At 46.7% G+C, this 136,887-nt stretch overlaps 1 protein-coding gene across 1 annotated transcript; it reads right to left on the bottom strand.

Moving 5' to 3' along the window:
• Positions 1 to 30,615: 30,615 nt before the first annotated feature.
• Positions 30,616 to 114,886, bottom strand: LOC120061578 (plexin-A1-like). Its single transcript, XM_039011486.1, has 3 exons — positions 114,785 to 114,886; positions 64,700 to 66,069; positions 30,616 to 30,807 (listed from the first exon to the last, which is right to left on the bottom strand). The coding sequence occupies exons 2-3, from the start codon at positions 65,870 to 65,872 to the stop codon at positions 30,616 to 30,618; spliced, it is 1,365 nt and encodes a 454-aa protein (XP_038867414.1). The 5' UTR covers positions 65,873 to 66,069; positions 114,785 to 114,886.
• Positions 114,887 to 136,887: the final 22,001 nt, after the last annotated feature.

The following is a 136,887-nucleotide window of genomic DNA, read 5'->3' as shown; positions in this document are numbered from 1 at the left end:
TTAGGGCTTTGGGAGATGGATGTATTGTGTTCAGATACTCAGATTTCTGTGGTTTGACTACATGGCCAAACCCCTATAGGATCATACCACTACATACCCCATGCCCCTATAGTATTCTCCATAGGATTTCTCGGCATGGTGTGAATGGTACCTTTTAACCCCAAGAGGAGGTGATGGAACGTTTCTGGGATTGGATGGGCTTATGTGTTTGACTATACTGCCCTATAAACCTAGTGCCCTATTTCATCTTTCTCACACACAGGGTTTAAGGCCTGTCACAGAGTTACACACCCAATTCACTCTAGAATGTCCACTTCCTCTCTCGCTCCTCCTCTGGCTTCCTGATTCCTACGTCATTAATAGGTATTCATGCATTTGGCTCTGGTGACCAATCCACTGTCAACTCTGCTATGACATGCAATGTGTGTGTCAGATCACATCACAGACTGACTATGTGACCATCTGCCTGTAATCAGATTACCACACACACACACACACACACACACACACACACACACACACACACACACACACACACACACACACACACACACACACACACACACACACACACACACACACACACACACCCACACACACACACACACACACACACACAACGCTGTCTAGACAAGCATGGTATGACTGAAGTACAACAACATGCTCTGTCCATGACATGAAAGACTTCAGTGGCAGCTGACATGTCTTGCTGATAGTAACTCCTTCTGCTGGTATGCAGTAAAGCTGAATGGACAGACTGACAGTTATACAGACAGAGAGGGAGACCCCTAGTAGCCCCCCTTCCTCAAAGACCATCTGCCCATTCTGGAGAGCGCAACCTGAGAGGCAGGACAGAGGAGAGAAGAGTAGGACACTCCCCATGCACTCCTGTGCCAAGCCAAACAGCCCACTGAGCCCGCTGCTTGTGTGTCTGGGTGCCAGCGTGTGTGCCAACGGCTTTACGCCCAGACAATGGTTAGAGAGAGATAGACAGAGATAGACAGAGAGGGAGGAGAGAAGCGAAGTGACGGAAGGATAAGAGATTCTTGGATGGCGTGTGACTTGAGGTCCTGAAGGTGAGACATTGTCTTGAGTCTGACCCAGGCCTGCCTCTCTAATATTGCCTCCACTGTTGGGTTGGGCAGGTCTCCCCACCATGCCGTCTGGTCTGGCTGCATGTCACCACGCAGACATCTGACACACCAACCAGGGACACATCACTCAGGTCTAATACAAACACTACACTCTTAGAAACAAACATGCTATTTAGAACCTAAAAGGGTTCTTTGGCTGTTCCCAGAGGATAACCCTTTGAAGAACCCTTTTTGGTTCCAGATAGAACCATATTGGGTTTCATGTAGAACCCTTTCCCCAGAGGGTTCTACATGGAACCCAAAAGAGTTCCGCCTAGAACCAAAAAGGGTTCTCCTATGGGGACAGTCGAAGAACCCTTTGGAATGTATGCTAATCCCCAAACAGATAGACCTCTCTTATTCTGCACGTTTGAATTCATGGATTTGTGACTAAACAGACAGCTGTGCTAGATTGGAGTGGTATGGAATGCATGGACAGAGGGATTGAGAGCAGAGTTTAGAGAGGAAATTGCAGATGAGAGGAGGCTGAGTGGATATAGAGAGCACAGAGGTACTTGAAGTGTTTCCTGTGGGCTCTCTCCCTATTTCTCTTTATCCCTTCTTCTCTCTTCCTCTCTGTGTCTCTTTCTCTCAGGCTGAAGGAGTTCAGACAGCCTCAGTCAGGCCCGTTTGTTTAACCTCCTAATTGGACAAAGTCCTGCTTAAAAGTTGGAGAGTCTCTATGCACATTGTCATGTCTGACACCAACCCTCTCGCCTCGTCCCTCCTTGTGTCTGTTGGGCTTCCAGGCGGAAAGTCTATTGATGCCATGGCACAGACAAACTGCCTCACAGTCCCATTCTACCTCCACCCTAGTCCCTTTGTATGTGCGTGACGTGTGCGCGTGTGGGTGTAGGTGTGTGTGTGAGAGAGAGAGAAAAAGAGATGCTTGTGTGTGTCTGTGTGTCTTCTCCCGCTCACCATTCCGTCTCAGTAACTGACAATGTAGTACACAGAATAAACGTATTAGATAAGATAGTCAAAGGAGTGTGTGAGTCAGTGTAATAACATTACTCTCCCTATTGGTGAGGCAGAATGGAAGTGGTATTATTGACTAGTATACTTTGATTCTCTCCTTTCTCATTCCCTCTCTCATTCCTTCTTTTAATCTGAGCATCCATCTAGAGCAGCAGCCATTCTACCCGCATTTGCAATTTAGTATCTCACCAAGTAGCATCAGCTACACAATGCTATCTTCACAGTTTCTCCATATTGATCCAGGTTTTAGCATGAAGATGGCGGAACATTCACTGGAAAACAATTAACCTTGCATGTGACTTTTAGAGTCTCTTTAAGCTGGGCTTTTAGAGATGTTTAATCCACCCTTTCAAATGTATCAGAGCACTAACTATTATCCATTAATTTCAGTGCTTTCAAATGGGCTTTAATCTGCTGGATTAACCCCTGTGTTATGTTTCATCAAAGGAGTGGCAAACCCCTCGCTGCTCTCTTGCCGCTCCTCACTATCCCACATTAAACAGAGGAGAAGCACAATGAAAAGGGGTGAGAGGATGGATGGATGTAGGGCAGGCAGAGAGGGACATGGATCCCAAAACACATCACACTACTGACTGAGGATACAGAGGAATGGAGAGATGGATGTGGAGAGGAGGAGGGAAGACATGTGCATTGAGGATATAGGAGATAGTTGACAGTGAATAGGAAATTAAAGGAAATCGGGAAGTGTAACCGATGAGAGTTGGTCAAGTAACTAGGTCATGACCCCAGAGGCTGAGGTCAAATGGTCACTTCTTCCCATCCCTCTGTCTGTGTCACACCCCCTCTCTCTCTCTCTGTGTGTGTGTGTGTGTGTGTGTGTGTGTGTGTGTGTGTGTGTGTGTGTGTGTGTGTGTGTGTGTGTGTGTGTGTGTGTGTGTGTGTGTGTGTGTGTGTGTGTGTGTGTGTGTGTGAGAGAGAGAGAGAGAGTGATAAAGAGAGAGAGAGATAGAGCTAGCTAGAAAGGGAGAGAGAGCCTGTGTGTGTGTGTGTGTGTGTGTGTGTGTGTGTGTGTGTGTGTGTGTGTGTGTGTGTGTGTGTGTGTGTGTGTGTGTGTGTATGTGTGTGTGTGTGTGTGTGTGTGTGTGTGTGTGTGTGTGTGTGTGTGTGTGTGTGTGTGTGTGTGTGTGTGTGTGTGTGTGTGTGTGTGTGTGTGTGTGTGAGAGAGAGAGAGAGAGAGTGATAAAGAGAGAGAGAGATAGAGCTAGCTAGAAAGGGAGAGAGAGAGAGATAGAGCTAGCTAGAAAGGGAGAGAGATAGAGCCTGTGTGTGTGTGTGTGTGTGTGTGTGTGTGTGTGTGTGTGTGTGTGTGTGTGTGTGTGTGTGTGTGTGTGTGTCTGCGTGTGTGTGTGTGTGTGTGTGTGTGTGTGTGTGTGTGTGTGTGTGTGTGTGTGTGTGTGTGTGTGTGTGTGTGTGTGTGTGTGTGTGTGAGAGAGAGAGAGAGAGAGAGTGATAAAGAGAGAGATAGAGCTAGCTAGAAAAGGAGAGAGAGAGATAGAGCTAGCTAGAAAGGGAGAGAGAGAGAGATAGAGCTAGCTAGAAAGGGAGAGAGAGAGAGATAGAGCTAGCTAGAACGGGAGAGAGATAGAGCTAGAAAGGGAGAGAGAGAGAGTGATAAAGAGAGAGATAGAGCTGGCTAGAAAGAGAGCGAGAGAGAGATAGAGCTAGCTAGAAAGGGAGAGAGAGAGAGATAGAGCTAGCTAGAAAGAGAGAGAGAGAGCAATAGAGCTAGCTAGAAAGGGAGAGAGAGAGATAGAGCTAGCTAGAAAGGGAGAAAGAGAGAGATAGAGCTAGCTAGAAAGAGAGAGAGAGAGATAGAGCTAGCTAGAAAGAGAGAGAGAGAGAGCCTGTGTGTGACACTGGAATTGGAACATTCATCTGACTGGAGTTGATGTCATAGGTCACAAGCTGCACTGTTCAACCCCTCAGAGAACTTCACATTTCCCAGAATGCAGAGAGTCAATGATCAGTCAACACAATAAGCACTACAGACTACAGCACTGAGAAGCCATAAAACCACTGCCTATGTTAACATGAGAACCTGTAGATTTGAGAAAAGTGTAATTCTTGAGAAATCCCTCTGTTTGAGACAGTACATCCTCAACATTCTGAGCAGCCTTCAGCAGGGGGTTTTAGGATGTGTTCTCCTTTAATCTCTACTTCGAGCCCACTAACACACACATTAACACTTGCACACACTCACAGTCACACACACACACTCCCTGTTTTTGACCGCTTCTCACCCCACAGCACAAAGGGCCCCTCTGTGATATCAAAGCCAAAACAACTCGTGCTTGGCTCAGATGGTGACCAGGAGTGGCCCAATCCTCTTTCCCTCCACAGAGCCACATACACACCCTCAGCTCCACACACAGCTGTACAGCCCCATGCAGTCCCACAGCTGCCTACTGACAGGCCTGAGTGGACTAATCCCAGTCAGAGAGGGAGAGGGTGGGAGGGGAGCAAGGAGCTGACACCTGAGACATACATATGGATACTGTAGACACACACACACACATGTATGTAGACATGCATGAAGATACACAGACAGCCGGAGAGACTCAGGGACTGACTCACACACACATACAGACTAAATGAGATGCACTCACTGTGACCATGCATTAAAGGTCCAATGCAGACATTTCTACCTAAATATAAATTCATTTCTGTGTAACAATTAAGTATCCTACTGTGATTGTTTTCAATTAAAATGGTAAAAAATAAACAAAAATTGCTTATTAGCAAAGAGACATTTCTCAATCAAGAATTTTGATAGGACTGACGGGAGTGATCTGAGTGGGGAGGGGAAAACTGAAAACGAGCTGTTATTGGCAGAGAGGTTTGGAACTCTCTTTCTTATTGGTCTATTAACTAATTTACCCTCTGGTGATGTCACCAGGCAGGCCAAAACTCCATCCCACCAAAACAGGCTGAGATTTCAGGCAGTCTTTTCAAACAGTTCTTATACTGAAAGGACATTATCAATATTTTCACAATTTCACAGTATTATTCCAACCTCATAGTGTGGAAATATAAATAAAACACAGAAAAATAAAACACACATTTTTGACTGCACTGGGCCTGTAGCCATTTACACAGGGCTGAATACCAGGACACTGGTTACCGAGATTTACCACCCAACCCCACTCCCTTTCCCCGAGATAAATAACTGTGAGAAACCGGTAAATTATTATAAATTATTTATATCAACAGCATGAGGTGAAATTATATGGGATGTCTAAATCTGGCTTCTCTACCGCCTTCGCTCTGCCATCTGCATGATCAATCATCAATGCTCAGGGTGGGGACAGACAGCACATCTCAGTATCATCTCAAAATGACAACCTTTTTTCTTGTGACAGGTAGGCCTGCATTTGCTGCAGTGTAGCCTGTGCTACACTAATATAAAGACTGTCTAATTTACACATCTCCATCTGGCTTCCGGGGGTCACCTTTGGTGTTAATTGTAAAGAGTTACATTTTGCAGCTGCAGAGCTTTAAAACAGCCGTTCACAGAATATCGTTGCTTTAAATCAGTGCATATGCGAGCACACAATGTTTCTTTCTCTCCATCAATTCCATTCAAATTGCATCCAAAATAGATAATCTTGTTCAAGATGTATATATATATATAGATGTCCTAGCCTACCTCTTTCAGGTAATAAATTCAATTTAGTATTAGCCTTATATTTAGCTAATGAATGATGGGTTATACAGAAGCTTCTTACTTATAGCCCAGGTCTCTTTCTCAATACACATCTGCTCTCCACTGGCCTCTCTCCTAAAAAATGCTTCCTAGCTCGTGGAGTCCCAAGCCCATAAATGTGTTATACTAAAAGACTATTCGAAGAGCGATGTGAGTTCTTGTTCGCTGAATGTTAAATACAGCAGCCAATGGAACTTACAGGGAGTTTGAATAAAGACAGTCCGAGCAATGGTGGTAAGCTATAGCAGATTTTTATTCAGACCGTCACCCATAACCATTCAATCTTCATGAACAGAAGTGAAGGTCTTCTGCATCTCATTCGAGTCCTATATTATTCAAGGATGTCAGAATGATGACGATAAGGACAACAAAACGTATTTCATTAAACTGTTGAAAGCGAGGAAGGAATGAAGCAACAATAGAGAGAGAAAGAGGAGGTCGGCTAATAACATCAGGGAAAATATTATGAAAGGTATATATGTGTCAGCCTACTAATTATACAAATAGGCTCTATTATATTTCAAAATTAAAATCAAATTGCTAGCCAAATAATTGTAACTTTGTGAGCCACGTGTATGGCACCAACATCACATGTTCTCTCCCAGCTTCATGGTTTAAAGGAGGTGTGTAATTCCAGTCCATATAATACAGTATAATACAATACAATACAGTAATACAGTCCACACTCAAATATTAGCTTACTGGAGCTTGTTTCATTTATTTACCGAAGAGAGCATAGCTACATCTATGGGCTTTTCTGTTTTTTTCTGTTGTGCCTAATGTGCAGTAGCATATACAGTATATTAAACTGAACAAAAATATAAATGCAACATGTAAAGTGTTGGTCTCATGTTTCATGAGCTGGAATAAAAGATCCCAGAAATGTTCCATATGCAGAAAAAGCTTATTTCTCTCAAATGTTCTTCACAAATGTGTTTACGTCCCTGTTAGTGAGCATTTCTCCTTTGCCAAGATAATCCATCCACCTGACAGATGTGGCATATCAAGAAGCTGATTAAATAGCATGATCATTACACAGGTGCACCTTGTACTGGGGACAATAAAAGGCCACTCTAAAATGTGCAGTTTTGTCACATAACACAATGCCTCAGATGTCTCAAGTTTTGAGGGAGCGTGCAATTGGCATGCTGACTGCAGGAATGTACACCAGAGCTGTTGCCAGAAAATGTAATGTTAAGTTCTCTACCATAAGCTGTGAACAGAGTGCCCCATGGTGGCAGTGGGGCTATGGTATGGACAGGCATAAGCTACGGACAACGAACACAATTTTATCTATGGCAATTTGAATGCACAGAAATATCGTGATGAAATCCTGGGGCCCATTGTCGTGCCATTCATCCACCACCATCACTTCAGAATTCCTGGAAGCTGAAAATGCCTCAGTTCTTCTACGGCCTGCGTACTCACCAGACATTTCACCCATTGAGCATGTTTGGGATGCTCTGGATCAACGTATACAACAGTGTTCCGGTTGCCACCAATATCCAGCAACTTTGCACAGCCATTGAAGAGGAGTGGGACAACATTCCACAATCAACAGCCTGATTAACTCTATGTGAAGGAGATGTGTCGTGCTATGAGGCAAATGGTGGCCACACCAGATACTGACTGGTTTTCTGATCCACACCTTTTCTTTAAGGTATCTTTGAAATGGTTGGATGTTGCATTAATATTTTTGTTCAGAATATACAGTATATGTTGTATTGGATAACGGCACAATCATTTGAGCTTTTCTGGTCTTGGTCTCATTAAATGTCTTTAATGTAGGTCTCATTAAATGTCTTTAATGTAGGTCTCATTAAATGTCTTTAATGTAGGTCTCATTAAATGTCTTTAATGTAGGTCTCATTACATGTCTTTAATGTAGGTCTCATTAAATGTCTTTAATATTTGTCTCATCAGGCTCAGGTAGCATCAGACTAGAGTTTTCATGCTGATCAAAGCTCTAATCAAATGCAGACATATTTATGTGTTTTATAATGCTTTAGTTATGACACTTCTGGTTTTGTTGGGAAATACCGGGTTACCCAGGAGAAAAGTGATTTATTCTCTGGATGGAACATTTGTAAAATACCTGGAAAATATCCAGACCTAGTGGCTGTACAGTAACATGCTGTACATGACATCAGAGCTCTGACTGCGCTTCACAGCGCTGTACGGGTTTTGACTAACAGACGTTATGAGCCCATCCCTCCCGGTAATTGGGCAACTTTTGCAAATTCTTTGTCTGAGTGAGGGAAATGCTGTAAATGAAGATGATTCGATGTATTTTGAAAGATGAGACGTTGAAAAATATAATAAATATCACTTTGATATCATAAAAGCAAGCCAAACACAGTCCAAATATGCACTTCACATTTCCAAATCACAAAACTCAAGTCATTTACAGTGTCAACGTTTATGATCACTATGTTTGATATACAGTTACAAGACCACATGTTTCAAACCTTGGGATGTTCTGAACAGAATGAGCCGATGTTTGTTTATTGTGAAGAAAATTCACCCCGGCACACACACCTGACTCCTTTCTATTCGCACCAACATTCTCCCCGGCACACACACCTGACTCCTTTCTATTCGCACCATCATTCACCCCGGCACACACACCTGACTCCTTTCTATTCGCACCAACATTCACCCCGGCACACACACCTGACTCCTTTCTATTCGCACCATCATTCACCCCGGCACACACACCTGACTCCTTTCTATTCGCACCAACATTCACCCCGGCACACACACCTGACTCCTTTCTATTCGCACCATCATTCACCCCGGCACACACACCTGACTCCTTTCTATTCGCACCAACATTCACCCCGGCACACACACCTGACTCCTTTCTATTCGCACCAACATTCTCCCCGGCACACACACCTGACTCCTTTCTATTCGCACCAACATTCACCCCGGCACACACACCTGACTCCTTTCTATTCGCACCAACATTCACCCCGGAACACACACCTGACTCCTTTCTATTCACACCAACATTCACCCCGGAACACACACCTGACTCCTTTCTATTCACACCAACATTCACCCCGGCACACACACCTGACTCCTTTCTATTCGCACCATCATTCACCCCGGCACACACACCTGACTCCTTTCTATTCGCACCAACATTCACCCCGGAACACACACCTGACTCCTTTCTATTCGCACCAACATTCACCCCGGAACACACACCTGACTCCTTTCTATTCACACCAACATTCACCCCGGCACACACACCTGACTCCTTTCTATTCGCACCAACATTCACCCCGGAACACACACCTGACTCCTTTCTATTCGCACCATCATTCACCCCGGCACACACACCTGACTCCTTTCTATTCACACCAACATTCACCCCGGCACACACACCTGACTCCTTTCTATTCACACCAACATTCACCCCGGCACACACACCTGACTCCTTTCTATTCGCACCAACATTCACCCCGGAACACACACCTGACTCCTTTCTATTCACACCAACATTCACCCCGGCACACACACCTGACTCCTTTCTATTCACACCATCATTCACCCCGGCACACACACCTGACTCCTTTCTATTCACACCAACATTCACCCCGGCACACACACCTGACTCCTTTCTATTCACACCATCATTCACCCCGGCACACACACCTGACTCCTTTCTATTCACACCAACATTCACCCCGGCACACACACCTGACTCCTTTCTATTCACACCAACATTCAACCCGGAACACACACCTGACTCCTTTCTATTCACACCAACATTCACCCCGGCACACACACCTGACTCCTTTCTATTCACACCGGCACACACACCTGACTCCTTTCTATTCGCACCAACATTCACCCCGGCACACACACCTGACTCCTTTCTATTCGCACCAAAATTCAATCTGTTTCTCTGAATGGCCTTGTGAAAGCCTTACTGTAAGATCCTATTTTATAACTTAGCTAGTCATGTTGGCAATAGAACAAGCTTTCACATGATGCCCACCTGACCCAGATTGTGATTTATAATGGGCCGTTTTTGGATTGCGTAAACAACAACAGTCATTATGTGATGGTGGGGATGCAGGGTTGTGTTCCAAACGAAAGGACAACACGTTGATTGCTCTAGATCCTCAACGGAACAGCAGGAGGGCTCAAAAAAGTACAGGATAGTTGAAGACTCTTCTTTGAGTCATAAAAGTCATAAAGAGTCATAAAACATTTCAATTTAGCCCTTCCGTATAGGACAATTCCCACGAGTGTAAAGGGTTAACATGGTGGCCAACCTTGATTAATACACAAACACCGCAGGCAAACAATCTGTACACTAGATTTACCATGTGTATATTCATAGACAGGTAAAACAGGTGGTAAGTGCGATTTGATATGAAACAGGGACTACATTAGTTGACCTTGTGAACTGTGGGGAATCAAGTCAAGTTTCTAATCTGTGTGTGCTTGTGTACTGTATGGGTACAGCTCTGCTGTGGTAGTCTGTATTGTCGCTGTCTGGAGGAAGGCCGTGGGGGAATCAGAGGGTGTCCATCTGTCAGCATGCTGGCCAGACTCAGCCCTGCATGGCCAGACTCAGCCCTGTATGGCCAGACTCAGCCCTACATGGCCAGACTCAGCCCTGCATGGCCAGACTCAGCTCTGCATGGCCAGACCCAGCCCTGTATGGCCAGACTCAGCCCTGTATGGCCAGACTCAGCCCTGCATGGCCAGACTCAGCTCTGTATGGCCAGACTCAACTCTCCATGGCCAGACTCAGCTCTGCATGGCCAGACTCAGCCCCGCATGGCCAGACTCAGCCCCGCATGGCCAGACTCAGCCCCGCATGGCCAGACTCAACCCCGCATGGCCGGACTCAGCTCTGCATGGCCAGACCCAGCCCTGTATGGCCAGACTCAGCCCCGTATGGCCAGACTCAGCCCCGTATGGCCAGACTCAGCCCCGTATGGCCAGACTCAGCCCCGCATGGCCAGACTCAGCCCCGCATGGCCAGACTCAGCCCCGCATGGCCAGACTCAGCCCCGCATGGCCAGACTCAGCCCCGCATGGCCAGACTCAGCTCTGCATGGCCAGACTCAGCTCTGCATGGCCAGACTCAGCTCTGCATGGCCGGACTCAGCCCCGATTGGCCAGACTCAGCTCTGCATGGCCAGACTCAGCCCTGCATGGCCAGACTCAGCCCTGCATGGCCAGACTCAGCCCTGCATGACCAGACTCAGCTCTGCATGGCCAGACTCAGCCCTGTATGGCCAGACTCAGCCCTGTATGGCCAGATTCAGCTCTGCATGGCCAGACTCAGCTCTGCATGGCCAGACTCAGCTCTGCATGGCCAGACTCAGCTCTGCATGGCCAGACTCAGCCTTGTATGGCCAGACTCAGCCCTGTATGGCCAGACTCACCCCGTATGGCCAGACTCAGCCCCGCATGGCCAGACTCAGCCCCGCATGGCCAGACTCAGCCCCGCATGGCCAGACTCAACCACGCATGGCCAGAGTCAGCCACGCATGGCCAGACTCAGCCCTGCATGGCCAGACTCAGCCCTGCATGGCCAGACTCAGCCCCGCATGGCCAGACTCAGCCCCGCAAGGCCAGACTCAGCCCCGCATGGCCAGACTCAGCCCCGCATGCCCAGACTCAGCCCCGCATGGCCAGACTCAGCCCCGCATGGCCAGACTCAAACCTGTATGGCCAGACTCAGCCCTGCATGGCCAGACTCAGCCCTGCATGGCCAGACTCAGCCCTGCATGGCCAGACTCAGCTCTGCATAGCCAGACTCAGCCCTGCATGGCCAGCCCCAGCCCCGCAGGGCCAGACTCAGCCCCGTATGGCCAGACTCAGCCCCGCATGGCCAGACTCAGCCCCGTATGGCCAGACTCAGCCCCGCATGGCCAGACTCAGCCCCGCATGGCCAGACTCAGCCCCGCATGGCCAGACTCAGCCCCGTATGGCCAGACTCAGCCCCGCATGGCCAGACTCAGCCCCGCATTGCCAGACTCAGCCCCGCATGGCCAGACTCAGACCCGCATGGCCAGACTCAGCCCCGCATGGCCAGACTCAGCCCCGCATGGCCAGACTCAGCTCTGCATGGCCAGACTCAGCCCCGCATGGCCAGACTCAACTCTGCATGGCCAGACTCAGCCCCGCAGGGCCAGACTCAGCCCCGCAGGGCCAGACTCAGCCCCGTATGGCCAGACTCAGCCTCGCATGGGTAGACTCAGCCCCGCATGGCCAGACTCAGCCCCGCATGGCCAGACTCAGCCCCGCATGGCCAGACTCAGCCCCGCATGGCCAGACTCAGCCCTGCATGGCCAGACTCAGCCCCGCATGGCCAGACTCAGCTCCGCATGGCCAGACTCAGCTCTGCATGGCCAGACTCAGCTCTGCATGGCCAGACTCAGCCCTGCATGGCCAGACTCAGCTCTGCATAGTCCACAGAGAGAGAGGGGGGGTGGGGTGGCTCAGTCTCAACCACTATTTTCTCTCCAACCAAATCAAACCACAACCCATAAACTCCCCACATTGTGGGGCCCACACAGAACAGAACCACCCCCACTGTCGTGTTAGAACTGTGGCCCACCATGTGAGCTAAGGGTGGGCCAGAGGGAAGGAGCAGAGAGGAGAGGAGAGGGAGGGGGCACTATACAGTACTCTACAATCCCTCCAACAACTCCCCTACCCCTACCCTACCCCCTACATGACTGGGCTGTGTCAGGAAGCCTGCCAAGTCTCTTTACGCTTCAATTAAGCAGAGGAGAGGCCACAGCATAGCCCTGCCGTCCGCCTCAGTCCCCAGCATAGCCCTGCCGTCCGCCTCAGTCCCCAGCATAGCCCTGCCGTCCGCCTCAGTCCCCAGCATAGCCCTGCCGTCCGCCTCAGTCCCCAGCATAGCCCTGCCGTCCGCCTCAGTCCCCAGCATAGCCCTGCTCTGACTCGCTCCCCTCCTCTCACAGCACAGCACAGAACAACACACCACAGGGAGATTACACTCACGGCATCAGTCGCTTGCGTTTCCGCTGTAACGTATTGTTCCCCCCACAATGGAACCAAAAGCCTGGGGAGTAAAGCCTTGTTTGGTGGGGAGGGGGGAGGAGAGAGGGGAGCTGACAAAGTTCTTTTAGCCATGGAGAGGCTGAGAGTGGCACTGTGATATCAGGCTCAGTAATCTAATGCCTTCCGTAGCTCATGAACAATAGAGATTCTTGGCACATGCAGGGCCAACAGATGGGAGAATTACACTACCTCTGGTTATTATCTTTAAGTTTGTTCTCTTCTCCCAGTTTCTCTCTTTCTCTCCCCCTTCCTTCTCCCTCTCCCTCTCTCTCTATGTTGAAGAGGAATGCTAAATCAGCCCTCCCTCCTCCAGTGCTGTGGAAAAACTTTGAAAGCTGAAAAAAAGCCTCAGCCATCAAAGGTTACCGTTTATGGATGTGTTTTAACACAAAGAGCAGAACAGAACAGAACAGAGCACAGCAGAGCAGAACAGAACAGAGCAGAGCACAGCACAGCAGAGCAGAACAGAACAGAGCACAGCAGAGCACAGAACAGAGCAGAACAGAACAGAGCACAGCAGAGCAGAACAGTACAGTACAGAGCACAGCAGAGCAGAGCAAAGAACAGAGCATAACAGAACAGAACAGAGCACAGCAGAGCAGAACAGAACAGAGCAGAACAGAACAGAGCACAGCAGAGCAGAGCAGAGCACAGCAGAGCAGAACAGTACAGAGCAGAGCAGAACAGAGCACAGCAGAGGAGAGCAGAGCACAGAACAGAGCAGAACAGAACAGAGCACAGCAGAGCAGAACAGTACAGTACAGAGCACAGCAGAACAGTACAGTACAGAGCACAGCAGAGCAGAGCACAGAACAGAGCATAACAGAACAGAACAGAGCACAGCAGAGCGGAACAGAACAGAGCAGAACAGAGCACAGCAGAGCAGAGCAGAGCAGAGCACAGCAGAGCAGAACAGTACAGAGCAGAACAGAGCACAGCAGAGCAGAGCAGGGCACAGAACAGAACAGAGCACAGCAGAACAGAACAGTACAGAGCACAGCAGAGCAGAGCAGAACAGAGCACAGCAGAGCAGAGCAAGACAGAGCACAGCAGAACAGAGCAGAACAGAGCACAGCAGAGCAGAACAGAACAGAGCAGAGCACAGAGCACAGCAGAGCAGAACAGAACAGTACAGAGCACAGCAGAGCAGAACAGAGCACAGCAGAGCAGAGCAGAGCAGGACAGAGCACAGCAGAACAGAGCAGAACAGAGCACAGCAGAGCAGAACAGAGCACAGCAGAGCAGAGCAGAACAGTACAGAGCACAGCAGAGCAGAACAGAACAGTACAGAGCACAGCAGAGCAGAACAGAGCACAGCAGAACAGAACAGAACAGAGCACAGCAGAGCAGAACAGAACAGTACAGAGCAGAGCAGAGCAGAGCAGGACAGAGCACAGCAGAACAGAGCAGAACAGAGCACAGCAGAGCAGAACAGAGCACAGCAGAGCAGAGCAGAACAGAACAGTACAGAGCACAGCAGAGCAGAACAGAACAGTACAGAGCACAGCAGAGCAGAACAGAGCACAGCAGAACAGAACAGAACAGAGCACAGCAGAGCAGAGCAGAACAGAACAGTACTGTCACGTTCCTGACCTGTTTTCTCTTGTTTTGTAGTTGTTTATTGGTCAGGGCGTGAGTTTTGGGTGGGCAGTCTATGTTTTCTATTTCTATGTTGGGATTTTGTGTTCGGCCTGGTATGATTCTCAATCAGAGACAGGTGTCTATCGTTGTCCCTGATTGAGAATCATACTAAGGCAGCCTGGGTTTCACTTGTGTTTTGTGGGTGTTTGTTCCTGTGTCAGCGTTTGGGCCACACAGGACTGTTTCGGGTTTGTCACGTTTGTTGTTTTGTATGTTGAAGTGCTTTGTTGTTTTGTCATTAAATAATGAACACTTATCCCTCCGCATCTTGGTCCGATCCATGCTCCTCCTCGTCCGAGGAGGAGAACGACATTGACAGCCGTTACAGAAACACCCACCAAAACAGGATCAAGCGGAGTGGAGAAGGAAGGCAAGAACAACAGCAATGGGGAAAAGAGGAATGGACTTGGGAGGAGATCCTAGACGGTAAAGGACCCTGGGCAGAGCCAGTGGAGTGTCGCCGCCCCAAAGCGGAGCTGGAGGCAGCGAAAGCGGAGAGGAGGTTGTATGAGGCTAAAGCAAGGCAGAGCGGCTGGAAGCCCGAGAGGCTCACCCAAACATTTCTTGGGGGGGGGGCTAAAGGGGAGTGTGGCGAAGCCGGGTTGGTTACCTGAGCCAACTCCCCGGGCTTACCGTGGAGTGAGAGGGCGTCGTACTGGTCAGACACCGTGTTATGCGGTAAAGCGCACGGTGTCCCCAGTACGCGTGCTTAGCCCAGTGCGGGCTATTCCACCTTGCCGCACTGGGAGGGCTAGGTTGGGCATCGAGCCGGATGTCATGAAGCCGGCCCAACGTATCTGGCCTCCAGTACGTCTCCTCGGGCCGGCGTACATGGCACCAGCCTTACAGGTGGTGTCCCCGGTTCGCCTGCATAGCCCAGTGCGGGCTATTCCACCTCGCCGCACTGGCAGGGCTACGGGGACCATTCAACCTGGTAAGGTTGGGGAGGCTCGGTGCTCAAGAGCGCGTGTCCTCCTTCACGGTCCGGTAGATCCGGCGCCACCTTCCCACCCCAGCCCAGTACCATCAGTGCCGACACCACGCACCAGGCTTCCAGTGCGTTTCCAGAGCCCTGTTCCTCCTCCACGCACTCTCCCTGTGGTGCGTGTCTCCAGCCCAGTGCCTCCAGTTCCGGCACCACGCACCAGGCCTACTGTGCGCCTCAGCAGGTCAGAGTCGGCCGTCTGCCCAACGCCGCCTGCGCTGCTTGCCTGCTCAGCGCTGCCCGAACTGTCTGCCTTCCCAGCGCTGTCTGAACTGCCTGCCTGCCCAGCGTGGTCTGAACTGTCTGCCTGCCCAGCGCTGCCCGTCTGTCCCGAGCCTTCAGAGCCGTCCAGCCAGGACCAGCCAGAGCCGTCCAGCCAGGACCAGCCAGAGCCGTCCAGCCAGGACCAGCCAGAGCCGTCCAGCCAGGACCAGCCAGAGCCGTCCAGCCAGGACCAGCCAGAGCCGTCCAGCCAGGAGCTGCCAGCCAGTCAGGAGCTGCCGGAGCCAGCCAGCCAGGATCCGCCAGAGCCTTCCGCCAGCCAGGATCCACCAGAGCCTTCCGCCAGCCAGGATCCGCCAGAGCCTTCCGCCAGCCAGGATCCGCCAGAGCCTTCCGCCAGCCAGGATCCGCCAGAGCCAGCCGCCAGCCAGGATCCGCCAGAGCCAGCCGCCAGCCAGGATCCGCCAGAGCCAGCCGCCAGCCAGGATCCGCCAGAGCCAGCCGCCAGCCAGGATCCGCCAGAGCCAGCCAGCCAGGACCTGCCAGAGCCGTCCAGCCAGGACCTGCCAGAGTCCCTCAGCCAGGACCTGCCAGAGTCCCTCAGCCAGGACCTGCCAGAGTCCCTCAGCCAGGACCTGCCAGAGTCCCTCAGCCAGGACCTGCCAGAGTCCCTCAGCCAGGACCTGCCAGAGTCCCTCAGCCCGGAGCTGCCGTCCCTCAGCCCGGAGCTGCCGTCCCTCAGCCCGGAGCTGCTGCCCCTTATCCCGGAGCTGCTGCCCCTTATCCCGATGCTGCCCCTTCATTTAGGTGGGTTTAGTTGGAGGGTGGTCATTGGGAGGGGGATACGGAAGCGGGGAGTGACTATGGTGGGGTGGGGACCTCGCCCAGAGCCTGAGCCACCACCGTGGTCAGATGCCCACCCAGACCCTCCCCTAGACTTTGTGCTGGTGCGCCCGGAGTTCGCACCTTAAGGGGGGGGGTTATGTCACGTTCCTGACCTGTTTTCTCTTGTTTTGTAGTTGTTTATTGGTCAGGGCGTGAGTTTTGGGTGGGCAGTCTATGTTTTCTATTTCTATGTTGGGATTTTGTGTTCGGCCTGGTATGATTCTCAATCAGAGACAGGTGTCTATCGTTGTCCCTGATTGAGAATCATACTAAGGCAGCCTGGGTTTCACTTGTGTTTTGTGGGTGTTTGTTCCTGTGTCAGCGTTTGGGCCACACAGGACTGTTTCGGGTTTGTCACGTTTGTTGTTTTGTATGTTGAAGTGCTTTGTTGTTTTGTCATTAAATAATGAACACTTATCCCTCCGCATCTTGGTCCGATCCATGCTCCTCCTCGTCCGAGGAGGAGAACGACATTGACAGCCGTTACAAGTACAGAGTAGAGGTCGACCGATTATGATTTTTCAATGCCGATACCGATTATTGGAGGACAAAAAAAGCCGATACCGATTAATCGGCCGATTTATTTAAATAATTTAAAGAAAATATATATATATATATCATACACACACACATTTTTGTAAAAATGACAATTGCAACAATACTGAATGAACAATGAACACTTTTATTTTAACTTAATATAATACATAAATACACACACAGCTCTGAAGTGACAATGATACTGAAGAGTCTGCTTAGGAGACAAATACTCTCAACTGTTTGAATAACAATAGAGTTTAAGTTACCTGTGATGAATGTTGAAAACAAAAACTTTAATTTCTATATGCAGGAAATCCTATTTTAATAATGGGCATGGTAAGAATTGACAACCAAAGTGCGAGTCATAATTCCATTGACACCTAGCAAAATCTGAAAAGCGGTTCCTTCATTTATTCCATAGGATATTTTTAGATTCACTTAAAATAAGGTCTGTATTTCGTGTAGGCTTACATCACCGTGCCAATTTTATAACTGTGTAGATATCCATAGGACAAGGTAACTCTGATCAATATTGTGTCACGTTCCTGACCTATTGTTCCTTTTTCTTTTATTTATTTAGTTGGTCAGGGCGTGAGTTGGGGTGGGTTGTCTATGTGTGTTTTTCTATGTCGGGTTGTTTTGTGTTCGGCCGGGTATGAATCTCAATCAGAGGCAGCTGTAAATCGTTGTCCCTGATTGAGAATCATACTTAGGCAGCCGGGGTTCACGTGTGTGGTTGTGGGTGGTTGTATCTCGTGTCTGCATTCGTGCCACACGGGACTGTTTGTCGGTTGTTTCATTGTGTTCTTTTGTTTCGTGTTCAGTTTCGATTTAATAAATAATGATGGACACAAACCACTCCGCATATTGGTCTGATCCTTCTCGCCTCTCCTCCTCGTCCGAAGAGGAGGATTACGACGACCGTTACAGAACCACCCACCAATCTAGGACCAAGCGGAGTGGAGAAGGGAGGCGACAGCAGTGGGAAAAAACCCAGGACTCCTGGACTTGGGAGGAGATCCTGGACGGCAAAGGACCCTGGGCTCAGCCAGGGGAATATCGCCGTCCCAAGGCGGAGCTGGAGGCAGCGAAGGCAGAGAGGCGCTGGTATGAGGAGGCAGCGCGGCGACGCGGTTGGGAGCCCGAGAGTCAGACCCAAAAATTTCTTGGGGGGGGGAACACGAGGAGTGTGGCAAAGCCGGGTAGGATACCTGAGCCAACTCCCCGTGCTTACCGTGGAGTGAGAGGGCGTCGTACTGGTCAGACACCGTGTTATGCGGTAAAGCGCACAGTGTCCCCAGTACGCGTGCTTAGCCCAGTGCGGGCTATTCCACCTCGCCGCACTGGTAGGGCTAAGTTGGGCATCGAGCCGGATGTCATGAAGCCGGCCCAACGCATCTGGCCTCCAGTGCGTCTCCTCGGGCCAGCATACATGGCACCAGCCTTACGAATGGTGTCCCCGGTTCGCCAGCATAGCCCAGTGCGGGCTATTCCACCTCGCCGCACTGGCAGGGCTACGGGTACCATTCAACCTGGTAAGGTTGGGCAGGCTCGGTGCTCAAGAGCGCGTGTCCTCCTTCACGGTCCGGTATACCCGGTGCCACCTCCACGTACCAGTCCACCGGTGGCAGCCCCCCGCACCAGGCTGTCTCTCCGGGTTCTCTCTCCAGCTGCTCCCACCTGTCCAGCGCTGTCAGAGCCTTCCTCCTCTCCAGCGCAGCCAGTGCCTACATCACGCACCAGGTCTACAGTGCGTCTCAGCCGGCCAGAGTCTGCCGTCTGCCCAGCGGCGCCTGAACTGCCTGCCTTCCCAGCGCTGTATGAACTGTCTGCCTGCCCAGCGCTGTCCGTCTATACTGAGCCTTCAGAGCCGTCCAGCCAGGACCAGCCAGAGCCGTCCAGCCAGGACCAGCCAGAGCCGTCCAGCCAGGAGCTGCCAGAGCCGTCCAGCCAGGAGCTGCCAGAGCCGTCCAGCCAGGACCAGCCAGAGCCGTCCAGCCAGGACCAGCCAGAGCCGTCCAGCCAGGACCAGCCAGAGCCGTCCAGCCAGGAGCTGCCAGAGCCGTCCAGCCAAGAGCTGCCAGAGCCGTCCAGCCAGGAGCTGCCAGAGCCGTCCAGCCAGGATCCGCCAGAGCCGTCCAGCCAGGATCCGCCAGAGCCGTCCAGCCAGGATCCGCCAGAGCCAGCCAGCCAGGATCCGCCAGAGCCAGCCAGCCAGGATCCGCCAGAGCCAGCCAGCCAGGATCCGCCAGAACCAGCCAGCCAGGATCCGCCCCTCATTCCGGTGTTGCCCCTCAGTCCGGTGCTGCCCCTCAGTCCGGTGCTGCCCCTCAGTCCGGTGCTGCCCCTCAGTCCGGTGTTGCCCCTCATTCCGGTGCTGCCCCTTAATCTAATGGGGGTTATATGGAGGGTGGCCATTTTGAGGAGGCTACGAAAGCGGGTAGTGACTATGGTGGGGTGGGGACCACGACCAGCGCCAGAGCCGCCACCGTGGACAGACGCCCACCCAGACCCTCCCCTAGACTTTATGCTGGTGCGCCCGGAGTTCGCACCTTAAGGTGGGGGGGTTATGTCACGTTCCTGACCTATTGTTCCTTTTTCTTTTATTTATTTAGTTGGTCAGGGAGTGAGTTGGGGTGGGTTGTCTATGTGTGTTTTTCTATGTCGGGTTGTTTTGTGTTCGGCCGGGTATGATTCTCAATCAGAGGCAGCTGTAAATCGTTGTCCCTGATTGAGAATCATACTTAGGCAGCAGGGGTTCACGTGTGTCGTTGTGGGTGGTTGTATCTCGTGTCTGCATTCGTGCCACACGGGACTGTTTGTCGGTTGTTTCATTGTGTTCTTTTGTTTCGTGTTCAGTTTCGATTTAATAAATAATGATGGACACAAACCACTCCGCATATTGGTCTGATCCTTCTCGCCTCTCCTCCTCGTCTGAAGAGGAGGATTACGACGACCGTTACATATTGGCTAATTATAAGCGAAGATTAAAAAAATTGTAGAGTGGATTTATGAAAATATGTTGACAAACGTTACCTTATCCTAGTGAGATTTACACGGGTATCAAAACGTCGAGGCGGTTTAAGCCTGCACGAAACACAGACCTTATTTGAAGTAGATCAAGTCATTCTCTATGGAAAACATGAACGGTAAAATAACGAAGGAACCCCTTTCAAATTCAGCCGCAAATTATTACAGGAATTATAACGCGTCGACTATTTCTCTCTAAACCATATACCTTTGACTAATCCAGAAACTATCACCTCGAAAACAAAACATTTATTCCATTCTGTATTTTATCTAACGGGTGGCATCCATGAGTCTAAATATTCCTGTTACATTGCACAACCTTCAATGTTGTCATAATTACGTAAAGTTCTGGCAAATTAGTTCGCAACGAGCCAGGCGGCCCAAACTGTTGCATATACCCTGACTCTGCGTGCAATGAACGCAAGAGAAATTACACAATTTCACCTGGTTAATATTGCCTGCTAACCTGGATTTCTTTTAGCTAAATAAGGTTTAAAAATATATACTTGTGTATTGATTTTAAGAAAGGCATTGATGTTTATGGTTAAGTACACATTGGAGCAATGACAGTCATTGATTGATTGTTTTTTATAAGATAAGTTTAATGCTAGCTAGCAACTTACCTTAGCTTACTGCATTCGCGTAACAGGCAGGCTCCTCGTGGAGTGCAATGTAATCAATGCAAGATTGGATCCCCCGAGCTGACATGGTTAAAAATCTGTCGTTCTGCCCCGTTCCTAGGCCGTCATTGAAAATAAGAATGTGTTCTTAATTGACTTGCCTAGTTAAATAAAGATTAAATAAAGGTGTAAAAAAAAATATATATATATAATTTTAAAAAATTAAAAAAACGGCAAATAGGTGCCCAAAAATACCGATTTCCGATTGTTATGAAAACTTGAAATCGGCCATTCCGATTAATCGGTCGACCTCTAGTACAGAGCACAGCAGAGCAGAACAGAGCACAGCAGAGCAGAACAGAACAGAGCACAGCAGAACAGAGCAGAGCAGGACAGAGCAACACACTCTCTCTCCTTTCATCCAATAGAGAGGCAGTCACATCTCACACCAGTCAGCCAGGCAGTCAGTCAGGCAGGCAGTCAGGCAGCCAGGCAGGCAGACAGAGCAGATCAAAGGCCAGAGCTGTTGAGTGTGGAGGTGAAGGGAGCTGTGTGAACTGCACAACCTCACAACCTCTAGCTCCACCTGATACCTAGCACTGTGGAAAACCACCGACAGACAGACAGACTTATGGACTGACATTCAAATAGACTGATGAACCAGAGCTGGGGAGGTTGGAAACAACTTGAACGCATGCTCACTGAGAGTTTTAGTATGTGTGTGTGTGTATGTGTGTGTATGTGTGTGTGTGTGTGTGTGTGTGTGTGTGTGTGTGTGTGTGTGTGTGTGTGCGTGCGTGCGTGCGTGCGTGCGTGCGTGCGTGCGTGTGTGTGTTTGTGTGTGTGCGCGCGTGCGTGCGTGTGTGTGTGCGCGTGCGTGCGTGTGTGTGTGGACGTGTTTAACTATACTTTTGGGGACCAGAAGTAGAAAGGTAAATGAACAAACATTTGACAAACTGGGGACATTTTGTTAGTCCCCACAAGGTCAAATGCTATTTTTAGGGTGTTTAGGGTTAAGGTTAGAATTAGTGTTAGGGTTAGAATCAGGTTTAGGGTTAAGGTTAGGGTTAGTGTTAGGGTACGGATTAGGGGAAACAGAATTTTGAATGGGACTGAATTCTGTGTCCCCACAAGGTTAGTTATACAAGACTGTGTGTGTGTGTGTGTGTGTGTGTGTGTGTGTGTGTGTGTGTGTGTGTGTGTGTGTGTGTGTGTGTGTGTGTGTGTGTGTGTGTGTGTGTGTGTGTGTGTGTGTGTGTGTGTGTGTGTGTGTGTGTGTTCAAGGGCCCCAGTGTTCTGATTGCAGAAACTTCTCCAGGCATGCGATGCCTACTTGATAATCACACAGCCGTGGAGTGGAGAATCTACAGGCTCGTCTCTATCACCAATGTGCTGTAGTCTGCTCTGCTCAGCCCTGACACGTGGATTAGTATATGTGTGTTCAATCCTTCTAGAATACCCACATCTCTATGTCTCTCTTGGTGATGGAAACCTCAGGGCTAAATAAGAAATGAAGATGATGCCACCTCAAAGTCAACTACAGAAGTCACTGAACCACGTGTAGGACTTCTGTCTGGAACACCATGGACCTGTCTGAGGGTAATAACATGGGAGGGATGCTCTCCTGAGTCCAGACTGAATGCTGTTAGACACAGGCAGCTTAATGAATAACAGGACAACAATGGGGCACATTAGGATATAACAGTGTCGCTGTCTGACATATGTATCATGCTATTGTTGGCTGAACCGACTCTCGTAACAGCATGCTAGCTAAAGAGTGTGTGTTACAATGTCAACGAGCCGTACATGCATGTGAGTTTTTGATCCTCACCAAGCTGTGGCTGACTGAACACTGAGCTGCACTGTAACAAATGTCTGCTGTGTCCACTGACCAAGCAGATAGACAGGCAGACAGACAGAGCTTCTGTGAAGAATTAACAGATGGGGCAGACAGACAGAGCTTCTGTGAAGAATAGACAGACAGGCAGACAGACAGAGCTTCTGTGGAGAATAGACAGACAGGCAGACAGACAGAGCTTCTGTGAAGAATAGACAGATGGGGCAGACAGACAGGGCTTCTGTGAAGAATAGACAGATGGGGCAGACAGACAGAGCTTCTGTGAAGAATAGACCGATGGGGCAGACAGACAGAGTTTCTGTGAAGAATAGACAGATGAGGCAGACAGACAGGGCTTCTGTGAAGAATAGACAGATGGGGCAGAAAGACAGAGCTTCTGTGAAGAATAGACAAATGGGGCAGACATACAGGGCTTCTGTGAAGAATAGACAGATGGGGCAGACAGACAGAGCTACTGTGAAGAATAGACAGATGGGGCAGACAGACAGGGCTTCTGTGAAGAATAGACAGATGGGGCAGACAGACAGAGCTTCTGTGAAGAATAGACAGATGGGGCAGACAGACAGGGCTTCTGTGAAGAATAGACAGATGGGGCAGACAGACAGAGCTTCTGTGAAGAATAGACAGATGGGGCAGACAGACAGGGCTTCTGTGAAGAATAGACAAATGGGGCAGACAGACAGAGCTTCTGTGAAGAATAGACAGATGGGGCAGACAGACAGAGCTTCTGTGAAGAATAGACAGATGGGGCAGACAGACAGAGCTTCTGTGAAGAATAGACAGATGGGGCAGACAGACAGAGCTTCTGTGAAGAATAGACAGATGGGGCAGACAGACAGGGCTTCTGTGAAGAATAGACAGATGGGGCAGACAGACAGGGCTTCTGTGAAGAATAGACAGATGGAGCAGACAGACAGAGCTTCTGTGAAGAATAGACAGATGGAGCAGACAGACAGGGCTTCTGTGAAGAATAGACAGATGGAGCAGACAGACAGGGCTTCTGTGAAGAATAGACAGATGGGGCAGACAGACAGAGCTTCTGTGAAGAATAGACAGATGGGGCAGACAGACAGAGCTTCTGTGAAGAATAGACAGATGGAGCAGATGAGGGGAACAGTTGATGGGGGCTTTAGCTGCAGCTGCTGTCTTCTCTTCCTCTGGAACGGGACACACACACACACACACACACACACACACACACACACACACACACACACACACACACACACACACACACACACACACACAGAGACTCACACACACACACACACACACACACACACACACACACACACACACACACACACACACACACACACACACACACACACACACACACACACTCTCACAGCCTTACACACACACACACACACACACACACACACACACACACACACACACACACACACACACACACACACACACACACACACAGACAGACAGACACACACACATACACACACACAGACACAGACACACACACACACACACACACACACACACACACACACACACACACACACACACACACACACACACACACACACACACACACACACACACACACACACACACTCACACAGTTGTCTGTAGTTTGGAGGGTGACGTCAGGGGGGTAAAGTTGTGTGGGGTTAGTTAACCCTTCCTGAAGCAGCAGCTGTGCATGGCATCAGGTGGGCACTGCCCTCACATAAAGAGGCCACAGCTGCAACAACACGGTCAGGGGCAGTGCACAGACTGTCCCGTACACTGGCATCCTGGCACACACACTAACGTGTACCGCCATGCCAGGGATTAGCCAGTGTGTACAATAGACAACTTGATGTTGGCCAACGGCACCTGACATTGGGCATCACTGCAGTATGGAGTCCAGAGAAATTGTTTGGTGAAAATGTTCTTCCAGCATCTCAACCATCAGCGGCCATCTTGCTTATGAAAATGTCATTTTCCAGTACGGCTAACTCATTTCACCATCTAGCTCTGCAATCACACCCAGAATCTCTGAAGATTCACCCAGACCTTCTCAATGACACTTAAGTAATATACTGAACAAAAATATAAACACAACATGTAAAGTGTTGGTCTCATGTTTCATGAGCTGAAAGAAAATATCCCAGAAATGTTCCATACGCACAAAAAGCGTATTTCTCTCAAATATTGTGCACAAATTTGTTTACATCCCTGTTAGTGAGAATTTCTATTTTGCCAAGATAATCCATCCACCTGACAGGTGTGGCATATCAAGAAGCTGATTAAACAGCGTGATAATTACACAGGTGCACCTTGTGCTGGGGACAATAAAAGGCCACTCTAAAATGTGCAGTTTTGTCAGACAACCCAATGCCACAGATGTCTCAAGTTTTCAGGGAGTGTGCAATTGGCATGCTGACTGCAAGAATGTCCACCAGAGCTGTTGCCAGAGAACTTACTGTTAATTTCTCTACCATAAGCCGCCACCAAAATTGTTTTAGAGAATTTGGCAGTAAGTCCAACCGGCCTCACAACCGCAGACCACGTGTAACCATGTTGTATAAACAATCAAGTTGTAGAAACATCTCAAGGATGATCAATGGAAACAGGATGCACCTGAGCTCAATTTTGAGTCTCATAGCAAAGGGTCTGAATACTTATGTAAATGAGGTATTTCGTTTTTTTATTTTTAATGCATTTCTAAAAAACGTGTTTTCATTTTGTCATTATGGGGTATTTCGTGTAGATTAATGATTTTTTATTTAATACATTTTAAAATAAGGCTGTAACGTAACAAAATGTGGAAAAAGTGAAGGGGTCTGAATACTTTCCGAATGCACTGTATATCAAGTAATACCCCAACCTCACAGAGTACTGTAGCTGTACAGCATCCAGAACCCCTTCCAGACCACCGTGCCCCCCCCAGAGTGCAAACACTTGTAGTCCTCTGATTCAGTTCACTCTGCAAGCACGTTATGAAGGCATGACCATTCTACTCTTCCCTTGTTGAGTCGATATAGACAGGACTATATATAGAGTTATGTAGAGCAGTGGTGGTGGTGGAAGAAGAGTGGGGGAGAGAGAGGGACAGTAGGCCCATGCTTCACATTCCTACACACACACACACACACAGATATAAAGAGACATGCTATTCCAACAGGGAATTCTCTGGAGGACAGTAGCCGTAGGCAACAAGCCCACCACAGAGGAGGAGTTCAAGGTGACGAGCTACAGAGAACGAGGGAGGGGGGAGAGGAGGGAGTAGAGGGAGAGAATGCTACAGATTTTAATTCTCTAGCCACTTTCACCCCTTGGTGGTAATATCATAGGCAGCTGATATAATAGCCTCTTGAACAGGCTCTCATACAGTGAGCCAGCCAGTCAAACTAGCCCAGTAGCTACACACTGCCTGGTGCTCATCCTACTGGGAATCAGGGAGAGAAGAGAGAATCAATCTCTTCTCCTAGCTCTATCATCACAACTCCTCTCCTCTCCATCATGTGAAAGTGATATCCTCCCGTCCCCGATACACCAGATGAACATTGAGACAACGTCTGGCAGCCAGAGTGAACGTTAGTTCAACGCTCCTCACCATTAGTCTCCTAGCTGACATTTACACACGCTGCCATACAGTCATCACTGGAGCCAATACGCCGACTACATCATCCCCATTTCCAAATGCTATATCGTTAATTAGGATTTACATGGTCAATTACCTTAGATATCATGGGTCTTCATTAGTCTGGCTTCCCAGTGAGATAGTAAAGCCCCAGATGCAGACATGACATTAGCATCATCGCTACGTCAATAAAGGTCTGGTCACTGGGGAGCCTGTGTCCTGTCTGTCCACGTAGGACGGTCCCTGGCTAACCTTGCTGTGGCTATCCCTCCATTCATCCCTCTATCTCTCTATCCTGACCCAAGCAAGGTACCTGTGGAGGAGGAGAAGTAGTGTTCACTGCCTAGTGCACATAACCAGTCCAGGGAGGGAGAGAGAAGGAAGAGACTGAACCTTGCTCCATAATTTATGACTTGTTAATTGGAAGTCTCTGCATGTCTCACTGCCTCAAGATTAGCTGTGCCACTGTGAATGAACAGGTCTTAATCAAATCAAATCAGGCTCAGCCACACGCCCCTCAGCCCATCGGCACGGTAACAAGGCCAGCGCCCTATGCAGATTGGCCCATCCGTTCGGTACTGACTTGGGTAGGAGGGAGGTTTTAGAGGCCTAGCAGGTCAACAACACATATGGAATCATCCCACGCATACCTTAGATCTCCCTCTCAGAGAAAATGTTATTTCCTTTTTATTTCCCTCTCGCTCTTTTGTTTTTGGCGGTGGAAATGGTTCAAAGGGCTGAGAGAGGCTATTTAGCAGGAGCTGTGAGGCCTGAGGGGTGCTTCTCAGGTTGTAAATAGAAGTAGTCTGAGAGAGCTTTCCAGGTTTTATGGAGATATGGGTGTTCCTCTCCTGTGTGTGTTAGAAGCAGCTGCAGCAGTTCTGAAGCTGAGGAATCCTATTAAATGGCAGACAGTGACCCAGTGATCCCAGCTCTGCTGGCTGATACTACAGAGAGGGATCACAACACTAGCAACACAGTATGAGCACATTCTACATTCCCCACAAACATTCAGATAGACACACACATGCATATGCAAACACTCAAACATGGGTGCCAACAGAGCGTGTGTGTGGACGCTTTACCCAGGCACACACACATCATCTGGCGTGTGCCCCCCCCAACAACTAGACTAGCTGCATTTGAACAAGTCCAGCCGCCCGCTGCCTCCGCGCCTGCTAAGATTTACGCCTGTGATTATATATTCATATAGATGAATCAATAAGGGCCTTGCAGCCACATCAACGGGAGCACAGGGCGAATTACATCCATAGACTGCTGCTTTCCATTTCATTAGGGCACGGTGCACAGTTTAACTCACAATAAATATAGCAATAAAACAAAACTGCTAGCAACGATCGGAGGCCCTCCACACACTCTCCTCTCTACTGTCTCCAGATAGAAGCAGTGCTCTGCTCCTGCCCGCCTCAGATGGCCCTGACCGTCAAGCCACCGTCAACACTACAATCACCAGCCAAACAAACAGATCAACAAACAAAACCAAATCAGGAGAAAATGACAATGATGCCGCCGCATGGAATTAGGGAGGGAGATGCCATTTATACACGGACATGGACAGAGAGGAGAGGCGCTTTGTGATGGCACAGTGGTAAGCGGTGAGACTGTGATGAGAGGGTCTCCTGGAGAGGAGGAGGGGGGTCATGGGGGAGAACGAGAGACTACAGGAGGGCCTGGTTGTGCTCTGTGGTGATGACTATGCTTCCCTAGCTCCAGCCAGCTCCAGCCAGCCGTCTCTGCTCCTATATCTACAGCCCTGCATCGATCTGTGTGTGAGGACACCAGCAGCCAGCGCCCCACCGCCCAGCGCTCAGCCTCCACACAGGAAGGGGCGGTGGAAGAGTGGAAATGGGATTCCGATCATGTGAGGGATATCTTCCTTCTGAGATATGCTGATCCATCCCAGCCCCAGCCTCCACATCCCCCTCCAGCATCCTGCCCGCTATCCTGCTGCAGCCAGCAGACGGACACCAACAGCACCACTCCAAACCACCAGCAAGCTATCGCTACCTCAGGGGTCAGAACCAAGGACTATGGGACTGGGTTTCAGCCGACTTGGCAGAACAGGAGAGACTCAGTGTGTGTGTCCTGCTCCTAGACTAGTGTGCATGAGTGCCTGCATAATGGTTCAGTGTAAATCAGTGTGCATGCAGGTGTGCATTCTGGTGTGTATGAATAAATATGTGGTTGCAGTCCATGTTTCTCTATTATCCGCCACATAAAATGACCTACAAATAATTGCATACGTTCAACAAAGATACTGTTCAATCTACTCACCCTCGGCTTTCGATAGAGATTCTGACTAAAGCTCGAACCCAAACCCAAGGCCCTTCTTAGACTGTAGTCAGTGTTAACAGTCTGAAACCATCTGAGAGCTGTCCCACCTAACCCTGCTCTCCTCCCCTGTTCTCCTCTCCTCCCCTGTTCTCCTCCGCTGCTCTCCCCTCTCCTCCTCTGTTCTTCCCTTCTCCCCTGCTCTCCCCTCTCCTCCCCTGTTCTCCCCTGTTCTCCCCCCTCTCCTCCCCTGTTCCCCCCCCTCTCCTCCCCTCTCCTCCCCTGTTCTCCCCCTCTCCTTCCCTGTTCTCCCCTGTTCTCCCCCCTCTCCTCCCCTCTCCTCCCCTGTTCCCCCCCCTCTCCTCCCCTCTCCTCCCCTCTCCTCCCCTCTCCTCCCCTGTTATCCCCCCTCTCCTCCCCTGTTCTCCCCCTCTCCTTCCCTCTCCTACCCTGTTCTCCTCTCCTCCCCTGTTCTCCTCTCCTCCCCTGTTCTCCTCTCCTCCCCTGTTCTCCTCTCCTCCCCTGTTCTCCCCTGTTCTCCCCCCTCTCCTCCCCTCTCCTCCCCTGTTCTCCCCCTCTCCTTCCCTGTTCTCCCTTGTTCTCCTCTCTCCTCCCCTCTCCTCCCCTGTTCTCCCCCCTCTCCTCCCCTGTTCTCCCCTCTCTCCTCCCCTGTTCTCCCCCCTCTCCTCCCCTCTCCTCCCCTGTTCTCCCCCTCTCCTTCCCTGTTCTCCCTTGTTCTCCTCTCTCCTCCCCTCTCCTCCCCTCTCCTCCCCTGTTCTCCTCCCCTGTTCTCCCCCCTCTCCTCCCCTGTTCTCCCCTGTTCTCCCCTCTCCTCCCCTCTCCTCCCCTGTTCTCCTCTCTCCTCCCCTGTTCTCCCCCCTCTCCTTCCCTGTTCTCCCTTGTTCTCCTCTCTCCTCCCCTCTCCTCCCCTGTTCTCCCCCGTCTCCTCCCCTGTTCTCCCCTGTTCTCCCCTCTCCTCCCCTCTCCTCCCCTGTTCTCCTCTCTCCTCCCCTGTTCTCCCCTGTTCTCCCCCCTCTCCTCCCCTGTTCTCCCCTGTTCTCCCCCCTCTCCTCCCCTGTTCTCCCCTGTTCTCCTCTCTTCTCCCCTCCCCTCTCCCCCCTGTTCTCCCCCTCTCCTTCCCTGTTCTCCCTTGTTCTCCTCTCTCCTCCCCTCTCCTCCCCTGTTCTCCCCCCTCTCCTCCCCTGTTCTCCCCCCTCTCCTCCCCTGTTCTCCCCTGTTCTCCTCTCTCCTCCCCTCTCCTCCCCTCTCCTCCCCTGTTCTCCTCTCTCCTCCCCTGTTCTCCCCTGTTCTCCCCCCCCCCCCTTCTCCTCCCCTGTTCTCCCCCCTCTCCTCCCCTGTTCTCCCCCCTCTCCTCCCCTGTTCTCCCTTGTTCTCCTCTCTCCTCCCCTCTCCTCCCCTGTTCTCCCCCTCTCCTCCCCTGTTCTCCCCCCTCTCCTCCCCTGTTCTCCCCCCTCTCCTTCCCTGTTCTCCCTTGTTCTCCTCTCTCCTCCCCTCTCCTCCCCTGTTCTCCCCCCTCTCCTCCCCTGTTCTCCCCCCCTGTTCTCCTCTCTCCTTCCCTGTTCTCCTCTCTCCTCCCCTGTTCTCCTCTCTCCTCCCCTGTTCTCCCCCCTCTCCTCCCCTGTTCCCCTCTCCTCCCCTCTCCTTCCCTGTTCTCCTCTCTCCTCCCCTGTTCTCCTCTCTCCTCCCCTCTCCTCCCCTCTCCTCCCCTGTTCTCCCCTGTTCTCCCCCTCTCCTTCCCTGTTCTCCCTTGTTCTCCTCTCTCCTCCCCTCTCCTCCCCTCTCCTCCCCTGTTCTCCAGAGCTCAGTGAACAGCACCAGAGAAGGCACAGCAATGGCTCACAGCACGACAGCACCGGTGATTGGCAAACCCGCTACTCCAGTCATCTCAATCCCCCACTCAGCACAGAGGAGTCAGCAATGAGACAGAGCCTTTAGATTCATCCTCATAGCCAGACGTGAGTAACATTCAGACACACACACAGACACACACACAGCGACATACACACACACACTGACACACACAGGGAATCCATCATTATCCTACCTTCTTAATGCGTCCGCTGCGTGTGCCGGTAAAGGCCACGGTGTGGCCGTGGTATTCGTAGGCCGCCACCGAGGTCATGCCATCGTCCTTGTCCACGAACAGAGGCAGACCCTCGATGGTGCTGGTTCCCCCCAGGGGCTGGTTGAAGTCCTGCCCACAGAAGTTATCATCTATCTGGAGTGGCTGCGAGAAAGAGAGAGATATTTATGTTTATTTATTTTCCCTTTTGTACTTGTACATCATTACAACACTGTATATAGACATAATATGACATTTGAAATGTCTTTATTCTTTTGGAACTTTTGTGAGTGTAATATTGTTCATTTGTATTGTTTATTTCACTTTTGTTTATTATCTATTTCACTTGCTTTGGCAATGCAGACATATGTTTCCCATGCCAATAAAGCCCCTGAAATTGAAAAATAGAAATTGAGAGAGAGACCACTGTGACTGACCCAAAGTTAAGGAAAGCCTTGACTATGTACAGACTCAGTGAGCATAGCCTTGCTATTGAGAATGGCCGCCGTAGGCAGACACTGCCCACAAAATGAGGTGGAAACTGAGCTGCACTTCCTAACCTCCTGCCAAATGTATGACCCTATTAGAGACACATATTTCCCTCAGATTACACAGACCCACAAAGAATTTGAAAACAAACCCAATTTAGAAAAACTCCCATATCTACTGGGTGAACTACCACAGTGTGCAATCATAGCAGCAAGATGTGTGACCTGTTGCCACAAGAAAAGGGCAACCAGTGAAGCACAAACACCATTGTAAATACAACCTATATTTATGTTTACTTATTTTCCCTTTTGTACTTGAACTATTTCAGTGAGAGATAGCAGCATACACATAACAGCAGCATACACACACTCCCACTGGGCAAAAAAGAGTGCTTGAATCAACATTGTTTCCATGTCATTTAAAAAAATAATAATGTTATGACGTTAAATCAACGCGGAAAAAAGTGATCAAAGTAAAGGGATTTCGTCTATTTTTCACCCAACTTTTAACCTAAATCCAATGACGTGGTGCCATTTTTCTTGATTTCGCTCAACCAAATGTAAATCAAACTACATGTTGAACTGACATCTGTTCAGTGGGCTGTCACTGTGTGATAGGCGTGTGTGTAACAGGTCCCAGGAGGTATCTTTCATACGCACTGACATATGTAACCAGGATTAGTGACCTCTAACACATCCCACATCACTAATTAACTGGTGCCAGGATCCCCTCGTCTATTTGAAGACATATCGCTTCCATAGTAGACAATCAATCACAGACAACACACACACTCCGCCAGCCGCTAAGCTCTCTGGGAAGGAAGGAGTTGTGCATGTGTTATGAGCTGATGTGACCAGAATGGGGGATGGAACGAAGGAAGGCCGCTGGGTGAATCCTTAAGTCGTCTTGTGTCTAAAGACACAAAGTACCCAACATGCACATTGGTGGATGGAACAGATCTTAACACAACACAATGTAGAGACTGATGTACAAATGCAAGTGGGTTGTACAGATAGAATAAGTATACTGAGTTTGTGAGAGTCTATTAGATATACTGTAGTTCAGACCAGTACTATTCTATTAGGTATACTGTAGTTCAGACCAGTACCTGTCTATTAGGTATACTGTAGTTCAGACCAGTACTATTCTATTAGGTATACTGTAGTTCAGACCAGTACTGGTCTATTAGGTATACTGTAGTTCAGACCAGTACTATTCTATTAGGTATACTGTAGTTCAGACCATTACTATTCTAGTAGGTATACTGTAGTTCAGACCAGTACTGGTCTATTAGGTATACTGTAGTTCAGACCAGTACTATTCTAGTAGGTATACTGTAGTTCAGACCAGTACTGGTCTATTAGGTATACTGTAGTTCAGACCAGTACTATTCTAGTAGGTATACTGTAGTTCAGACCAGTACTGGTCTATTAGGTATACTGTAGTTCAGACCAGTACTGGTCTATTAGGTATACTGTAGTTCAGACCATTACTATTCTATTAGGTATACTGTAGTTCAGACCAGTACTATTCTATTAGGTATACTGTAGTTCAGACCAGTACTATTCTATCAGGTATACTGTAGTTCAGACCAGTACTGGTCTATTAGGTATACTGTAGTTCAGACCAGTACTATTCTATTAGGTATACTGTAGTTCAGACCAGTACTATTCTATTAGGTATACTGTAGTTCAGACCAGTACTAGTCTATTAGGTATACTGTAGTTCAGACCAGTACTATTCTATTAGGTATACTGTAGTTCAGACCAGTACTATTCTATTAGGTATACTGTGGTTCAGACCAGTACTATTCTATTAGGTATACTGTAGTTCAGACCAGTACTATTCTATTAGGTATACTGTAGTTCAGACCAGTACTGGTCTATTAGGTATACTGTAGTTCAGACCATTACTATTCTATTATATACTGTAGTTCAGACCAGTACTTGGGAAAACCGGTACCAGGTTAAGGGCATTACAATGGCTTTCATTGAGTCCTGATTTATCCCCCCTTCTCATCCTGGACACCAGACGGGACTCATTAGTAGAGACAAGAGCGCTGGCGAACCCCGCGTCCCCCACACTACTGCCAGCTGACGCCCCTCATATTTCACCCAGCGAGGGGTGCCAGCTCTGCCAAGTCCCAGCCAGGCCTAGCCATGTACAGCAGAGGTCTTCTGAAAGGACAATGCAGGAGACCATGTCCTTCTCTGACCCCCCACCATGGAGTTGGGTCTGGAAATAGAGCAGTGGAGGGGGAGGGGGGGGGGGGGGGGGTAGAACTAAACACAGGACATCTGGGGCCAGATAATTACAGGCTGCATCCAGACTGTGTGTGAATTAAATGGGTCTATATGGTGCAGTGTCCAGTAGGTTAAGGCTCCCTCCTGCCATCTGAGTACTGTAATCAGCAAGCAGCAAGGTACATACATACCACTTCCAGATGCCTGCTGCAACATCCCTACTGTGTCTAAGTCATATACAACTGGAAATTCGGATTACTAATCAGTAGCTTCAAATTAAAATCAAATCAAACTGTATTGGTCACATACACATGGTTAGCAGATGTTAATGCGAGTGTAGTGAAATGCTTGTGCTTCTAGTTCCGACAGTGCAGTAATATCTAACAAGTAATGTAACAATTCCCCAACAACAACCTAATACACACAAATCTAAAGGGGTGAATGAGAATATTTACATATAATATATGGACGAGCGATGGCCGAGTGGCATAGGCAAGGTGCAACAGATGGTATAAAATAAAGTATATACATGTGATATGAGTAATGTAAGATATGTAAACATTATTAAAGTGGCATTATTTCGAGTGGCATTGTATAAAGTGACTAGTGATCCATTACAATGCCCATCTCAGCAATGTCAGCTAGATAACTTCATGGATGTGATGGAGGCATGCCCTGCTAGGCCAGGATGTCTAGGTCAAGGCTGGCCTGAGTAGAGAGAGAGAGTTAGAGATAGAGAGCAGGAATCTGGCAGGGCTGTGAGTTCCCCATGGGTGCCTACGACCTCCCCTTGCCCCCTCCCTCGGCCCCCTGCACTGGGAGTGAGATGGATCCGGGAGAGCAACCGGCCGATCCTCCTATCGCAATCAGCGGAAGCAGCGTGGCAGCAACCCAAAGCCAGAGGTTCAGACTGGCAATGAGGCATGGCAATCTGCACTCCCCTAGCTCTGCCTCTCTGGCTCCACTCTCACTCTGCTTCCCTCTACTGTTTGTTTGTTTTTCGCTTTGTCCTTCGCTCACTCAAATTACACTCCCCTGTGGATGGGAAAGGGATGAATGGAAAAATGTAGTCTGTTTGGTGATAGAGAGCGAGAGGGAGAGAGAGAGCATGGGTTTGTAAGTAAGAGCAGAGAGTTGGTAGAATTACTTTTAAATGGAAAACGATCCCACTCACTTAGAGAGTTGGTAGAATGACTTTTAAATGGAAAACGATCCCACTCACTTAGAGAGTTGGTAGAATGACTTTTACATGGAAAACGATCCCACTCACTTAGAGAGTTGGTAGAATGACTTTTAAATGGAAAACGATCCCACTCACTCAGAGAGTTGGTAGAATGACTTTTAAATGGAAAACGATCCCACTCACTTAGAGAGTTGGTAGAATGACTTTTAAATGGAAAACGATCCCACTCACTTAGAGAGTTGGTAGAATTACTTTTACATGGAAAACAATCCCACTCACTTAGAGAGTTGGTAGAATGACTTTTACATGGAAAACGATCCCACTCACTTAGAGAGTTGGTAGAATGACTTTTAAATGGAAAACGAACCCACTCACTTAGAGTTTGCAGAGTGACTTTAAAATGGAAAATGATCCCACTCACTTAGAGAGTTGGTAGAATGACTTTTAAATGGAAAATGATCCCACTCACTTAGAGAGTTGGTAGAATGACTTTTAAATGGAAAACGATCCCACTCACTCAGAGAGTTGGTAGAATGACTTTTAAATGGAAAACGATCCCACTCACTCAAAGAGTTGGTAGAATGACTTTTAAATGGAAAACGATACCACTCACTCAGAGAGTTGGTAGAATGACTTTTACATGGAAAACGATCCCACTCACTTAGAGAGTTGGTAGAATGACTTTTACATGGAAAACGATCCCACTCACTCAGAGAGTTGGTAGAATGACTTTTACATGGAAAACGAACCCACTCACTTAGAGTTTGCAGAATGACTTTAAAATGGAAAATGATCCCACTCACTTAGAGAGTTGGTAGAATGACTTTTAAATGGAAAACGAACCCACTCACTTAGAGTTTGCAGAATGACTTTAAAATGGAAAATGATCCCACTCACTTAGAGAGTTGGTAGAATGACTTTTAAATGGAAAACGAACCCACTCACTTAGAGTTTGCAGAATGACTTTAAAATGGAAAATGATCCCACTCACTTAGAAAGTTGGTAGAATGACTTTTAAATGGAAAACGAACCCACTCACTTAGAGTTTGCAGAATGACTTTAAAATGGAAAATGATCCCACTCACTTAGAGAGTTGGTAGAATGACTTTTACATGGAAAATGATCCCACTCACTTAGAGAGTTGGTAGAATGACTTTTAAATGGAAAACGATCCCACTCACTCAGAGAGTTGGTAGAATGACTTTTAAATGGAAAATGATCCCACTCACTCAAAGAGTTGGTAGAATGACTTTTACATGGAAAATGATCCCACTCACTTAGAGTTAGCAGAATTACTTTTAAATGGAAAACGATCCCACTTAGAGAGTTGGTAGAATGACTTTTAAATGGAAAATGATCCCACTCACTTAGAGAGTTGGTAGAATGACTTTTAAATGGAAAACGAACCCACTCACTTAGAGAGTTGGTAGAATGACTTTAAAATGGAAAATGATCCCACTCACTTAGAGAGTTGGTAGAATGACTTTTAAATGGAAAACGATCCCACTCACTTAGAGAGTTGGTAGAATGACTTTTAAATGGAAAACGATCCCACTCACTCAGAGAGTTGGTAGAATGACTTTTAAATGGAAAATGATCCCACTCACTTAGAGAGTTGGTAGAATGACTTTTAAATGGAAAACGAACCCACTCACTCAGAGTTTGCAGAATGACTTTAAAATGGAAAATGATCCCACTCACTTAGAGAGTTGGTAGAATGACTTTTAAATGGAAAATGATCCCACTCACTTAGAGAGTTGGTAGAATGACTTTTAAATGGAAAACGATCCCACTCACTCAGAGAGTTGGTAGAATGACTTTTAAATGGAAAACGATCCCACTCACTCAAAGAGTTGGTAGAATGACTTTTACATGGAAAACGATCCCACTCACTCAGAGAGTTGGTAGAATGACTTTTACATGGAAAACGATCCCACTCACTCAGAGAGTTGGTAGAATGACTTTTACATGGAAAACGATCCCACTCACTTAGAGTTAGCAGAATTACTTTTAAATGGAAAATGATCCCACTTAGAGAGTTGGTAGAATGACTATTAAATGGAAAACGATCCCACTCACTCAGAGAGTTGGTAGAATGACTTTTAAATGGAAAATGATCCCACTCACTCAGAGAGTTGGTAGAATTACTTTTAAATGGAAAACGATCCCACTCACTCAAAGAGTTGGTAGAATGACTTTTACATGGAAAACGATCCCACTCACTCAGAGAGTTGGTAGAATGACTTTTAAATGGAAAACGATCCCACTCACTCAGAGAGTTGGTAGAATGACTTTTAAATGGAAAACGATCCCACTCACTCAGAGAGTTGGTAGAATGACTTTTACATGGAAAACGATCCCACTCACTCAGAGAGTTGGTAGAATGACTTTTAAATGGAAAACGATCCCACTCACTCAGAGAGTTGGTAGAATGACTTTTAAATGGAAAACGATCCCACTCACTCAAAGAGTTGGTAGAATGACTTTTACATGGAAAACGATCCCACTCACTCAGAGAGTTGGTAGAATGACTTTTAAATGGAAAACGATCCCACTCACTCAGAGAGTTGGTAGAATGACTTTTAAATGGAAAACGATCCCACTCACTCAGAGAGTTGGTAGAATGACTTTTACATGGAAAACGAACCCACTCACTCAGAGAGTTGGTAGAATGACGTTTACATGGAAAACGATCCCACTCACTCAAAGAGTTGGTAGAGTGACTTTTAAATGGAAAACGATCCCACTCACTCAGAGAGTTGGTAGAATGACTTTTACATGGAAAACGATCCCACTCACTCAAAGAGTTGGTAGAGTGACTTTTAAATGGAAAACGATCCCACTCACTCAGAGAGTTTGTAGAATGACTTTTACATGGAAAACGATCCCACTCACTCAGAGAGTTGGTAGAAGGACTTTTAAATGGAAAACGATCCCACTCACTCAGAGAGTTGGTAGAATGACTTTTACATGGAAAACGATCCCACTCACTCAGAGAGTTGGTAGAATGACTTTTACATGGAAAACGATCCCACTCACTCAGAGAGTTGGTAGAGTGACTTTTAAATGGAAAACGATCCCACTCACTCAGAGAGTTGGTAGAAGGCATGTTCTTAATAATGCAATGCCAAGACGATGGATTTGAACAAGTCAAGGAAAAAAGTCATACAACTATGAAAGTGCATTGATAAAAGACAATCCAAGACATGAAAATATAATAAAACTGTTATTGCAGCAATTATGATGGAGCTTCATAAATGTAAAAAAAGAATGTTTTTTTAACTATGCAAGTCAGTTAAGAACAAATTCTTATTTACAATGACGGCCTATCGGGGAACAGTGGGTTAACTGCCTTGTTCAGGGGCAGAACAACAGATTTGAACCTTGTCAGCTTTCGGTTACTGGCCCCACACTCTAACCACTAGGCTACCTGCCGCCCCTAAAAATAAATGAAGGACTGCTGTTACATATTTGATTACAGGAGGACAGTACTGTATACTGGTTCTAGCCGGTGAGAGTGTGTGGGTCATATCATGGTCTGTTCAGACAGCCTTGTCCCTTGAAGCCCGGACTGCCCAGACCTTGTACACAGCTGTAATCCACAGCCTTATCTCTACACCATCTGATTGATCCTACAGAGCAGACAGACCACCTCCTTTCTCTCTCACTCCACTCCATCTCTATCTCTCCTTCCCTTCTTCTGTATCTGCCTATCTATCCATCTGTCTACCAGTCCGCTGGAACTCTATTGGTCAATCAATAGAGACAGCACGACTTGACAAAGAGAATGTCCAAGAGCTGTCCTGCACATGTCCTTAAGGGTTAATGTGTCTGCCATGAGGAAAGAGGGGCGTGATATAATGGAGGCTCCACAGACACCAGGCTTTGACAACACAAAGTGTCTTCATCCCATGTGAGCTCTACAGAGCTGGGAGAATACTGCCTGCCCTGAGACCAGACTGATGCTTCCAAGATTTACTGCAGGGGATAGGGTATATAAAGATAAATGTTGTAGATTGTGTGTGTGTGTGTGTGTGTGTGTGTGTGTGTGTGTGTGTGTGTGTGTGTGTGTGTGTGTGTGTGTGTGTGTGTGTGTGTGTGTGTGTGTGTGTGTGTGTGTGTGTGTGTGTGTGTGTGTGTTCATTCTTGTATGTGTGTGTGTGTGTGTGTGTGTGTGTGTGTGTGTGTGTGTGTGTGTGTGTGTGTGTGTGTGTGTGTGTGTGTGTGTGTGTGTAGTGTAGCAAAAGGAGATGAAATGTTACTTCCAAAGCTGTATACACAAAATGCTTAGAGAATCAGAATACACAGACATTGGAAGCAGCACATTTCTGACCAGCTGCCAAGTTCCTGTTTTGATTTGTTGCATTGGATACAGCGTGGTAACGCTGCTTGCCCTTTGTGGCTTTCTAATTGGCTCTTAATGGCACTCAGTCAAATGTAAGCGAAGAGGGATTGTGATGCTGTTGAGCCCTGCTATTTCCAGCTAGGAGAAAGAGAGAGGCAGAGACACAGTGACATTATAAACTGAGCCACAAATCACCCAGGGTTCTTCTATAGCAAACACACCCCATCCCCCACTAGCACTAATGTGTCTGTCTGTCTGTCACCACGGGCCTGTCAGTTCAGCTGCATGCAGTGTCTGTTACAGCCATGCTGGGTGGTTGGGGCGGGCGATGAAAAGTGTGTGGGTAAATGCAGCTGAATACATCACAGTGCAGTACACACTCATCCCAAATGGCTGTGGATTACAACCGCTTTCCTAACAGTGCCAAAGCTGAAGACTCATGAGAGGCAAGACATCCACACAGTACACTAAATATTCATAGACCCGTACAGTAGGACATGTTTCTGTGTGACTGCATGAAAGCATGTGGGCATGCAGGTGATAGTAGGTGTGTGAATGTGTGTGTTTACAACTGATTTGGGAGTTCTTCTCCTCCCTGTCTGGTTTGCGTGCTAACAGTGTAGTTTCGGATGGGTCCTGTGAGTCACACGACGTGTGCTCTGAGGCGTTCCTCCCAGATGCCTGTCTGATTTATCAGTCTCTCTCTCCCTATCCCTCTCCCCCCCTCTCTCTCTCTCTCCCTATCCCTCTCCCCCCCTCTCTCTCTCGCTCCCTCTCTCTCTCGCTCTCTCTCCCCCTCTCTCTCTCCCTCTTTATCTCAATTCAATTTCAATTCAATTCAAGGGGCTTTATTGGCATGGGAAACATGTGTTAACATTGCCAAAGCAAGTGAGGTAGATAATATACAAAAGTTAAATGAACAATAAAAATGAACAGTAAACATTACACATCTCTCTCTCTCTCTCCCCCTCTCTCTCTCCCTCTTTCTCGCTGTCTCTCTCTCTCCGCTCCACCTTTTATTACCTCCAACAATCTCCTGTCTCCCTGTCTCTCTCCCTGTGACCTTAGCCCAAAATAACACCCTGTCATTGTTCCTGTGCTCTGTAATCTCCCTCCTGCATGGAGCTCTCTCTATCATTGAGTTGTAGGGGCCAGGGGGGAGCATCGGGAGCTAATAAACAGGTGACAGGCTCCTGAGGAACTGACTGATATCAACAGAATGGCAGTAGAGGGTGGAGGAGGGGGAAAGGGGGATGAATCTGGCATGACATTCATGGAAGGATGTTTTTTCAACACAGAGACTCCAGACTTGTGGACCGGAAGATGAGGTGTCCTTCCAAACCCAACTCGATGTCCTCTATCTATCCTGGCCTCTTCCTAAACTACATCTAACAGGCCCGCACCAGTAAACGCTTATTTCTGAACACTCCAATCCCTCTCTTCCCACATACTGGCGAAGTGCCTTTGATACCTGTATCCTCTCATTAGATGGGATCTTTTAATACAGACCATGACATATCATTATCTGATACTGCCAGCAGACCAGACACAGAAAAAGCAGTGTACATGAAGCTGCCAGCAGTGTGTGTGTGTGTGTGTATGTGTGTGTGTGTGTGTGTGTGTGTGTGTGTGTGTGTGTGTGTGTGTGTGTGTGTGTGTGTGTGTGTGTGTGTGTGTGTGTGTGTGTGTGTGTGTGTGTGTGTGTGTGTGTGTGTGTGTGTGTGTGTGTGTGTGTACTCTGTTCTGCCAGCTAGTATATTGGCGGGCAGTGGGTCAAGGCTGTAGCGCGGTGCGGCAGCGAGGCAGGGCCAGGCTGTGAGACAGATGTTTGGATCCCCTCTCTCCTGACCCCACACACCACAGCTACATTCCCCAGCCCTCCACAGCTCTTCCCAGATCCTCCCCAGCCCTCCTCTCCCCAGTACAGAGGCCTATTATGAGGCTGCGCATGACCCGCGCACAGCCTGACACACTGGGCTACACACAGACATCTGGCACTGACCACAGACCTATAGAAGTCTACACACATACACACACACAAACACACACACACACACACACACATGCTGTAGCTACACAGACAACACACATATACACTTACAATGGATTGCAGTAATTTATTTACTGTTCTCAAACCTCATTTTCTCATGAGTGTAAAGGTGTTCATGTCATCTCACAGTAACTGTGAGATGTGTGTGTGTGTGTGTGTGTGTGTGTGTGTGTGTGTGTGTGTGTGTGTGTGTGTGTGTGTGTGTGTGTGTGTGTGTGTGTGTGTGTGTGTGTGTGTGTGTGTGTGTGTGTGTGTGTGCATGTTTTTGGTTTAAATTCGGACAAGTGGGGACAATTTGCCAGTCCCCACAAAGAAAAAGGCTATTTTAGGCTTAGGGGTTAGGTTTAGGGTTACACTTAGGGTTAGGGGTTAGGTTTAGGGTCAGGGTTAAGGTTAGGGTTAGAGGTTAGGTTTAGGGTCAGGGTTAAGGTTAGATTAAAGGTTAGGGTTAGGAGTTAGGTTAAAGGTTAGGGTTAGGAGTTATGTTAAAGGTTGGGGTTAGGAGTTATGTTAAAGGTTAGGGTTAGGAGTTATGTTAAAGGTTGGGGTTAGGAGTTATGATAAAGGTTAGGGTTAGGAGTTATGTTAAAGGTTAGGGTTAGGAGTTATGTTAAAGGTTAGGGTTAGGAGTTAGGTTAAAGGTTAGGGTTAGGAGTTATGTTAAAGGTTAGGGTTAGGAGTTATGTTAAAGGTTAGGGTTAGGAGTTAGATTAAAGGTTAGGGTTAGGAGTTAGATTAAAGGTTAGGGTTAGGAGTTATGTTAAAGGTTAGGGTTAGGAGTTATGATAAAGGTTAGGGTTAGGAGTTATGTTAAAGGTTAGGGTTAGGAGTTATGTTAAAGGTTAGGGTTAGGAGTTAGGTTAAAGGTTAGGGTTAGGAGTTATGTTAAAGGTTAGGGTTAGGAGTTATGTTAAAGGTTAGGGTTAGGAGTTAGATTAAAGGTTAGGGTTAGGAGTTAGATTAAAGGTTAGGGTTAGGAGTTATGTTAAAGGTTAGGGTTAGGAGTTATGTTAAAGGTTAGGGTTAGGAGTTAGGTTAAAGGTTAGGGTTAGGAGTTAGATTAAAGGTTAGGGTTAGGAGTTATGTTAAAGGTTAGGGTTAGGAGTTATGTTAAAGGTTAGGGTTAGGAGTTATGTTAAAGGTTAGGGTTAGGAGTTAGGTTAAAGGTTAGGGTTAGGAGTTAGATTAAAGGTTAGGGTTAGGAGTTATGTTAAAGGTTAGGGTTAGGAGTTATGTTAAAGGTTGGGGTTAGGAGTTATGTTAAAGGTTGGGGTTAGGAGTTAGATTAAAGGTTAGGGTTAGGAGTTAGGGAAAATAGGATTTTGAATGGGAATCAATTGTTTGGTCACCACATGGATAGTAAAACAAATGTGTGTGTGTGTGTTGTTTTGATACAGTTTCTGTAAGGGCTCGGGGGTATGTTATGCTGTTATGTGTCCCAGGGCCTCGGTGGAAGGCAACATGTGACTGTTCCCTACAGATTCTGCTCCTAACACACCTCACCCTAGCAACAGGCTCTCGTAAACAAAAATGAAAGGTCACGCTGCCTAAAGCTTGGTTGCCACCTTGGGTAGATGTGTTCTTTACACCTGGATGTCTAGAGAGGATGGTTAATTCACAGCAGAATGAACTGTGGCATTGTGTTCTAGCCTTGTGGGTTCCATGTTGGGGCCTGTATTGTAATTGAATTATTGTTTCTTCTGAGTGTGTGACCTATCCAGATCCATTTCCCCTTCTTGAGTTGATCTTCTATTGGTTCTTCTATTGGTTCTTGTTTAGTAATTTCCCTTGATGTTACTGATGGTATCTGGCCAGAGGACTCCCAGAAGGCGTCTGAGGCAGTAGTTTCAGAATGTCTGTAGTTTGTTCAGTTTTTTAATAGTGGTTCTCCATATTTCACATCCGCACAGAAGGATTCATTTTACATTTGTGTTTAAGCTCTTAAGTTTTGTTTTAAGTGTAATGTTTCAGGGTGTTACATGTTGCTCTTGCTTTGACATCTTCATCCATCCTTCCATCCACAGTTAACACACTTCCTAGGTGAGTGAGCCTGGTTACCGCCTCTAGTTGGTTGTTTCCATGGTTATTGGTGTGTTGATTTTACGGTTGATCCTCATGATTTGGGTTTTCGGGGGGTTGATATTGAGTCTGAGCGTAGCTGCTGTCGTTTCCAGCGTATGGAATTGGTCCTGCATCTGCTGGTGAGTGTGGGCTAATAGTGCCAAATCATCAGAAAAGTCTTCCAGCTGTTCTGTCAGGCTCCACAGGATTCCGGTTTGATTATTGTTGGGTGTTTGTTGCATGATCCAGGCGATGCATTGGAGGAAGAGAAAGGGTGAGAGAAAGAAGTCCTGCCGCATCCCGGTAAGGACTTCAAACTTTTCCGATGGACTTCCATCGTGGAGGACTTGACACTGCATTCCTTGGTAGGTGTGCTTGATTATATTGATGAATTTGGGTGGGATTCCATAACGTGCCATAAGTCTCCACATCATCTCTCAATCTATACTATCAAACGCCAATGAAATTGACGCAGACAGGAGAGTTCCAGTCAATGGAATAATCCTCATAAAGGGTGGCAATTTGGTCTACGCAAGGTCTTCTGTTCCTAAAACCAGCCTGGTTTCCCCTCAGTTTTTCATCCACCGCCTTCCGTAGTCTCTCTAGGAGAATGTGGTTGAACACGTAGGAGAATGTGGTTGAAAACAAACATCATGTTTTCATGTAATACAGCACAGTTAGTTGATGCTTTTAACCATGTTGGCCAAGCAAATGCTTTGGATTACAATCAGTATAATCTAAACTAAACCCGCCCAGCCAACTCTAATCCAATTACCAAAGCCCTCCCTGGACTGAGTTTGGGACCGTTACACAGCATAGCTGGGCTCTCAGTGCTGCATGGTGGCAGAGGAGGTCACACACGCCAATACACACGCATACATAGTTCTTGTAATCTCAGTGCCGTGGCTTAATGAGTTCTGAAGAAGTATCAGTTTATGTCTGTCTCTCTCTCCACGCTGAGGAGAGGGAGTTCATTAGACTCCATTCATCATGGCAGCAGAAAGTCCTACACATCACATAATGCCCATCACCCAGCGCCTGCCAACTCCCAACTCCCAACGCCATGATAAAAGAGGAATCAGGAGAGCCCTTTTTCACTCAGTGTGAAGGACTAGGGTGAAGCCTCTAGTAGACAAGAGGAGCTACTGCCACTGCTACTTTCCCCATACATGAGAGTAGGCTAGATGAGGCTGAGGCTATAGAGCTGGGAGCCACTGCTACTGCTACTCTCCATGTATGAGACTAGCTCAGGCTAAGGCTTTTGAGCTGAGAGTCACATGCTAACAGAGCAGCACAGTTTGCTGCTAGAGCAGGGAGTTACTGCTACTGCCTACAACGTAGAGAGTAGCTAAGACTGAGGTTGTTTCCTAAATGGCATCCTATTCCCTATTTAGTGCACTACCTTTTAACAGGGTAATTGGAATCTGGTCAAAAGTAGTGCACTATAGGGTATAGGGTGCCATTTAGAACGCAATCTGAGACTTCATGCTAACAGAGACAGAGAGGATGGTGGTCAGTTCCCTCTAAAACCCAAATAACAAACTGTGTATTATACTGGAGAGAATAATGACTGTGAGACTGCCACAGCAGAGACTGGGGAAGGCTTGGCCAAATATTCTTTTTTTTTTTTAAACATATACTGTTTGCATAACCATCTTGGAACAGAGTTGTTGCATTTCACATTAACATCAGCCAGGAACAACAATTTGTTTCCATAAGCAAAGCAACATACTTGAATGTTTGAGCCGTGCTAGGGTTGTGAGGCTGCCAGTGAGGATATCCAACTGACTCCAACATGTGTCCAGGAATCTACAACTGGAAACTCTGGCCTGCACATAAGGGTTTTTTCCCTTTTCTCCTGGGAATCCCGGTATTTCCCAACAAAACCAGAAGTGTCATTCTAAAGCATTATAAAACACATAAATATGACTGGATTTGATTAGAGCTTTGATCAGCATGAAAACTCTAGTCTGATGCTACCTGAGCCTGATGAGACAAATATTAAAGACATTTAATGAGACCTACATTAAAGACATGTAATGAGACCTACATTAAAGACATTTAATGAGACCTACATTAAAGACATTTAATGAGCCCTACATTAAAGACATTTAATGAGACCTACATTAAAGACATTTAATGAGCCCTACATTAAAGACATTTAATGAGACCTACATTAAAGACATTTAACGAGCCCTACATTAAAGACATGTAATGAGACCTACATTAAAGACATTTAATGAGACCTACATTAAAGACATTTAATGAGACCTACATTAAAGACATTTAATGAGACCTACATTAAAGACATTTAATGAGCCCTACATTAAAGACATTTAATGAGACCTACATTAAAGACATTTAATGAGCCCTACATTAAAGACATTTAATGAGACCTATATTAAAGACATTTAATGAGCCCTACTTTAAAGACATTTAATGAGACCTACATTAAATGCATTTTATGAGACCTACATTAAAGACATTTTATGAGACCTACATTAAAGACATTTTATGAGACCTACATTAAAGACATTTTATGAGACCTACATTAATGACATTTTATAAGCCCAATACCAGAAAAGCCCAAATGATTGTGCCATTATCCAATACACATATGATATAGGCTACTGCACATTACACACTACAGAAAAACATAAAAGCATGTAGCTAGCTATATGCTCTCTTGGGTAAATAAATGAAACAAGCTCCAGTGGGCTAATATTTTTGAGCGTGAACTTTATTACTGTATTGTATTATACTGTATTATATGGACTGGAATTACGCACATCGTTCAAACCATGATAAAGCAGAAGTGTCATGTTTTGTCTTTGATCATCATGTCTTGTCCCTGTGCTTCCCTCTGCTGGTCTTATTAGGTTCTTTCCCTCTTTCTATCCCCCTCCCTCTCTCCCTCTCTCCCTCTCTCGCTCTCTCTCTCTATCGTTCCGTTCCTGCTCCCAGCTGTTTCCCATTCTCCTAACTACCTCAGTTACTCTTTCACACCTGTCCCCTATTTTGCCCTCTGATTAGAGTCCCTATTTCTCCCTCTGTTTTCCGCTTCTGTCCTTGTCGGATTCTTGTTTCATGTTTGCTGTTCTGTGTCCTTGTTCCGCCCTGTCGTGTTTTTTCCTTCTTCAGATGCTGCGTGTGAGCAGGTGTCTATGTCAGCTACGGCCTGTGCCTTCCTGAAGCGACCTGCAGTCTGTGGTCGCGTTTCCAGTCGTCCTCTCTACTGACGAGAGGATTTCAGTTTCCTGTTTTGGATTTACCTATGATAATTTCCAGGAGAATCATTGTTTGTTTAAGCCTGGAATAAAGACTCTGTTTCTTTAAGTCGCTTTTGGGTCCTCATTCACCAGCATAACAGAAGAATCCGACCAGTAATGGACCCAGCGACTACGGATTCTCGCTACACTGCCGTCGAGATCCAGGGAGCAATGCTCGGCAGACACGAGCAGGAATTGTCTGCTGCTCGTCATGCCGTTGAGACCCTGTCCGCTCAGGTCTCCGATCTCTCAGGACAGTGTCAGAGTCTTCGTCTCGTGCCACCAGCTACTTCCTGGTCTTCCGAGTCTCCGGAACCTAGGGTTAATAACCCACCATGTTACTCTGGGCAGCCCACTGAGTGTCGCTCCTTTCTCACCCAGTGTGATATTGTGTTCTCTCTCCAGCCCAACACATACTCAAGAGAGAGAGCTCGGATCGCTTACGTCATATCACTCCTTACTGGTCGGGCTCGGGAGTGGGGCACAGCTATCTGGGAGGCAAGGGCTGAGTGTTCTAACGTTTATCAGAACTTTAAAGAGGAGATGATACGGGTTTTTGATCGTTCAGTTTTTGGGAAGGAGGCTTCCAGGGCCCTGGCTTCCCTATGTCAAGGTGATCGATCCATAACGGATTACTCTATAGAGTTTCGCACTCTTGCTGCATCCAGTGACTGGAACGAGCCGGCGTTGCTCGCTCGTTTTCTGGAGGGACTCCACGCTGAGGTTAAGGATGAGATTCTCTCCCGGGAGGTTCCTTCCAGCGTGGACTCTTTGATTGCACTCGCCATCCGCATAGAACGACGGGTAGATCTTCGTCACCGAGCTCGTGGAAGAGAGCTCGCGTTAACGGTGTTTCCCCTCTCCGCATCTCAACCATCTCCTCCCACCGGCTCAGAGACTGAGCCCATGCAGCTGGGAGGTATTCGCATCTCGACTAAGGAGAGGGAACGGAGAATCACCAACCGCCTTTGCCTCTATTGCGGTTCTGCTGGACATTTTGTCATGTCATGTCCAGTAAAAGGCCAGAGCTCATCAGTAAGCGGAGGGCTACTGGTGAGCGCTACTACTCAGGTCTCTCCATCAAGATCCTGTACTACCTTGTCGGTCCATCTACGCTGGACCGGTTCGGCTGCTTCCTGCAGTGCCTTGATAGACTCTGGGGCTGAGGGTTGTTTTATGGACGAAGCATGGGCTCGGAAACATGACATTCCTCTCAGACAGTTAGGGAAGTCCACGCCCATGTTCGCCTTAGATGGTAGTCTTCTCCCCAGTATCAGATGTGAGACACTACCTTTAACCCTCACAGTATCTGGTAACCACAGTGAGACCATTTCCTTTTTGATTTTTCGTTCACCTTTTACTCCTGTTGTTTTGGGTCATCCCTGGCTAGTATGTCATAATCCTTCTATTAATTGGTCTAGTAATTCTATCCTATCCTGGAACGTTTCTTGTCATGTGAAGTGTTTAATGTCTGCTATCCCTCCTGTTTCTTCTGTCCCCTCTACTCAGGAGGAACCTGGTGATTTGACAGGAGTGCCGGAGGAATATCATGATCTGCGCACGGTCTTCAGTCGGTCCAGAGCCAGCTCTCTTCCTCCTCACCGGTCGTATGATTGTTGTATTGATCTCCTTCCGGGGACCACTCCCCCTCGGGGTAGACTATACTCTCTGTCGGCTCCCGAACGTAAGGCTCTCGAGGATTATCTGTCTGTTTCTCTCGACGCCGGTACCGTGGTGCCTTCTTCCTCTCCCGCCGGAGCGGGGTTTTTCTTTGTTAAGAAGAAGGACGGTACTCTGCGCCCCTGCGTGGATTATCGAGGGCTGAATGACATAACGGTTAAGAATCGTTATCCGCTTCCCCTTATGTCGTCAGCCTTCGAGATTCTGCAGGGAGCCAGGTTCTTTACTAAGTTGGACCTTCGTAACGCTTACCATCTCGTACGCATCAGAGAGGGGGACGAGTGGAAAACGGCGTTTAACACTCCGTTAGGGCATTTTGAATACCGGGTTCTGCCGTTCGGTCTCGCTAATGCTCCAGCTGTCTTTCAGGCATTAGTTAATGATGTACTGAGAGACATGCTGAACATCTTTGTTTTCGTTTACCTTGACGATATCCTGATTTTTTCACCGTCACTCGAGATTCATGTTCAGCACGTTCGACGTGTACTCCAGCGCCTTTTAGAGAATTGTCTCTACGTGAAGGCTGAGAAGTGCGCCTTTCATGTCTCCTCTGTCACATTTCTCGGTTCTGTTATTTCCGCTGAAGGCATTCAGATGGATCCCGCTAAGGTCCAGGCTGTCAGCGATTGGCCCGTTCCTAAGTCACGTGTCGAGTTACAGCGCTTTCTCGGTTTCGCTAATTTCTATCGGCGTTTCATTCGTAATTTCGGTCAAGTGGCTGCCCCTCTCACAGCTCTGACTTCTGTCAAGACTTGCTTTAAGTGGTCCGGTTCCGCCCAGGGAGCTTTTGATCTCCTCAAGAAGCGTTTTACATCCGCCCCTATCCTTGTTACTCCTGACGTCACTAAACAATTCATTGTCGAGGTTGACGCTTCAGAGGTGGGCGTGGGAGCCATTCTGTCCCAGCGCTTCCAGTCTGACGATAAGGTCCATCCTTGCGCTTACTTTTCTCATCGCCTGTCGCCATCGGAACGCAACTATGATGTGGGTAACCGCGAACTGCTCGCCATCCGCTTAGCCTTAGGCGAATGGCGACAGTGGTTGGAGGGGGCGACCGTCCCTTTTGTCGTTTGGACTGACCATAAGAACCTTGAGTACATCCGTTCTGCCAAACGACTTAATGCACGTCAAGCTCGTTGGGCGTTGTTTTTCGCTCGTTTCGAGTTCGTGATTTCCTATCGCCCGGGAAATAAGAACACCAAGCCTGATGCCTTATCCCGTCTCTTTAGTTCTTCTGTGGCTTCTACCGACCCCGAGGGGATTCTCCCTGAAGGGCGTGTTGTCGGGTTGACTGTCTGGGGAATTGAGAGACAGGTAAAGCAAGCACTCACTCACACTGCGTCGCCGCGCGCTTGTCCTAGTAACCTTCTGTTCGTTCCTGTCTCTACTCGTCTGGCTGTTCTTCAGTGGGCTCACTCTGCCAAGTTAGCTGGCCACCCCGGCGTTCGGGGTACGCTTGCTTCTATTCGCCAGCGGTTTTGGTGGCCTACTCAGGAGCGGGACACGCGCCGTTTCGTGGCTGCTTGTTCGGACTGCGCGCAGACTAAGTCAGGTAACTCTCCTCCTGCCGGTCGTCTCAGACCGCTTCCCATTCCTTCTCGACCATGGTCTCACATCGCCTTAGACTTTATTACCGGTCTGCCTTCGTCTGCGGGGAAGACTGTGATTCTTACGGTTATCGATAGGTTCTCTAAGGCGGCACATTTCATTCCCCTCGCTAAGCTTCCTTCCGCTAAGGAGACGGCACAAATCATCATTGAGAATGTGTTCAGAATTCATGGCCTCCCGTTAGACGCCGTTTCAGACAGAGGCCCGCAATTCACGTCACAGTTTTGGAGGGAGTTCTGTCGTTTGATTGGTGCTTCCGTCAGTCTCTCTTCCGGGTTTCATCCCCAGTCTAACGGTCAAGCAGAAAGGGCCAATCAGTCGATTGGTCGCATATTACGCAGCCTTTCGTTTCGAAACCCTGCGTCTTGGGCAGAACAGCTCCCCTGGGCTGAGTACGCTCACAACTCGCTTCCTTCGTCTGCTACCGGGCTATCTCCGTTTCAGAGTAGTCTTGGGTACCAGCCTCCTCTGTTCTCGTCCCAGCTCGCCGAGTCCAGCGTTCCCTCCGCTCAGGCTTTTGTCCAACGTTGTGAGCGCACCTGGAGGAGGGTCAGGTCTGCACTTTGCCGTTACAGGGCGCAGACTGTGAGAGCCGCCAATAAACGTAGGATTAAGAGTTCTAGGTATTGTCGCGGTCAGAGAGTGTGGCTTTCCACTCGTAACCTTCCCCTTACGACAGCTTCTCGCAAGTTGACTCCGCGGTTCATTGGTCCGTTCCGTGTCTCTCAGGTCGTCAATCCTGTCGCTGTGCGACTGCTTCTTCCGCGACATCTTCGTCGCGTCCACCCTGTCTTCCATGTCTCCTGTGTCAAGCCTTTTCTTCGCGCCCCCGTTCGTCTTCCCTCCCCCCCCCCCGTCCTTGTCGAGGGCGCACCTATTTACAAGGTACGGAAGATCATGGACATGCGTTCTCGGGGACGTGGTCACCAGTACTTAGTGGATTGGGAGGGTTACGGTCCTGAGGAGAGGAGTTGGGTTCCATCTCGGGACGTGCTGGACCGTTCGTTGATTGATGATTTCCTTCGTTGCCGCCAGGGTTCCTCCTCGAGTGCGCCAGGAGGCGCTCGGTGAGTGGGGGGGTACTGTCATGTTTTGTCTTTGATCATCATGTCTTGTCCCTGTGCTTCCCTCTGCTGGTCTTATTAGGTTCTTTCCCTCTTTCTATCCCCCTCCCTCTCTCCCTCTCTCCCTCTCTCGCTCTCTCTCTCTATCGTTCCGTTCCTGCTCCCAGCTGTTTCTCATTCTCCTAAACTACCTCATTTACTCTTTCACACCTGTCCCCTATTTTGCCCTCTGATTAGAGTCCCTATTTCTCCCTCTGTTTTCCGCTTCTGTCCTTGTCGGATTCTTGTTTCATGTTTGCTGTTCTGTGTCCTTGTTCCGCCCTGTCGTGTTTTTGCCTTCTTCAGATGCTGCGTGTGAGCAGGTGTCTATGTCAGCTACGGCCTGTGCCTTCCTGAAGCGACCTGCAGTCTGTGGTCGCGTTTCCAGTCGTCCTCTCTACTGACGAGAGGATTTCAGTTTCCTGTTTTGGATTTACCTATGATAATTTCCAGGAGAATCATTGTTTGTTTAAGCCTGGAATAAAGACTCTGTTTCTTTAAGTCGCTTTTGGGTCCTCATTCACCAGCATAACAAGAAGAGAACATGTGATTCTGGTGCAGCACATGCGGCCTACAAAGTTACAAGTATAGGCTAGCGAATTACATTTTAATTTTGAAATATAATAGAGCCTATTTGTATAATTAGTAGGCTGACACATATATACCTTTCATAATATTTCCCCTGATGTTATTAGCCGACCTCCTCTTTCTCTCTCTATTGTTGCTTCATTCCTTCCTCGCTTTCAACAGTTTAATGAAATAAGTAGCTGTTGTCCTTATCTTCATCATTCTGACATCCTTGAATAATATAGGACTAGAATTAGATGCAGAAGGCCTTCACTTCTCTTCACCAAGATTAAATGGTTATGGGTGTGAATAAATAACTGTTATAACCTCTGCCATTGAGCGTTTGCTCTTCTTTCAAACTACCCGTGAGTTCTATTGGCTGCTGTATTTAACATTCAGCAAAAAAGAGCTTGGTCTATTGGTATAAGAAATGCTAAAAGACATGTTTCTCTCCATCTCTGACATTTATAATCCATAATGCTCAATCAGAACTGATCAACAGATGTGATCGACAAAACAGAAATAACTTAATATCATTTCTGTGGTGATCTATTCTCCATTTTAACAATATCTCCTTGATTGCTGATCCAAAGCAAGGGCAAACAAAAATGATAAGGGATAATAATGGTCCATATCCACCACTTGAAAACAACAACATGATGTGTTCCAGATGTGGGGAGAGATGGGCTCAGTCTTCACTGTCCCTAGGAGATGGATGCCACAGCCTACAAGTCTACACAAAATGGGTTTTGAATTTCATTTGAGGCTGCCGCAAGCTCTTCAGAATGCCCCAGCCACTCAAGACAAAATAACATTAAAGTGGATGACAGCAGTTTAAAGCCAAAGCATCACCACTGGCTTCGTTTTGTGGGAAGCAGGAAGAATTGGGAGAGAGGCTGAGATTGTGATGCTAGTGGACTGTATATTCCCAGCCGTGTCCCAGGGAATAGTCCTCTCGGAGCGGCCCATTGCCTGGCACCGACTCTCTTTGCTGCTGCTTTATATGAAATAGACTAATGTTTTCTGGATCCATCTCATCGCACAGCGCCACAGGAAACAACAAATACAGCTGTACTCACCATCACAGCTGGTAAATAGCTCCATAGCTCTAAGTGATAACAGCCACCCCACCCACCCACACTCCCTATACACTCCACACACACACACATCAATAAATAATTACACACAATTAGATTGGGTGCACTTAAAGCCTTGGCTCGTTAGGAGATTTGCAACCTACACACACTTTGCAGACGGTGAAAGGTTGAGAGTGGAAGGTCATTTTCACTAAGACCCAGTTAACTAGCTGAGTTATTGATTTGAAATTACATCTCTTGTGCGGGATAGATTGTGCACGGTTTCATCTCAGTGCACACATGTCTAGCAATGCCAGCCATGCAGCCAGTCAAGCAGGCTTCATTTGAATAACATTTGTCCTGATGAGAGGATCTTTACCCAGCCGCGATCTGCCCAGTGATGAGAGCCTACCAGATGAGCTAAATTCCTTCTATGCTCACGTCGAGGCAAGCAACACTGAACCATGCATGAGAGCACCAGCTGTTATGGATGACTATGTGATCCCGCTCTCCGTAGCCGATGTGAGTAAGACCATTAAACAGGTTAACATTCACAATTAACGATTATCAGGACGCGTACTCAGAACATGTGCTGACCAGCTGGCAAGTGTCTTCATTGACATGTTCAACCTCTCCTTGACCCAGTCTGTAATACCTACATGTTTCAAGCCAACCACCATAGTCTCTGTGCAGAAGAATGTAACCTGTCTAAATGACTATCGCACTGTAGCACTCACATCTGTTGCCATGAAATGCTTTGAAAGCCTGGTCATGGCTCACATCAACACCATCATCCCAGACACCCTGGATCCACTCCAATTCATATACTGCCCCAACAGATGACGCGATATCTATTGCACTCCACACTGCCCTGTCCCATCTGGACAAGAGGAACACCTACGTGAGAAGGCTGTTCATTGACTATAGCTCAGCGTTCAACACCATAGTGCCCTCCAAGCTCATCACTAAGCTCAGGACCCTGGGACTGAACACCTCCCTCCTAGACTCTCTGACGGGCCACCCACTAATTATTTCATCATTTTATCCAAATAGTTTAACCTGCTTTTTTTCAATAATCACTGATCTGGCGTTCAAGTCTGCCTATTAAAATGACCTTTTTGTTACCAATTTTAACTAGAACCATGCATAACGCACATTTACTAATAATAACTAACTTCTTGTAGCAGGCATTGTAGAAAATTAACACAGGTTTCATAAACAATCTCTCAAGCACAAGCCCACATACTAGCGAGTAGCCAGCTAATCTTTATATTTCAAGTTTAGCCAAAGCCCAACTTGGATCTATTTGCTAGCTAACAAGGCAGGACAGTTGAATTGTTATGAACACACCCTTCTGTCGGTCTCCAACTGTTTGAACAGCATGTTGGCCTGTCCACTTTGTTCAGATGTTGAAATCAAGTGGTCTACCTTATTTCTCAGAATGAGAACGAGTTGCCAATTCCTTATATAATTGTGTTGTATGCTTATTGCACATTTATAAAACACAGACTAGACAGATAGTTTAATGGGTTTTTTTTTTACTAAAATGCTGCTAGTGGTATGTGGTACCGCACACTGAGCATACATTTTCCAGAATCAATACTCCCGTTTTGGTGGTGTCTGCTCTGTGCACAATTTGAGTAGTTGAGACATAAAAAGGTTAGAAAAGGTACTTCTCCTCTATTACAGTAAAATAATGTCTCAATGTGTTTCAGTGTCCATATGACCCATTCTGTTGGACCAAACCTCAAATGCAAATAGCAAGTTGAAACCGCTTGTCACAAAAACATCCATTTGAATTAACTGAATAAATTCGATATATCGCCCAGACCTAGTCCACACACCTACGCAGTCATGAATAAGGCACAACAACGCCTCTTCCCCCTCAGGAAACGGAAAATATTTTGTCATGGGCCCTCAGATCCTCAAAAAGTTCTACAGCTGCACTATTGAGAGCATCTTGACTGACTGCATCACTGCTTGGTATGGCATCTGCCTGCAAGGCGCTACAGAGGGTAGTGCATACGGCCCAGTACACCACTGGGGCTGAACTTCCTGCCATCCATGACCTCTATACCAGGCGGGCGGTGTTAGAGGAACGCCCTAAAAATGGTCAAAGACCCCAGCCACCCAAGTCATAGACTGTTCTCTCTGCTACCGCACGGCAAGTAGTACCGATGCAACCGGACTATCTGCATTGACCCTTTTCACAAACTCTTTTGACTCATCACATACGCTGCTGCTACTTTATTATCGATCCCGTTGTCTTGTCACGTTATCCCTCCCTATACAGTATGTACAGATCTACCTCAATTACCTCGTACCCCTGAACATCGGACTCGGAACCAGCGGCGGCCGCTGATTGGATGAATACCCGGGGCACGAGGTGGTTGAAGTTGTCAACAAAGCAGCATGACAGAAATATGATGTCAAGTTTTCAAACTACCGGTAGTTTCTTTGAGAAGATATATAAAGCAATCTGTGCATTTGAACAACAGCATAAACACCTATTTCACCTTTGAATGTCAAACACCAAATGACCACTGCTGCACATGCCACCACTGTTTAGAACAGATTAGATTATACTATTTAGAACAAGCAGCCAGCTCACGAACAAACGAGTGCACCAGAGAACGATCGTCACTAGTTACCACAGCTACAAAGTCATAAAGACTTTCTACAATGTCCCTTCTTAAAATGTGATTTTATACATAACCTTACTTTCTACAATTTCCCTTCTTAAAATGTGATTTTATACATAACCTTAACCCTAACTTCTTAAAATGTGATTTTATACATAACCTTAACCCTAACATTAACCGCACTGCTAACCTTAAGCCTTAACCCTAAGCTTATATGAAGACCAAAAAGCAAATTTTTGTTTTCACAAATTTTTACGATATAGCTATTTTGACTTTGTGGCTGTGGTTACTAGTAGACACCACGTTAGGTGGGCAAGTCAGGCAAGTCAGGCAAGTCAGTTAAGAACAAATTCTTATTTACAATGACGGCATACCAGAAGGCAAAAGACCTCTTGTGGGGACGGGGGCTAGGATTAAAAAAATAAATCAAATTAAAATATAGGACAAAACACATCACGACAAGAGAGACACCACAACACTACATAGAGAGAGACCTACAACATAGAATGGCAACATGGCATGGCAACATAGCATGGTAGTAACACATGAAAACACAGAATGGTAACAACACAACATGACAACAACATGGCAGCAGCACAACATGGTAGCAGCAAATAACATGGTACAAACATTATTGGTCACAGACAAAGGGAAAGAAGGTAGAAACAACAATACATCACACGAAGCAGCCACAACTGTCAGTAAGAGTGTCCATGATTGAGTCTTTGAATTAAGAGATGGAGATAAAAGTTGTGTTTTTTGCAGCTTGTTCCAGTCGCTAGCTGCAGCGAACTGAAAAGAGGAGCGACCCATGGATGTGTGTGCTTTGGGGATCTTTAACAGAATGTGACTGGCAGAACGGGTGTTGTATGTGGCGGATGAGGGCTGAAGTAGATATCTCAGATAGGGGGAGTGAGGCCTAAGAGGGTCTTATAAATAAGCATCAACCAGTGGGTCTTGCGACAGGTATACAGAGATGACCAGTTTACAGAGGAGTATAGAGTGGAGTGATGTGTCCTATAAGCAGCATTGGTGGAAAATCTGTTGGCCGAATGGTAAAGAACATCTATCCGCTCGAGAGCACCCTTACCTGCCGATCTATAAATTATGTCTCCGTAATCTAGCATGGGTAGGATGGTCATCTGAATCAGGGTTAGTTTGGCAGCTGTGGGTGAAAGGAGAGAAATTACGAGTCTAGATTTAACCTTAGCCTGCAGCTTTGATATGTGCTGAGAGAAGGACAGTGTACCTTCTAGCCATACTCCCAAGTACTTGTATGAGGCGACTACCTCAAGCTCTAAACCCTCAGAGGTAGTAATCACACCTGTGGGGAGAGGGGCATTCTTCTTACCAAACCACATGATCTTTGTTTTGGAGGTGTTCAGAACAAGGTTAAGGGCGGAGAAAACTTATTGGACACTAAGAAAGATTTGTTGTAGAGCGTTTAACACAAAATCCGGGGAGGGGCCAGCTGAGTATAAGCCTGTATCATCAGCATATAAATGGATGAGAGAGCTTCATACTGCTTGAGCTATGTTGTTGATGTAAATTGAGAAGAGCGTGGGGCCTAGGATCGAGCCTCGGGGTACTCCCTTGGTGACAGGAAGTGGCTTAGGCAGCAGATGTTCTGACTTTATACACTGCACTCTTTGAGAGCGGTAGTTAGCAAACCAGGCCAAAGACCCCTCAGAGACACCAATACTCCTTAGTCGTCCCACAAGAATGGAATGGTCTACCGTATCAAAAGCTTTGGCCAAGTCAATAAGCACAACATTGCGTAGAATCAAGGGCAATGGTGACATCATTTAGGACCTTTAAGGTTGCAGTGACACATCCATAACCTGTGCGGAAACCAGATTGCATACCCGAGAGAATATTATAGGCATCAAGAAAGCCAGTCATTTGATTATTGATAAGTTTTTCCAAAACTTTTGATAAACAGGGCTAAAGATAGAAATTGGCCTATAACAGTTAGGATCAGCTTGATCTCCCCTTTAAATAAAGGACACACCGTGGCCGCCTTCCAAGCAATGGGTACCTCCCCAGAAAGGAGAGAGGTTAAAAAGGTCAGAGATAGGCTTGGCGATGATAGGGGCAGCAACCTTAAAGAAGAAAGGGCTTCTAAACCATCATGCAGACGCAATAAGTGAAAACACATTATCTAACGAGGGATAATTAGCTAACATAATGTCACAAAGCAGTTAACTTTCCCTCTGAAATAACTTCATATTTCCAAGTTAGTCAGATATTAGTTTAGAAAGACATGAAATTGGCATGGAAGCTAACTAGCTAGCAAGCTACCTGCTTATCAAAGTTAGATTTTATTTATTTATTTTATTTTTTATCCACTTTTTTCTCCCCAATTTCGTGGTATCCAATTGTTAGTAGTTACTGTCTTGTCTCATCGCTACAACTCCCGTACGGGCTCAGGAGAGACGAAGGTCGAGAGCCATGCGTCCTCCGAAACACAACCCAACCAAGCCGCACTGCTTCTTAACACAGCGCGCATCCAACCCGGAAGCCAGCCGCACCAATGTGTCGGAGGAAACACCGTACACCTAGCGACCTGGTCAGCGCGCACTGCGCCCGGCCCGCCACAGGAGTCGCTAGTGCGAGATGAGACAAGGATATCCCTACCGGCCAAACCCTCCCTAACCCGGACGACGCTAGGCCAATTGTGCGTCGCCCCATGGACCTCCCGGTCGCGGCCGGCTGCGACAGAGCCTGGGCTCAAACAAGAGTCTCTGGTGGCACAGCTAGCACTGTGATGCAGTGCCTTAGACCACTGCGCCACCCGAGAGGCCTAAAGTTAGATTTGACCCAAAAATCTGACCCAAAAACTATATCAAAATTACTATATCTGGCTAATTATTTTGATCATGCTTTGTGATACACCTGGTTTTATGTGTTTAGTCCACACAACATGTCACCCTGTCAACATTAGAACCTGGTGAACAACATGGGGGGGAAACAAAATTAGCCATGCTTAATTTTTTTCGAAGGTTCTAGCTAGTGTATCCCGCTGTCCGACTCGTTGGATGTAGTTGACCGGTTTATCAGGTCCCAGTCTTCCGTGACTGTTATGATTGTTTATAAGTTCATTACAATTAGCTTTTTGCTTTAGCGCCATCTGTACCTGATAGAGCAGATCTAGTCTCATGTGCGGAAGTAGGACTTCTGGAACGAGAGACTCATTGTGGGGAGGGAGACAGGAGCAGACCCAGAAGTTCTGCCTGAATGCACATTTGAGCACCCCAGGACGGTCCATTTACTTTGTGCTGTTAGAATTTATGCTGCAGTTTCCCCTGGCAAAACAATAGCTGGCAAAACAATCCAAGCAATGTTCGAATGGCCTATGCACCCACGGGGGCGAGCTGCTGCTGCTGCTGGCAGTCACTGAGGGGCAGAGTAGTAGGTAACTGTACAGCTCGTTTTGAACAACATATTTTTGAAACAGGAAAATGTACCACACTTTTATAAGCATTTAAAACATAGTCCATGAATGATATAATATATATATATATATATAAGATTTTTTTTGACCAATGTACTCTTTTTTTTTTTTTTTTACCAATCACACCCCTAACGCCATAATGGGCGGGCCGCCGGTACTGTTAACTTGTGTATATAGCCAAGTTATCGTTACTCATTGTGTATTTATTCCTGGTGTTATTATTTTTCTATTATTAAAAAAAAAAACTCTGCATTGTTGGGAAGGAAGCATTTCACTGTAAGTCTACACCTGTTTACGAAGCATGTGATAATACAATTTGATTTGATTTACTGGGATGAGTGATGCTAGCACTCTTATCTCTCCCAGTTAGCACAGCAGCCCTGTATCAGAGGAGCAACGTGTCGTTGCATACAGATTTATCCTCTCCTGATGGCCTGATTTATCTTTGTGTCTGTATAATCGGATGGTCTGGGACTGGGAGGGAGAGAGCTTCCCAAGACACCCTCATGGTTGGCCTTTCCTTGGATGCCATGGTAAGGCTGCCTAACCCTGGCACTGGGGTGGGGGTTATGGTTGGCCTTTCCTTGGATGCCATGGTAAGGCTGCCTAACCCTGGCACTGGGGTGGGGGTTATGGTTGGCTGGCATGCTAAAGACAGGGGCGCTTGAACTGAGAACATACAGTGCCTTCAGAAAGTATACATACCACTTGATTCATTCCACATTTAGTTGTGTTACAGCCTGAATTCTAAATGGAATAAATATTTATTTTTTCACCCATCTACACATAATGACAAAGTGAAAACATGCTGTTTAGAAATGTTTGCAAACGTATTGAAAATGAAATACAGAAATATGTAATTTACATAGGTATTCACACCGCTGAGTAAACACATGTTAGAATCACCTTTGGCAGCGATTACAGCTGTGAGTTTTTCTGGGTGAGTATCTAAGAGTTTTGCACACCTGGATTGTACAATATTTGCTCATTATTATTTTCAGCATTCTTCAAGCTCTGTCAAATTGGTTGTTGATCATTGCTAGACAACCATTTTCAAGTCTTGCCATATATTCTCTAGCAGATTTCATTCAAAACTGCCACTCAGGAACATTCACTGTCTTCTTGGTAAGCAACTCCAGAGTAGATTTGGCCTTGTGTTTTAGGTTATTGTCCTGATTTTCATCAGGACATTGAATTCATCTCCCAGTGTCTGGTGGAAACAGACTGAACCAGGCTGTCCTCTAGGATTTTGCCTGTGCTTAGCTCTATTCGTTTATTTTTTATCCTGAAAAACTCCCTAGTCCTTGCCGATGACAAGCATACCCATAACATGATGCAGCCACCACCATGCTTGAAAACATGAAGAGTGGTAATCAGTGATGTGTTGTATTGGATTTGCCCCAAACATAACACCTTGTATTCAGAACAAAGTTAATTGTTTTGACACATTTTTTGCAGTATTACTTTAGTGCCTTGTTGCAAACAAGCATGCATGTTTTGGAATATTTTTATTCTGTACAGGCTTCCTTCTTTTCACTCTGTCAGTTAGGTTAGTATTGTGGAGTAACTACAATGTTGTTGATCAGTTTGATCCTCAGTTTGTTCCTATCACAGCCAATAAACTCAGTAACTGGTTTAAAGTCACCATTGGCCTCATGGTGAAATCCCTGACCGGAGTTAGGATGGACGCCTGTATCTTTGTAATGACTGGGTGTATTGATACACCATCAAAAGTGTAATTAATAACTTCACCATGCTCAAAGGGATATTGAATGTCTGCTTTTCTTTCCCCCCATCTACCAGTAGGTGCCCATCTACCAGTAGGTGCCCAGACATTGGAAAACCTCCCTGGTCTTTGTGGTTGAATCGATGTTTGAAATTCACTGCTCAACTGAGGGACCTTACAGATAATTGTATGTGTGGGGTACAGAGAGGAGGTAGTCATTCAGAAATCATGTTAAACACTATTTTTGCACACATAATGAGTCTATGCAACTTATTATGTGACTTGTTAAACACATTTCTACTCCTGAACTTAGTTAGGCTTGACATAACAAAGTGGTTGAATATTTATAGACTCAAGATATTTCAGCTTTCATTTTTTATTAATTTGTAAAAATGTTGAAAAACATATTTCCTCTTTGACAATATGGGGCTATTATGTGTAGGCCAGTGACAAAAAAAACTCAATTAAATCCATTTTAAATTCAGGCTGTAACAACACAATTTTGAAAAAGTCAAGGGGTGTGAATGCTTTCTGAAGGCGCTGTATAACCGGTGAGCATATGGTCTTGAAACGTTCTAACACTATCCATGCCATGGGGGATGTGGGATGCACTGGAGAAATACCAACCATGATGAGGGTTAGAGCCAGACAATAGACCTGAAAACAATGGAGCAGCTTTGGCACAGAGGAAAGTCTTTGAACCATCAGACAGTGTCAAAGAGAATAACAAGTCATCCGCCCTGCAATCCCCGACCAAAGTGATCAGCGTTGATACATAATAATAAACAGAATTATGCACTCAGTGTGAGGAGAGAGGAATGGACCAGGGCATTCTCTCATCCCTTCTCTGTTTGTTATTGGAGGCTATTTTCCCTCAAATGTTCTCCCTGGCCCAGACCAAGGGGCCAGGGTTTCGGTCTAGAAGTACGGTTTCGACTGCTCCTACAGTTTTGCTTCGGTACTGCAGTTTAACTGACACCTGGCCCAGAAAGACAGTTTCTATAGACGGCCACATAGAGAAGTCAGAGTAGAACATTTCTTATAAGACACTTTAGTCATCACCTTTGTGCACAAAACATCCATTCAATTATTCAAATAATTTGTCGCTGGGGCAGATTCTTTCTCCATCACTCACAGCCGAAGATATCAACATTTTATATTCATCCAATGTCTGCCATGTTTTCTGATGACGTGATGGCGTCGTCGCTGCACGCACTGCTCCCTGTGCTCACTAAGTGCTGGTGCGCATGAGATGTTGGTCCGTATAAACCGGATGCAACCCGGATATAGACGGTTCATGAATCGGCGTGTGCGAACGTGAGTAGATTACCTTGAAAACAACGGGCAGACATATTGAACGCAGTTTCCAGTTCTTACTATACCTCAGTGGCCCAGACAATGAACACACATTTGGTGGGAGTCTTGTTTATACACAGAGCAAAGGAATGCTGTTATGCATCCCAATGCTTCTCCTTCACAGCCCTAGAAGACATGACACAGCTCCACACACCACCAAAGGCTTTACTGGTGGTGGCTCTGGTTAGTTCATTGCCGCTGCTATTTTGCTATTTTATGTATTTTGAGGACATGCTGAAAGGCTCATTAGCAATGCTAAAACTGTTGTCTTTATGGACACAATACACAGCTTTGCAAATGAGCCCGCAGCTGGCAAGAAAGGTGACCCGTAACTTTCGGACTTTAAGTACTTCAGTACAATGGACTGGCCGTAAACTGGAAAGGAGGAGGAGTTTGAGTGATCTAATAAAATCAGCAGCCGGCCACTTGGGGCCATTTTGGAATAGCTCCCTTCAAGATGGCGGCGGCCATGATGCCCATATCAAGCTGTCATTAGTAGAGACAATATTACGGCTGTCATTACAGCGCATGACAAGCAGGCAGCAACCTACCACTCTAGTCATCTGTCTGTCAGTGTACTGATCTACAGGCTGAAACTGTGTGTGTTTGAACTGCAGCTTCTCTCAGCTGACTTCATCATGAATCTATCAGCAATATGTTCCAACTGAAAGTGACAAAACATGTCGGAATCCATGACAGATAGTTCAAATGGTGGTCAAGACCCTCATTATGGGTGTAAATGTCTTTGTGTAAAATCATCTCTGAGCTCTGATCATCAATACAGCAATACAGTCCAAGGTCATTCTAACGATCTGGAGAGGCTGTCTGGCTGTATAAAATCATCCTTATATCCCCATGACATGCCCTTGATCGATCACAAGCACCAGAGCAGATGGTAATAAAGGACAATCATGTACTGTATCTCATTTACATATCATGCATAGTCTTATATAGTGACTCAGTCATGGTGGACAGAAGAGAGACATCAAGTGTGCAGTCTGACCAGCCTTACTCTGCCTGCCTGCCTGTCTGTCTGTCATACGCCTCTGTGTGCATCTCTCTCCTGCCCCCTCGCTCCCTCTCCCTCCCTCTCCCTCCCTCTCTCCCTGTCTCCCTCTCTCCATCTGTCCCTGTTTCTATTGCATTTGTTCCAATAGATATTCCAGCGCTGTGTTGGCGCATCCTGTGCGTGCTTTAAGCCACTGTGGTTTCGGAGAGGTGACATGAATTGCTTGTGGTGTTAGTGAGGCCGAGGGGCTTCTGATTTGAGGGGGATTGTTATCGAGCACAATTGAATAACAGAAGGTGAGGACAGGGCTACCTCTTAAATTGCAACCTATTCCTTACATAGTGCACTACTTTTGACCACTACTTATGGACATCATAGGGTGCCATTTCAGACGCAGTCCAGGTGAATAATGTACGAGCTGGACGAAGGGACGTCGGCAGTGTGTGTGTCGATGGAGGAGCCTCGTCGGAGGGAGGGAGAAAGGGAGGGAGCGTAATCCTTTCATCTGCGCCAGTCAGGCATGCTGCCGTCGTTACCTCAGTAGATTGCCCCCAGCCTGCCATTAGAATAGCCACGGTTATTACCATTAATACAAGCTAGAGAGCTGTCTGCTCACTGTCTGCCAAGCACCAATCACAGAGAGAAGACGCCCCCACTACTCCACTCTCTTCTCCTCTCCACGGCCGTGGTAGGCTAGAGAGAGAGAGGGAGGAAGAGAGGGGGAGGGAGAGAGGGGGTGGGGGAGAGAGAAAAAGAAACACAGAGAGAGAACACCCCACCCATGTCCACGACACAGAGCCAGGCCCAGGGACACGAGAGCTGCTTCAAGGCACTGTTAAACCCTGGTTTAGAAAAATACTTCTATCTCACACCAATCATTTAACCTCACATCTATCTGTCGTTGTGCATTGCTAGCCTGGCCCTAGCAGAGGAAAACATATTAGGGACACTATATAGGATTGCAACATGAGAAATGGCAGACTGACACTACCAAATCAAATCAAAATTAAATTAAGTTAAATTGTATTGGTTGCGTACACAAATGTGCAGATGTTATCGCAGATGCAGCGAAATGCTTATGTTTCTAACAGTGCAGTAATACCTAGCAATAAAAAATAGACATATAATAAATATTAAGAAATTAAGAAATATCAGAACGAGCAATGTCATAGACTGGAAAAATAATGTATACTGTATTTATACTGTACATATAATGATGTGTTCTATATGTAAACATTATCAAAGTGACCCATGTTCAATGTTCAAGCCACGGGAGCCCTCAGGAGATTCCTGTGTTCGGTGTATTTCCCCTGGCCTGTGAGAGGAAGAGAGGAAGAGAGGAAGCCCGCCTGCCTTTATGCCTAGCCTGGGTGATTAGGGCATCAAACATGCATGCTCACACTCCCCCTCCCTGTGCCGACCTTCCCTCTGCCCCAGCCCCGGCTCCAACCCCAGCCTGCAGCCTCCAGGCCAGGAGTCCCGTGAGGACAGGGGTGACATGCTAGGCCACAGACGACAGCCTCAGGACTATATAAATCAATTAGAGCCAGAAGAGCGGGAAGACTCCCAGCAAACAGAGTGACGGCCCGCACATCCCACACACCGGCCTAATGATGTGGCAACACACAGCTAAGGTGGACAGGGGAGAGGGCTGCATTCGCATCCATAAAGAGACAGGAGGAGAGAGAGGATAGAGTGGGATGCTGGGAGAGGAGAGAGAGGGGGAGGAAAGGGCGGATAGAGGGAGGGTCAGAGGAAGAAAAAAGACAGACATCTCCACAGATATGTCTGCGATCTGAAATGGCCTATGAGGTTAGCTGCTTCCGCTGTGACTCAGTTGATTGACTTGAGTTATTTGGATAGAGTTCTAACTCCAATGTTGTGGATGTGTGAGTCAGTGAGTGTGTCTAATTGAGATCTAGCTGGGATGGGTAGGCCCCCACAGACGGCAGCTCTCAGGAGGGCTGAATGTCTGCTCTCTCTACTCTCTACTCCCTACCCTCCACCTCCCTAACTGCAGCACATATGCTCCAGTCCCCAGGGACAGACCAGAAGGAGCCTCTCTCTCTCACACACACTGGATTTAGGAAGATAGAAACGGAAGCATCACCAAGAAAGAGGTGCTTTACCTAAATACATCCACTTCATCATCACAATAACTATCATTCATTCACACACAGTGAAAGTTGGACTTACTGAGTTGATGCAGGCTAGTTCCTTGTTGAGCAGCCAGGGCAATGACAGTTTCCCCTCTCCTCTGTAGCAGGACTGGATACGCTCCTTGATCTTCTCCTTGATGCGGCGCAGGGTGAACAGGCACAGGGCTGATTCCTTGGGGGGCTTGGCCCGGTTCTTCTGGCCCTGGGCGAACACCGTGAACAGCACCTCCTCCTGCTCTGAGATGCCCAGCGAGCGCGCCAGCTTGGTCCCGGGTCGGCTGAGGTAGGCGTCCTGCACCAGACGGTACTCCACCCCGTCCTTGGTGCAGCCGATGGGGAACTCCACGTAGGAGTAGAACTTGGGGTCGTCCACGCAGAGACGGACGATCTTAGAGGTGAAGAACTGCTCCCCGCTGGCGTCAGGCGAGGTGAGCTGGGTATCCAGCTGCAGGGTCAGATAGTAGACAAACTGTTCGCTGCTGAAGCCGTAGATGTAGTAGATGTCGAAGGCGGGGAACTTGGAGAGCGTGTCCGAGGGGATCTTGAGCTGCGAGGAGACAAACTCGTCCTGGTAGACGAAGCTGAACATGTCGGCGTTCTCCTCGTTGGCCATCAGCTTGCGGCTGGAGAGCGTGGGGAAGTACTCTGACTTGCCGTCAATGGGTGTGCCCACAAACAGCTTGCCAGCCCCTCCCCCGCCCCCGGCCGCGTCTCCACCGATGACTACCCCAGACATGGTGCCAGCCTCGGCCACGCTGGACAGGTAGTGCTCCTTACGGTGGTGCGGCTCACCCAGCTTGAACAGGTCGTCCAACCGAAGGAACTGGCAGATGCCTTGGGAGGTGCTGCCGCAGGCGATCAGGCGGTTCTGACCGTAGTCCAGCAGCAGCAGCTTGTTGACGTTACTGGTCTGGGCCAGTTCATGGGGGCAGGACTGGACGCCAGGAGGGGGGTAACACTTCTCATTGTCCACCACAGGGCCTGTCACGTGGTTGCGGAGCTTGGTCAGGTTGCTGGACAGCTTGAAGATCCAGTTGACGGCTCCCAGGTACACCTCACCTGTCTTGTTGTGGACCACCAGGTGTGTGAGCCCCCCCTCTGGAGGTGAGAATGTCCTGAGGTCGCTGGGAATGGTGGCTAACACCCCCGACAACAGGAGGAGGAAGGGTAGGAGAGGGCCTCCCAGGGCTGGGGTGGGGTGGCAGATCATGTTGGGCTCTGGTAGGTGAGGAGAGGTTCCTGAGTGTGTGTGTGTTGTTCTTCCTCTACTGAAGCTGTGGCTGTCCTACACCAGGCTGAAGGAAGGAAGGGAGGGGATGGTGGTGTAGCTCTGGCCTGGCGTCCTCTGGGCTCTGTGTCTCTGCTCTGTCGTCTATAACATCGTCCCCAGAGCCTCGGCCGCCAGCCCTGCGAACAGAAGGGAAAAAACACATTAGGAGACAGAACCAGGGAACGCTCTCTCCATATCGATTGGCTAGGGTTTTAAAAGCTCTGCCAGCCACACAGAGCGGTGAGGGCAAAAACTAGTCATAATACATAAACATTCATTAATTACAGTAGGGCTTTAAGGGGAATCCTATACAACATTTAATGAGCATGTCAGGCTGCCAGTCAGAGCTATCACTAACTCAACACAGAGCATTAGGCTACATTAAGCATTAAGCATTTCACTGTACCGTGTGCACGTGACCAATAAACTTTGATTTAATTTGACAGACCATGTTGTGTCCTCATTTATATTCTACACACACTGACTGCATCATCACCATCACCTGCAGCACTGGAGCAGGCGGACACAGCAATTGCAAGATACAGCTAGAAAGACATCCACTACTGGGTACTGGGATAGGAAAGTTCACCCAATCACAATAAAGAATGACTTAGGTAAAGGTAAAGTGCCTTTATACTCAAACATAGAGAACTCCCAGTGCTGTCAGTATGGCCTGAATATAGAGGGGGCAGACTTTGTAAGAATACACGTTCATTTTTTCTATTGCACTACTGTGTAATAGATGAAGCTAACACTATAAAAAGGATCAGGATGAGAAATGAAATATTACATTGGAAATGAAGAACTAGGGTTGCAAAGGGAGGGTATATTACTGGTAACTTGAAGTTTTCCAGTAAACTATCAGAATTTTGGTAACTTTCATGTTTTTTAAAAATTTTATCACATGACTAGTGGCCTTTTTCGGTACTTCAGATTTTCACAGGTGTCTGTAATTATCTCTGGCCCTCTGTAGCCTTATCGGATGTAAAATATATAAAATAATAAAATATTATGATTTTACAATATAAAATAGAATGACAAAACTGTAAAACATAATCTTAAATATAAACCATCAACTTAAAGAAAATTATTTGGTGTTTAATATGAGGTTTCCCGCATTAAATATCCGTATATATTTTTTGTTACTCTTTTATTTATTTTACTATGTCAATATGTCTTTGTTGTAAATGTTTTGGTGCCCAACCGGTGGCAGTTGTGAAAAAAGTGAATACTGTAGTTGGAAGAGTTGCCGATTTGATAGAAATAATGCCATTGCTGATTTTTTGCTTTTTTCATTAACTATTTTCTCTTGAACCATATGATCTATCCACTAGAAACTCATGCACAATATGAACACAGATATAATAAATTAATATATATATATTTTTAAAGTTATTCAAGTATAAATGACCAAAGTTACCAAAGATTACCATAATTGACCTGTTAATTACCTACATTAATTCCAGTAACTTAGCTATGAAGAACAAAACAAAGAGGTTGACCGCACCACTCAGACCTTAAGGGGCTGCTTTAGGAGACACCGTTACGTTCCCTCTCTCTCTCAACCCTCTCTTTCATCCTTCAGCCTCTCTCTCACACTCCAGGCCCAGACAGACAGTTAATGACTGCTTTCAACTCCCAGTCCCTGTCTTACATCAGCCATCATGATCTGCTATATGAACCCACTGTTCTCCAGCCCATCAAGACAATGGGCACACTGTGTGATGGCTGCCGTTGGTGTTTGAGTCACAAAACCCACCATGGTCTCAACTCTCAACTCATTCACCACGCCATGCCACACTCACTGATGTAAATTAGCGCAATGAAAGGCTTCAGATCACACACGCATACACTCATATTCACAGACACAAGCATGAATGCGTACCCATTATAATCACAGATCTGTGACTCAACACACAGAGGCAATGGTTCGAGTGCACTAGTCTGAGATATTTCTCTGTAAATGGAGACATCAAAATGATATTATATATATCACAGGTCAATCTATCAGGTGCACAACTATGACAACGTTCTGTCACTGTGACAAAAAATAAACAATCAGAACTTAAACTAATTTGACATTGTCCCTGAACCGTGATTGAATCTGAAAACTGAATATGTCAGTGCTTTAACTGAACTGGGACAAAAAACAAGTGGAAAACATTGAGTGAAAAGCAACTGTTTCATGTCTTGCAAAGAGATCAGCTAGCTAGAATATGAATTAGATTAACGACAGCAATGTTACTATTAAGATGTTTTAAGAGAAACAAGAGGGTCTGGATGAGAGACAGAGATAGAAGAAAGGACGGAAGAGAGAGAAGTTGAGTGGAAGAGGGATGGAAAAGGAGAAAACAGCATAGGAACTGAGTGGTCGTTACTCTTTATGGCAAAACAATTCCTATTCCATCCCTGAGAGACGTAGGATGTTGATGATGGCTGCTCTTAGCCAGTCAGCCAGTCAGTCAGTTATTCAGTCAGCCAGCCAGCCAGTCAGTCAGAAATGCACCTGAACTCACAGGGCTGTCAATGGCAGAGGGAATGCAAGGCAGAATAAATTAATCAATGGGTTTGGCTGCAGAGAGCAGAGCAGAGTGGTTACCAGAGGAAGACTGAGGCAGGTTATGTTGTGGACGGACGGACGGCTCGGCTGGGCTCGGCTCAACCTGCCTCCTCGGATAATGGCCCCTGAGCCACAGCGCCAACACTGATTTATTGCTTGTGGCATATCAATTACAGCACCGGCCACAAAACTGGGGCCTCATACTTAAGCAAATTTATACACACTGCATCTTTAACATGGAGGTCACATCGGAGTCTGTGTGAGAGAGGCAAGCCACATGCAGCACCAGTAACACACCGCATATGATTTATCATTTCTATGATTTTATTTGGATCCCCATTAGCTATTGAAGAAGCAGCAGATATTCTTCCCGTGGTCCACACAAAACATAGAACATGACAAAATACACCACACTAATGGGCAGGAACAGCAGCACAAATGTAAACTAAGAACACTATGACTAAAGAACAATACGGCCAATATAAAAAAGAACAAGAAACAGAAAATAAAGAAAAATAAAGAAATTAAGAATATTAAGAATAATGTGTGTGTGTGTGTGTCTCTTCACAGTCCGCGTTGTTCCTTGAGGTGTTGTTTTATCTGTTTTTAAAAATGATTTTATTGCCTGCCTGATGAGTTACCTATAGCATAGATGTCTATCCATCCTGTTCTGTCTATCGATGTTTCACAGATATGCAAACACACTTATGTATGCACACACATACAGTATGCACTCCCAAGCAACAGTATAAACATTAAGGCTACAGCTTTGTGTATTCAGTGAAACATATACACACAGTCTGTTTCTCTAACAGGATGTACTAACATAGATGCACATGGAGGTGTAGGGTAAAGGTGCCCTCAAGTCAACATTCTGACCCTCTCACATACATATTCCAAAATGAGGTTATATGGCAGATTAGGGCCTGGTGATATGGCCAAAATATAATATCACAATATTTTTCATATTTTTGATGGTATGACAGTATTTTATGTTTATGAATAATACATGTTCTTTATGAGTAGCGCATGACATACATTCTGAGTGATTTCAATGGGGCTTTCCCCCATTCTGATTGTTTTATACTGTTCAATGAAACTTCAAACTAAAATTATTTTCAGCATTTTCATACATTTTTGCATTTCCGGCACTCATTTGAGATCATTTCCACACTGCCACGTAGGGCTGCACGATAAGAGTAAAACATCTAGGCCTTACCTTTAACCAAATATTCCTATTGCAATTTGTCTTGTGATTTATATTAAAACACTTTAGTGAACTGTTAGAATCATGGAAATATAATGATTATTCAAATGCTATAGTTAGACTATAATAGTGGGCCATTTGAATACAGTGTTGTTTGACATGACAACTAATGAAAAAGCCAGGGAGGAGTTATTATGACAGGGTAGGACCAACGTTTTGGTCAGTGTTTCCTAGGGGACCCTATAATCTTTGGCTACATTCAAATGTTTTCTCTTAGCTACTTCATGTAGCTAACATATTCATGCTTTGCCTTTCCGCTTTGATTAAGAAGACACTGTTCCACAAACAGCATGCTGATTTAGGCCTTTACCATCACTGGTATCAGGCTGTCTTAGCTCTAGCTATGTTTGCACTGACTCAGTACATTTTTGATCTAGCTAGCTAGCCAACTAACTAGCGATTAGCAGCTAACACGATTTAGCCACAACTTGCTAAAAAAATACAGACAGTAAGAAACACAAAATGTAATTATTATAGAACGGTTATGGATGTATATTAAGAAGTGTAATTATTCTAGAACGGTTATGGATGTATATTAAGAAGCAAAGTGGAAAGTGGAAACAGCATTGTTGTAATACACATCTTGTAATCCACATTTATGAACAGAACACAACTATTTTCTTAGGTTTTGCCTGAATATATTATAGTGTAACGACCCTGGGTTTATAAGCGCGGAAATCGAGCATGCTTTTGGGGCACAGTCGATAGCGCGCCGGACCGCGGGCTAGAAGGTCGAGGGTTCGAGATCTGCTCCCTGCTGTTTCATTACAATATTGAAAAAGTGTTTTAATGGCTAGATTACTAATCTACTCCATTTCCTCAAAATCCCACCCCCAATAACTAATTGACAGGTATGAAACCCTACCAATCCTAGAAATGTCATACAACAACAACAAAAATGTCAAGCTACTCATATATATCCTGCATATTTTGTTATTGTGTAGGCCTAATTTGATGAATAGAAACAAAGAACAGCACTGCATACATACTGTAATTGCATTTTGGTTTTTAAAACCACACATTTCATACAAAAATCATTCTACTATAGCCTACCACAAAGAAAAGCACTGCAGTGATCTGCTAATGTCCATCACTAGTAGGCCTACTGTATATATTGATGGCTGTCAGCCCTATGACTTGATGTACTAGCTAGCTCATTGTATTCCCTACACCTGTGTGTCATTGTGATCCATGTGGAGTTTATACGTTTAATGTTGTTTTCAATGCTCCTTTGCTTCAAAACCAATTGCCCTTTGGGACAATCAGGTTGAACATGAACTACCTTGAGTATCTTGCCTTTTTAAGATGAGGGAAAATACACTTGAACAAATCTGCAAATCTGCAGTTACATGACTAGGCTACTATAAATTATTTTCCAATCATTTTTATTATGAGGAATAAGAGCTGTGTAGTCTCAGCAGGCACACTACTTGAGCGTTCTGATTTTCCTCCAACATGGACTTTTTTGAGCACCATTGTGTGTAGTGCTGGCACCATGAAAATGTTTAAAATGAACTGGTCTTATCAGCACACATATTTGATGCAACGAGGGTAGAAATTGCTTATTTGGTCGATATTAGGCCTACTTACCAAGCCAAGCAGAGCTGTTTTATCGACATAGAAATATCCTATGCTTTTTTATTTTGCGCATAGATGCATACAAACACAGCTTGGCTACATTGTAACCGTGAAGTGACCTCTGTTGTGCTGGCATATGAAGCTCAGCTAGGACTGTTACTTCTGTGACTGAATGAAAACATTTCAATGTGATTTAACCGATTGATGTTGGGAAAATAGATGGTAAAAAAATGCAGAATGGTGTTAAATGCCTGTAAACAGCTTGGGGACTGTAACGATGCGCGCTGAGAATCGGGTATCAAGTCCAGGGAGTGAGTGTATTAATAAATAAACGCAACATAAAACAAAACAAGAAACACGAACAACGCACAGATTTAACACTGGAACAGAACCAATAACGCCTGGGGAAGGAACCAAAGGGAGTGACAGATATAGGGCAGGTAATCAGGGAGGTGATAGAGTCCAGGTGAGTCTGATGACGCGCAGGTGCACGTAACGATGGTGATAGGTGTGCTCCATAACGAGCAGCTTGATGACCTAGAAGCCGGAGAGGGAGCACACGTGACAGGGATCAAATGTATTTTACAGATTTAATCATATAATATTAGGCTGATTATTTCTCAGTATCTACTTGCGAGCTACCGAAGATGCAGCTTTCTGCAAAGTAGCAAACTTTCGTAGGCTGATGGAAGGCTACTCAGAGTCAGAGTCTGCCTTACAGTGAAGCCTAATCAGACCTGCCATGCTCATCATGGTTCTAACAGGCAAAGTGTCCTGGTGTACACTGCTCAAATGATATGGAACAACACCCTGAGTGCATCAGACATGAAACAACGATACAAATGTAACAACAGCACAACAAAATAGATAAACCGTTTTCTTTTGCAGGGGCCTTGTCATTTTAAAGACCAGTGTTGCAACTAGTGCTTTGTAAATGCACTGAACCAAAATGGTGACTCACGGAGCAAAGCAAAACTTTCAAGTGGTCAAAACCATTCATCTTGAGGCGACGGGGAAGAGGGTGCAAAATGCAATCTGTTAATTATATCATATATAAATTGGACATATCTATTTTAATACAGACAATGACAAATGACCCAATGCATCATGATAATTCTCTGGTAAAAAGTGGGGGTGCACCCCTATTTTGAAAGTGGGGGTGCAGCTGCTCCATTTGCTCAATTAATAACTGTGCTCCTTGTGTGACAGGGGGCGGGGCTAGGTCTGTGTGGAAAACGGCATGGCGTGAGTGAGAGAGAGCAGAGCAGAGACAGACGACTCAGGTTGCGGAGTAAACTATAAAAATGGACGGTACACAAGGCAGAGTAGCATATCACATTTAACAAACCAAACATGAAATACCATTATAGAAGGTAAAGTAAAAACCCAAACTTGTCCATGCATCAATACAGGTATATAGTCAAATACGTTATACTGCCAAGCCCTTTGGCAGATGAGAACAGGTTTAGCCAGATACTTCAACAAGATAGGACTTCTATTGAGAATGATTCTACAAGGCCTACAGAGGGGACTAATTCAAATCATGTTCAAATCATGTTCACCTCACACTACTCTGGCGGCATTTCACAGGCTTCTGGAGTGAAGGAGGGATGAATGGAGTGAATGAGAGGAGGGATGGATGGAGTGAAAGAGAGGAGGGATGGATGGAGTGAAAGACAGAGAGGAGGGATGGATGGAGTAAAAGAGAGGAGGGATGGATGGAGTGAAAGAGAGAGAGGGATGGATGGAGTGAAAGACAGAGGAGGGATGGATGGAGTGAAAGACAAAGAGGAGGGATGGATAGAGTGAAAGAGAGAGAGGAGGGATGGATGGATGGCGTGAAAGAGAGAGGAGGGATGGATGGAGTAAAAGAGAGAGAGGAGGGATGATGGAGTGAAAGAGAGAGGAGAGATGATGGAGTGAAAGAGAGAGAGGGATGGATGGAGTGAAAGAGAGAGAGGAGAGATGGATGGAGTGAAAGAGAGAGAGGAGGGATGGATGGAGTGAAAGAGAGAGAGGAGGGATGATGGAGGGAAAGAGAGGAGGGATGGATGGAGTGAAAGAGAGAGAGGGATGGATGGAGTGAAAGAGAGAGGAGGGATGGATGGAGTGAAAGAGAGAGAGGGGTGGATGGAGTGAAAGAGAGAGGAGGGATGGATGGAGTGAAAGAGAGAGAGGGATGGATGGAGTGAAAGAGAGAGAGGAGAGATGGATGGAGTGAAAGAGAGGAGGGATGGATGGAGTGAAAGAGAGAGAGGGATGGATGGAGTGAAAGAGAGAGAGGAGAGATGGATGGAGTGAAAGAGAGAGAGGGATGGATGGAGTGAAAGAGAGAGGAGGGATGGATGGAGTGAAAGAGAGAGAGGAGAGGTGGATGGAGTGAAAGAGAGAGAGGAGAGATGGATGGAGTGAAAGACAGAGAGGAGAGATGGATGGAGTGAAAGAGAGAGAGGGATGGATGGAGTGAAAGAGAGAGAGGAGAGATGGATGGAGTGAAAGACAGAGAGGAGAGATGGATGGATGGAGTGAAAGACAGAGAGGAGAGATGGATGGAGTGAAAGAGAGAGAGGAGAGATGGATGGAGTGAAAGACAGAGAGGAGAGATGGATTGAGTGAAAGAGAGAGAGGAGAGATGGATGGAGTGAAAGAGAGAGAGGAGAGATGGATGGAGTGAAAGAGAGAGAGGAGAGATGGATGGAGTGAAAGACAGAGAGGAGAGATGGATGGAGTGAAAGACAGAGAGGAGGGGAATTGAGGAAAGGACAGAGTGAGATTGGTCAGAAAACATTGCCCAGCTTCCCAGCTGAAATACTAATATGAACACAGGGCCAAGCCTCTCAATCCAGCTCAGAAAAATCCATCATAACAGGAGATTGTTTCCGATGAGAAGGCAGAATCACCATATCAGCAGCAACACAAGTCAATCTGGCATGAAAGTCCTAAAGTAACGAGTGCAGCGGTTTAGCAGGATGAGGTCGGGCCAGAGACTCAATCAGGGCAGGGACGGGGGAAGGCAGGAAGGCGGGTAGGCAGACAGGGAGGCAGAAAGGCAGTGAGGGACGGAGGGAGGCAGGCAAGCAGGGAGGGAGGCAGAAAGGCAGTGAGGGAGGCAGGCCAGCAGGGAGGGAGGCAGAAAGGCAGGGAGGGAGAGAGGCCGGCAGGGAGAGAGGCAGAAAGGCAGGGAGGGAGAGAGGCCGGCAGGGAGGGAGGCAGAAAGGCAGGGAGGGAGAGAGGCCGGCAGGGAGGGAGGCAGAAAGGCAGGGAGGGAGGCAGAAAAGCAGGGAGGGAGGGAGGGAGGGAGGGAGGGAGGGAGGGAGGGAAGGAAGATGACAGGGAGGCAGGCAGGCAGGTAGGGAGCCAGGCAGGCAGGCAGGCAGGCAGAGAGGTAGGGAGGGAGGCAGGCAGGCAGGCAGGCAGGCAGGGAGGGAGGGAGGGAGGGAGGGAGGGAGGGAGGGAGGGAGGGAGGGAGGGAAGATGACAGGGAGGAAGGCAGGCAGGCAGGCAGGGAGGGAGGGAGGCAGGCAGACAGGGAGAGAGACAGGGAGGGGGGAGGCAGGCAGGCAGGCAGGCAGGGAGGGAGGGAGGGAGGGAAGATGACATGGAGGGAGGCAGGCAGCATGGAGGGAGGCAGGCAGGCAGGCAGAGAGGGAGGCAGGCAGGCAGGGAGGGAGGCAGGCAGTCAGGGAGGCAGGGAGGGAGGCAGGGAGGGAGGCAGGCAGAGAGAGAGGGAGGCAGGCAGAGAGGGAGGGAGGCAGGGAGGGAGGGGGGCAGGGAGGGAGGGGGGGAGGGAGGGAGGCAGGGAGGGAGGGAGGCATGGAGGGAGGGAGGGGGTCTTCACTGAAAAATAAAAAGCTGACAGGGACAAAGAGAGAAAAAAAAATACAACTTCCAAATCTGCCATTTTTATTTGGTAATTTTTACCCCTTTTTCTCCCCAATTAGTAGTTACAGTCTTGTCCCATCGCTGCAACTCCCAAATGGACTCAGGAGAGGTGAATGTCGAGAGCCATGCGTCCTCCGAAACACGGCCCTGCCAAGCCCCACTGCTTCCTGACCCGCTGCTCGCTTAACCCGGAAGCCACCTGCACCAATGTGTCGGAGGAAACGGGCGACCGAAGTCAGCGTGTTTGCAGAGAAGTCGCTAGAGCGCGATGGGACAAGGACATCCCAGCCGGCCAAACCCTCATCTAACCCAGACGACGCTGGGCCAATCCATGGGTCTCCCGGTCGCAGCTGGCTGCAACACAGCCTGGGAACGAACTTGGGTCTGTAGTGACGCCTATAGCACTGCGATGTAGTGTCTTAGACTGCTGCGCCACTCGGGAGGACACCAAATCTGCAATTTGAGAGATAAGGAATGATGTTCCTTTCCCAACAGTTTACATATTTGTGTTGAAAAAGTTCATGGTTAAGGTTTACATTTCCCTAAGTGGGAATATTTAACAGGATGAAAAGGCAGACAGTGGGCCGTTATTGGGTTCATGTTCAGTGGGCCGTTATTGGGTTCATGTTCAGTGGGCCGTTATTGGGTTCATGTTCAGTGGGCCGTTATTGGGTTCATGTTCAGTGGGCCGTTATTGTGTTCATGTTCAGTGGGCCGTTATTGTGTTCATGTTCAGTGGGCCGTTATTGGGTTCATGTTCAGTTTGCCGTTATTGTGTTCATGTTCAGTGGGCCGTTATTGTGTTCATGTTCAGTTTGGCGTTATTGGGTTCATGTTCAGTGTGCCGTTATTGGGTTCATGTTCAGTTTGCCGTTATTGGGTTCATGTTCAGTGGGCCGTTATTGTGTTCATGTTCAGTGTGCCGTTATTGTGTTCATGTTCAGTGGGCCGTTATTGTGTTCATGTTCAGTGGGCCGTTATTGTGTTCATGTTCAGTTTGCCGTTATTGGGTTCATGTTCAGTGGGCCGTTATTGGGTTCATGTTCAGTTTGCCGTTATTGTGTTCATGTTCAGTTTGCCGTTATTGGGTTCATGTTCAGTGGGCCGTTATTGGGTTCATGTTCAGTGGGCCGTTATTGGGTTCATGTTCAGTGTGCCGTTATTGGGTTCATGTTCAGTTTGCCGTTATTGTGTTCATGTTCAGTTTGCCGTTATTGGGTTCATGTTCAGTGTGCCGTTATTGGGTTCATGTTCAGTGGGCCGTTATTGGGTTCATGTTCAGTGTGCCGTTATTGGGTTCATGTTCAGTGTGCCGTTATTGGGTTCATGTTCAGTGGGCCGTTATTGTGTTCATGTTCAGTTTGCCGTTATTGGGTTCATGTTCAGTGGGCCGTTATTGTGTTCATGTTCAGTTTGCCGTTATTGGGTTCATGTTCAGTGTGCCGTTATTGGGTTCATGTTCAGTGGGCCGTTATTGGGTTCATGTTCAGTGTGCCGTTATTGGGTTCATGTTCAGTGGGCCGTTATTGTGTTCATGTTCAGTTTGCCGTTATTGGGTTCATGTTCAGTGGGCCGTTATTGTGTTCATGTTCAGTTTGCCGTTATTGGGTTCATGTTCAGTGTGCCGTTATTGGGTTCATGTTCAGTGGGCCGTTATTGGGTTCATGTTCAGTGTGCCGTTATTGGGTTCATGTTCAGTGGGCCGTTATTGGGTTCATGTTCAGTTTGCCGTTATTGGGTTCATGTTCAGTGGGCCGTTATTGTGTTCATGTTCAGTTTGCCGTTATTGGGTTCATGTTCAGTGGGCCGTTATTGTGTTCATGTTCAGTTTGCCGTTATTGGGTTCATGTTCAGTGTGCCGTTATTGGGTTCATGTTCAGTGGGCCGTTATTGGGTTCATGTTCAGTGGGCCGTTATTGGGTTCATGTTCAGTGTGCCGTTATTGGGTTCATGTTCAGTGGGCCGTTATTGGGTTCATGTTCAGTGTGCCGTTATTGGGTTCATGTTCAGTGGGCTGTTATTGGGTTCATGTTCAGTGGGCCGTTATTGTGTTCATGTTCAGTTTGCCGTTATTGGGTTCATGTTCAGTGGGCCGTTATTGTGTTCATGTTCAGTTTGCCGTTATTGGGTTCATGTTCAGTGTGCCGTTATTGGGTTCATGTTCAGTGGGCCGTTATTGGGTTCATGTTCAGTGTGCCGTTATTGGGTTCATGTTCAGTGGGCCATTATTGGGTTCATGTTCAGTTTGCCGTTATTGGGTTCATGTTCAGTGGGCCGTTATTGTGTTCATGTTCAGTTTGCCGTTATTGGGTTCATGTTCAGTGGGCCGTTATTGTGTTCATGTTCAGTTTGCCGTTATTGGGTTCATGTTCAGTGTGCCGTTATTGGGTTCAGTGTCATGTTCAGTGGGCCGTTATTGGGTTCATGTTCAGTGGGCCGTTATTGGGTTCATGTTCAGTGTGCCGTTATTGGGTTCATGTTCAGTGGGCCGTTATTGGGTTCATGTTCAGTGTGCCGTTATTGGGTTCATGTTCAGTGGGCTGTTATTGGGTTCATGTTCAGTGGGCCGTTATTGGGTTCATGTTCAGTGGGCCGTTATTGGGTTCATGTTCAGTGGGCCGTTATTGGGTTCATGTTCAGTGGGCCGTTATTGGGTTCATGTTCAGTGGGCCGTTATTGGGTTCATGTTCAGTGGGCCGTTATTGGGTTCCTTTACGGGGAGGGGATAGCGTGTGAGATGTGTGTATGTTTTGATAAGGTTTATAGAGTGTCTTGTTGAGGTGGAACAGATTGATATCTCTGTTAGGCTGGGGGGGGGGCGGGGGGGGGGGGGCTCCTTGGCTGTGTGCTGACTGCTGACTGAGGCCATAAGGGCATGGGGCCATACGGCTGTTAATAGTAAGGCTGTGTGGCTGACTGTGGCTGGCTGTGTGGCTGACTGGCTGGCTATGTGGCTGATTGTGTGGCTGTGTGGCTGACTGTGGCTGGCTGTGTGGCTGACTGGCTGGCTATGTGGCTGACTGGCTGGCTGTGTGGCTGACTGGCTGTCTATGTGGCTGACTGGCTGGCTGTGTGGCTGACTGTGTGGCTGCTGCTGTGGTCCAGTGTGCCTCTGCTCACCATGCAAGGCACTGATTAGAACATTGCACTCCATTTATACTGTACTGCATTCCATGCCTGACACAGTGACCTCACTGACAGCTGCCTACACACACACACACACACACACAGATACAGACACACACACACACTTGTGTTTTTTCTGGGTCAAACAGGATTAGCGTGGACAAGCAGCTCTGCCCCGTCAAGGATACAATGACTCAATGGCAGTTGAATTCAGTTGGCCACTGAAGAAGCCAGGCAGCTAGGCCTCTCCATCCTGTACACGTTGTGTCACACACTCACACACACATCCAAAACACACAGGAACAGCTTCCTGGGGTAACAGGTGCAGCTTACCAGACACAGTCACTCACAGTGATAAAAGGCGGGGGGTTCTGACAGAATCAGTGGGTCAGTATCTTAGAGTAACTATGTACAGTATTCATTCCAAACCTCCTGAGTTGAGGGATTTAAAAGGATCAAATATCCTGAACCAGACTGGACTCATGACCTCACTGTCACGTTCCTGACCTGTTTTCTCTTGTTTTTGTATGTGTTTAGTTGGTCAGGGCGTGAGTTGGGGTGGGCATTCTATGTTATGTGTTTCTATGTTTAGGTCGTTGGTAATTAGCCTTATATGGTTCTCAATCAGCGACAGGTGTTTGACGTTTCCTCTGATTGAGAACCATATAAAGGTAGGCTGTTCACACTGTTTGTTTGTGGGTGATTGTCTTCCGTGTCTGTATGTCTACCACACGGGACTGTTTCGTTTGTCGTTTCGTATATGTAGTCTGTTCCTGTTCGTGCGTTCTTCATAGTTTGTAAGTTCTCAAGTCAGGTCTGTCTACATCGTTTATTTGTTTTGTAGTTTGTTGTAGTGTTTTCGTGTTCCGTCTTTTCTTTAATAAATGTTATTATGGATTCAACATACGCTGCGCTTTGGTCCAATCCCTATTCCTCCTCTTCAGACGAAGAGGAGGAGGACAACCGTTACAGAACCACCCACCAACCATGGATCAAGCAGCGTGAGAGGAACCAGCAGCAGCGGCCAAAGAACCAGGACTCGTGGACTTGGGAGGAAATATTGGACGGAAAGGGACCCTGGGCTCAACCAGGAGAATATCGCCGCCCCAAAGCTGAGCTGGAGGCAGCGAAAGCAGAGAGGCGGCGTTTCGAGGAGCTAGCTCGGAAGCAGGAGAAGGATCTGGGCTACACTACGTGGGAGGAGATCGACAGGTGGGCGATCGACCCAGGGCGAGTGCCGGAGCCCGCCTGGGATTCTCTGGCGCAGTGCGAGGAGGGATACCGGCGAATGGCCTACAGTGCGTCTCAGCCGGCCAGAGTCTGAACTGCCCGTCTGCCCAACGGCGCCTGAACTGCCCGTCTGCCCAACGGCGCCTGAACTGCCCGTCTGCCCAGCGGCGCCTGAACTGCCTGTCTGCCCAACAGCGCCTGAACTGCCCGTCTGCCCAACGGCGTCTGAACTGCCCGTCTGCCCAACGCCGTCTGACCTGTCCGTCTGCCAAGCGCCGCATGAACTGCCCGTCTGTACTGAGCCTTCAAAGCCGCCCGTCTGTACTGAGCCTGCAAAGCCGCCCGTCTGCCATGAGCCTTCAGAGCCGTCCGCCAGACAGGAGCCGCTAGAGCCTTCCGCCAGACAGGAGCCGCTAGAGCCTTCCGCTAGACAGGATCAGCCAGAGCCTTCTGCCAGACAGGATCAGCCAGAGCCTTCCGCCAGACAGGATCAGCCAGAGCCTTCTGCCAGACAGGATCAGCCAGAGCCTTCCGCCAGACAGGATCAGCCAGAGCCTTCCGCCAGACAGGATCAGCCAGAGCCTTCCGCCAGACAGGATCAGCCAGAGCCTTCCGCCAGACATGACCAGCCAGAGCCGTCAGCGAGCCATGACCAGCCAGAGCCGTCAGCGAGCCATGACCAGCCAGAGCCGTCAGCGAGCCATGACCAGCCAGAGCCGTCAGCGAGCCATGACCAGCCAGAGCCGTCAGCGAGCCATGACCAGCCAGAGCCGTCAGCGAGCCATGACCAGCCAGAGCCGTCAGCCAGTCCGGAGCTGCCGTCCCTCAGTCCGGAGCTGCCGTCCCTCAATCCGGAGCTGCCGTCCCTCAGTCCGGAGCTGCCCCTTATCCCGGTGCTGCCCCTTATCCCGGTGATGCCCCTTATCCTGGTGATGCCCCTTAATTTAGGTGGGTTTATTTGGAGGGTGGTCATTGAGAGGGGGATACGAAAGCGGGGATTGACTATGGTGGGATGGGGACCACGCCCAGAGCCTGAGCCGCCACCGTGGACAGATACCCACCCAGACCCTCCCCTAGACTTTTGGTGGTGCGTCCGGAGTTCGCACCTTGAGGGGGGGGTTATGTCACGTTCCTGACCTGTTTTCTCTTGTTTTTGTATGTGTTTAGTTGGTCAGGGCGTGAGTTGGGGTGGGCATTCTATGTTATGTGTTTCTATGTTTAGGTCGTTGGTAATTAGCCTTATATGGTTCTCAATCAGGGACAGGTGTTTGACGTTTCCTCTGATTGAGAACCATATAAAGGTAGGCTGTTCACACTGTTTGTTTGTGGGTGATTGTCTTCCGTGTCTGTATGTCTACCACACGGGACTGTTTCGTTTGTCGTTTCGTATATGTAGTCTGTTCCTGTTCGTGCGTTCTTCATAGTTTGTAAGTTCTCAAGTCAGGTCTGTCTACATCGTTTATTTGTTTTGTAGTTTGTTGTAGTGTTTTCGTGTTCCGTCTTTTCTTTAATAAATGTTATTATGGATTCAACATACTGTCAGGACCCGGTGCGAGAAACAGTCACTAATAATCAGCAGAACCCAGAAGATGAGGCAGACACAGTAGTTCTAGAGATGGTGGTTTAATAAAAGAACAAAAACTTCAGGCAAAGAATCTAAATCCACAATGTCCAAAAATAAAGCCAAGAGGCACAAAATGGAAATCCTCAAAAATGCAAAAGAAACTCCACAAAGTGGTAAAAACAGCAGAGAAAAACAAACCTCCAAAAACTACTCAAAAATACACACAAGAACTAAACCAGAGAACCTCTGGAAAATCCAATAAGAGAAATATATATACAGAACAAGGCTTGGGCTGGGGCTGGGTGCTAACTTACAAACACTGAGCAAAGAACTGAGGAACACACAGGGTTTAAATACAAACAAGGGAACGACCTACAGGTGCAAACAATAAAAGAGCAAGGAAAAAACAAAAGGTTCAAAAAAGGTGCAATGGGGACATCTAGTGACAAAACCAGAACAGTCCTGGCCAAAACCTGACAGAATCCCCCTCCTAGGAACGGCTCCTGACGTTCCTACCAGCCTTCTCAGGGTGGAGGGCCCTGAACTGACGAATGAGGTCAGGGTCCAGTATGTCCTTGGCAGGAACCCAGGAGCGCTCCTCGGGACCGTAGCCTTCCCAGTCCACCAGATACTGCCAGGACCGCTGCACCCGGCGGGAATCCAGTATCCGGTGGACGGTATAAGCCGACTGGCCTCCGATGACACGGGGCGGAGGGGGAGGTCTGCCTGCCGGGATAAGGGGAGAAAAAACAACAGGTTTTAATAAAGAAATGTGAAATGTTGGATTGATCTTAAGGGATCTGGGTAAGTGCAGGCGAAAAGTAACGGGATTGACTCTCCTGGCAATCTTAAAGGGACCGATGAATCTCTGGGACAGCTTGCGAGACTCCACCCGTAGCGGTAAGTCCTTTGTTGAGAGCCATACTCTCTGGCCGGGGTACAGGGTAGGACCGGGACGGCGACGTCTGTTGGCTTGTCGCTGGTACTGCTGTGAGGCACGCAGAAGATTAAGACGGGCCTTCTTCCACGTAAGCCGACAGCGTCTGATGAACCTCAAGGCTGAAGGCACTCTGACTTCTGCCTCCTGGTCCGGGAACAATAGCGGAGCATAGCCAAACTGACACTCGTGCGGAGACATACCAGTGGAGGAGGAGCACAAGGTGTTGTGCGCGTACTCGGCCCAAACAATGAAGGATGACCATGTGGATGGGTTGTTGGAGACCATACATCTGAGGGTGGTTTCCAGCTCTTGATTCATCCTCTCAGTTTGGCCGTTGGGACTCCGGATGGTACCCTGAAGAAAGACTGGCCGTGGCCCCTATGAGTTGGCAGAAGGCCTTCCAAAACCTAGAGGCGAACTGTGGACCTCTGTCGGAAACCACATCTTGCGGAATGCCAAAGACTCGGAACACATGGTTAATCACCAACTCAGCCGTTTCCTTGGCAGAAGGTAATTTGGTCAAGGGAACAAACCTGGCCGCCTTAGAAAACCTGTCGATGATGACTAGGATCGTAGTATTACCATGGGACGGAGGAAGGCCAGTAATAAAGTCCAACGAGATATGGGACCAGGGTTGGTGGGGAATAGATAAAGGGTGAAGGAGTCCTTGAGGGCGGAGGTGAGAAGATTTGCCCTGGCAGCACACGGAACAGGCCTTGACGAAAGTGGCAACGTCTTCTTTTATGGTGGGCCACCAGAACTTACGCTGGATGAACTCCAAGGTGCGACCTACGCCCGGGTGACAGGTGAGGCGAGAGGAGTGCCCCCACAGAAGGACTTGGGACCTTGCTGCCTTGGGAACAAACCACCGATTGGCAGGACCTCCTCCAGGACCCGGTTCGATGGCTTGAGCTTGTTTCACGGTATCCTCCACTTGCCACGAGATCGGAGCCACGATCTTAGCGGCAGGAAGGACAGTCATGTCAGTATCTTCTCGAATGGCAGGAGAGTAGATACGTGACAAGGCGTCCGGTTTGAGATTCTTCGACCCGGGTCTATAGGTGAGGATAAACTGGAATCGGCTGAAGAAAAGAGACCATCGAGCTTGTCTGGAGTTCAACCGCTTCGCCTGCTGGATATACTCCAGATTTTTGTGGTCCGTAAGCACTTGAAATGGTTGAGAAGCCCCCTCGAGCCAGTGTCTCCATTCCTTCAATGCCATCTTAACCGCTAGGAGTTCACGATCCCCCACATCGTAATTCCTCTCGGCCGGGGTAAGCCGGTGAGAGAAGAAGGCGCAAGGATGAAGCCTCTTGTCTTCACCCCTCTGAGACAGGACAGCTCCAACACCAACCTCTGATGCGTCTACCTCCACCACAAAAGGTTCATCCGCCGTCGGTAGTGTCAGGATGGGAGCAGAGAGGATGCGCTGCTTGAGTCCTTGGAAGGCCGTCTCAGCTTCTCTTCCCCACAGAAACCTTGTGTTGCCACCCTTGGTTACAGCTGAGAGAGGGGCTGCCACCGAGCTGAAGTTCTTGATGAACTTGCGGTAAAAGTTGGTGAAGCCCAGGAAACGCTGAACTTCCTTAACGGACTTGGGGGTGGGCCAATCCGCTACCGCCCCTACCTTCTTGGGGTCCATCTGGACTCGACCGGGTTCCACTACAAATCCCAGGAATTGTACTCGAGAGGAATGGAATTCACACTTCTCCGGCTTAACGTACAAATGGCTGTCTAGGAGGCGTTTGAGCACTTGTCTGACATGCTTAGTGTGTTCTTGAAGGGAGCTCGAAAAGATGAGGATGTCATCCAAGTAAACAAACACGAAAATGTTAAGCATATCCCTAAGCACATCGTTTATGAGCGCTTGGAACACAGCCGGGGCGTTGGTCAGGCCGAAGGGCATCACCAAGTATTCGTAGTGACCAGTAGGCGTGTTGAAAGCGGTCTTCCACTCGTCACCGGGTTTGATCCGCACAAGATGGTATGCGTTCCGTAGGTCCAGCTTAGTGAAGACCACTGCTTCCTGGAGCAGCTCAAAGGCTGTGGCCATAAGGGGTAGCGGGTAGCGGTTACGGACGGTTATGGCATTAAGTCCCCGGTAGTCGATGCAAGGACGTAATCCACCGTCTTTTTTGGCCACAAAGAAAAACCCTGCTCCTGCCGGCGAGGTGGATGGCCGCATGAGGCCTGCTGCCAGAGCGTCCTTGATGTAGGTATCCATAGCAGCTCGTTCGGGAGGAGATAGGGAAAAGATCCGACCCCTGGGGGGGCAGGTGCCCGGAAACAGGTCGATGGGGCAATCGTAAGGTCTATGGGGTGGTAGTTTGGTGGCCCTCTGTTTGCTAAATACCGGTTTGAGGTCATGGTAACACTCAGGAACTCGGGACAGGTCGATGGATTCTAGAGACTCGGGAGGGGAACTCGGGAAACTTGGGAAGATACAAGTGGCTTGGCACGTAGGACCCCACTGCTTGATAGTGCCCACAGACCAGTCGATGTGAGGGTTATGGCTGTGAAGCCAGGGGTATCCAAGGACGAGAGGGAATTCGGAACACGAGGTCAGATGAAAGTTCATCACTTCCTGGTGTTGGGAAACTGACAGTCGCAAGGGGGTAGTGACACGAGTGACAAGTCCAGATCCCAAAGGGCTTCCATCCAACGTAGTAACCCTTATGGGGTCACTTAGAGGTTCAGAGGGAACGCCATTCTCCTTCGCCCAGACACCATCCATGAAGTTACCTGCGGCTCCAGAGTCTACCAAGGCTTGAAGAGGAAGCTCGTGGTTGTCCCAGGAAAGGGTAACTGGAATGAGCAGGCGGGAGTTCGATGGATGGGAGGAGGTTATGTTTCCCGTTACAGTCCTCCCAGGCCTGCACGGGAGAGTGCGTTTTCCCTGGAGCCCGGGACACGTGGAGAGGAAATGGCCCGGTTTGCCGCAATATAGACAGCATCGCTCCCTTATCCGGCGGTCTCTCTCAGCCTGGGAGATGCGTCCAGCCTGCATGGGTTCCGGTGGAGTCAGCGAGGATAAAGGTGGAGACTCGGAGCTGGGACCGATAGGAGCTAGGGTGAGAGATCTACGGTTGAGCTCTCTCTCTCTCAGATGCTGGTCTATGCGTGAAGCCAACTTGATCAGGGACTCGAGGTTGTCCGGTGGTTCCCGAGTGGCCAGTTCATCTTGGATGGTGTCGGAAAGACCCTTCAAAAAGCACACTGTGAGCGCCTCGTCGTTCCAGCCACTCGCTGCTGCCACCGTGCGGAACTGGATGGCATAGTCCGTCACGCTGCGCCGACCTTGGCTGAGAGTCAGGAGCTGTTTGACTGAGTCAGGACCGCTGGTGGGATCTTGAAACACTCGCTTGAATTCTTCAGCAAAGGTAGAGTAGCTGGCACAGCAGGGACTTTGGGCATCCCACACAGCAGTAGCCCAGGCTAGGGCTTTTTCCGACAGCAGGGTGATGATATATGCTATCTTGGACCGGTCGGTGGGAAACGACGAGGGTTGCAGCTCGAAGGAGAGAGAACATTGGGTGAAAAACCCCTTACAAACACTCGGATCACCTGAGAACCGTTGGGGAGGCGGCAGACGAGGTTCAGCCAGGGGGTTAACTGCCACGGGCACTTGAATCTGATAAACTGGAGCAGAAGCGGTTGCAGGAGAAAGTTGATCAGAAATCTGTTTTATGGAAGTCATCATCTCCGACAGAATTTGAGAATGTCCAGCCAGTAAGGCCTCTTGCTGAACCAGAGCAGCTTTGTGACGTTGGACAGTCCCCTCGTGGTGGGACAGCATGGGAAAAAAGTCCTGGGTACTGGCTGCCTCTGGGTTCATATTAATGGCTCAGTGTTTCTGTCAGGACCCGGTGCGAGAAACAGTCACTAATAATCAGCAGAACCCAGAAGATGAGGCAGACACAGTAGTTCTAGAGATGGTGGTTTAATAAAAGAACAAAAACTTCAGGCAAAGAATCTAAATCCACAATGTCCAAAAATAAAGCCAAGAGGCACAAAATGGAAATCCTCAAAAATGCAAAAGAAACTCCACAAAGTGGTAAAAACAGCAGAGAAAAACAAACCTCCAAAAACTACTCAAAAATACACACAAGAACTAAACCAGAGAACCTCTGGAAAATCCAATAAGAGAAATATATATACAGAACAAGGCTTGGGCTGGGGCTGGGTGCTAACTTACAAACACTGAGCAAAGAACTGAGGAACACACAGGGTTTAAATACAAACAAGGGAACGACCTACAGGTGCAAACAATAAAAGAGCAAGGAAAAAACAAAAGGTTCAAAAAAGGTGCAATGGGGACATCTAGTGACAAAACCAGAACAGTCCTGGCCAAAACCTGACACATACGCTGCGCTTTGGTCCAATCCCTATTCCTCCTCTTCAGACGAAGAGGAGGAGGACAACCGTTACAGAACCACCCACCAACCATGGATCAAGCAGCGTGAGAGGAACCAGCAGCAGCGGCCAAAGAACCAGGACTCGTGGACTTGGGAGGAAATATTGGACGGAAAGGGACCCTGGGCTCAACCAGGAGAATATCGCCGCCCCAAAGCTGAGCTGGAGGCAGCGAAAGCAGAGAGGCGGCGTTTCGAGGAGCTAGCTCGGAAGCAGGAGAAGGATCTGGGCTACACTACGTGGGAGGAGATCGACAGGTGGGCGATCGACCCAGGGCGAGTGCCGGAGCCCGCCTGGGATTCTCTGGCGCAGTGCGAGGAGGGATACCGGCGAATGGAGGCAGCACGACGACGCGGTAGGAAGCCTGTGAGTAAACCCCAAAAATTTCTTGGGGGGGGGGGCTAAAAGGGAGAGTGGCGAAGTCAGGTAGGAGACCTGCGCCCACTCCCTGTACTTACCGTGGAGAGCGAGAGTACGGGCAGACACCGTGTTACGCAGTAGAGCGCATGGTGTCTCCTGTACGTGTGCATAGCCCGGTGCGGGTTATTCCACCTCCCCGCACTGGCAGGGCTAGATTGAGTATTGAGCCGGATGTCATGGCACCAGCCTTACGCATGGTGTCCCCGGTTCGCCTACATAGCCCGGTGCGGGTTATTTCACCTCCCCGCACTGGTCAGGCGACGGGGAGCATACAACCAGGTAAGGTTGGGCAGGCTCAGTGCTCAAGGGAGCCAGTACGCCTGCACGGTCCGGTATTTCCGGCGCCACCTCCCCGCCCCAGCCCAGTACCACCAGTGCCTACACCACGCACCAGGTTTCCAGTGCGTCTCCAGAGCCCTGTTCCTCCTCCACGCACTCTCCCTGTGGTGCGTGTCTCCAGTCCAGTGCCTCCAGTTCCGGCACCACGCATCAAGCCTCCTGTGCGTCTCCAGAGCCCTGTACGCACTGTTCCTTCTCCCCGTACTCGCCCTGATGTGCGTGCCCTCAGCCCGGTACCACCAGTGCCGGTACCACGCACCAGGCCTATAGTACGCCTTGAGAGTCCAGTGTGCCCTGTTGTTGTTCCCCGCACTAGCCTGATGGTGCGTGTCATTAGCCCGGTACCTCCAGTTCCGGCACCACGCACCAGGCCTACAGTGCGTCTCAGCCGGCCAGAGTCTGAACTGCCCGTCTGCCCAACGGCGCCTGAACTGCCCGTCTGCCCAACGGCGCCTGAACTGCCCGTCTGCCCAGCGGCGCCTGAACTGCCTGTCTGCCCAACGGCGCCTGAACTGCCCGTCTGCCCAACGGCGTCTGAACTGCCCGTCTGCCCAACGCCGTCTGACCTGTCCGTCTGCCAAGCGCCGCATGAACTGCCCGTCTGTACTGAGCCTTCAAAGCCGCCCGTCTGTACTGAGCCTGCAAAGCCGCCCGTCTGCCATGAGCCTTCAGAGCCGTCCGCCAGACAGGAGCCGCTAGAGCCTTCCGCCAGACAGGAGCCGCTAGAGCCTTCCGCTAGACAGGATCAGCCAGAGCCTTCTGCCAGACAGGATCAGCCAGAGCCTTCCGCCAGACAGGATCAGCCAGAGCCTTCTGCCAGACAGGATCAGCCAGAGCCTTCCGCCAGACAGGATCAGCCAGAGCCTTCCGCCAGACAGGATCAGCCAGAGCCTTCCGCCAGACAGGATCAGCCAGAGCCTTCCACCAGACATGACCAGCCAGAGCCGTCAGCGAGCCATGACCAGCCAGAGCCGTCAGCGAGCCATGACCAGCCAGAGCCGTCAGCGAGCCATGACCAGCCAGAGCCGTCAGCGAGCCATGACCAGCCAGAGCCGTCAGCGAGCCATGACCAGCCAGAGCCGTCAGCGAGCCATGCCCAGCCAGAGCCGTCAGCCAGTCCGGAGCTGCCGTCCCTCAGTCCGGAGCTGCCGTCCCTCAGTCCGGAGCTGCCGTCCCTCAATCCGGAGCTGCCGTCCCTCAGTCCGGAGCTGCCCCTTATCCCGGTGCTGCCCCTTATCCCGGTGATGCCCCTTATCCTGGTGATGCCCCTTAATTTAGGTGGGTTTATTTGGAGGGTGGTCATTGAGAGGGGGATACGAAAGCGGGGATTGACTATGGTGGGATGGGGACCACGCCCAGAGCCTGAGCCGCCACCGTGGACAGATACCCACCCAGACCCTCCCCTAGACTTTTGGTGGTGCGTCCGGAGTTCGCACCTTGAGGGGGGGGGGTTATGTCACGTTCCTGACCTGTTTTCTCTTGTTTTTGTATGTGTTTAGTTGGTCAGGGCGTGAGTTGGGGTGGGCATTCTATGTTATGTGTTTCTATGTTTAGGTCGTTGGTAATTAGCCTTATATGGTTCTCAATCAGCGACAGGTGTTTGACGTTTCCTCTGATTGAGAACCATATAAAGGTAGGCTGTTCACACTGTTTGTTTGTGGGTGATTGTCTTCCGTGTCTGTATGTCTACCACACGGGACTGTTTCGTTTGTCGTTTCGTATATGTAGTCTGTTCCTGTTCGTGCGTTCTTCATAGTTTGTAAGTTCTCAAGTCAGGTCTGTCTACATCGTTTATTTGTTTTGTAGTTTGTTGTAGTGTTTTCGTGTTCCGTCTTTTCTTTAATAAATATCATTATGTCAAACTATCACGCTGCGCTTTGGTCCAATCCCTACTCCTCCTCTTCGGACAAAGAGGAGGAGGACAACCGTTACACTCACGTCCACTACCAGTACATACTAAACACAGAACACTACATACTAAATACAGAACACTACATACTAAACACAGAACAAACACAGGACACTACAGAACAAAATCAGAACAAACACAGAACACTACAGAACACTACAGAACAAACACAGAACACTACAGAACACTACAGACCAAACACAGAACACTACAGACCAAACACAGAACACTACAGACCAAACACAGAACACTACAGACCAAACACAGAACAATACAGAACACTACAGAACAAACACAGAACACTACAGACCAAACACAGAACACTACAGACCAAACACAGAACACTACAGACCAAACACAGAACAATACAGAACAAACACAGAAGAATACAGAACAAACACAGAACAATACAGAACACTACAGAACAAACACAGAACACTACAGACCAAACACAGAACACTACAGACCAAACACAGAACACTACAGACCAAACACAGAACAATACAGAACAAACACAGAAGAATACAGAACAAACACAGAACACTACAGATCAAACACAGAAAAATACAGAACAAACACAAACTCACCCATGACCTGCTATTCCAGTTCTTTCAAGTCTCCAATCAAATAAATGCTGAGAGTGCTGGATTGGAGAGGACTGGGGCAAATGCTAGAAGTGACGTATCCTAGCCCATCTGGAGCTGACGTTTACTAGCCTTAATACCGGTGGAAAAGCACTCCTAAAAACACAGGAAACTGTGTGCCTCCATGAAGATTGCAGTGCCATACTAAACTCAAGGCACTCCAAGGAGAAAGATATAAAAGACAATCACCAGCTCCTTTTACTCTGCTGTAAAGGAGACTGCCTAGCCTGGCTATTTGGCCTGGCTCTTAAAAGCCCCGGTTGCCTGACCTGCCAGTAAAGGTAGAGTCCAGCGCGCGGGCTATCTCACTGCAGGAGGAATAGCAGCACAGCACTGCAACAACAGGAGGGTCTATAAACAACCAACGAGACACTGAGAAGTGGACAGAATAGATCAAGCATTCTAGAAACCAACAGTGCAACACGTGCATTGTCTGCACCCACACTGTCCTCCACACCATACAGCATGCATTAATGTTGTTCCCAAAAATGTGATGTCATTGTTATGTAACCTAATAACAAAGGAGTAGAGTGAGTCTGTGAGGTATAGCCATAAAGCAACCACCCTCATGCAGAACAGACAGTGCCAACACTCTCTTCTCTTCTTATAGGGTAGTCTAATAGGTTTATGACAATGACCTCATTTTATAGCAGGTGTTATAGCGCCACAATACTCATAAAACATGAAAATTGTTTCAATTGCACTGACTGAAGTCCAAACTAAGACAAATGCCCTTATTCTTCCCTAAAGGCTGGGTATCTATCCAGTTTCCATTTGTCAGAAGTATGGCAGTGCTCTCTCTCTCTCTCTTTCTTTTTACCCTCTCTCTTTCTTTCTCTAGCTCCTTCTTTCTCTCCCTCTCTCTCTCTCTCTCTCCCTTTCTCTCTCTCCATTTCTCTCTCTCCCTCTTTCTTTTTACCCTCTCTCTTTTCCTCTTTCTTTCTTTCTCTCTCTTTCACCCTCTCTCCTTCTCTCCCTCTCTTTCTCCCTGATAGAAGAGGAAAACGACCGAGCATTACAAGTCTAAAAGGACCTACTCATTTTCTTAAATAACACAATTGCCACACTGCAGTTTGGAGCCAGTTTAGATTATCTACGGCGAATTCTATGATAAAATCCAGCATTTCGGGGCATTTTGAAGCACTTAAAATACTTAAGTGATTGTAGCTCCAGGGTCCTCTTTAGCGTACAGTCAAATAGAGGGGTTTCAAATCCCAGAACAGGGCCTGTGAGGGCAGCAGACTGTTTCCTGCTTTTCTAGGTTTGTCAGCACACATTCCTACTGCACAGCATCATCATGCTTTGTGCATTCTCCCTCCACTGGCCTATTTACTTAAGTGTGTGTGTGTGTGTGTGTGTGTGTGTGTGTGTGTGTGTGTGTGTGTGTGTGTGTGTGTGTGTGTGTGTGTGTGTGTGTGTGTGTGTGTGTGTGTGTGCAGATGTATGGGTTTGTGTATATGTATGTGTTTTGACACTGAGTGAACTGATCTCTGACCAGCACTAGCTGTCTGATGGCAGGACAAAGAACACATTATACCTAGATATGCTCTCTCTCACACACACACACACACACACACACACACACACACACACACACACACACACACACACACACACACACACACACACACACACACACACACACACACACACACACACACACACACACACACACACACACAGAGAGAGAGAGCATCATGAGTAGGGCTTTGGCGGTCATTGACCGTTAATTAACATAAATACGTTTAGCATCTCCAGGTCTCCACACGTACAAGCTGCTGATGCGTCTTTGGAACATCTACATTTAAAAAGTCTAATAATCAATTGAATATACACCATCACAATAAATCCATTATTTATTTTAGGCAGGTCTAAAGAAACATTCTGATATGAAGAAAATGTATTTCAGAAGAACAGAATATGAGTTGGTCTACTATATGTTATGTGGCTATGCTCCATACCATAGGCTGTAGGCGTGTTCCTTTAGCAGACCAGATAGGCTATCAGTCCCAAACCATTATTTTATATGATATGATATATAATATATAATTGAACTTAGCTGAATAAAATAGAAAGGATATTTCCCCAATCCAGAGTGAATATAGCGGAGCCTGTGTTTAATATGAGCAGCTGAGAATGAAATATAACACCATTTATTTCACTCCACACATCAACCACTGTTTGAGGAGCCTTCTCTCTCTCTCTCTGCAAGACACGGGATATTCTGCCCAAACTCTATGCCATGGGGGCTCCAACCTTGTTCCTGCAGCTAACCAGTGCTTCATTTGGGAAACCAGGTGAAATCTGTTGGGGAACATCGATATTAACATGTTTTCTCAACAAAACCATATTTCGCTAAACTGTTGACAGCCCCCCTGCGCGCTGGAGAACGGAATAAAGGAGAGAGACAGGAGGAGATGGAAACACGTGGTGGTGAGATATTCTATATAGCTAATGGGAATGTGTCACCCAATTTGATTATGAAAATATAAAAAAATCACTATTACTAGGCTGAACAAAATCAAATACGAATTCAATAATTGTAGGCTAACTGTAAACCGCACTGCACAATCAATGAACCAACAGCATGGCCTCGGGCTATATGTTCTCTCCCAGACTCATGGATAGACATTTTACAGCGTAGCAGAAGGTAACCAGTCCAGCCAGTATGCATGATAATACAGTCCACACTCAAAGGTGATCACTAGAATGTGTTTAATTTTGGAGTATAGGCTAGACCAATGTATGTACCAAAGACACCTTAAATCACTTTTGTTTTATGTTTCTCTGCCATCTGTAATAGACTAGATATTGTATAATGGCACAATCCTAATTTTAATTCTGTTTTGTGTTTTCGGGCTTGGGCTCATACGCCTATGCATATGCATAAGCTGTAATATGCATATGGTTGATTTGACTGAATCATCACCTTAGAAATTGCTGTCCATTTCGTTGTGTTAGACTTTGAAACAACATCCACAACGACCATGTTTTACACTGTTTCAACCTGCTGTTGAAATGGATCATCACAGTGAGGTGAGTTTTAAAATCATGATACTGTTTTGATGATAAGTGTTGGACCTGTCTGACAGGCTACAGGGAGGGAGACAGTAGACCTGTCTGACAGGCTACAGGGAGGGAGACAGTAGACCTGTCTGACAGGCTACAGGAAAGGAGACAATAGACCTGTCTGACAGGCTACAGGGAGGGAGACAGTAGACCTGTCTGACATGCTACAGGGAGGGAGACAGTAGACCTGTCTGACAGGCTACAGGAAAGGAGACAATAGACCTGTCTGACAGGCTACAGGGAGGGAGACAGTAGACCTGTCTGACAGGCTACAGGGAGGGAGACAGTAGACCTGTCTGACAGGCTACAGGGAGGGAGACAGTAGACCTGTCTGACAGGCTACAGGAAAGGAGACAATAGACCTGTCTGACAGGCTACAGGGAGGGAGACAGTAGACCTGTCTGACAGGCTACAGGGAGGGAGACAGTAGACCTGTCTGACAGGCTACAGGGAGGGAGGCAGTAGGCCTGTCTGACAGGCTACAGGGAGGGAGACAATAGACCTGTCTGACAGGCTACAGGGATGGAGGCAATAGACCTGTCTGACAGGCTACAGGGATGGAGACAATAGACCTGTCTGACAGGCTACAGGGAGGGAGACAATAGACCTGTCTGACAGGCTACAGGGAGGGAGACAGTAGACCTGTCTGACAGGCTACAGGGATGGAGACAATAGACCTGTCTGACAGGCTACAGGGAGGGAGACAATAGACCTGTCTGACAGGCTACAGGGAGGGAGACAATAGACCTGTCTGACAGGCTACAGGGAGGGAGACAGTAGACCTGTCTGTCAGGCTACAGGGAGGGAGACAGTAGACCTGTCTGACAGGCTACAGGGAGGGAGACAATAGACCTGTCTGACAGGCTACAGGGAGGGAGACAATAGACCTGTCTGACAGGCTACAGGGAGGGAGACAGTAGACCTGTCTGTCAGGCTACAGGGAGGGAGACAATAGACCTGTCTGACAGGCTACAGCAGCACAGATCAGTTACGACCTTTAAGACCCAGGCACGGAGAGGAGGAGGAAACAACGGAAGACACCCGCTGAGGGTAGGAGGGGTTACCAGTCAACTGTAGATGTGTTCATGCAGAAAGGTAGCCTGCGAACTTGCCTCACCGAGCCAATGTTGTTGTTGTGTTTTTATCAATTGACTGTGAAATAGCACATCATTAGCTTGGTTACGAGTATGTTTAGCTATCATTCCACTCCTTGCCACTCTTGTCATTCTAAACATCTGTGTCATGCAGTATGTCACAGAGTACAAGGAGTGGAATGTTAACTAAACAGACTGGTACCCAGGCTAGCACATCACAAGGCTCCCTGGAATGTCTCCCTGCCTCTCCTCCCGTAGATTATAATGCCTCTCCTATCCAGCTTAAAGTCACACACATGATTTAAACAGGATATTAGGATTCAAGTTCTAGCTCAAGAACTCAGAGATGAGTGTCATGCTTGATTAAATGCTACCACTTGAGGTGAGCAGACACACACAGGGACACACACACACACACACACACACACACACAGATAGACACACACACACACACACACACACACACACACACACACACACACGCACAGGCACACCAAGATGCACCCAACTCCATTGGAAGGGGGGCTTTCATTTTTAATGCAGGGTCAGGGTCTCTCGGCGAATAATCACTTAGATAAATCGTGTGTGTGTGTGTGTGTGTGTGTGTGTGTGTGTGTGTGTGTGTGTGTGTGTGTGTGTGTGTGTGTGTGTGTGTGTGTGTGTGTGTGTGTGTGTGTGTGTGTGTGTGTGTGTGTGACCGTGTGTATGTGTGCTCACTCATGAGCGTGTGCATGCAAGCGTGTGTGTGCGTGTGCGCGTGTGTGTGCGCGTGTCTGTGTGAACACGTCCGTGTCATCCCCGGCGCTCCTGTGACATTTCCAGTGGGATATTTCAGTTCCTGCCGTCTGGGTTTGTGCTAACACAATTACAGCAGGCTAATGAACAGAGCACCCAGATAAAGTACCCGCCACGCACACTTCCGCTCAGCATTTCAATCTCCTTTAAAGGCTACATTTGCATCTTTAATATAAATGAAATCCCTCATTAATGTGCAGATGGCTGATCAGATGTGAGTAGGGCGGCAGTTAGCCTAGTGCTTAGAGTGTTGGGCCAGTAATCGAAAGGTCGCTGGTTCCAATACCCGAGCCGTCAAACCTGTCAATGTGCCCTTTTGCATGGCACTTAACCCTAATTTGTTCCAGAGGCGCTGTGCTACTCTGCCTGACCCTGTAAAACAACACATTCCACTGCACCTATCCAGTGTATGTGACAATAAAACATCTAATATTATTTTATATTTTTATATTAAAATTGACACCATTTGCCCTCCCTCTTTCCCCTGCACTGCCCTCTGAGCTTTGACTCTGTGCCCTGGTATTAGCCATGCTTGCTTTCAAAGGACCTGTAAAGAGATTAAACTAAAACAGAACAATAGCTGGGTGGCATTCAACAGGACCCGTCCATTTTGAAAAGTCCATTCTAGCCACAAAGCCATTCTACCCACAAGTCCATTCTCTGTATAAAGCCATAAGCAAACAAGATAAAAATGCTCATCCAGAAGCGGTACTCCTAGTGGCCGGGGACTTTAATGCAGGCAAACTTAAATCCGTTTTACCTCATTTCTACCAGCATGTCACATGTGCAACCAGAGGAGAAAAAAACTCTAGACCACCTTTACTCTACACACAAAGACGCATACAAAGCTCTCCCTCTCCCTTTGGCAAATCTGTCCATAATTCTATCCTCCTGATTCCTGCTTACAAGCAAAATACTGAGGCAGGTAGTACCATTGACTAGCTCAATACGTAAGTGGTCAGATGACGCGGATGCTACGCTACAGGACTGTTTTGCTAGCACAGACTGGAATATGTTCCATGATTCCTCCAATGGCATTGAGGAGTACACCACCTCAGTCACCGGCTTCATCAATAAGTGCATAGACGACATCGTCCCCACAGTGACCGTACGTACTAGAGGTCGACAGATTAATCGGAATGGCCGATTAATTAGGGCCGATTTCAAGTTTTCATAACAATCGGAAATCGGTAATTTTGGACGCCGATTTTGCCAATAAAAAAAATATATATTTACACCTTTATTTCACTAGGCAAGTCAGTTAAGAACACATTCTTATTTTCAATGACGGCCTAGGAACGGTGGGTTAACTGCCATGTTCAGGGGCAGAACGACAGATTTTTACCTTGTCAGCTCAGGGATTCAATCTTGCAACCTTACGGTTAACTAGTCCAACGCTCTAACCACCTGCCTCACGAGGAGCCCGCCTGTTACGCGAATGCAGTAAGAAGCCAAGGTAAGTTGCTAGCTAGCATTAAACTTATCTTATAAAAAAGAATCAATCAATCATAATCACTAGTTATAACTACACATGGTTGATGATATTACTAGTTTATCTAGCGTGTCCTGCGTTGCATATAATCGATGCAGTGCGCATTCGCGAAAAAGGACTGTCGTTGCTCCAACGTGTACCTAACCATAAACATCAATGCCTTTCTTGAAATCAATATACAGAAGTATATATTTTTAAACCTGCATATTTAGCTAAAAGAAATCCAGGTTAGCAGGCAATATTAACCAGGTGAAATTGTGTCACTTCTCTTGCGTTCATTGCACGCAGAGTCAGGGTATATGCAACAGTTTTGGCCGCCTGGCTCATTGCGAACTAATTTGCCAGAATTTTACGTAATTATGACATAACATCGAAGGTTGTGCAATGTACCAGGAATATTTAGACTTATGGTTGCCACCCGTTAGATAAAATACAGAACGGTTCCGTATTTCACTGAAAGAATAAATGTTTTGTTTTCGAGATGATAGTTTCCGGATTCGACCATATTAATGACCTAAGGCTCGTATTTCTGTGTGTGTTATTATGTTATAATTAAGTCTATGATTTGATAGAGCAGTCTGACTGAGCAATAGTAGGCACCAGCAGGCTCGTAAGAATTCATTCAAACAGCACTTTCGTACGTTTTGCCAGCAGCTCTTCGCAATGCTTCAAGCATTGCGCTGTTTATGACTTCAAGCCTATCAACTCCACTCTTCCACTAATCTCATTGCAACTCCCCTCCAAGTCTCCGACCACTACCTTGTATCCTTTTCCCTCTCGCTCTCATCCAACACTTCCCACACTGCCCCTACTCGGATGGTATCGCGCCGTCCCAACCTTCGCTCTCTCTCCCCCGCTACTCTCTCCTCTTCCATCCTATCATCTCTTCCCTCTGCTCAAACCTTCTCCAACCTATCTCCTGATTCTGCCTCCTCAACCCTCCTCTCCTCCCTTTCTGCATCTTTTGACTCTCTATGTCCCCTATCCTCCAGGCCGGCTCGGTCCTCCCCTCCTGCTCCGTGGCTCGACGACTCATTGCGAGCTCACAGAACAGGGCTCCGGGCAGCCGAGCGGAAATGGAGGAAAACTCGCCTCCCTGCGGACCTGGCATCCTTTCACTCCCTCCTCTCTACATTCTCCTCTTCTGTCTCTGCTGCTAAAGCCAATTTCTACCACTCTAAATTCCAAGCATCTGCCTCTAACCCTAGGAAGCTCTTTGCCACCTTCTCCTCCCTCCTGAATCCTCCTCCCCCTCCTCCCCCCTCCTCCCTCTCTGCTGATGACTTCGTCAACCATTTTGAAAAGAAGGTCGACGACATCCGATCCTCGTTTGCTAAGTCAAACGACACCGCTGGTTCTGCTCACACTGCCCTACCCTGTGCTTTGACCTCTTTCTCCCCTCTCTCTCCAGATGAAATCTCGCGTCTTGTGACGGCCGGCCGCCCAACAACCTGCCCGCTTGACCCTATCCCCTCCTCTCTTCTCCAGACCATTTCCGGAGACCTTCTCCCTTACCTCACCTTGCTCATCAACTCATCCTTGACCGCTGGCTACGTCCCTTCCGTCTTCAAGAGAGCGAGAGTTGCACCCCTTCTGAAAAAACCTACACTCGATCCCTCCGATGTCAACAACTACAGACCAGTATCCCTTCTTTCTTTTCTCTCCAAAACTCTTGAACGTGCCGTCCTTGGCCAGCTCTCCTGCTATCTCTCTCAGAATGACCTTCTTGATCCAAATCAGTCAGGTTTCAAGACTAGTCATTCAACTGAGACTGCTCTTCTCTGTGTCACGGAGGCGCTCCGCACTGCTAAAGCTAACTCTCTCTCCTCTGCTCTCATCCTTCTAGACCTATCGGCTGCCTTTGATACTGTGAACCATCAGATCCTCCTCTCCACCCTCTCCGAGCTGGGCATCTCCGGCGCGGCCCACGCTTGGATTGCGTCCTACCTGACAGGTCGCTCCTACCAGGTGGCGTGGCGAGAATCTGTCTCCGCACCACGTGCTCTCACCACTGGTGTCCCCCAGGGCTCTGTTCTAGGCCCTCTCCTATTCTCGCTATACACCAAGTCACTTGGCTCTGTCATATCCTCACATGGTCTCTCCTATCATTGCTATGCAGACGACACACAATTAATCTTCTCCTTTCCCCCCTCTGATAACCAGGTGGTGAATCGCATCTCTGCATGTCTGGCAGACATATCAGTGTGGATGACGGATCACCACCTCAAGCTGAACCTCGGCAAGACGGAGCTGCTCTTCCTCCCGGGGAAGGACTGCCCGTTCCATGATCTCGCCATCACGGTTGACAACTCCATTGTGTCCTCCTCCCAGAGTGCTAAGAACCTTGGCGTGATCCTGGACAACACCCTGTCGTTCTCAACTAACATCAAGGCGGTGACCCGTTCCTGTAGGTTCATGCTCTACAACATTCGCAGAGTACGACCCTGCCTCACGCAGGAAGCGGCGCAGGTCCTAATCCAGGCACTTGTCATCTCCCGTCTGGATTACTGCAACTCGCTGTTGGCTGGGCTCCCTGCCTGTGCCATTAAACCCCTACAACTCATCCAGAACGCCGCAGCCCGTCTGGTGTTCAACTTTCCCAAGTTCTCTCACGTCACCCCGCTCCTCCGCTCTCTCCACTGGCTTCCAGTTGAAGCTCGCATCCGCTACAAGACCATGGTGCTTGCCTACGGAGCTGTGAGGGGAACGGCACCTCCGTACCTTCAGGCTCTGATCAGGCCCTACACCCAAACAAGGGCACTGCGTTCATCCACCTCTGGCCTGCTCGCCTCCCTACCTCTGAGGAAGTACAGTTCCCGCTCAGCCCAGTCAAAACTGTTCGCTGCTCTGGCACCCCAATGGTGGAACAAACTCCCTCACGACGCCAGGTCAGCGGAGTCAATCACCACCTTCCGGAGACACCTGAAACCCCACCTCTTTAAGGAATACCTAGGATAGGATAAAGTAATCCTTCTAACCCCCCCCCCCTTAAAAGAGTTAGATGCACTATTGTAAAGTGGTTGTTCCACTGGATATCATAAGGTGAATGCACCAATTTGTAAGTCGCTCTGGATAAGAGCGTCTGCTAAATGATTTAAATGTAAATGTAAACTCCGGAGATTAGGCTGGTGTAACCGATGTGAAATGGCTAGCTAGTTAGCGGGGTGCGCGCTAATAGCGTTTCAAACGTCACTCGCTCTGAGACTTGGAGTAGTTGTTCCCCTAGCTCTGCATGGGTAATGCTGCTTCGAGGGTGGCTGTTGTCGATGTGTTTCTGGTTCGAGCCCAGGTAGCGGCGAGGAGAGGGATGGAAGCTATACTGTTACACTGGCAATACTAAAGTGCCTATAAGAACATCCAATAGTCAAAGGTATATGAAATACAAATCGTATAGAGAGAAATAGTCCTATAATTCCTATAATAACTACAACCTAAAACTTCTTACCTGGGAATATTGAAGACTCATGTTAAAAGGAACCACCAGCTTTCATATGTTCTCATGTTCTGAGCAAGGAACTTAAACGTTAGCTTTCTTACATGGCACATATTGCACTTTTACTTTCTTCTCCAACACTTTGTTTTGCATTATTTAAACCAAATTGAACATGTTTCATTATTTATTTGAGGCTAAATTGATTTTATTGATGTATTATATTAAGTTAAAATAAGTGTTCATTCAGTATTGTTGTAATTGTCATTATTACAAATAAATAAATAAAATCGGTAGATTTATCGGTATCGGATTTTTTTGGTCCTCCAATAATCGGTATCGGCGTTGATAAATCATAATCGGTCGACCTCTAGTACGTACATATCCCAACCAGAAGCCATGGAATACAGGCAACATCTGCACCGAGCTAAAGGCTAGAGCTGCCGCATTCAAGGAGCGGGACACTAATCTGGACGCTTATAAGAAATCCCATTATGCCCTCAGACTAACCATCAAACAGGCAAAGCATCAATATAGGACTAAGATTGAATCCTACTACACCGGCTCTGACGCTCGACGGATGTGGCAGGGCTTGCAAACTATTACGGACTACGAAGGGAAATTCAGCCGCAAGCTGCCCTATGACACGAGCCTACCAGACGAGCTAAATGCCTTTTATGCTCGCTTCGAGGCAAGCAACACTGAACCATGCATGAGAGCACCAGCTGTTCCGGACGACTGTGTGATCACGCTCTCCGTAGCTGATGTGAGCAAGACCTTTAAAGAGGTCAACATTCACAAGGACGCGGGGTCAGACGGATTACCAGGGCGTGTACTCAGAGCTTGCGTGGACCAACTGGCAAGTATCTTCACAAACATTTTCAACCTCTCCCTGACCGACTCTGTAATACCTACATGTTTCAAGCAGACCACCATAGTCCCTGTGCCCAAGAATGCGAAGGTAACTTGCCTAAATGACTATCGCCCCGTAGTACTCAAGTCAGTAGCCATGAAGTGCTTTGAAAGGCTGGTCATGGCTCACATCAACACCATCATCCCGGAAACCCTAGACCCACTCCAATTCACATACCGCCCCAACAGATCAACAGATTACGTAATCTCAATCGCACTCCACACTGCCCTCTCCTACCTGGACAAAAGGAACACCAATTTGAGAATATTTTTCATTGACTACAGCTCAGTGTTCAACAACATAGTGCCTACAAAGCTCATCACTAAGCTAAGGACCCTGGGCTCCCGAGTGGTGCAGCGGTCTAAGGCACTGCATCTCAGTACTTGCGGCGTCACTACAGACACCTTGGTTCAAATCCAGGCTGTATCACATCCGGCCGTGTTTGGGAGTCCCATAGGGCGGAACACAAATGGATCAGTGTTATCTGGGTTTGGCCAGTGTAAGCAGTCAATGTAAATAAATAAAACATCTAAATTGACTTGCCTAGTTAAATAAAGGTCAAATAAAAAATATATTTAAAAAAAACTCCCTCTGGATCTGGACTTCCTGATGGGCCACCCCCAGGTGGTAAGGGTAGGCAACAAAACATCTGCTATGCTGATCCTCAACACTGGTGCCCCTCAGGGCTGTGTGCTTAGTCCCCACCTGTAATCCATGTTCACCCATGTCTGCGTGGCCACCATCATTACGTTTGCAGATGACACAACACAACAGACATGACAGCCTGATAACTGACAACGATGAGACAGCCTATACGGAGGAGGTCAGAGACCTGGCAGTGTGGTGCCAGGACAACAACCCCTCCCTCAATGTGAGCAATGTGATCGTGGACTACAGAAAAAGGAGGGCCGAACAGGCCCCCATTAACATTGACGGGACTGTAGTGGAGCGGATCGAGAGTTTCAAGTTCCTTGGATCATCATTCCTTCCATCACCAACAAACTATCATGGTCCAAACACACCAAGACAGTCGTGAAGAGGGCAGGACAACACCTTTTCCCCCACAGGAGACTGAAAATATTTGGCATGGGTCCCCAGATCCTCAAAAAGTTCGACAGCTGCACCATCGAGAGCATCCTGACTGGTTGCATCACCGCCTGGTATGGCAACTGCTCGGCATCTGACTGTAAGGCGCTACAGAGGGTAGTGCGTATGGCCCTACATAGGATAGTGCGTATGGCCCAATACAACAATACATGGGGCCAAGCTTCCTGCCATCCAGGACCTATTTATAGGCGGTGTCTGAAGAAAATTGTCAAAGACTCCAGTCACCCAAGTTCAATCCTCTACCGCATGGCAAGCGGTACCGGAGCGTCAAGTCTAGGTCCAAAAGGCTCCTTATCAGCTTCTACCCCCAAGCTATAAGACTGCTGAACAATTAATATAGTGGCCACCGGACTATTTACATTGACCAGCCCCTCCTTTGTTTTTACACTGCTGCTACTTGCTGTTTAATATCTTTGCATAGTCACTCTACCCCTACCTACAAGGTTTGATTTGATTTGAAATGTCTACATTTTCCATCTAGTAGAAATGTGCTATTGTGACAGTGATTGACCATAGTGGACCCAAATGAAGATTCCAGAAATGGAAGATTCCACTGTTTCAGGGCTCTCTCGCACAGGGCAGCTCTAGCCGCGTTATCTGCCGGAAAACTGTGTCTGGCTGTGGATGTGGTTCTGATTAGTGCGGCTAGGGCCTGAACGCGTTCCAGACATGCACGGCCAGAGCCAGGGGAATATGGGATAGGGTTAGCACGGCTCCCCGCCTTATTACGCTTTATACAAGTGATGACAGCACACACCTGTTTCCTTACTGACCCCGTACCCCCTACCATCCCTAGGGGAATTACACTCTATTGCGGTGGAGGAGGGGGGTTGATCTCTGTCAGGTTGGTAGCCTCTGGTATGTGGTAAAGGCCAGTGATTCAGGCAATTCATCCAATCAAGCAATTAAGTAATTCAGCACACCTCTGAAATATAAACAGCCGTGGCCCACTTGTGAAAATAAGCCTGGATATTATAGCCTTTTGTCTGGGTCTAAACCACATGAATGTACTGGCACTCATTTAACATGTAGGATCCGGTTATACTACCACATTACTACAGGCATTTAGTAGAATCTACTCCAGTGAATGAGTACTTAGGGGGAGAGATGAAGGGATGCAGAAACTGAACAGACACCGTGATTTTCCCGCTCCACCAGCATCCCACTAATCAGCAAACATTCAGGAAACTCGCAACAAAAACAGTTTTTTTACGTAAACCAACATAGCATTCCCCAAGTCTCTATACTGCCGTGTTAGTTGTACACAAATACACAACAGCATTAGTTTTTGGTTGTAACAGTTTATGAGAACGCCCTCCTGTTACTTAGTAGGGGCGGGGCTGAGACATGATAGAGGGAAGTATTGGAGGCCCTGCCACAAACAGAGAGCCAGAGCTATTCCACCTGGCCTGCTCTCTCTTCCTCACGGCCCAGAGGATCTCCACTCATCACTGGAGTATTTCAGCCACGGACGATTCAACAGGAAATTGGGAAGAATGGCTGGGGAGTCCACAAAACTGTCTACGATTGGGAGAGGATTGACCCTAGACAAACTGTCTACGATTGGGGGAGGATTGACCCTAGACAAACTGTCTACGATTGGGAGAGGATTGACCCTAGACAAACTGTCTACGATTGGGAGAGGATTGACCCTAGACAAACTGTCTACGATTGGGAGAGGATTGACCCTAGACAAACACTCCAAGCCAGACACACATGCACACACAAAGACACAGTCATGTAAATGATATGGACTATACAGGAGTTGTGTGCAAACAGTCCCACTAATATGTGCACACAAACACACACCAAACATCCGTCGTACTAGCTACCACCCCACAGTAAAACATATCGATCGTCCATGACTGGGACTGGGGACATTCAGTCAGTCTTCCTAAAGACCACTATACAAAGGGGGTCATTGGGGCGTGAGAGCAGGGCCTGTGAGAGGACTTGGCCTGCCCTGCTGTGGATCATACCCTGCATTACTCTGCATAGCTGTGACTCCAAAGACTTTCTCTTATCAGGCCTGGGGTTAGCAGGCTGATACAGAGCTGTATATGTAACAACCAACACTACTACATCCCCAACTTGGGATGCGATCACACTGTCAAATTACTCAGGGACCAAGGTGAGTGGGACAAAGACATCAACTGTGCCTCAGTTACACACAGTTACACACACGCACAACATCTGTCCCGGGTGTAAAGCTGTGTTTCTCAGACAGATAGTCATTAACAAACACACAAAGATATACATAGAAACACACACAAACACAAATATACACCTAAAAAGAGCTCAAAAGATTGCAAAGATAGAACTTAACATTTATTGACAGAAGTCTCTTAATTTCCCTGTGGGTCCGTCTCAGTATCAACCAATTCATTTTCCTAAAAATCCCCTGGAGTGAGTGATGTGCTAAGCCCCTGCTAAACTTAAAGCTTCTGCTCCACTGCTCATTGATCCTGAACCACTGGAGGGATTTGTAAGGCTAACAGCTGTTTGGGCTGTGGCTGGGGGGTAGTCATGACTAACAGTCCTCCTCTCATCATCGTCATCCTGCTATGCTATACTAGAGAAACACTGCAGTTAGTTCCTTCACAAATAAACAATTTGTGATTTTTTTCAAATGTAACCAGGGGAAAACATCTGACAATGATCAGCCCAGTTCCACTGTAATGTGATTGAGGTCTAATGTGGCAGTAGGTGATCGACTGAAATGCATGTGGAAATAAACACACAAGCGCAAACACATTCGGAAACCGACTCCCATGCCAAGACAGCCAGAGGCACACAGCTGGTCTGTTCTCCTTCTCCCCTGAACTGTGATAGTTAGCAGGGAAACATGTGAATAGAATCTCATCAGTGGGAAGGTATGTGAACCCTGACCCATGCCCACGACCCACAGCAGGCCAGGTTCCTCCATGCGCTGCCAGTATAATCATTTCCATGGCAGGCCATTCGGACCACCAGAGAGAGGGCGAGGGGAGAAGAGGGCTTCAAAGCCGGCTGGGTAACGTTTGCACACGCCAGGTCTGTTAAAGGAATCACGCTGCCGATGTTCCACAGAACAGGCAATGTTTCTCAACTCCTTTTCCTCCTCCCCCTCCACACCGCCGCTGGCTAGCTTCTCTCCAAACCATGACCAAGCAGCACATGTTACAGGAACACAGAACACTGCCTGGGCTAGCACTGCATCCCTGTAGGTCATAGCAACAGCAGCTAGCTACTAGACTAGAGCACTGCACTGCTCAGCCACACAGAAAAAACGGTGGTATTGAAGAAGCGCTATTCATCCGTGAAGGCCTGGTGAGTTATAGGTCACCCAGCATGGTAACACTGAGAAATGCCACTCTTCATCCTGGCCTTTCATTTAACCCTTTCAAATCCCCACAGGGGGGTGCACTTTTCCACACATTCTTCTGGCGATGCGTGGTGTCCATCTGATGCATGGCACTAGGAGGTCTTCTGCTCTGACATGGAGAGGCAAGGATTACAAACCCTATGACTGCCTCAGGCCTTGTGACGTTAGGGAGCAGTGATCACCGTGATACATCAGGAGGAGCAGGACAAGGACATGAATAATGAGTTAAACAAAGGGAGAAGGGAAATATCCTTTCCCTGGCATGTAGTGGTCTGTAGTATAACCCTCCCCTCCCAGAGAGATCAATAAGCTCATTCAAATCCTTTAATGGGGTATTAATTAGGAGATTACTGAACACCAGCCTGCACTTCACCCCTCCTCTGTCTGCACTGCAGCACTCAGTGGAGACCACTGTCTCAGGACAGGACTGCATCAGGCCCCGAACTCAACCCCAGCTCCCAAACTGATAGTGCTATGTCAGTATAGACCTCGGTCAGAAGACATGACATGACAGCTGGACCAGAACTCAACCACAGCTCACCTCACACACCACTGGTCCAAAGTCAGTGGAGAACACTGTCAGAGGACATGACCGCATCTGGACAAAAACTCAACCACAGCTCACACACAGCTGGTTCCATGTCATTTGAGTCTAAATAATGGCTTTGACAGGAGATAGGGTCATCACTTTTTGACAGCATCTCTTTTGATTTAAACAAAACTTTCCATACATATTTGCCAATGGAAGAAGTGGTAGGAAAGTTACTATTTGGACCTGAATGACAAAACATTCAAATCAATCATATAAAATGTTCTTGGTCGCACACACCTATTTAGCAGATGTTATTGCGGGTGTAGCGGAATTAAGAAATATAGAAATATTAGGACGAGCAATGTCGGAGTCCGGGTTGTATAGACAATATGGACAGTATATGGATAGAATATGTAGTATATCTGAAGGATATGCCACTCTCAGGAGATAAAGGTGCTCAAAGTGGATGTAAGTTGAATTGTATTTTCTAATTACTGCCACAAAAATGGCCACCAGTTCACCCACCGTAAAATGTCAACTTAAATGGTCATGTCAATTCTAGTATCTATATTTCTATGATTTCAATAGGTTTCCTATGGAGGATTGACAGTATAATTTCAAAAAACAGATATTCCATTCAAGTCAACATTCTCTGATGTGTGGACCTCCAACCATCATAATGTTGCCATTTAAATGTTAACATTTCAATTGTATTCCCATTTTAGTAAATTTATCAGCCAAAACATGACACCCACCCTGTATTTAAGAGCATGTTGTGTCTCAACTGATGGCAAGCACAACACAAAAGCCTCAGATGATGTAAAATAGGGTCTAAGCTACAACGTATGCGAATATGAAAAATATTAATTGACCTTTATAGCGGAAAAAATATATTAAAAAAATTAATAAGCTTATAAATGATATCAATCTCAACCGTTTATCTTTTGCAGTGATAAAGACTCATAGTATGGTGGGATAGGCAAATGTTGGGATATGCAAAATATTTCAACTTTGAGCACCTCTATCTCCTAAATGTTTTGGCATTCAGGTCCAAAAAGTCACTTTCTGAGCACTTCTACAATTGGCAAAGCTCAAAAGGGGTGCTGTCAAAAAGTGATTGAATTCAAATGGATTTACCTGATAGAGACCTTGACAAAGAGGCCACAGAGCTGTGAGAGTGGTTAACAAGCTACCCCTCACCCCATTTCCCAGGCCCAACCCCCTTCTGAAGGCACCATCTCTCCACACGTTTAGTGTTTTGATGACACCAGATGTCAGTCTCTTCAGCACTGAGGCAAACACCACAGGGGAGGAGGGACAATAGCCGTAGGCAGACATACAGACAGACAGACAGACAGACAGACAGACAGACAGACAGACAGACAGACAGACAGACAGACAGACAGACAGACAGACAGACAGACAGACAGACAGACAGGGGGAAGGGTGTTGTTGCGCTACATGTGAATCCTTGTGCCAATAAATAAATAAACACGGGCCGTTTCAGCCACAGGTGCTCCGGCAGGGAGTGAAATAGGGTCTCTTAACCCAGCTAAGAGAGGGCAGTGTTGTGCGAACACCCCCCACTACACTCCCCTCTCCTCCCTCAGAACCAGGGTCTGTCCTCCCTGTCCTGTCCCCACAGGGAGCTGATTTGTTGTGCTGGTGGTGTCCGTACGACCGGGCTTTCCCAGTCCCCAGGGCCAGGCTTCTCCTGTGATTCACTCTCTATTAGTCTTACATACAGCCCTGGCCTGCTGAATTATTATCATCCCTCGATACACAGAGCAGCAGCTTGGTAATAGACTTAATGCAGTATATTGGACAGGAGAGAAAAAATGACAAGAAATCATCTATATGTAATAGTAGTAAACGATCAACGCATAAGACAAAATGATGAGATTTTGTGGAGAATAAACTACTGACTTTGCTTTAGTTTCACATTGGGGAGGAATTTATAGCAGACTGTTGTGTGGGGGAAAAGACCACAAAGTGTAGACATACACGCACAGTGCACTGTAGACACACACAGTGTACTGTAGACGCATACACAGTGTGGTGGTTTTCTCATTAGGAACCCCGACCTGCCTGGAGCAAAGTCTCAGCTGAGATCCCTAAACAAACACTCTTCAAAACACATTTGGGGAAGAAAAAAACAGCATTAGCCGGGAAATGTGTTGAGTGAATTCATCTCCATGCATTTCTACAGCCTCCTCTCACAGAATGCAACACAGCACATCTGGTAGAGAAAAGTAACAAAAGCTTGTGATAGGTCACGGCGACAGCAGGCAACAGATGGTAGAGTGTGTGATGGCCTGGACCTACAAGGCTGAGAGACATGCTGATGTTGAAATAGAGATGGGTCCTGGAGTATGGGGGGGGGCTTTCCAGGTGCAAAGCTTTCAAAGTTCCTTCCCACCAGGTCCGACGCACCTAGGCAAAACAGGGTGTCCTACTGGCCTTAAGGCCTCAGTACCCAGAACAGTCTTTGTGTTGCTATACAGAGCCAACAGCAGGGCAAGTTAGGATACTATACCAGATAAGAACACTGAGCCCTGATAAGGCTAGCACTATGTTACCAAACCACTGCAAGGTCATTTTAATTATTGGATGAGTGTAATAATAACTTACACTTAGAGGGTCGTGTGCTCATAGACACACACACCGTCACTTTTGTCTTTGACTAAGCACTCAACAGAATGAGGTGGACCAGCCAGCGTCCTGATCAGGAAGAGTGCTATGCATGCAGACTAAGAAGTTCCCAGGCTCCTGCCCAGACTGTCAATATCATTGTCACCGTCAGACTCGTCATCCCAGGAAAGCCCTTCCTCCCATCTCCTCTTCTCCCCTCTCCTCTCTGCTGCAAGCCAGCAAAAACAGTGGATCAGAATAGAAGATGGGTCTCAAAACTATGTGACGAAAAAACACCAGTCTAACTTTGGCCATGGCCCAGGGCTAAAAATATAATCCTAACCGACCATGATTATTCCTTGTGTTATTGTTTTTCTATTTGTTCTACTATTTCTCTATTTTTCTCTCTGCATTTTTGGGACGGGCCCATAAGTAAGCATTTCACTGTTAGTATACATCTGTTGTTTACGAAGCATGTGACAAATACAATTTGATTTGATTTGAATTGTGAAGGATGATGTGTGGATGGTGATGTGTCGGTGCGTGCATGCTGTGGCAGGGATACTGACTAGGGCTGAGAATTGCAAGGGACCTCACGATACAATATTATCACGATCCTTACTGTAGGTGCTGATACGATATGTATTGCGATTCTCACGATTTTCATGATTCTGTAAGTATTGCGATGCGATACTGTGATTTTATTGCGATTCGCTGTTTCAAACATATTGCTCACCATATGTATGCTGCAGAGGGACAAGAGAGAGCCATGAGAAATGAGTTTTGATCAGTCGTGGAAATAAAAGTGCTGAAAACGTATTGGCTCCGCATTTAAAAAGATGATGGCGAAAAGCTATGAAGAAAAAATACTATTTTGGTGCCGGTAAGGCCAACTAGAGCAAAAAATTATATATTATTGCAATATGTGTCTGAATCTCTCAAGTAAGACAGACATTCCTAATTCACAGGATAAAAAAACAAAAAAAAGTATTTTCATAAACATTTTATTATGTTGTTGTTGTTGTTGCAGAAACGCCTTCTTGAACATGTGAACTTTCATGTGTCTTAATAACAAACTCGTAGGTGATCTGTAAATATGAATACAAATTAAAGTATGAGCCTAGTTCGTTTCTCACAGAGAAACTAAGGATTTGTCCTGGCTAGCCTTGATTGGCTGAGATAATGGAGGGGATGGTCATGCCGTGAGATAGGTCCTGATTTGTGTCCCATGCCACATAATGGGGTCTTCTCCGATCAGCGACTACTGCAGATCATTTTTTAAAGATAATAGCAATGGACAACTGCAAACATGTTGCTATAGTTCTCAACAACATTGATCCCCTGAACTGAACTGCCGCTATAGAGAAAGCTCAGTGGGAGAATGTTGTGATGGACTACATTCTGGAGGACGATGGGCTCCACCTGCACCCGAATACCCGAGACCCGATCCAGAATTCTAACTGATATCACGGGTCTGGGTCGGAAATGATTGTCACGGGTCTCGGGTATTTGTAATTTTAACGGACTTGTCCGGAAGGACCCATACAGATCAGAAAGTGACTCCTGCAGTAGAGAGAGAGAAAGATACATTTTATCAAATATGCTGCTGCTCTTTGCTTTTCATGAGAGTCGCACGTGTAGCTTGTTGTTGTTGTTGGCGAATCATAAATCATCAAGAGGCAAATAGGCAAAAGTTAGGAGATTATCTAATCAATGGAAGGTGGAATTAAAATGATGGAATGGAAGGAGAAGGATAGGCTACAACGACCAAGAACCAACATATTCTGTATGGAGTTGTCGTTATTTATAACTGTGTCGGTTGAGTGCATGCAGCCTCAATAAATTGCTTGGTTTCTAACACCAGCTAACATTATACATTGTATCTCATTTAGTCATAAATCTGTTTGTATTGTTAGTTGTTAGCTAGCTGGTTGGTTAGCTTTACCTGCATATTAATAGTGCATAATTTCATGCATGTTGGCTGGCTAAATGTATGACAAATCGTTTGTATTGCTAAACTGTATGGTTTGGGATTATGGTTAATGAACTTGTTGAGCTAGCTAGCTTGCTACATGTCTAAACAAAAGACTCCATTTAGCCAGAATATATTTTTACCTGGAGATTTTTCTTATTGTAGGCTACTACTTTGACTAATTGTTTAATCACGCAGATTAGAATATGGCCTCACGTGAATACTTAAAGAGATGGTTGGGGTTAAGGTTTAAGAGAGTGTGAACGAGATGCTGAATGGGTGTACTCAAAAAAGAGCTCCCTAGCAAGTGTGAAAAACTTTCAAGGGGATTTTCTGGCACTTGTCTAAAAGGTGGAACAACAAGTTTATCACATTTCAAATAAGCATAACTTTCCCATGTTTCCCCAAACTGCAGTGTATAATATACCATTTTGAAGCTTTGAGTCTGTACTTTTATAAAATGTACAAAAAGCCAATCTTGGAAATGGTACATAAGACTAAAATGGGAAATATGTAGTCACATATGTCGATACAATATGAAATATCATAAAAAATTATATCCCAATATGTAACTGTATTGATCCCCCCCCCCCCCCATCACTAATACTGCCAGGGGTTTACTATTCCAATAACATGGAATGGGCCCATCCTCTTCAAGTCAGGTGTACTGTATGGATAACAACCGAAACACATGTACAGTATTTACACATATAGGAGCTTTTGAGGAATAAGTGCTGATAAAATTGTGTTTATTCCTGACAAAAACGTGCAGGCCGTCCAATAGATATTCAAATTGAATTTAAGAAAACAAACGGCATACTTGCTGTGGCAAAAATCAAATGGAATAGTAATCACTGAGTTAGAGCCCATGTTCTTCACAGAAGACTGTGATTTTGATCACATCGAATATGTCTGCCTCCTCCATTTTCTTTACCTGTCATTTTCCCCCGAAAAATGTAGAAGAGAAACTATTTCAATCTCTGTCCCTTTGATCTAGGTGCCCTTTTACAGCGGAGCCAGCTTCAAAACATTTCAGACATAAAAGCTCCACTATCCCTGACAGACCAGAGCCTTGAAAGAGAGGATAGGAAAAAGTAGAGGACAAAAATACCAAAGAATAGTTTGTTATTACTGAGATGAATAGGGTCTACCGCAATAACAAAACATTTCAAATAGGTAAAGATAAGAATTTCAATGAATCAACAATTACATGGATTCACTAATTGAGTAGCTAGAGAAGCCTACAAACAGAAGTGATGTATAGGGTTTATCACTCTGGGATGTAGTCCATACACACATGGGGAAAATAGCATTTTGTTCGTTTGGAACAGTTTGGAATTTTGAGACGCAGATAGATGCACTGAGTGAGGTGGTGTGACAGTGGACTGAGTGAGGTGGTGTGACAGTGGACTGAGTGAGGTGGTGTGACAGTGGACTGAGTGAGGTGGTGTGACAGTGGCCTGTTTAGGGTGGGAGCTGTCAGGGACAATCATTCCACATAACATATCTCCCTGTCATTCAAGCAGGTAAGGGCCATAAAGGTCCGAATCAAATGCTTACTTCTACCATACTGTTCTGTTTGACATCATCTATGACTGTATTTTATACAAAATAATTGCCTACAGGCACCGAGGCGAGGACACAGAAATGCGGGGTGACTGGCATTCCATACTAAGTGGGGTATTCGTGGCCCAAAAGCAGGCAGATGGCGATTTTGATGGTTTCGTCTTACCGTCCAAAAACGCATTGTATGCACCCCGCAATGCACTTGTATCCTCCATGGACCGGTTCGTACCTAAAACATTCTCCATTCAGGCTGCAAATGCGGCGATTTCCTCCTTAACTAGATTTAATGGTGAGAAGGCGGAAAGAGTTTTGTAAAATATGCATACTTTCTTTATGAAACACAATTTTCCACCACCATGCTAGTGGCTAATGATACTTCCTGCCGTTGCACCCTGTGTTCAGCCAGGGGTAACACTTCAATCACACCGACAGCATCATTGCATTATGGTACACCACAAGTACATTCATTTCCAATGGAACCCTGCGTTTGCCTTGCAGCATTGTGCTACAGAAGCAGTTGCAGTGCGTTCTGTGTGGTGCATATGTTGGATTTATCAAATGTATGCATCAAATTGTATGCGTAGACGGCTTGACAGAAATGGTAGGTGAAGGTGAATGTTTAACTTTTGTTGCACACATATCCAGATGATGCTGCATTCCATTTCTCATAATGTTGCTGTCAGTGTGATCAAGGCATAAACAACAGACTGCTGCAATCTGATTGGCCAAATGCAATATTCAGCATTTAAAAAATATATGTTTTTACAATATGCAACAACGGAGACTAGCATTCCTAGCCATTAGCCACTTTAGCATGGTGGTGGAAAATTGTGTTTCATAAAGAAAGTATGCATATTTTACCCATTTCTGCCTTCTCGCCATTAAATCTACTTAATGAGAAAACATGGTCAACATGGGACACGAGTCTATTGCCGGCTGCATACAATGTGTTTGGATGGTAAGATGGAAAGACTCAATATCGCCATCTGCCGCCTTTGGGCTAGGGTATTCATGGCCTCTCTCAATTAAATGTCTTATTTTGGCCTGCACATGGCTTGTCCCACTGTCCACTGATAAACTATGTGTTTATTGTGGCTAGAACCATGTGACCCACACTTTTCAGATGACATGCATGCTGAGCACATATTGAACTGAGTGCATGAGAAAAGCAAATTAACAGACACGCAGTCCAGATTTAAAGCAAAAATAAGACAAATGTATGGAGCCTTTATAGTATAAGCTACTGTAGCTAAGGAATGACTCCAGCGTCCATATGATATTCAAATAACTCCCGATTGTAAAACGTCTTATCATATATGGCTAAGGCTACTGTAGTCTATGAATTATGGTTTGGTCTCAGTTGATATGGCTAGACATTTTTTCTCCACAAACGGAGATGCAAAAGGAAACTAAATAAAGATTGCCTTTAGGGCAGCCAAACATGAGCGCGGGAACCATGACACAAAGCCCCCAGTGAGCGCCCCTCAAAACAATATTACTCACCGTTAGTTGATCATAACGCAAGTAGGGCTCTAAATCAACCGAATTTCCCCACTATTGTTACAATAGGGAAATATGCCTGTTCTATTACATCGCTAGGCTATCAAATCAAATAGCAAGATGAGTGCGCTGAAACCTAACAGATGTCTGCAAAAATTAAATCAATATAATTAAGTGGACACATTTGTAATTATTGAAAATTGTGGAAGAATAGCCTAAAAGGTTCGCACATCCAGTGATTGCTTCTTAGCCTGTCATCCACATTATGCTATTTATGAGTAGTAAGACCACACACCAATGTGTAGACTAAATAAAACTTGGATGGTAGTCTATGAAGTGGCCCTCAAATTCTCCAATAAGGCCCCCATAATAAAAATAGTGACCGTTTGGTTACGCATAAAAATACATTTGCATTCCCCTACCAGTAGGCTATAAAAGCCTAATAAAAATGTACTTGCATATAGTACTTATATGTCTACCAATGATGCATACCCTGTGGTTGTGTGAATAACATCACGGCCAGCACCGCATGCATGTAGGCTACAAATCTAAACACAATGCAATAGGGAATCGTAACAAAAGCGGGACACCACCAAAATGGTTAATCCCCTAGATAAATTCGTAAATGTCACACTCCAAGAGAAATCTGAAAGCCACGCTGATGTCTGAACATTACTATGCATTGTGGGCAGTAAAATCCGATCGCCTAAATGCGGAGTCTAAAGTGGAGGTTATATACGAGCTTCTTCCAACACGTTCTAGCATAGTCATACCACTTTTATCCGATTTTCTCGGCATCGAAATGAAATGCATAGGCTGCTTCCAACAGTCATCCCCAAACCAATCGTCACCTACGTATTCTGTGTAAAAAAATATATTCGATTACATGAAAGTGCATGTTGATGCGACATTAAAATAATGGTATATACAGCTGCGTCAAGACATGTCAAAGCTTCTGAAATTACTTCAATAATTTGCCATTTACGGCTTTATTTTTCTCCAGGCAATGATACAGTGGCAAGCTCTATGTGTGCAAGTTATGGAGTTGAAAATTAAATAGAATTTTCTATTCTCATTTTCTATTCTCCTGCAGTGATCTGCACACATTCTGCATGTAAGAGAACGCCCAGCTATGTAGCCTACACACGGCTGCTTGACACTTACTTATATCCATTCGTAACCGGTCTACTTTACCAACTTACCAATCATATCAAATAGGGCGTTCAATTATTTTGCCAAACAATGTGGTCTGCCCAAACCTGAATAGGCTGAGGGAACGCAGATAGGCTAATTGAACCAAAAGGATTCCCTCAAACCGCATTCATTGAGTCCTCGGTTGCCTATCCGAATTATATTAATACTACGACACAGGGAATAGAAACAGCCAGGGAAGAGACATCGGGGGAGAGAGAAGGAATGTCAGTCACTCAATCGAGCCACAAACTACGCTACAAATGACACTGTAATAACCACGTTATAAGTGAAGTTGCAGCAGAAAAGTTTTGCTCTACTTACGGATAATTGTGATCTTGGGGTTTGTTTTCTTCAGCATGGTTAAAATATTAAACTTGAAGGCATTTCCACGACTGTCACGATTCTCGTCCAAAAGCTCCGCGTTCCGAGTCTTGAGCTTCTCACAGCATGAATGGAGTGGTATGCGGTCTGAGCTCGCAATAGCAAGTAAAAGCCTCGTTCTGAGCGGTATGAATGCTCGCTGCCGCTGTCTGCTTGGTCGCGTCGCCGCCTACCGCGTGTAGGTGGCAGCGTTGGGCACGGTAGTGGCCACTGCATTTGACTTGGTGACATCTCTGTTATAAGGGCAACGTCGTCTGTCAGACTTCTTTCCAAACACGGTAATTGAAGGTAATTTTTTTCATGAAGTTTAATCATTCCAACATAATAGGCCCAGACTAAATTTGCGTCTCAATTTACCGTTGAGAGTTAGAATAGTATAATACAAGGTGTAGATCCTACATTTGGTTCTGCATCAGCAGTTTTTCTCTTGTTTTGTCTGTCACTCATCATCCCTCAATTAGCAGTGTCAGCTAACATGTTTAGATTGGTAAATTAGTCTATCTAGCCAGTTATCTACACTGAACAAAAATATAAACGCAACATGTAAAGTGTTGGTCCCATGTTCCATCATGAGCTGAAGTAAAAGAGCCCAGAAATGTTCCATGCACACAAAAAGCTTATTTCTCTCAAATGTTGTGCACAAATTAGTTCACACCCCTGTTACTGAGGAGTTCCCCGTTTGCCAAGATAATCCATCCACCTGACAGGTGTGGCATGTCAAGAACCTATCTCCCGGGTGGCGCAGTGGTCTTGGACCAGAGTCTCTGGGTTCGCGCCCAGGCTGGGCTAGGTTCGCGCCCAGGCTCTGTCGCAGCCGGCCGCAACCGGGAGGTCCGTGGGGCGACGCACAATTGGCATAGCGTTGTCCGGGTTAGGGAGGGTTTGGCCGGTAGGGATATCCTTGTCTCAGTATGTAAAAATGTAATAAAAAATGTATGCACTCTACTGTAAGTCGCTCTGGATAAGAGCGTCTGCTAAATGACTAAAATGTAAAATGTAAGAAGCTGATTAAACAGCATGATCATTACACAGGTGCACCTTGTGCTGTGGACAATAAAAGGCCACTCTAAAATGTGCAGTTTTGTCACACAACACAATGCCACAGATGTCTCAAGTTTTTAGGGATTGTGCAATTTGCATGCTGACCGCGGGAATGTCCACCAGAGCTGATGCCAGATAATTGAATGTTCAGTTCTCTACCATAAGCCGCCTCTAACGTAATTTTTGAGAATTTGGCAGGACATCTAACCGGCCTCACAACCGCAGAGCCCAGTAGCCACGCCAGCCCAGGACCTCCACATCAGGCTTCTTCACCTGCGGGATCGTCTGAGACCAGCCACCCGGACAGCTGATGAAATTGTCGGTTTGCATAACTGAAGAATTTCTACACAAACTGTCAGAAACCGTCTCAGGGAAGCTCATCTGCGTGCTCGCCCTCACCAGGGTCTTGATCTGACTGCAGTTCGGCGTCGTAACTGACTTTAGTGGGAAAATACTCACCTTTGATGACCACTGGCACGCTGGAGAAGTGTGCTCTTCACGGATGAATCCTGATTTCAACTGTACTGGGCAGATGACAGACGTATGGCGTCGTGTGGGCGAGTGGTTTGACAATGTCAACGTTGTGAACAGAGTGCCCCATGGTGGCGCAGAGATTATAGTATGGGCAGGCATAAGCTAAAGACAACGAACACAATTGCTTTTTATTGACAATAATTTGATTGCACAGAGATACCATGACGAGATCCAGAGGCCCATTGTCGTGCCATTCATCCACCGTCATCACCTCATGTTTCAGCATGATAATCCATAGCCCCATGTCACAAGGATCTGTACACAAGTCCTGGAAGCTGAAAATTTCCCAGTTCTTCAATGGCCTGCCTACTCACCTGACATGTCACCCAGTGGGAAAGTTTGGGATGCTCCGGATCGACGTGTACGATATCCAGAAACTTCGCACAGCCATTGAAGAGTAGTGGGACAACATTCCACAGGCCACAGTCAACTTCCTGATCAACTTTATGCGAAGGAGATGTGTCGTGCTGCATGAGGCAAATGGGGGTCATCCACGTCCATACTTTTTTTTAAGGTATCTGTGATATCTGTATTCCCAGTCATGTGAAATCCATAGGTTCGTGCCTAATTTATTTATTTCAGTTGACTGATTTCCTTATATGAACTGTAACTCAGTAAAATCTTTGAAATGGTTGCATGCATATTTTTCAGTGTAAATTTGCAGTAATCAAGGCCGAATATCAACCGGCCACCCAGGGGGCCCTCATTGATTTTGTTAGTCACTGTCACTCAGATATGAATTAACATGGCATAATTCACGGCAAAATGTGTAGACATGCAGAAAACTTGCTTTAAAACTGCAAAAACATATCTCTGCCCCATGGCAAAATAAGTAGAATTGCATGAAAGTTGTTATAAAAATGCTAAATTTCCTCTCCGCCCCATGGCAAAATGTGTAGAACTGCAGAAAACATGCTTTAAAACGGCAAAATGTTCCCTCTGCCCCATGGCAAAATGTGTAGAATTGCAGAAAATGTACTTTAAAATCTGCATTTCTTTGTGAAATTCTCGCTTAGGGCCCCCAAAATGCTAGAGCAGGCCCTGACTGTAGCCTAATCAGGGCCAAGCACAGACCTTTTGGGGGGCATGTGCTCAAACAAAAAAATGTTGCCCCCCCAAAACAAATCCCCGCAACCCTGGTTACAGACTCATTGAGCAATTATTACAAGAAGAGAGGAAAGCAGCACAATCTGATGAGTTAAGTATTTTGCAAAACTATTTTGAACTGGAATAAATGCTGCACTTATTACAATCCTTAAGAGTCTATTGATGCACCCATGCGTCAATCTTAGTAACATAATAAAAAATCCCCAACAAAATCTGTCAGTTTAAGCTAGACATATGGGCTGCATCTCAATCCACCGCATCCGCCAATGGTGGCCTTCCGCATCTGCGGTGAAAGATGGCAGAGCTACAGGGTATTTGTCAGACGTGAGACATCCCGGAAATCGGTCTTCTCACAAAAACCTCTGTAGCATCTGAACGGTTTGGCCTACAAACTATTATGACCACTCTATGGAAAGGGGGTTGACTCATGTGAAGGTAACCCATACAAATGAATGGACGTACGGAGGTAGTTTTGTGCCAACAAAGAAAATGTGCTAAATATGTGTCCAAAAAAACGTAAATATTCTTATATATCCTAGATATAGTGGGACGGACACTTCAAAACCTTATTCCTTACGATTTCTTTTTCACTGTCTTTTTTTTAATAGAAATGTATGAATGTGTGATTCAATGCGTTTCTATGGGCTATAGAATTAAAGGCCAAATTCAGTATTTTATCAAATTCTTTTGATACTGAAAGGGGTCCTAAAATTCAAAATCAAATAGCTAAATGATCCATTGTATGACCGTCTTAAAACAATGTAATATGTTAGCTTAGAACCCCCCAACGGCTTAGACTTTTAGAGGTTAACAATGACCAACACAATTCCAGTCAAAATAGAATATTTTAAGAAATACTGTAGCCTACCATTATTATACTATATCCAACCCAACTCCATTTGTTGCCACTATCATGTATCCCAATGGTTTTCAAACCTTTTGACCAGCGATCCCCAAAAAGGAGTGGTAGGCCTAGAAGACTTGCGACCCCCTGGGCACACACATGTACATGTGCACACACGAACATGCGCGCACAATCGCCGTGCAAACGTAGCATGTCGTTACAGCCATAAACTCAATGTATTTTTCGAAGTGCAAGATAGGCTACAGAAATAAATAAACTGCCTTTTACACCTGCATTTGGAGCTGAAAGTCATTCATTTTAGCAGCCAATATCAACTAGGGATATATCATGTCACTTCTCTGGAGTGCAAAGAAAGTAAAATCATACGAGGTTGTAGGATTGGATGGAAAAGCATGTTCTGTCTGCACTCCAACATCACTTTGGAGGGCAGCCTGTGTGCTGGGTAGCCCTGTTCTTACTCGCAAATAACATAATACATTTACCAGAATATGCTACATCTTCATCCCTTAATATTGGAGGCGGTGCGATGTTACAGCTGTTTATCTTTATAGCCAGTAGCCACCCAAACTAGGCCTATCTAAAATATGAAAATGATCAATCAAATCACCAGGTAGCCTATTGTTCTGGCAAAGATGAGTCAGTAGTAGATTGTTTGCGTATGTATGTGTTTGTGCCTGTGTGTCTCTTAACGGTCCGCGTTGTTCCATAAAGGTATAGTTTTATCCATTTTTTAATCTGATTTTACTGCTTGCATGAGTTACTGTGCGTTTCCCGGAGTCTGTTCTGGACCTGGGGACTGTGAAGAGACCCTTTGTGGCATATGTTGTGGGATATGCATGGGTGTCTGATCTGTGTAGGCTACTAGTCATTTAAACAGACAGCTCGGTGCTTTCAACATGTTAATACCTCTCGCAAAGACAAGTAGTGATGCAGTCAATCTCTCCTCCACTTTGAGCCAGGAGTGTCACGCCAGCTCCCGCTCCTCCTACCCGTCATCATACACTCCTGTTACCAACATTACGCGCAGCTGCGCTCATTGGACTCCTTCACTTTGTTGATTACCCACTGTATATGTCTGTTCCTTGGTTGTTTTCCCTGTGTCCGCATTGTTCCGTATTGTGTGTGTTATGTGTTCCTGTCCAGACGCTGTTCCTGTTCCATTTCATGTCCGTCAGCTAATAAAACTTCACTCCCGGACCTGCTTCTCATCTCCTGCGTCGTTCCCTTAGGAATATGTGACAATGAGAGGTTGACATGCATGTCATTGATGTTAGCTCTCCGTGAATATTAAGGGCCAGCCGTTCTGCTCTGTTCTGGGCCAACTGTAATTTGCTTATGTCCCTCTTTGTGGCACTTGACCATATGGGCAGTAGTCCAGGTGCAACATTATAGCTCACGTGTATAATGTTGAGTCATCAGCATACATAGATACACAGGCTTTACTCAGTGCCAGTAACAGGTCATTAGTAAAGATTGAAAAAAGTAAGGGGCCTAGACCACTGCCCTGGGGAATGCCCGACGCTACCTGGATTATGTTAGAGACGCTTTCATTAAAGAACACTCCCTGTTTCTGGTAACACCCTCTGACAGGTAACTCTCGATCCATGAAATAGCAGGGGATGTAAAGCTATAACACATACATTTTCCAGCAGCAGATTATGATCGATAATGTCAGAAGCTGTACTGAAATCTAACAAAACAGCTCCCACAAGCTTCTTTTGATCAATTTCTTTCAGCCAATCATCAGCCATTTGTGTAAGTGCTGTACACGTTGAGGGCCCTTCCCTATAAGCATGCTGAAAGTCAGTTGATCATTTGTTTACTGTGAAATAGCATTGTATCTGGTCAAACACATTTTTTTCAAAAATTGTACTAAGGGTTGGTAGTGCAAAGGGGCATGTGCTCTGCACAGGTAGAACCCTATCTGTGCACGTGCCTGAGCCTAATAGTGTCAAAGGGTAGTCATAGCTCAGCCACGGGAGATGAAGGTATGCACAGGAGGCAATATGATTTCCAATATGTGCAGGATTCATTGTATAAAGGAGACAAGAGTTAGCTTCATGTATTCATGTAGCTACATATTAATGTAGCCTAATGCTGGCCTGATCCCCTCCTTCTCATCCGAAGAGCTGAAACCAACTGATTTAAATACCCTCTGTGTCAGAAATCCCAAGCTAGCGGAATAAACTATCCCCAAATATGAACAGGTGGCGACAGGTAAGTAGGCTATGTTATCCGCAGATTTCTTATATATTGCCATGTCGGCACCAAACGACTCACTACATTAATGTTTGCCTGACAAATGACAACAGATTAGAAATCTTCTCAAAAGTAAATTCTCCTGTGGACAGCTGAAGTGGATATGCTTATTCCCAATCTATACGTGCGTGAAAGCTATCCCCTGGATAGTCACAAAACGTGTCAATGCCTTCAATTGTGTACACAAAGCCATGCACATTTACATAGAAAAAAACACAACATCAAACTTACTCTGCTGAGTGTCTGTGGTGTTGCTCCTTCTGCTGGTCGAAATTTGAGACAAAATATCTACAGAAAAGTATTATTAAACTGACTTCAAATCGCAGGTCCAAGTGCACAAGACAGAAGTAGACGTCATGCACGTGATGCAGCCATACTAACAGGTGTTTACATGGTTTTGTGCATGTGCCCGGTGATACAAATTTCTACTTCAGTAAGGACTGCGGGTGCACAGACCACTGACAGAGTAAGTTCAAATGCAATTCTATTCAACATTCTGGTTTGTAAGGAACATTTCCCCGATTCTGCAGTGCTTTGTTTCAGACTGTATACCAAGACAGGTTAATTAGGCAACCACCTGGAGAACAATTATGGGAAAGTGATAGGCCTACAGGTAACAAATGCTTTTTGTTTTCTTGAATACTGGAATGATTAAACTCAAATGACTCAAAGACAAGGAAATTATTGACTGCAACGGTAGGCCTACATAGGCTACTGTAACAATGAGCTCCAGAAGATATGGTTGAGCCATGGATGTGTGGCTAATGGCTTTGTAACAATATGTAATTCCTATGCTATTTGGGGAATTTTCTCACAAATCCAGCAATTGATTGACTCTTGACCAGGAATGTTACACACCAAGAAAAAATAGTTCCTCAAGGGTTCTTTGGGAAGGGTGATGGTTCTATGTGGAACCTTAATAACTTAAAGAACCCTTTGAGGCCTTCAATAGTTATTTTCAGTTCACAAAAGGGTTATTTGCTCTTTAAGTGATAATTAAAATGTGGGGGAGGCGGCTCATTGGAATATTTTGGGACGTGGTTTGCTCACAGCTCTTTTTGTGCAACCGTGAGTGAGAGTGTAATTCCAGTTGATCTAAGGTGTTGTGTTATTCTATTACTTATTAAATGACTGTGGCCAGTGATTGTGTCTTGTGTAGTATGGCCTTGTGCCAATTGAGAAGGCTTGACTTGATTCAACTTGTCAATAAACACAATAATAACACTTATGGAATTTTATCAATATAATATGGCTGACCAGAATAAAAAAAAATCTGTATGGTTAGATTGATAAAGGTTCTTTATAAAACCATTCTCCATAAAGGTTCTATAAAGAACCATAAAAAAGGGTTGTAACCGTAGCGGAACCCTTGTTGGTGCTATATAGTGCTTTGTATGCCGATTATTCAATACGAGAGCAAAGTAATGTTAATAAGAATGTCTTTACTCAGCATCAATGGGTAGCATGCATACAGCTCCATATAGTGCATAGTAAGTAATGCCTAACTTGGCTCACTCGTACTATAGAGTATCACACTGAGCTACACATAACAGAAGCGCCATCTATTGGCTTGGCGACATCTCGTAACATCTTCCTTTACACAACAAATTAAGATAACTCCTCCTAGCCTCATAACGAGGTGAACTAGTGTTAGACCATTTCAAGTTAAACATTACACTGGTAACAAAAACATAACTGTGTTCTTATGCAAGCACCTTTAACAAGCATCATCAGTCCATAAGCAATACTCCAATCTGCTTCCATCTTCTTTATACAATTTTTCATACCCCCCCCCCCCCCAAAAAAAATACTTGTTAGATTAAACAACCTAGTCTCTGGAGTATCTCACAGGCGGACTGATATTTGCTCTGGTTCTGGTGTGTCTCCGAGTTAGATTTTCAGGCAGTGGGGCTGCTTGCATAGCAGCAGCCTGTCGCTCACCACCCGCTGGGGTGGCAGGTTCATTCCATGGTCCCCAGTCATCCTCATCCATGTTTGTTTGGTGGTCGACCAGGGGGATCTTGAATTGTTCAGTCAGTGGACGAATGTCTTTTCTGTTTCTGCTGTATTTTTTACCATTCACTAGTACTTCAAATGACCGGTCACTGAGTTGATCAGTGCCCAGTGTTCAAGTGCTGTCTGAGTTGTTGGGGTGGAGAAGGACCCTTACTCTTTTTCCTTGGATGATGTTGGGCATGTCACAGGCTTGTGTGTAATAGTGGCGTTTTGCTGTCAGCCCTTTGGCTTGTTTTCTTGCTATGACATTTTGTACCATTTGGGGTTTGAGAAGCTTTTTCATGATGAGTGTCTCCTTTTGTTGTCTCTTCTGGATGGAGTTGCATGTGGCATATTTGCTGATAAAGATCTTTACGTCCTCCGTAATCCTTGGCCAGAAAATAGCATCACGTGCATTTCTGAGGCTGGCCTCTATGCCTGAGGGGCCAGAGTGGATTTTGGGTAGAACGTCAGTGGGTAACATGTCAGGGATGAAGACCCTGTTTCCTTTGAATATCAGTCCATTTTCTGTGGTGAAATTCTCTTTGTACGTCTGTTTGGTTCCAGGCAAGCCATTGTTGATTTGAGCATGCAGAGCCTGAAACAGTGGGTCCTGGGAAGAGTGTGCTTTGATTCCATTGCCTTAGTCAAGATGTTGACATCACTGGTGTGATCCACCTGTTCCAGGTCAGTTGTTTCCAGTCCCATAGCCTAGACCGTGGCTGGTGTTTTCATTTGTCTGTGCTCTGTGGTTGATTGAGCAGTTCTGGACAGGAAGTCAGCTAGATGTAGTTCTTTGCCTTGTTTGTATTGCACATGGAGTTGGTATCTTTGTAGCCTTAGCAACATTCTCTGCAGTCACTTGGGTGCTGTGAGTAGGGATTTCTTGAAGATCGTCTTGAGCGGTTTGTGGTTGCTGTGTATTGTTATGAACTCTCTGCCATGCAGATACTGGTCAAAATTGCCACATGCAAAAACAATGGAGAGACATTCTTTCTCAATCTGTGCATATCTTTGTTCTGTCTGACTCAATGTTCTGGAGGCAAATGCAACAGGTTGTCCTTTCTGTAAAAGGGCTGCGCCCAAACCTGTCTCACTGGCATCACACAGCAGTGTGACTTCATCATTCAGGTCGTAGTATTTGAGCACTGGGTGTTGTGTGACTAACTGTTTGATAGACCCAACTGCTATGTCATGCTGTGGTAGACATGTCCAGTCAATGTCCTTGTCAGTCAGTCTTCTGAGCAGCTCACACATATCAGATAGACGGGGCATAAATTTAGCAAAATAGTTCACAAACTCCAACAGCCGCTGTAGTGACTTGACGTCGGTCGGTGTACCCATGTTCTGAACGGCTGTTATTTTCTCTGGGTCAGGGCGAAGGCCCTCTGTGGTTAGAAGATGACCCATGTATGTCACACTTGGCAGCTTTAACCTGAGTTTCTTTTTGTTCAGCTTCAGATTGATATATTTTGCTCTCTGCAAGAGAGTTGTGAGGTTTCTGTCATGATCTGCCATTACCTCTTTGTTTGTGTTGCCACATCCATAGAGTAGAATGTCATCTTCGATCACACTCCTTTTAGTCCCTGTAGTGCTTCACACTGTCTGTGCTGGTATTCTTCAGCCACTGGCCTAATTCCAAATTGCATTTTCAGCCGTCTATACCTGCCTATAGGTGTCCAGGAAGTTGTTAGATAGCAGCTCACATCAAGTTTGACTTGCCAATATCCATCTTTGGCATTGAGTACTGAGAATACCTTTGCGTTGGATATCTCTGGTAGAATCTCTTCTATTGTAGGCATCTGGAAGTGGCTTTGTTGAGTGCACTGGAGTCCATGCATACTTGCAGTTTATCAGGTTTGTCAATGACAACCATGTTGCTGATCCACGGTGTTGGTTCTGTGACTTTTGTGATGATGTCTGCATTGTCCATTGAATGTATGGCCTTTGTGATCCTTTCCTTCAGTGGAATAGGTATCCGTCTTGATAGCTGCTGTACAGGCCGGTCTGTGTTGTCTACTTCTATGGGTGTAGCTCTCAAGAAAGACAGCCAAGCCCATCGAACACATTGTTGTACTTGGAGATGATCTCATTTGTCATGATGACCTCAGTGGATGTGATGCTTGGGTGTCGACATGATGTAAGACATGGCTGTGGTTCACATGTAGTAGGCTGAGTCTTTCACACATGTCATTTGACATGATGACCTCAGTGGATGTGATGCTTGGGTGTCGACATGATGTAAGACATGGCTGTGGTTCACATGTAGTAGGCTGAGTCTTTCACACGTCATTTGACAGCAGAGGAATCTGGGATGTCTCCATGACCTGAAATTTGACATGAAACATTTTTCCATCATGATCTGCTTTGAGATTACATTCTCCTGTTGGCTTTATCAGTGTGTCGTCATTTAGTTTGTGTGTAGCTTTGCTCGGTAGGAGAACTAGATTGCCGTCTTGCATTTTTTTTATTTTTTTTTATTTATTTCACCTTTATTTAACCAGGTAGGCTAGTTGAGAACAAGTTCTCATTTGCAACTGCGACCTGGCCAAGATAAAGCATAGCAGTGTGAACAGACAACAACACAGAGTTACACATGGAGTAAACAATAAACAAGTCAATAACATGGTAGAAAAAAAGAGAATCTATATACAATGTGTGCAAAAGGCATGAGGAGGTAGGCAATAAATCGAATAATTACAATTTAGCAGATTAACACTGGAGTGATAAATCATCAGATGATCATGTGCAAGTAGAGATACTGGTGTGCAAAAGAGCAGAAAAGTAAATAAATAAAAGCAGTATGGGGGGTGAGGTAGGTAAATTGGGTGGGCTATATACCGATGGACTATGTACAGCTGCAGCGATCAGTTAGCTGCTCGGATAGCAGATGTTTAAAGTTGTTGAGGGAGATAAAAGTCTCCAACTTCAGAGATTTTTGCAATTCGTTCCAGTCGCAGGCAGCAGAGAACTGGAAGGAAAGGCGTCCAAATGAGGTTTTGGCTTTAGGGATGATCAGTGAGATACACCTGCTGGAGCGCGTGCTACGGGTGGGTGTAGCCATCGTGACCAGTGAACTGAGATAAGGCGGCACTTTACCTAGCATAGCCTTGTAGATGACCTGGAGCCAGTGGGTCTGACGACGAACATGTAGCGAGGGCCAGCCGACTAGGGCATACAGGTCGCAGTGGTGGGTCGTATAAGGTGCTTTAGTAACAAAACGGATGGCACTGTGATAAACTGCATCCAGTTTGCTGAGTAGAGTATTGGAAGCTATTTTGTAGATGACATCGCCGAAGTCGAGGATCGGTAGGATAGTCAGTTTTACTAGGGTAAGTTTGGCGGCGTGAGTGAAGGAGGCTTTGTTGCGAAATAGAAAGCCGACTCTAGATTTGATTTTGGATTGGAGATGTTTGATATGAGTCTGGAAGGAGAGTTTGCAGTCTAGCCAGACACCTAGGTACTTATAGATGTCCACATATTCTAGGTCGGAACCGTCCAGGGTGGTGATGCTAGTCGGTCGGGCGTGCGGGTGCAGGCAGAGACCGGTTGAAAAGCATGCATTTGGTTTTACTAGCGTTTAAGAGCAGTTGGAGGCCACGGAAGGAGTGTTGTATGGCATTGAAGTTCGTTTGGAGGTTAGATAGCACAGTGTCCAAGGAAGGGCCAGAAGTATACAGAATGGTGTCGTCTGCGTAGAGGTGGATCAGGGAATCGCCCGCAGCAAGAGCAACATCATTGATATATACAGAGAAAAGAGTCGGCCCGAGAATTGAACCCTGTGGTACCCCCATAGAGACTGCCAGAGGACCGGACAACATGCCCTCCGATTTGACACACTGAACTCTGTCTGCAAAGTAGTTGGTGAACCAGGCAAGGCAGTCATTAGAAAAACCGAGGCTACTGAGTCTGCCGATAAGAATATGGTGATTGACAGAGTCGAAAGCCTTGGCCAGGTCGATGAAGACGGCTGCACAGTACTGTCTTTTATCGATGGCGGTTATGATATCGTTTAGTACCTTGAGCGTGGCTTTGGTGCACCCGCGACCGGCTCGGAAACCGGATTGCACAGCGGAGAAGATACGGTGGGATTCGAGATGGTCAGTGATCTGTTTGTTGACTTGGCTTTCGAAGACCTTAGATAGGCAGGGCAGGATGGATATAGGTCTGTAACAGTTTGGGTCCAGGGTGTCTCCCCCTTTGAAGAGGGGGATGACCGCGGCAGCTTTCCAATCCTTGGGAATCTCAGATGATACGAAGGAGAGGTTGAACAGGCTGGTAATAGGGGGTGCGACAATGGCGGCGGACAGTTTCAGAAATAGGGGGTCCAGATTGTCAAGCCCAGCTGATTTGTATGGGTCCAGGTTTTCCAGCTCTTTCAGAACATCTGCTATCTGGATTTGGGTAAAGGAGAAGCTGGGGAGGCTTGGGCGAGTAGCAGCGGGGGGGGGGGGCGGGGCTGTTTGCCAAGGTTGGAGTCGCCAGGAGGAAGGCATGGCCAGCCGTTGAGAAATGCTTGTTGAAGTTTTCGATTATCACGGATTTATCGGTGGTGACCGTGTTACCTAGCCTCAGTGCAGTGGGCAGCTGGGAGGAGGTGCTCTTGTTCTCCATGGACTTTACAGTATCCCAGAACTTTTTGGAGTTAGAGCTACAGGATGCAAATTTCTGCTTGAAAAAGCTGGCCTTTGCTTTCCTGACTGATTGCGTGTATTGGTTCCTGACTTCCCTGAACAGTTGCATATCGCGGGGGCTCTTCGATGCTATTGCAGTTCGCCACAGGATGTTTTTGTGCTGGTCGAGGGCAGTCAGGTCTGGAGTGAACCAAGGGCTATATCTGTTCTTAGTTCTGCATTTTTTGAACGGAGCATGCTTGTCTAATATGGTGAGGAAGTAACTTTTAAAGAATGACCAGGCATCCTCAACTGACGGGATGAGGTCAATATCCTTCCAGGGTACCCGGGCCAGGTTGATTAGAAAGGCCTGCTCGCAGAAGTGTTTTAGGGAGCGTTTGACAGTGATGAGGGGTGGTCGTTTGACCGCGGACCCGTAGCGGATACAGGCAATGAGGCAGTGATCGCTGAGATCTTGATTGAAGACAGCAGAGGTGTATTTGGAGGGCAAGTTGGTCAGGATAATGTCTATTAGGGTGCCCATGTTTACGGATTTAGGGTTGTACCTGGTGGGTTCCTTGATGATTTGTGTGAGATTGAGGGCATCTAGCTTAGATTGTAGGACTGCCGGGGTGTTAAGCATATCCCAGTTTAGGTCACCTAACAGAACAAACTCTGAAGCTAGATGGGGAGCGATCAATTCACAGATGGTGTCCAGGGCACAGCTGGGAGCTGAGGGGGGTCGGTAGCAGGCGGCAACAGTGAGAGACTTATTTCTGGAGAGATTAATTTTTCAAATTAGAAGGTCGAACTGTTTGGGCATAGACCTGGAAAGTATGACAGAACTTTGCAGGCTATCTCTGCAGTAGATTGCAACTCCTCCCCCTTTGGCAGTTCTATCTTGACGGAAAGTGTTATAGTTGGGTATGGAAATCTCAGAATTTTTGGTGGCCTTCCTAAGCCAGGATTCAGACACGGCAAGGACATCAGGGTTGGCAGAGTGTGCTAAAGCGGTGAGTAAGACAAACTTAGGGAGGAGGCTTCTGATGTTGACATGCATGAGGCCAAGGCTTTTTCGATCACAGAAGTCAACAAATGAGGGTGCCTGGGGACATGGAGGGCCTGGGTTTACCTCCACATCACCCGAGGAACAGAGGAGTAGTAGGATGAGGGTGCGGCTAAAGGCTATCAAAACTGGTCGCCTAGAGCGTTGGGGACAAGGAATAAAAGGAGCAGATTTATGGGCGTGGTAGAATAGATTCTGGGCATAATGTGCAGACAGGGGTATGGTGGGGCACGGGTACAGCGGAGGCAAGCCCAGGCACTGGGTGATGATAAGAGAGGTTGTATCTCTGGACATGCTGTTCTCAATGGGTGAGGTCACCGCATGTGTGGGAGGTGGGACAAAGGAGGTATCAGAGGTACGGAGAGTGGAACTACGGGGTCCATTGCAAACCAAAACAATGATAACTAGCCTGAACAACAGTATACAAGGCATATTGATATTTGAGAGAGACATACAGTAAGGCATAAAGTGATTGCAGGTCTTGATTGGGAGAGCTAGCTAAAACAACAGGTGAGATAACAGCAGCTAGTCAGCTAACACAGCAACAGCAGGTAAAAATGGCGACGACTAGGCAGAGAGGGTCGGATTAACTACACACAGAGCCTGAGTTAAAACACAGAGCCGACAGATAAAACACAAATAAACAGAATGGAGTACCGTGAATTAATGGACAGTCCGGCAGGCATCAGCTATGTAGCCAAGTGATCATAGTGTCCAGGCGGCAGCCGTAGATGGAGCAGGGAAGCCGCCACTACGCTAGCACGCGGCGTTTAAAGTTAGTAGCCCGGGGGGTGGTCTGCTCAGACGGAGGGGGTCTGCTCAGACGGAGGCCGGTTGAGGGCACAGCGGATGGGGTATTCGTCTGCAGACCAGACGTGGTCGTGTCGACAGAGAATCCAAGCCGGATGGCGATGGCGAAAGAGAGGTTGTAATTGTAGAATTGTGTTTGCTAACTGGTGCTAGCTTCGTGGCAGTGGCGCTAGCTGCGCTAGCTGCAAGCTAGCTGTGAGGATCAGAAGTAGTGGCTCAGGGATTACGGCAGGAATCCGGCGTTGTTGTCGAGAGACAGTCCGATGCTGGTAAATTGGTGAGTAATATCCAGGCTAATAACAGCGGCTAAAATGACTAAATAGCTTGTAGCTGATTAGCTGGTTAGCTACTGGGGGTTCTTGAATGTGTTCCAAAGTTAAAAAATAATAGCGATTCCGTATCACATTGGGTGAGGTAGGTTACCAGAAGGTATAATCGAATTAAAAATCGAAAAGAGATAGAATTAAAAAAAATATATATATACAAGAAATACGAAAAATACAAACGTACATGAGAGGACGAAACAAAACACGTCTACACTGCTACGCCATCTTGGATTAGTCAGCATGACTCGCTGTAGGTCCTGATAGCTTTTGACATTCACTTGATCCTTTGTCTAGTTGACATTTAATTGTATGGCTGGGGTCATATGTCAATGGCTCGTCACTGAGTGGAGCTAGCTTATGAACCATTTCATAAGCTAGTCTTACACAGAATTAACCAGTGAGATGTACCACATTGCATCTGTTGTTGGTCATCTGACTCATTGTCTTCCACTAATAGATTGAGTTGAGGTTTGTGTTTTGCTTGTAAACTAACTTTGGCAAAATGGTTTCGTTTTCCACATGCTTTAGAGGTGACACTGTATGCTGGGCATTTGGCTTTGGCATGTACTGAACCACAGTAATGACATGGTAAGTTGTTTGGCAGTCTACTTTTGTTAGTATACACTGTAAAGTTGTCTGTTTACAACCATAGGTTTGGCCTTTTGATTGTGAACGTTGCTCACGGTAGGTACAGTATAATGTCTGGTTCACCTACACCAATTTTCTTGATTTGCATTTGTGCTTGTCCACTTGAACGACACACGTCTATGGCTTTGTTCAATGTGAGGTTTGTTTCTCTGAGCATGCTCGCTCGCGCAGCTATATCTTTAGTGCCTATGACAAGCCTGTCACGGACTAGTTCCTCTCGTAATGCGCCAAATTCACGCGTCTGCTAGCAATCTCAGATGTGCAATGTACAGCTCTGATGTTTAACATTGACTTCTTCCGGCATGTGTGTAAGAGATGACATTCCTTTCCCGTCACAGTTAGCAGAGTTGCTATGCAGACTTTTGCTTCTGTCCAGACCGGTAGCTAACTCATAGTTTTACCATAGTGCTTGAACAAATGTCCAGTTGCTGTATGTACCACCCTTCATGTCCATAGGCTCTGGTACGTGAATTACCAAGTAAGCCATTTTTTATTTTATTATTATACTTTTTTTTGTAGCTGGTTAGCTAGTTGGCAAGTCCCTTCCTACTGTGCATTTCTCTGTCTATCGTTTTGATATTTTGGTTAGTCAAGGACACACCTATTTGGTTCTGACTTCTGACATCATGTTTTGTATGCCGATTATTCAATACAAGAGCAAGCATCAATGGGTAGCATGTATACAGCTCCATTCAGTGCATAGTAAGTAATGCCTAACTTAGCTCCCTCCTACTATAGAGTATCACACTAAGATACAAATAACATCAGCGCCATCTATTGGCTTGGCGACATCTCGTAACATATATCACCTTTTTTAATGGTTCTTTATAAAACCTTAGGAAAGGGGTTCTTTATAGCACCACACAAGTTCCATTTAGAACCTTATGAGCATGGGTCTTTATTGAACCTTCAAAAAAGGGTTCTATATAACACCAAAAAGGGTTCTACATGCCAAAGAACCCCTATCTGGTACTATTTAGAACCATTATTGTTTTAGTGTGTAAAAACTTGGATCCCGTCTCTTGCTCAGGTTCTTCACAAAGAACACTAAGTGACCAGATGCTGAGGATGGAGGAGGTCAGATCTGCTGGCGAACATGTAACAACCCTTTTAACAATCGTATTTCCCCAAATTTGAGAGTGGTCACTCTTTCTGAGCCATACACAATCCAAACAACATCCAACTCAAACATGACCCATAGACTCACTGCCAAGGTTTTCCTGCACTCCCCCATTTGCAGATTATCAGTCATTTTTACACATACACACATTTCATGATTACACACAGCCTCTCACACATGCCGGCACAGACAGCCATGAACTCAGAATAATCCAAATCCATGCTTGATCTGGTTTTATTTCTCTCTATAAAGAGATTAATAGTTTGACAGAATCTATTTGATAGAGCTGCAGTATATTATCAGCTCTTGTGTGGCAGCCTGGCTGGCAGCTCAGTTCTGCATGGTACATAAACCCAAGTGTGACTGTGCTTATTGGATAATACTGTAGGCCAGGGTTTCCCAAACTCAGTCCTCGGCCCTAGTTTGGGAAACCCTGCTGTAGGCCACCACATTAGTGATGACAGGGCGGAGGTGCATTTTTATGCAGGGTGTTGGGGTGTAGGATTCTAACAGGACATTGGTGTTGTCATCTTGCTGATGGGCCACTGCTCAGATTACTTCCTGGGTTTTTGTACTGTATAATGCAGGCCTGGGCAATTCCAGTCCTCCAGTGCCTGATTGGTGTCACAATTTCCCCCCATCCCTAGCAAACACGCCTGATTTAAACTAATTGCATGTTTAACTGAATATCATGATTAGTTGATTATTGGAGTCAGGTGTGTTAGCTGGGGCTGGGGCAAAAGTGTGACACCAATCAGGCCCCGAGGACTGGAGTTGCCCAGGCCTGTATGTGTGTGTGCGTGTGTGAGCGTGCATGCTGCATTTAAGGCAAGTAGGCCTAATTAATTCACACAATGTTTTCCAATTTGAAAAGTAATGTGCATTTTCAGTTCTTACACATCATACAATTTAATTTACAGTCAATATAGAATAAGAGGCTTGCTAATGATCCACTATGGAAAAGTCCTTACATTGGGGATAAAAACACAACCTCGTCAGAAATCTAATGTACTCTAGACTCCAGAGACTTAAGCTTCTTGCTGTATGACTCTGGCCCGGCTGTTATACCTCATACCCCCAATATAGTGCTAACGAGTCATCCATGTTGAATGTGTGTTTCAGCAGAACAGAGGAGAGGTGTTTTAACCAGGGGTGTATGTTTGTATGTGCGTGCGTGCCTTTCCTTTCCTCTCCTACCCTCTCCTTTCCTCTCCTCTCCTATCCTCTGCTCTCCACTTCTCTCCTCCTTTCTCATCCGTATTTGTCTCCACTCTGGCTCATACAGTGTAGCTGATAATGACGGGTCTGAGCATTACTGAACTGGAGAGACACAAATACCATGTATCGGTGGATTTTCATTTCCTGACAGCCTAATGCAACAGGTGATTCAGCTAGATACATAAATCATCCTCACAGCACATTACTAACTCATAGACTGCATCAAGTTGCCAACAGCCTGCAACACATTGTTCTTCCGCATCGCCTCACGCTGTGACCAGCTCTCAGACCTCCACTGGCGATGCTGAGTCTTGAAGCTCTGACGTAGCTGTACTCTGACGGGCCGTGCCCTGCTGAGTTGGCACCCCGGGTGAGGTGTGTGTTTTAATGTTTTAACAACTCTGCTTGTAGCCTATCTCTCCCCGCCCGGCTGGCATCTCCTTGATCCATGCCATCCATTTCATCCACATCTTCCAACACCCAATCATAATTAAAATCTCTTCAGAAAGAGCTAGCTAGGAGGAAACTAATTAGAGACAAACATTATTTTCTCTTCGACACAAATCAAAAAAGGTCCAACTTCTTTCCTCAACTGCCTGTGATGTGTCAGGCTACGGGGGAGTACAAGTGAAGAGAGAGATTGGCGATGCGAGGCATTTGTTACATTTTGTAGCCTGTTTTTGATCATGAAGATCACAGTATTCTTTACCGTCTGAGACACCACTCAGTGGGCAAATTAACTCCCCCTAAGAAGTGTGGGAGCACGGAGAGCGTGGGTGGGTGAGAGAGGCATTTTGCCTGCTCAATGGACAGGCTCCTTTAAAGTTTAAAGGGAATGCTTTTTGTGTCCCTTGGCTGGGTAATTACGGCTTGGCCTTGGTGTCACGGTGTGTGTTTAATGGTATGGTTGGGCTGTCACCCATTGCCCTAGCACATGGCTCTGGACTTAGATTGGAGTTAGAGGGCATCAGAGTTTGCTCACAAATCTGTTCAGTGTCATGTCAGCTAGCGAGGTTGGAAAACGGAGTGGCTGTGGATCTGACATTTCTGGACCTCTCCCCCCACGGCCAAAGGTCGAAAGTTTCTGTGCATATGTGTGGAATGCTTTACTTTACGCACAGTCTCTGCTCTACTCGTAGAGAACAGGCTACTCTGGCAAATGATGCTTGTTTAATCAAATCAAATCAAACTTTATTTGTCACATACGCCGAATACAACAAGTGTAGACTTTACAGTGAAATGTTTACTTACAAGCCCTTAACCAACAGTGCAGTTCAAGAAGTGTTTAAGAAAATATTTACCAAGTAGACTAAAATAAAAAGTTATAATAAAAAGTAACACAATAAGAATAACAATAACGAGGCTACAGTATATACAGGGGGCACAGGTACCGAGTCAGTGTGTGGGGGTACAGGTTAGTTGAGGTAATTTGTACATGTAGGTGGGGGTGAAGTGACTATGCATAGATAATAAACAGCGAGTAGCAGCAGTGTACAAAAGGGAGGGGGGGTCAATGTAAATTGTCCAGTGGCGATTTTATTAACTGTTCAGCAGTCTTATGGCTTTGGGGTAGAAGCTGTTCAGGAGCCTTTTAGTCTTAGACTTGGTGTTTCGGTACCACTTGCCGTGCGGTAGCAGAGAAAACAGTCTATAACTTGGGTGACTGGAGTCTCTGACAATTTTATGGGCTTTCCTCTGACACTGCCTATTATATAGGTCCTGGATGGCAGGAAGCTTGGCCCCAGTGATGTACTGGGCCGTTCGCACTACCCTCTGTAGCACCTTACAGTCAGATGCCGAGCAGTTGACATACCAGGCGGTGATGCAACCGGTCAGGATGCTCTCGATGGTGCAGCTGTAGAACCTTTTGAGGATCTGGGGACCCGTGACAAATCTTTTCAGTCTCCTGAGGGACCATGATAGTTCGTTGGTGATGTGGACACCAAGGAACTTGAAACTCTCAACCCGCTCCACTACAGCCCTGTCGATGTTAATGGAGGCCTGTTCGGCCTGCCTTTTCTTGTAGTCCACAATCAGCTCCGTTGTCTTGCTCACATTGAGGGAGAGGTTGTTGTCCTGGCACCACATTGCCAGTTCTCTGACCTCCTCTCTATAGGCCATCTCATCGTTGTCGGTGAGTTGACACTGTTGTGTCGTCAGCAAACTTAATGAAGTTAGATCAAAGAACCAATGTCTGCAAGATCACATAATGATAGTATTCTACATGAAGATCCGAAACACGTTCTGCTCATGTGTTTCCCTGTAGCCTACGCACACATTTTTGTGGTCACCCTCCCTTCACATTTCTCACTGTCAATCGTGAATGATAATTATTTAAGTTTTACCAGTGAAACGTCCATGCAGCATCTGCATAACAACCATATGATCTCAATCAGTTTAATGAGAATATGCATTTAGATCTTCTTGAGTTATAAAGTGTTGTTTCGAAGTAGCCTACAGTGTTACAGTAATGTGATGGATGGACTGCTATATATAAGTGTAACAGACACCTTAGAAACAGCTGCCCTATAATCATTGAACACTGGTCACTTTAATAACGTTCATACTGTTTTACCCACTTTATATGTATATACACTGTATTCTAGTCGTGGCTCATCCTATGTAACTACAGCTGTACACACATATACACACCATTTATATACACCATTTATATGCAGTTGAAGTCGGAAGTTTACATACACTTAGGTTGAAGTCATTAAAACTCATTTTGTCACGCCCTGACTTTAGTTATATTTGGTTTCTTTATTATTTGGTTAGGTCAGGGTGTGACAAGGGTGGTTTGTTTAGTTTTTGTATTGTCTATGGGTTTTTGTCTTGTCTAGGGTTTTTGTTATCTATGGGGATTTTGTATTGTCTAGGGGTAATTAGGTTGATGGTGGCCTGGATGGGTTCCCAATCAGAGACAGCTGTTTATCGTTGTCTCTGATTGGGGAGCTTATTTAGGTTACCATTTACCAAGTTGGTTTTGTGGGTAGTTGTCCTTGTTTAGTTGCCTGTGAGCACTACGTTGGTGTCACGGTTTGTTGTTTTGTGAGTTTGTTAATGTGTTCTTTGTTTAAATAAATAGAGGAATGGATTCTAATCACGCTGCACCTTGGTCCACTCCTTTAAACGGCCGTGACACATTTTTCAACCACTCCGCACATTTCTTGTTAACAAACTATAGATTTGCCAAGTTGGTTAGGACATCTACTTTGTTCATGACACAAGTAATTTTTCCAACAATTGTTTACAGACAGATTATTTCACTTATCACTGTATCACAATTCCAGTGGGTCAGAAGTTTACATACACTAAGTTGACTGTGCCTTTAAAAAGCTTGGGAAATTCCAGAAAATTGTCATGGCTTTAGAAGCTTCTAATAGGCTAATTTACATAATTTGAGTCAATTGGAGGTGTAGCTGTGGATGTATTTCAAGGCCTACCTTCAAACTCAGTGCTTCTTTGCTTGACATGGGGAAATCAAAAGAAATCAGCCAAGACCTCAGGAAAATAAATGTAGACCTCCAAAAGTCTGGGGTACCACGTTCATCTGTACAAACAATAGTACGCAAGTAAAAACACCATGGGACCACGCAGCCGTCATACCGCTCAGGAAGGAGACGCATTCTGTCTGCTAGAGATGAACGTACTATGGTGCGAAAAGTGCAAATCAATCCCAGAACAACAGCAAAGGACTTTGTGAAGATGCTGGAGGAATCAGGTACAAAAGTATCTATATCCACAGGTAAACGAGTCCTATATCGACACAACCTGAAAGGTTGCTTAGCAAGGAAGAAGCCGCTGTTCCTCAACCGCCATAAAAAACCCAGACTACAGTTTGCAACTGTACATGGGGACAAAGATCATACTTTTTGGAGAAATGTCCTCTGGTCTGATGAAACAAAAATAGAACTATTTGGCCATGATGACCATCGTTATGTTTGGAGGAAAAAGGGGGATGCTTGCAAGCCGAAGACCGCCACCCCATCTGTGAAGCACGGGGGTGGCAGCATCATGTTGTGGGGGTGCTTTGCTGCAGGAGGGACTGGTGCACTTCACAAAATAGATGGCATCATGAGGCAAGAAAATTATGTGGATATATTGAAGCAACATCTCAAGACATCAGTCAGAAAGTTAAAGCTTGGTCGCAAATGGGTTTTACAAATGGACAATGACCCCATGCATACTTCCAAAGTTGTGGCAAAATGGCTTAAGGACAACAAAGTCAAGTTATTGGAGTGGCCATCACAAAGCCCTGACCTCAATCCTATAGAACATTTGTTGGCGGAACTGAAAAAGCATGTGCGAGCAAGGAGGCCTACTAGTAGTATTTATGACTCAGATACACCAGCTCTGTCAGGAGGAATGGGCCAAAATTCACCCAATTTATTGTGGGAAGCTTGTGGAAGGCTACCCGAAACGTTTGACCAGAGTTAAA

The sequence above is a fragment of the Salvelinus namaycush genome, chromosome 16 (assembly GCF_016432855.1).
Source record: "Salvelinus namaycush isolate Seneca chromosome 16, SaNama_1.0, whole genome shotgun sequence".
Classification (NCBI taxonomy): domain Eukaryota; kingdom Metazoa; phylum Chordata; class Actinopteri; order Salmoniformes; family Salmonidae; genus Salvelinus; species Salvelinus namaycush.
This window is presented reverse-complemented; position numbering and strand designations above follow the sequence as displayed.

Coding starts and splice junctions, on each gene's coding strand:
- LOC120061578 (XM_039011486.1), bottom strand. CDS start 65,872: ATGATCTGCCACCCCACCCCAGCCCTGGGAGGCCCTCTCCTACCCTTC. Junction 30,808..64,699: donor AACTAGCCTGCATCAACTCA/GTAAGTCCAACT, acceptor TCTTTCTCGCAG/CCACTCCAGATAGATGATAA.